Raw genomic sequence first — 144179 nt, forward strand, 5'->3', positions numbered from 1 at the left:
GCAAAGTAGACTGATGGGAAATGGTGTGCATGCATGTTTGCTCTGGAATGGAATCATCATACAGCCTCATCTGCTCACTCAGTTTCAAGAACTAATAAAAAGGCAAATATTTTATATTTAGTTCAGACATACATGCTAAGTTTCAAACTTATCTGTCTCCAGGAGTACCTTTCCCTTATGGAAAGAACCCACCTTGGTTCATAGCGTCACAGAACCACAGAGTGGTTGACCTTGAAAGGGACCTCTGGAAGTCTTCTGGTCCAGCTGCCCCTACTCAAGCAAGGCCACCTACAGCTGGAAGCCCGAGACCACATCCAGAGAGCTTTTGAATATCTCCAAAGAGGGAATCTCCACAACCTCTCTCGGCTACCTGTGCCAGTACTCAGTCACCCTCACAGTGAAAAAGAAGCATTTCCTGATGTTCAGAGGGAACCTCCTGTGTTTCAGTTTGTGCCCATTGCCTCTGGTCCTGTCACTGGGGACCAGTAAAAAGAGCCCGGTGTTTTTGTCTTTGAAATATTCCTTCAGGTAACTAGATACGTTAATGAGATTCCCCCCATGATTTCTCTTCTCCAGTCCCAGATCTGACGCCCTCCAGACCCTTAGTCATCTTTGTGGCCCTTCATTGCACTCTGTCCCAGTATATTTATGCCTTTCTTCTACAGGGCAGTCCAGAACTGTACACAGTACTCCAGGTGTGGGCTCAGCAATACTGAATAGAGGGGAGGGATCTCTTCCTTTGAACTGCTGACAAAACTCCTCCTAATGCAGCCCAGAATACCATTAGGCTTCTCTGTGGCAAAGGCACATTGACAGCTTGTGTTCAACTTTGTGTCCACCAGGACGCACAAAAGTCAGAAGTGTCTATCCATTTTTGCTTTAGTTTTAATATTTGCAAGGGGAGTGTCAATTTTGTGTACAGACCCAAGCTTGAAGAAAATTATTTCACTCTCATTTGTATGTAGATCTAAATTTATAACTAACTTTAAAACCCCCCAAACTAACTAGGAATTAAACAATAAAGAAAGCTCCTGGAACAAGTCAACAGTGTTAAAGTTAATGAGAAAAATTAAATTTTCCTCCCAAGTTAAGCCTCCATTAAAAAATTGATACATGCTCTCAGTTCAAGAATTAGACCACATTAATTCTACCAAACAGGTAGTCATTGGAATATATATTACAAGAGCTGTATTTTCCAAAAAGCACTGAATTTTAATAGACTTCTTTTATTTCAAAATTCTGTATAGAAACCTAGCTGTGGATCTCTTGCTTACCTATAAAATCTGGTTAAAATGCTACTACTGTGATTCCTTCTTAGCAAAAGTCTCTGTCCTAGAAAACTGACCAACTTATTTTTTTCCACTAATACACATTACCTAACCAACTTTCTTTACCCTTTTTTCATTATGTTTCACATGAATTTTGATAGTAAGATTTCTTGTCCAAAAAACATAATATGTATAATAATTTTCAGAATAGGAGCTAAACAACCATTTTTGGTCTGGAAAGGGTATTCAGTTGAAAAGTATACTCTTATTTTTAGCAGCCTCTCTCACACTGACAATAAATTTAAAGGGAGATTCTTATCTGACAGTGTAGGTGCTTATGTCTCCTGTAGTTACCTTTAGTTCAGTTTATAGTGAATGAAGCTAATTATTCACTCATCTGTTTTATTTTCAAAACTATCTTACAGACTTTGCAGAAGATGTCAACTAGTAGTGCTGTGCATCCTTGAGACAGGGTGGTATTAAAAGTTCAGAGTACTAGATGGACATACTCTGCCAAACATATTTAAAAAATAAATCAGTTCATGAATACACCGATAAAGAATCATTCAGTGTCACAGCGGTGCAAATTGCTATATGTGGTCATTATTACACAGAATGTTTTTCCTTGTTGTTACCTTGAATTTCCCATTACTTTAACAGTATTTTTGAGTGCATGGCTGCTTTGTAAAAAAAAAAAAAACCAAACAAAAAAACCCCCACAAACAAACCACAAAAACAAAAAACCAAGAGAAAGGAGGAATATTTACCTGTGTGCCTACTAAAAAAGGTAGCAACTTTTTAGGACAAAAGGCTTGCAAACTATGTTTGATTTTTATTTTTTTTTTAATGAAACATTGCCCAATTTGGTGAAAGCAAAGATAGCCTCTTTCTTTGTCAAGAAGTGAAATTCTTCTCCTCTCCTATCTGAACCTCACTGAATGCATGCCTTTAAATGTGCAGTTTCTAAATAATCTGCTTTCCTGGACTAGGAAGAGTGAAAGGGTTTGACAGGATCCAGTTTAGCCTACCTTTCAAATGTCATTAAATCTGAGTGCATTAAGAAAGAGAAAGATGAGAAAACTTCCCATTGTGAAAGAAAGAACAAAACACATTTGAATTAAATATTTCCTCAGTATTCATAATTTCATGAAATTAGGAGATAAGGAGGTTTTTATCTGTACAAATGAAATTTATAAAAAGGAGGAATCTATCAGGTGCTGGAGAAATATTTTTCAGCTTTTAAAAAGGAATTCAATTTATATCCTCTGCATCTAGAATTTTCATTAAAATATGCACAGTAGCAAATTAATGTGTGGAAGTTATTAAAGGTATAAGTCTTCTACATGTTAAAAATAATTTTAATAAATTACAGGGATGCTAGCATCAAATACTGCTTTTGCAACCAGAAAATTTTATCACTTTTGGTGAATTCTAATGTATAGTGACAGAAATGTTGATATATATATAATACTAGCAGATCTGAATGCTAATAATATCTAAATAAGATGTTATTTTAAAAAAAATATTTTTCAAGTCTCATATGAACAACAATATTCAAAATAATAATAATACTAAAATAAATTTAAAACAGAAATTCTACATTCCAAACGCTATCCCCTTTCAGAATGAAGTAATTTTACATGGATTAATTGCCAAGAAACAGTTTCCAACCAAGATTTAGATAGCTAAACTGAAACCTGGGATCTTAAAATGTGTCAAATCAAAATTACAAATTCCAATGTTTCCATTCAGTATTATCCTTATGTGAGGAACACAAATTCTTTAAGTGCCACTAAACTTTATCTGGTCTGTTTTACTTGCAAATATAGATGTAACCATGAGGGCAGACCAGCTTAAAGGTTAATAACCTACTTCAAATATTTTATTATATTACATTAGATATATAGATATATATCATTACTGCATAATATTAAAGGTGGTTTTTAAGAGAGAAAACAAAATGTGATAATGCCTTGAGAAAATTAACGGCAATTGACAACATTGTAACTTATGTGCACCTGCTGGCATCACTAGAAACCTTTCATATTTCACTAAAGATACTTATTTTCTGAAGGAAAAACTGACATTAAAGAAAAAAGGATTACATGTAAACCTTACAATAGTCTAAGATCTTATTGCTGTATCCACACAGAACTGGCACAGTGTGCAGAGGACTTCAGTTGCTGCCATTTAGCTATGGATGGGAAAAATCAGAAAAAGAAGGAAATTTAAAAATCTGAACTCTTCTTTTAGAGATTAGACTAATGATTAATTTATGTGTGAAGTGAGTAAAAATGCATGAAAACTCCTCTTTCTCAAGAAGAAATTCTCAAGCTATTTATTTGTAACTAGAATAAACTCACTCAAACAGAGCATTCCACAGTAGGTGACAATTTGCAAACTTTATAGCCTCTGTATTTGCATAACACTTGAATAATCTATGCATTTAAATTTCCTAACTTAAGGACCTATACATCTGCAACACTATGACTCATGCCAACAAATAAAACTAAAAAGATAACAAATAATTTTAAAGCAGTTTTAATCTCAGCCTTAGGAAATTAAAAAAAAAATAAATATCATGTATCTCAAGGTAACTCAAAAACAGTTAATGGGACTGTCAATGTCCGATTAATATTTAGGCAAATGTTGAAATTCCTCAGAAGCAATATTGTTGTGATTTAACCCTTGCCAGAAACCAAGGACCACACAGCTGCTTGCTCACTCCCCCACCCTAGGATGGAGGGGAGAATCAGAAGGGTAAAAGTGAGAAAACTTGTGGGCTGGATAAAGACAGTTTAATAAGAAAAGCAGAAGCCACTCACACAAGCAAAGCAAAACAAGGAATTAATTCACCACTTCCTATCGCAGGCAGGTGTTCAGCCATCTCCAGTATCCATCACATGTTAGCAGCCACTTGGGAAGGTAAATGCCATCACTCCAAATGTCCTCTCCTTCCTTCTACTTCCCTCAGTTTTATGTGCTAAGCAGGATGTCATATGGTATGGAATATCCCTTTAGTCAGTTTGGGTCAGCTGTCCCAGCTGTGCCCCCTCATAGCTTCTTGTACACCCCAAGACTACTTGCTAGTGGGGTGGTGTGAGAAGCAGAAAAGACCTGAAATTTAACTTGAAAATAAAAAATTTTCAATAAAGAGTTAAATGCAGAATTTCAGAATTTCTGAATGGTAAACACTGCTCAGCAATAAGTAAAACATCCCTAAATTATCAATACTATTTTCAGCACAAATACAAAACATAGCTCCATACTAGGTATTATAAAGAAAAGTAAATCTATCTCAGCCGAATCCAGAACAAATATGTGTGTGAATTATGCTTATTGGAAGAAAATGTTAAAAAAAAAATGTATCTACCCAGGTAGGTTGACAATAAAAGTTGTATTTTTTGGATTTTCCTCATTTCTTTTTAACTTTATTTTCTGAGACTTCCTGAACTTTTTACATCATGTTTAGAATTAAAATAGTACTTCTGACTATTAAAATTAACTTATTTTCCTTTAAAAAATAACAATTTCTGCATTGAACCTATTTTAATCATCAGATTTGTAAAGTGTTACAAAGGAATCTATAGCAGACAGCTCAAAGGTTTAGTGGAAAAGTGATCCACACAATGAACTCTTTTGCTTTCAATGTTCCTGATAAATTCAAAAGTGCACCACTACTTATAATAACAGGATAATGCTGTATTTCACCAAACATAGTGCTAGAAGAGGTTTGAGCTATTATGATGAAAGAACGACTGTTTACTGCACAACACATTATTAATGCTTTAGTCTCATATAATCCTTAGTATCTGAAACCTTTCTAAATAAATAACATATTCATTCAGGTTTTACAAAATATGCATTCATTAGGAAGAAACTTTTTGTATTGCCTTTCTCAACAGGATGGGGTTTCTTCAATAAGAAATGTCCTTGATCTGTTTTGGAAGTTTTTAAATTAAATTGTGTAAGAATCACTCAAAACTCAAAATCAGACTTATTCTCCAGATTGGAACTATGATATGCATGGTTTCATTTTGCTGTTTTCAAGGGACTTTGAGAATATTGCTACTTTTTACTTTCATTTGGGAATTAGAGAAAGGTTTTACAATTGCAGAGACACATTAAAACTTCTGAGAATTTTTATAGCAATATCCCTGACACAGACATGAGTGATATTCTCCAGTGTTAACACTTCTGCCTGTGTGTGAAGGTAAAGGTTTTCTCACAGTTTAATGCTGTATAATAAAAAAAATCCTTAATATTTAATACTTTATGGTGGTTATAAATAAGTTAAGTCCTTGTTGTGGTTTAACTGCAGCTGGCAACTAAGCCCCACGCAGTTGCTCACTCACTCCCCCTTGGTGGGATAGGGGAGAGAATCAGAAGAGTAAAAGTGAGAAAACTCATGGGCTGAGAAAAAGACCATATAATAAATAAAGCAAAAGCTGCTCACAGAAGAAAAGCAAAGCAAGGCATTCATTCAACACTTCCCATCAGTAGGCAGGTGCTCAGCCATCTCCAGGTTCCATCATGCATGGTGGTTACTTGGGAAGACGAAACACCATAGCCTCAAACATCCCCTATCCCTTCTTCAGCTTTATATGCTGAGCATGATGCCCTATGGTATGGAAAATAGTTGGGGTCAGCTGTCCCAGCTGTGTCTCCTTACTTCTTGTGCACATCCAGCCTGCTCACTGGTGGGGTGGTATGAGAAGCAGAAAAGACCTTGGCTCTGTGTAAACACTGCTCAGCAATAACTAAAACATCCCTGAATTATCAACACTGTTTTCAACACAAATTCAGAACATAGCTCCATACTAGCTACTCTGAGGATAGTTAACTCTACCCTAGCCAAATCCAGCACAATCCTTTAGTGGAAACATGACAATACTTTAAGAAGGGACTCAATGAAAAATAGAAGATGAGAAAGAAGGAAAAAATGAGAAGGACACAGACTGTATAAAATTAACTATTGTTTAGCATGCATATTGGGTACAGTGGTTTATAGGATTAAAAGGTCTGTGCAGAGTAGAAATTCCATACTGCACCTATGCTGAAAATGTAAATAAAGTTTAAATAATAATGAATTAAGATGAGATTAGCCTTGTGCTCTGGAGGATAGGTCACTTAATCATTCCCTAGGCCTAAATATAATAACCCAACAAATATGACAACTACCATCATGACTGTTAAACAGCTGAGCTTTTGGTACATTTTTTCCTTAGGGAAAAGTATAAAAACCAAAAGGATGGTGAGTGATCCAACATCAGAGATCACACATTAAAAAAAAAAAAAAAATGATCAGACAGCTAAAATGACTAGATGAAGGAGAAAGAAATCAAAAGGGTTAACACAAATAAGACAGGGGGAAATTCCCTGAGGGAGAGAGAGTACAAGGTGGTGGTGATTATCATAAACCCTTACCCAAGATCCCAAAATACATGAATAGCAAATGTATGTTAGACAAGTGAGATTATCTAACAGCCAATATATATATCTTGTGCGGGCAGGGGCAGGGCAGGTCTCCCTCATGGGGCTGGGGCAGCCTTTGTTGGTTGGAACCAGCTGGATCCAGTTGGAAGCCAGCTGGAGCTTGTTACCCCTCCCCATGCTCACATGACTGTCACTCCAACAGGATGGGAACAAAAATGACCTTTTGTGTCATACAATAGGGAGGTACCTTCTGCCTCTCCTGTGGGGCTCTCAGAAGGAGCTGGGGAGAAGGCAGGGGAGAAAACAAAAACAAACCCAGGTGGACCCAAGAGACCAAGAAGGAAGAAACTCCCACAATGAACATGGTGTTCCTCCTAGTGAAAGGCTTGGGTCAGTGGTGACCCTGATACAAACTTCTGTTTTCCCTGGGGAACGTAGGTACTGTGGGCTGCAGAGCCCGAACAAATATAGGAAGGGTGAGAATAACTCCAGAGGAAAATAGACACCAGGAGATCTTTGTGTAACAGTAATGGTATTATCAGTGAGCTTCTATTGTAATAACCTAATAGTTTGGACTATGAAATTTTAGTACTCTTATAACTGAAATAAAAATTACTTTATAAAATATTTGCATTAGATTGTTATGATTTTTATTAAACTCCCAATAATTTTTATCTTTATGCATATGATCTCTTCCTTTTTGCCTGTAACAGAATTTTGAGTATAATAGTGACTCTCAAATACAGATTAGTGAATAAATAGAACAACTGAGAAAAAAAGTTAAAATACCTCTAAGTGTTATGTTTGACAGGTCTCCCTACAAAACGATAGTGACTCAGTTTCCATTATTAATTTGAGATTTCATCAGCCAGAGATAGCCTTCAAAAATTTGTCTTGAAATGGAAATATATATCTCTATATCTGTATGCATATGTGTGGCTGAATAATTTAGGTATGATGTTTTATATATTCATATCTCTCTTTTTCCTTAAGTGTTTCTGCAGCAGCTAAAGGAATTAAAACATGGCTAGAAAACAGATATGTTTCTGAAAATGAAGAAAGCACACTTGAAAGACAGGAGGCTCCAGATAAGTCTAGAAGTATCTTCCTAGACAGCAGTTAAACATACATGCTAGAAATGAGGAATCTTTTCTATTCCATGGATCAGGTAAATCAGGCAAAAAAACCCAAAAACCTACAGAAAGCCAAAGTAGTTGTTTTTATTTTTATTTTTTAATGGCCTTATTGAAAAACCTAAGGACAAAGACAGTAGCTAAACAGACCATTTTCCTACCTTCCCTTTGCAGTAAGGGAACAAACTTTTGCTAACCGTTTATAAAAAATTTGGTCCAAACTTATATAATGGCTGGGGAAGGATTCAGCTTGCTCAAAATTTAGGCACAAGATTCAGATACTAAAATTTGGGTGTCTGTCAGACTGATAGATTCCAAGGATATTTCTACTATCTTTCAAATAGTTTTTACATGAGAATTTTTATTCAGCTTTTACCATCCTCTCCTTTCCCCCCACCAAAGATGTTGTACTTACATTCACTTTAATCAGTAGGTCCACAGATTGAGTTTGGAAGGGAACTCAAGATCACCTAGTCCAGCCGCCCTGCTCAAGCAGGGTGACCTGCAGAAAGTTGCCCAGGACCATGACCAGCTGGATACTGAGTACCTTCAAGGACTGAAATTCCACTGCCTCTTTGGGTAGCCTGTTCTTCTGTTTGAACACCCTCACAGTACAAATTTTTTCTTGTGTTTTAATTTGTGCCCATTGCTTCTTGCCCTGTCACAAGCACACTACTGAGAAGAGTCTGGCTTCCTCATCTCTTTTCCCTCCCATCAGGCATTTATACACATTGCTAAGATCACCCTGAGCCTTTTCTCCAGGCTGAAAAGACAGTCTTTACAGATGAAGCCAGAAAGACTCACAGATGAACAGTCCAGCAGGAAGCCAGTAAAGAAGGAGAGGTGCTGTCTTCATTTAAACTGGTATTCAATTTACATTTTGATACCTATGCATGAAAGATTACAGCTCTTGAGAGAGCTTCTGCTGACTGTCAATATGGATCTCATTATCTCTTTTAATGATAAGATTTTGGAGAGTTTTTCTTAAACAAAGGCAGGTGCACCTTCATGGCTGTAGAAAAAGATCAAATGTGTGTTTTTAAATGGCCTTAAATTAACATATACAAACATTGCTCTTTTCCAAAATATCTGAATTGTAGAATGGTTTGTTTTATTAAAGAATTTTTATGTATTTAATTTGTTAATCCTTGGAATATGATTATTACCTGAATATTACAGGTACAGAATTGACCTATTTCTTTACAAGCAGAGGCTTACTGAAGTCAGACTACTAGTTAATGAAGTACTTCTTATTGTGTATAAAGACAGTAATGTCCTTCATGATTTGAAAAAGCTTGAAGACTCATAATAAATTATAATGTTCAGTAGCATTTTCGCACAAGGTTCATTTAGTATATTATTTATGGACTCCAAACTGATTGATGGACTATATCAGTCAATTATATACCACTCTTTCATAAACTTATCAAATCAGAGTTTAAAAAGTAGATCTTTTTTGCCCATATCCTTACAGAAAAAGCTTTTCCAGAGTTTCACTGCTCTGATGCATAGAAAAATTATTCTAAATTTATTCATTTAACAGCTTATAGATGGTACTTCTTGTACTAGTCTTCTTTATCCCTAGTCTTACTTTGCTGTTAGACTGCATGTGAAGAACTCAGTGTATAGTTTCTTGCAGAGCATTTTGCTTGCATGAGAAATATTCTTTCCGTCTGTACAAATTTAATTTAAATGCATTTTTACTTAATCACCAAATTCAAGAACTGAACATGATATTCCATTTGAAGTCCCATCAGTGGCAGTACCGCTTCCCTAAATCTATTTAAATGTATGATGTATTTCAGCACTGGTTTTGCTTTGCAAACCAGGAATTGTACCATACTCTTGATTCTGTGCTTAAGATCAGCTATACTGCTCAATCTTTATTCTCAAATGATAGTCATTTTAATTGCAGAAATCATCATTATTTGATCTTAAATACCATGATGTCTTACTTTATTTTGCTAAGTTTCTATCAATTCAAAATATGGGGGTTTCTATGGGTAATAGCCCAGTCTTTTTCTGTTGTGACAATACTTCCAAGTAAGATAAACTTGCAAACTACATAATTCATTCTTCTGTTCATTGGTCTTTACAAATATTTTACAGACTCCACATTTTTTTTATATATTAACAATTTATGTAAGCAGATTTAAGTGTTTTACATCATAGGTTTCCTGCTGACAGGCTGCTGTGAATGCAGGTATCTTTAATAGAGCTGATTAGCATGCACATGAAAGCTCAGTCTATTCCCTTCTGAGGACAAATGAGTCCTACTGAATTCGCTAAGTCTGAGAATAAACCTTTGTTTAGTTTGATCCCTAAGGTTTCTTCAGCTTTACAGGTAGGTTTAGTGTTTCCTCTTTCTCTGTCTTGCTAGTATCTTTCTGGAAGCATAATATATAAATCAAAATATGTAATTCTAATGCAATTTCAGTTCAAAAACTGATCTGCAGAAACATATATACATTATCTCTCTGAGCCTATTACATGTATAGTCTACACCATATCAGAATCTTTTTGTTGTTCTTTCAAATTAATCTTACATTTGGGGGGGTTGTGTTCCACAAGTATTTAATATCTAATATAATATCTTGACTTTGTTGTACAGCTGGACTAAAACTATTCAGATAATTTTTTAATACGTTGATCCAAGATCTAGCACAGTACACTATCCCTTGGTGAACTTCAGACCTAGTGTCTATCTTATTAATTTAAAGAGGTGCAGCATTCTAAAATAAAGCCTACCCACAAGCACTGTTCAGGGAAGTGATGGATGGACTATATCTGTCCCTCTCTAACTGACAAAAATAATTGGATGCATGCTGTAGAACAAAGGAGAAATAGATAAATTCTGTTATTTAACTACTGTCAACTTCACAATTTTTGTAAATGAGGCCTGAACTGTATCTATCTAGTTCTGACTGACTAGATCATTCAAATATGCAAGGGAAAGAAAAGAAAAAAATAAAGCACAGATTTGCTCTTAAATTTCTATCCTTTTAACAAGTTTGATGTGAAAGCTAGGAGGTGATCATAACTCAGGTACCAAATCCTATTTATAGTTTGGTATGGGGAAAGGCAAAGAGATTGGCCTAGGTAAATCAGCAAGGCTTTTGGCAGCTTATGCTTACATTCTACAAGTTAGAAAATAATAAATAATGAAACAATTATCCCTTGAGGGGGAGGTTTCTACAGGGAAGAAAAAAACTTCTACTGTGGAAATTCATTCAAAAATTCTCAAACATTCCTTCACCAATAACAACATGGCTGGGATTTAAGTCTTCGCTTAAAAAACAGAAGATAGAATTAATTCATTACCTTGCATGCCTAGACTCCTTAATTTAAAAGGTTTGAAATGACTGAGTAGTGGGGGTTTTTATTACCTTTTATATATAAAAAAGTATTTTATAAAAGGTTTGTACCACTTCCATGATTCAGTGATATCACTGAAATATTACTTTGTTAAAATCTAAAAATTAAGCTATGTTTTGACATTTGGAAGACACAACTATGAATAATTTGCTGCACTAAACAGAAAATATGCTGTGCTATGCTTTACTGTGCACATATAAAACAGCTGTTTTGCTTGGGGTTTTGTGTGCTAACTGCAATTCTGAAGCTTTATTTCCCCTATTTAACACCTGGAAGGGCTGGAAGAGTTAACGCACACCACTGATCATGACTTAGACCAAGACTGGTTTTTTTTTAAGTATATCAGTTACCATAATTAATCTTTTATTCAATGATGTTGAAATTTCGGGCATATTAGGGGCCTATTGGCTACATTGGTTTTTATCACCTTAACAAAAAGTAAAGTTCTGAAGTACTTTTGTGCAGTTGTGATACACATGTTAGTCAGGTATTTGAATATGTGGTTAATCTATAGATTATTTATAATCAGAAGCTAAATATCTGGAATTTGAGAAGGTGGCTATTGCAGGAGAAACTAAAAATTTTAATTATTGAGGAAAATAAAATATTATAGAAAGAACTGCCCTGTTCTATAGACATTGTTGTCAGCAGGATAACCAAAGAACAAAATTTACAGTTCAATTTCTTTTCAAAGAAAAATTAGCTGTATTTGCAAGCCACATTTGAGCTTTTGATACTATGAGGAGCACTCTAATAAAACAAAATTACTTTTCTGATTATTGCTTAGTAGTTATATGAGAAGTTGTCTAGTGTGAACCATTACAAGGGAAAGCAAAAAATAGGGTTTTTTAAATAAATCTGTGTCTGAAATGTCAAAACCACAGTACTACATGCACTTCAGACTGAAGGACTGACTGCAGGCCTCTCTTCTGCGTGGACTAATCCTCAACTACAGTCTTGAGATATGTTTCTGAACTTATACAGAAGATGATGCTTCAGGGTCTAGTGCAGACTTCTGACTGATTTAGGCAATGTCCTGTTTCTTGTGTGCTCCTGTCCAGGAGACTCACTATCCATTATTTATTCTGCAGGGAATTTAGGCTCCTGGTTTGATTTTGTCATCGACCTGGGCTTCAAACTGTAAAAGTGTACTTAGACTTGTATTCCCTTTTATGGACATTTATTCTTTTCAACTATTGCACCTAGGAACTTGTTTTAAACCACACTTCAGTATGTTCCTTTCCTTCTTGCCTACTCTTTTTCCAAACTGTGAACTTTGCCTCTTGCCATCACAGTGGTTCTGCATTAAATGTAGACATAGGCAAAGCTCCTATGTAATATGCTGTGTAGCCTGCTGGTTTATAAATTAAGAAGCTGTTTGTTAAACCTGGGGCCAAGAGGTTTAACTTAGCACCTAAAATTCTTTTTTTTTTTTTTATATAAAAGTTATACAATGCTAGGAATCCTTCATGCTTTTTACTGAGGTCAAAGAAGCACACGCAACACTGGATTGCACAGGCTAGGCAGTGTTTGAGTTTTCATAGGACAAAAGTTCTGGGACATCTGTTTCCTAGAGCCTCAATAATTATTTCTATGCCAGCATATGTAGAATTATTTTTCCATTCCTAAATTTTGATGAACACTAAATGACCTGACTGAGTAACAGTTTTAAACAGGACAGCAAATAGAGTGCACACTCATGTATGTGTGGAAAGCTGAACACCTGCCAGTCTAGATTATAAGATATCACAACCCATTCAGAAAATAGGTTAGACAGAGTTAGACATGAGATATACAGGCAGCTCAGTAAATCTAAGCCATGTATCAATTGTGTTCAGTAGCACAGCTGAAGATGTGTAGGCATGTTTTTACCTGAAAACTTTAGTAGCTTCAGTCCTTTCCTAGGACAGTCAATTCAGGGTTTTCTCCATTTATTAACCTCTAATTACTGCATAAATAACATTTTAATTCTCACAGGGTCTGGAACTTAGCTCCCAGAGTTTTGCACATTTCTCCTCCTCCGCTCTTAGTGTGCAATGGATTTTTTCATGCTACACATAAGGCAACAACAAAATACTTAAATCGAAAGACAAAAAAGTCTTCTGGATTTAACTATTTAATGTTATATGTACCTGGCTTTCATATGAAAACCACAAAATTTTCTTCCAACTAAATTTATGAGTAAGGAAAATGAATTATTTCCTTACATTAACAAACAAAAGAGTTTAGGCAAAGTCTCTTATTATCTCTACCAAAATACTGAGGTTTTGCAGAATTTTACCACCCATTCAAATACTATAGTCCCTACAATAAAAAGAAAATAACAGAAGGAGATAAAATATATGTTTATATCAATTTTGCTTGATATAACTGAAACTAACAATCTTGAACGATCCCATCTCATTAAACAAACCAGTTCATTAAACATACCAGTACCAGACTAGAATTTTACAACTTATGTTTCTTTGCTTTTGTGAGAGTTACAGAAATACGAAGGAGAGAGTTTAAAGAGACTAGGCACGCTTGGGGAATGTCTCCACAGAAAGCTATCCCAAGGACAAATGCTCCTTTATGCATTGATGAAGTTTGTCCTCCATTATATAAAAACATTTCCTATTCTCTGGGGTCCTGTGTTGAGAATGTTCTGGTGAAATTCAAAAAACAAGTCCTAGTTTTATGTACAGCTGAGGTAGAAATATTATATATGTTCCTATAGCATCCATTTTTATTTGTTAATTATGCAAAGAGCATAGTTCATGGATTATCTTGCTTGATGAAACCGGAGAAAACTAATCAAATCAGAAGACAACTGTGCCTAGAAAAAGTCCAATTGTTGATTGAGAACTGTATAACTATTTCATATATTATTTTTTTAATATATATGTGTGTGTATATTTGTATATGTGATTGTATATACATGTATATTATAGATATGTATACATATAGAATACTTGTGCATACATTTTATATATAAGTGTATATAAAATATGCGCAATAGATACATATATACATATACAATATGTGAGTGTGCATATATATATAATATACGTATATGTATGTATACTATATATGAAAAAGAAAAAAAATACACTTAAGTTCCCCAAAATAGAAAAGATTGTGAGATAGTTTCCATCTTATCTAAACTTTCATTTACATACATGGAGTGGCACTGATTTAATTCTGTGGAATTAAACGTAACGTAGTCAGTAAGCTTAATGCATTTCTTTCCAAACACCTAAATATAAGTTATTCAGCAATTCCGAGAAGACCAGACCAAAGCTTGCTTAATTTTAGAGGGAATTACAGAGGCAGAAATGATATTAGTTGTAAAACTACAGAGGCAGTAAAACATCCACTGTTCTAAATACCTATGAGTTGTTAAAGGCAACTATTACTTAACTTCAGTGAGCTGCTGATAACGGTGTTATTTTTAAACAAAAATCAACATTAGTTACTTAAGATGTCAGCTCGCAAATACTCTTTTTGTTTTTATCCATAGTTTTCAAAAATCATTATTGACTGATGACAGTGCTCTGATGCTATGAAAATATCTGTTAAATAATCATTTTACTACCCAATTAATTTGGCAGGTTTGGGTTTCTCATTAAGATTGATAATAGATGTTGCTACTAAAAATAGCAGATTAAACTGCACTGCTCACACAAACTAGAAGACCGAGGATATTTACCTTTACAAATTATCTTTGTTCCTATATCCTGAAACCCTTTCACAATATAAGGTCTTGATGTTATGAAGAGCTGGGAGGTGTTTTTGCCCAGCCACTTGCCCGAACAGGACATATTATCTTTGGACATATAGCATTGATAATTGTATGCAAAGTAGTACATTATACAATTTGGTAAAGTACAAAGGTCCAATTGTGAGATGTCTGATTGCTGAAATCCAAGACATGGGAAAAAGTTCAGTGAAGATTCTAAGAATGTGCATAACTGCTGTGCAAAAATAGTAATATATTATTCATTAAGAACTGAAGTTCACTGAAAATCCTTGCCATTTTTGCCCAAATGTACCTGCTTTGTCTTCGTTTCAATCTGAAAAACAGTTTTAGAAGGCCCAGACTCTCACACCTGGTGTTGACCTGTCAGATTCATTCAAGTCCTAATTAGATACCAAACTAGACTAGGCTATAGAAGTAGTACTGTAGCTCAATGCACAGTAAGATTTTGCAAAATGTTTGCCCACTGCTTTCACTCCATAACCCCTAACTGCTTCTCTAGCCTTTATTATTTTTAAAACAAGTCTAAGTACACGGTCAAACATTCATAGAGAAACTAAGACTTTTACATAAGCATTATTTAAGTAATGCTGAAGGAAAAATTATGAACTGCACAATGAGAAGAATCATAGCAATGTTACTTAAAGTTATCAAAACCATAGTTACATGGTAACTTAGTGGTAAATTAGACCAAAATTAATTATATTTGGTTCTATTTAGAAAATGGAGATGTGTGAGGAAAAAAAAAATAATGGGAAAAGGTGATGTTTAGTGAGTTATATAGGAAGTATTTGTGGCTTTCATAGTGGAATCAAAAGTCAGTGATAATGAAAAGTGACATTTGTGCACGTTATTTTGTAGCTCTAAAGGTTTATTTGGCACCTGTTTAACAATTAAGTTGAATTTATGAGTTTTACACTTTGGCAAAAAATAAAGAAGTGGAGAATGGATTATATATTCCAAAATACTTGCAGGGGATAAAGCACATTAATCTTGCTTCCTTTCAGAGAAAATGCACTTTAAAAGCTAAGGAAAAGGGAAGTAGAATATTCCAACTATTAAACAGCTAACCTTTGTGTGGACTTTCAAGTGCTGGCTTTAATGAAGTCGTTTCTACAAGCTGAGATTGTTTGTCTCCTCTACTAGATTCATTGATTTGCAATGGTAAGATTATAGAAGTAACAGATCATGACAAGTCAAAATGTTACAAACTCTGGGTTCTCAGCTTCAAAATCACAAAGAGGTTTGGGAATTGGTTTTTGGGTTTTGTTTTTTTTGGGGTTTTTTTGTGGGGTTTGTTTTCTTTTTTTTTTTTTTGGTTGGTTTGGTTTGGTTTTTTTCCCCAAAAAAACCTGCCAATGGAGAAGGTTGCCCAGATGAATTCTATTGGCATGGGAAGATTAGTATTATGACAAAGAGGTAAAACATACAAGGTTTTCTGTTTTGTTTTGCCTTTAAGGGCATTGTTGGAACAACCTGAAAGACTCATACTGACTGCAGATAGCTATGTATCAGATATCATCTCTATAGCATAATATTATAACATTTTTGTAGTAAGAGTTAACTTTCATTTTGCTAAGCCTAGATAAAGTGAATTCAAAACATTTTTCATTTTTTTTATAAAAAGTGAACATATCTTTAAAAATTCACTTTTGCTTTTCATAGCAAATACGAAATACTTTTAGAAGTATTCAACCAACTGCTAAGTAATCTCTAATTAAAAGATTTGGCTATTCTGTTTATAAAGAGTGAAACAGCATTTTTTTTTTATCTTATTGTTAGCTATTCCTAGTTACATTTAATGTATTTGACTACTTAAGAATAATGAAGTTACATAAAATAGTCAGTTTACAGGATTATATATAAATGTTGTAAACAGTAATAAGACAAGATCAACAGTGACTGTGCCTTTTCCTTGATGGCCATGGATAGAACAGGAGAAAGCAAGCCTAGCAAACAAATCCTTTGCCCTTTTTACACAAATTACAGTACTTTGGTGGGGCAGGGGGACACCCCGAAAACCCAGCTGAAACCTGAATAAATAATTAATAAGGAAAGACTCACTCAGTAAAGACATACTCAGTTTGTTTGGGGGTTTATTCACACATTCCATATTTAGTTCACAATGGGATTATGTTTAAAAGGCCTTCTCAAATCCCAGCTGCAGTAAGTCCTATACCACAATTATTTGCAAGTGGCTTACTCTGAAGGTCTGAATTGAGTAAGAATTAGATATGGACTGTTAGTTATACACAGATCTCATAATGCTGGCTCATCCTCTTTCTATGACTGTCTCTCTCACTTTAATTGGGACTATCTTAGTTTCTTTGGGTTTTTGTATGGCTTTTATTACCTTGTTCTGATATGTTTGAAAATCCACCATAAATTCAATGTAAAGATCTACTGTGTGGCTTTTATGAACTCTTTAACTACGTCTGTACTACAGGGGGTGGGGAGAACGAGTAAAAAAAAAAAAAAAAAACCAAAAACCCAAACAAACCAGAAACAAGCCAACAATACTTTTGTGGCTTTCAGGTCCACAGTTTAAATCTACAGAGCTAAAACTCTCATGCCTTCTTTTCATGTAGGAAGTTATGTTCTCATTTAAGGAAAAAACTTTGTCCTAAAGATATTGTGATGTATTTGGATAAAAGTCACAAAAAAATGTGCCTCACATAGTTTACGAAATTACCTGGGAAAGTCAAGGCAAGTTAGAGGCTGAGAGCATTAGCTAACTATGTGGTGGACTGACCTCTCACTAGTTTCAGTTCAAACTAGTAACATGTATTTCATTGTTTCACAAACATTCACTGCCTCTTCAGTCCTGGCCTGTTAAACTGACATATCATGATTAGAATTCCACTCACAATAGAAAATACAGTCTAAGAGAGTAAGAAGAACTATCTTTGGGATATATACAGGAAGTGTCTCAGTGAAATTAAATTACTCCTTTAATGAGCCAAGAACTCTTTAATCTCAGTGCACAGTTTTTATCCGATTTCTTACTCTTATGATTTTCAGAATAAATTAAAGACTTTTACCTAAATCAGTTATTAATGTAGACTATAATAATACAAGAAAGCAATGCTTTTTCTCTTGAACCTTTTCCCCAAAATTCTGGGCTTAACTACTTAGTCTATTTAAAGATATATTAACTCTGTATGGATGATAATGCCATTATTTTCTTTTATGTGAAAATTCACATCCAATACACATTTACCTTTCCTGTGGATTATTTTTTATGAATTCTTCCTATAGTTTAGAAGAAATGACAACTATCATTTTTTCAACTCTATATGTAATTTAAATAGTCAATTGATCAAGTGCAATCAGGATAAATCTTGTCAGAATGGGCTGTGTTTGGCAGTTATCTTGTACTCCTGCTTACACGAATATTAGAATAATAACCTAGCACAAATACACATACACCAAAAAAACCCCACATAAATTATGAGGTTTGATCAAATGGGAAAGTTTGCAGAAGCAATAATAGCAGTACCCCTCCATGAAACTCAAAAGCAAACTTTCACAGCAAGGCAGAGGATAAATACTCAGAGCAACTGCCACTTTACACTGTGGGGACTATGCTCTTCAGCCTCCTGTCATTGTCAAATTATACTCTTCTACTTACATGAAAGGTGTTCATATTTCTGGAAACTTAATTTAGCAGCAACTAAACTAGATTTTCCTTTTTACAAATAAACGGAAAACATATTGATATAGGGCAGTTAATGAGTTGAGTGTAATTATCTGTAAAAGTTTTCAGAAATAAGGTTCAGTGTGAAAACTCTTTCTGATGGACATGATTTTTTTTGTGTATTGATACATGACTGCTGATAAAAACTGCTGATAAAAAATATTTTATTAACATTAGATCTAATGATTTCAAGCATTACAACTAATAATTATTAATTAGAATATCCAGAATCTGCTAGTAAGGCGATATCATTAATATTATTGCAAGATTTACTTTCTATTTTCATGTGCAGAAAAGAGTAAATACCTCAAAGAAACAGAGACATCCTGTTTTGTGACATCTGTTTAATGCTGCATCATAATCTTCCAAGAAGAATTGACAGACTTATTTATACATTTCAATTTCTCTGACAAGAGTCTCTTCCCAAAAGCTAAAAACTTTCACTACTTAACTAGAAGTCCCCCCATATCAGCTGGAGAAAAAGTTCTGTCTGTTTTGACAGTTGTTCAATATCCATAGGAGTATCTATCATGTAGGTCAGCCCTACTGAACATGCTGTAGGTATCTATTAAGTCTGACATGCTTACAGTGTGGTGAAATTTTCTCGTATTAATTTCCATCAGTGTTGCACATGTACAGTTATTCTGTGTGACCAAACTGGAATGGACTTAGTGAGTATGTTGATGTTAGCAAATAATACAGATAAACAGGACTGGGCTTGCACAGTGAAAAGGCTCGTATTAAGAATGCGATGTCCAAACAATATTTCAAAGCAGCTTTACTTTGAACTGAATATCCATTACCTGTTCAGGCACCAGGCAAACATCTGAAGTGTGTCTTCTTGGTAAATTTCATCCAAAGTGAGTGCTGAGGCTGCTCCAAAACTCACTTCTAAACCAAACTGAAATTTCTCTGTAGATGCCCCTACTTCTCTCTGTCTGAAAAAAGTCCATTGGAATACAGCAAGTAATACCTGAAAATTAAGGAGGAAAGAATGTATGTTTGCTTTGTTGTTTTCTTCTGATTTTGCCTTGTATGGAAAAGTATCCGTCAACTAAATCTTCCATTGACAGTAAATCTGGACTATAGATTAACTTTGTAAAAGACACATGCACTGGAGCTAGAAGTTTCTATAGTACCACATTCTCAGGAGGAGGAACAACTGGATGAACGTAGCTGTACTGCTTCACAAACCAGATCAGGCATCAGGTTTTAAAAGATCTACTGCAACAAGGATTATTTGAAACATGTTTCACATACAGATAATGATGAATAGTACATTCTATGAATAGCCTTTTTTTGTAAATAAACTTTATAACACCAACCAAAACTTTCATTATAAGCACAAACTTGCTAATAAAGAAGAATATGGTTTAGTGGTCCATTCAGGACTCTGTACAGGCAGAATAAACAGCTTAATTACTGAAATGAAGCTGAATATGAAGTATACTATAAAAAATTTATTTGCTTTTCAAAAGAAGCTCTCACTTTTAACATCTATGAAAGATAAGTTTACACTTTGAATCTATTTTATAACCTAAAAAAAAAATATTTATTTCTAGAAAACTGGATATCTTTAATGTTTACAATTAAAACAAAAAAATCTTCATCCTGCAGAAGTAGATCAGATAAAATGCATTTCTTGTAACATGTTGCTGTGCATCCCGTAGGTCACAGACATGATAATACATTAGACTGCATTGCAATAGAAACAAGAGTGTAGAAATGTTACATATGGCTATGCTGTGCTATGCTTGTACAGAAGTTCAATATACTCATTGAAATTTTTATTTACTGTACTGATCAGTACTGTTCACCCACTTCATGATACATGCCTGCCTCCCCTCAAATGTTTTTTGTTCCCTTAAACTCCTGTATCTCTAAGAAACTGGACATCTTTTTGGGTTGTGCTTTCATAGCATTTAAACACGTGTAATTAGAATATCCGTACCTTCATATGAAAAGAAGTATACTTATGACATAAATTATATTATTTTTTTTATATTAATAACATTGTGATTACAGTAACAATCATTTTGCTTACAGGCTTCTTCTACTAATTTTTCATATTTTCAGTATTTTCTAAATAAGGAATTGCTAATTTTCTGCATTTCAAGACCAAACATCAAATTCTTTTTTGTCATGCAGCTGGTCTTCTCTATACAACTTTAAAATTCTAGCCTGAATTCCAGTTGTTTTTAATGTTATTTCAAAGTTAAAAGGAAAATACTCATTTGCTGAGTTATAAGAAGTCCTCTGCTCAACTTGAGATTCTGAATTCACAGAATCATGGAACGGTTGAAGTTGGAAGTGACCTCTGGAGGTCATCTGGTCCAACCTCCCCTAATCAATCAACTACAGCTGGTTACCCTGGACCATTTCCAGATGGCTTTTGAATCTCTCCAAGGAGGGAGACTCAACAACCTCTCTGCACTTCCCGTACCAGTGCTCTGACATGCTCACAGTATAAATATATTTCCAGATTTATAAAATTTTCTGGGTTTTTTTTCCTGAAAAAGAATTAAAATCCTGATTTCTGTCATTCAAATAGAAGATTTCACTAACATTGCCACTGAAGTATGTCAAAATAAAACATGACAGGTAGAGTGAAACTTGTAACCTGATAAAGTCAGCTGGAGTTTCTCTACCAATTTCAAGAAAGGTGAAAAATTGTTTTGATGGTCTCTGATTTCTCAGAAAAGTTTGCAGTAAAAAACTGTTTCCTCATGTTCAGAGGGAGCCTCCTGTGTTCCAGTTTGTGGGCATTGCCTATGGTCCTGTCACTGGGCACCACTGAAAAGAGCCTGACTACTGTCTTTGCACCCTCTCTTCAGGTATTTATATGAATTGTTAAGACCCATCCTGGGCCTTCTTTTCTCTAGGTTAAACAGTCCCAGCTCTTTCATCCTTTCCTCACAGGACAGCTTCCCCAGACCCGTAGTCACCTTCATGACCCTTTTTTTGGTTCTTAATATATCCATGTCTCCCTTGTACTGGAGAACTCAAAACTGGACATGGTACTCCAGCTGTGGCCTCAGCAGTGTTGAACAGAGGGGAAGGACCACCTCCCTCCACCTGCTGGCAACAGTCCTCTTAATGCAGCCCTGGATACCATTAGCCTTCCTTGCAGCAAGGATACCTTGTTGGCTCTTTTTAATTTGGTGTCCACCAGGACTCCCACATCCTTTCCTGTCAAGCTACTTTCCAACAACTAGACCCCCAGAATACACTGGTGCATGGGGTTGTTTCTTCTCCAGGTGTAGGACTGCAACTCCCCTTGTTGAATTTCATGAGGTTCCTGTCAGCTCATTTCTCCAACCTATTGAGGTCTCTCTTGATGGCAGCACCACCCTCTGGCATATCAGGCACTCCTTGCAGTTTTGTGTCATCAGCATACTGGCTGAGGATACACTCTGTCCCTCATCATGGGGCCTGAGACTCACAAACAAATAGAAAGACAAAAGGAGCTGTTAGGAAGAAAACAAGAAGTGTATTACCAAAACCGGTCATGGTGGAGAGGAAGGGGGTGGTGGTGTCATACTGAGCGTGTTTCATGGCTCTGAAATCAGAAGGAACTGTGACAGTTCCTCACCCTCAGCAGTATCACATCTGGTTCACTGACAAAACATGGGGGGGGGGGGGATAGTCTTTCTGACACCAACACCTTTTATATCTGCGTGAGACAAAGGCTACCACAAAATTTATATCAGTTCTCTCTTGCCATGGATCGAAGCATCCCATCCTCACAGCACTTGCAGAAATGTGGTAGACTTTAGTAGACCCAAAGCCTAATACAGATGCAAAATACTGCTTTAACTGATAGAATACAATGCAAGTCAGGAGCACGGTCTTTTGGGGTTTTTGGATTGTTGGGGTTTTTTTTGTTGTTGTTGGGTTTTTTTTGATTGTTTGTTTGTTTGTTTTGGGGGTTTTTTGGGTGTTTGTTTTTGTTTGTTTGTTTTTTTGCCTGCGGAAGGAGGACAGCTTTCATTTGGCTAATTAGAGTGCAATACAGACTTAAGCAAGTCTTTGTCATAATTTTGCTGCTGTTGCTGCTGGTCCATTGCACTGTTATGGTTAGCTGTTCTAACTTGCTAGAAGCCATGCCCAAAGTAAGGATGGCAGCATCTGCTGGACATAAAGATGAGACTTAAGCAATATTTATGCAAACATCTTGATCTGCAGGTTTCCTGAAGGCATCTCTGAAAAACTATTGTCCTCATTCTCAGGGTGATACAATTCACTACAACTGTGTCAGGCAAGTAACTCAGGCACTATCCTCTCCAGACAGCCCAAGACTTTCAGAAGTGAGGAAACCTCGCAGCTGCTTGCTGTAATGGTCATGCTGCCTGTGTTCCTGGCTCTAATCTCTGATTGCCCTTCTCATTCACCTTCCTACTAATGCCCAGAACGTATTCCCAGACCTGTCAAGACAACATAGAACTGACAGGGAGAAGAAAGGTAGGTGTAAAAAGTCATGCTCAACTTCTAGTCTATATCCCTCTTCTCTGTCTTCTGTCCACTTCTGGCTGCTGGACAGTCATGGTCCTCCATGCATGAGAGAGTGGCTGCTGAGGCAAGAAGAAAACCAGACAAGATTGACCAGCAGTAAGGCATGGAGTCACATGTTGTTGGAACCAGATGGTACATCAGCTCCCTGAGGAGCCTATGACAGCTGAGCAATCTGTTGCCACCTGTAATCCAGCACTTGCCACTGCTCCAAAACCTGGAAAGTGTCTCATTGTTTCTCTCACTTTGCCATGCTTTTGCTATTGCCATCAACTATCATCCTCATATCTCATGAAACTGCCTGACCTTGCCATGGTGTGTTTTGCAAACTATCTTGTCAGAAAGTAATAGAAAATGGGTTTTGTCTCTTAAAATAAGGTTTTTATACTCTGAAAGCAATCTGTCCCAAAATGGAATTGAAAATCACAAAAAATAGTGATTAATAATGTTAATAGTTCAACAATTTAAAAACATTAGTTCTAAAAATATTTTCATACCACAGAAATGTATTGAAATAAGTACATATATAGGAAGCTTTTGAGAACATTATGTCACAGCCTCTCTTATCAGTAATAATAGAGATTGCTCAGCAGTTTCTCAAGCTAACAAATAATAAGGATTGCTCCATCATGACAGAATAATACTAGAATGGAAGAGCCTCAAACATTTCAACAAACACCCAAAAAGAGTATCATTAAAATGAGTTATTTTGAGGGCATGTAGTGTAGAAGTCCAGCAAAGCAACAATGGAAGTTAATGGAAGTTAACTGCACCGGACTGGGATGAGGTGCATTACATTGCATTTTTTTATTCCACAACAGAAGAAAAAAATAATCTTATCATCACCTACTAAATCCAGTGAAAATCTTGATTTGTTTGCATTTAAAAGACACAACTTCAAGTATCATAGCATCATGTACACAAACAAAAACATTCAGACAATAACAAAATGTAACAGGTGTGCTCCATACAGAACAGAAAATGTGCCTTCATCTTCTAAAACTGTAGCTCTTAGAATCAATTCCACATTCATCTATTTCTAGATATTCTTCATTAATTTTCTCCAGCCCTTCTATCCGTCTCATTCCCTCATTCCCCCGTCGCCCACTGCACCCTCCCCTACACTCACTCCTCCCCCCCACCAAAAAAAAAAAAAAAAAAAAAAAAAGCACCATGTTTTCCCTGGCAAAACATGACTTTAATGAGATTTGCCAGCAGCAAGGATTATTTTCCCACAACTCTCTTGGTAAATTAGAAATTAGTGAACCTATAAAGGCTTGGAAGTACAGCTAAGGTAAGCAATCTATCTGAAACTTTTTTCTAGTGGCCCATGGCCTTCAGTGGGAGTTTATCATTCAGCATTCCACCGTATGTTTCCAGACTTAACACTATATTGTGCCACTTATGAAGAATCAAAGGAAAGCTGGATCCAGAAGTCTTATCATCTCAGAGAAGACTGGAAGCATGAACAGTTTGAACCGTGACAACATTGGAGAGAAGATAATTTATTGGCCATCTTTTTGTTTATGGGGGAGTTGTGTCTATCCATGTATGTGTCTACTTCAAATGCTTTAGCAAAGCACTTGAAAACACCAGGAGCAGGTTCTTCTGCCTGTTACGTTAAAGTGTATCTTTATTCTACTCAGTATCTCCTTTTGCATCTGTGTAAGATGAAGGCTCATTACTACCCTAAATTTTCTCCAGTTGTGTAATAATAATTTTAGAAAAAAGTTGTCTGTCTGATGTTCTAGCCTGGGCATTTAGTAATTTCAGCTCTAATACTCCCTGATTCTGTGTCCTTAAATTTTTAATTTCTCCTCTCTCCCTTCTGTGCCGTTCTCTTTCTCTGCTAACTACAGACAGAGACTCATTCAACTATTACATGTTCACAGTTCAATACTAGACAAACTGTACTAAAAGCTATTACATTTATTAGTTTGTCCCAATTAGCTTTTTTACACCACCATGGGTACTGAAAAATATTACTCACTCAATACCTAACATTCTTAATCTCAGACTACCAAAGTCTTTTCTTTTGTCTTCCCTTTTTCCTTTTCGTTTGATTTCTTTTAGTCTTTCAACAGTGCTCCCTAAAATAATAATGTATCTTAATTTGGATGTCAGATATGGTTATTATTTTTCTGAAGTTGTTGAGAATCCTTTATTTTTTTTCCTTTTTTTTTTTTTTTTTTTTTAATCAGAAATGGGATTGACTCAAGAAGAAAATGGTTTTGTGGTGATCAGGGCAATGGAAACAGTCTTCAGGTATCACATTAACAACAATAATGCAACTGATTGTAAAGAGTGCTCCGGGATGGGGGTAGGTGTTTTTTTGGTAGATTTGTTGAAATTAAGCACAGATCATACTTATAGAATCTCCATTAGTGGTTGTCCCAGTTTAGATATTAGCACAGTAATACTGAGATAGATACTGAATAACAAGCAAAACTATCTATTCTAGGAATAGATTAAGAGATTATAAATTTACTAATTTACATTGGTTCTTTAGTGCCACTTTGTAATTACAGAATGCATCAGGCTGTGATATTTTTTCTCTCTACCTATATGGACAATTCATCTCATTATGGTAGTGGCCTGCCAAATTTCTAGTTTCTATGTAAATTAGCAGGGCTTCTACAGTCCAGAAAGCAAAATGAGATCTTTCATTTTAGCTGGTTAAATTTTACTCCATATTCCAACAAGTGAATATAAACAGAATTTGTATTTCTATTATCCTGTCCACTGAGGCAGCTCTACCAAAGCTATCAAGTAGTAGCAGCTGAATCAAACTAATGATTCTCAGAAATATGGATTCACCACTGGTGCCAAGCATCTTGGAATCAACTGCAATCTTTTATATGGATTTGATTCTCAGGAAGCAATTGACTTGACTGTTGAAAGCAGTCGCTCTTCCCCGAAGGTAAATTTATAAACACTAGAGGTGAAGGGGAGACATAACATCATTAGTAACTACTGAAAAACTCAGTCACTATGTTTATGAAAGAAATTCTTCAAAGCTTGCTCATCAGTGGTAGAATAAACATATTATGGGTAAAAGAATATTAGATATTAAAAAAAACAATGAAAAAATAGATTGACAAGGGTAATCACTGTTGAGTGCACAGTTCTGCACAAAAAAGATTTGAGACTGCAAATCATGTAATTTTTGTTGCTATCTTTTTTTTCTCCTTTTTCCCCTTCTGCATTAAAATTACTTAGTGCAGAGACTGTGTGTTCTTATTTGAACAATTCTGGGCCCAAGAGGGCTTAATAAAGGAACTGCTGGAATAACAGAATTTTCCAGAAGTAACTTGTAAAATTGTTAAGATTAATTTGAAAAGAGGAAACAGTTATGTGTTCGGCTGATTACATGAAAAGGTTTTCTGTAGGTAATGTAGATAAATGTTTTCCTGGCAATGAAACTGAATATAAAAGTATTAATTACTCACAAAGTAATCATTAAGAAATTGGGTAAATGTAATCACATTGCACAGCCAAATGAAATTAACAGATGTCACCAAGAGGAATAGGATAATAGTAGTATATTACTAAATAGTGGGGGAAAATGAGACAAAAGCATGCACAAAGATCTAGTGATGCCACTATTTTTAAGACGAATGTTTAAAGAGGACTGAAGGGAAAAGAACATCATTATTTTTTGTGGCTGTGTATGTATTACATTACTAAATTTTCTTAACAGGAAGTACAAGAGATTTTAAAACTATGTCCGGTTTCTACACCTTAACTATGATTATTCATCTCACAAATAAAAGGACATATGTGAATAAAATGGTCTGAGTGATTTGGGAGATAGTTACACTACACAAAAGATATCTGCCACCAAACACTCTCAGGGATCTTTTGAAAATTTGATATTACATCCACATTTTGAAAATGTGATATTACATCCACAAATGTGGCTTTCTGTCTTAGAACTTGCCCTTCTTGAAAGACATATGGATTTAAGATTCTTGTTTCCCCTGAGTACCAAGTCACAATTTTCTAGACCCACACCATAAATATGCTAAAGGTGTTTATTAATGGGTATGGAGTATAGATTATTAGTGAAGTGTGACTAGGTCAACAGTGCAACCTGAATAATTCAGTTATACTTTTACTACGAATCAAGCTTTGGAAAAGTCCGTATCTCTCTTCACAGATTACAGAGGAAGACTGAAGTCTTAACCCAGGTGCTTAAATTTGTTTCCTAAAATTAGACAGATATAAATATTCACATAGATGAAAACATCTGGTTAAATCCTGAAATATACAAAGTACAATTACAAACTGCTTTCTTTTTTTTCCCTTTTAAATGTTCACATTTGTACAAACAAGCATATTATAGGTAGATGCAAAAATGCTTTTCAAAATTATTCAGGTAAACCCAAATATATTAAAAAATCAAATTGTACAGGTATTCTTTTGCAGAATTCTATGCATGCTTTGATTTGAAAAGCATAGGACTATTCTAAAATTTTTCAAATATTAATTCTAATTAGCATATCACATTACAGTATTTTATACAGGCTTTGCTTACTGAAGAAAGATAGAAATATAAAGAAAAGTTCAAGGAGCTCTCTGCTGCTTCTCATTTTCAGCCTTCATGTCTGCAGAGCAATTAAAGAGTAACCATGTCTTTTGCCAGGTTCAGAGGTGAAAAACAGCCCCATTGTTTCACTAAATTCCAGTTAAATAGAAATAAAACCGAGGAAGAATGTATGATACACTAAGTAAAGATTAGGAAAGAACCAATTTGAAAGTTAATTTTCAATTGTAAGAACAAATATAAAAGTGCTATATGAAATAAAGATCAGCAAAATTTTAAATTGAAAAATCAAACAAATGCTTTCACAGCAGAATGACTTTTTATTCTGACAAAATTGATTGGTTTATTTCGAACATGTGAACTTGTTTCAACTTTTAAAAACTGGAAAATTTCAAAATGAAAAGTGAATTTAAACAAAAAATGAGACAAATACCAGAACTTGCCACCGTTTATTGAAATATATGTGTGTGTATACCTACTTATATATATTATTGAATATAAATTATATAATAATAGTGAATATATGATAATCTTGGGTCGACTTGTCTAGGAATGTAAATCATTCTGCATCTGTTATGAGTCACTGTTATCAAAATGGATTATACTTAACCTATAGAATTAGGTGTGTGGTGAAATTCTATGCTTGTTTCACAGATGATCAAACTAGATCCTAAGGATGTTGTCTTGTCATAAGACCTTTGATTCAGTAGGCTGCCTATAATCCAGAAACAAATGAAGACAAGGTTAATGAGGACTATATCAAACATAGTTCTCAAAAATTCCACGCAATGTGAAGAAAGCCAAGAACCCTTACATTCTGGATAATTGGACATGTCAGTATGTGTTAAGGACTATATGAAATTTGAATCAATTGGCCTACCTTATACAGTAACCTGAAACTGGATAATGTTTTCTTTAGAATTACGACTTCTCCCTATTGCATATAGAAGGAGTTCAGCAGCAAACTCATTTCAGAAGTCAAGAATTTCCATGCAGAGGGATCAAAAGTTATCTTGAAATGCATCTAACCTCAACATTGACAATTTTGTATTTAAAATCTACCTTGAAAATGATCTTTCAGCTTGCAGTTAAGACATGTGATAACTATTTTACTTGAATAAGACCTGGAAAAGTAAATTATCAATTCTAGGTTCAGATGAGACTTTTAAACACATGCTTCAAATTTAGCTCTAAGTAAATATTTTATTTATGTCAACATAGTGATTTAACTTTCTTGAACTGTATGTTATCACTGGTTTTGCTATAATTCCTACATTTCCTTCAATACAATCAATGCTGGCTTTATATAAAATTATTCCTTTTAAAATGTAGTAATTTCATAACACTAAGTATATTTCACAAATATAAACTACTGAGTGTCAGGGTCCAATACCCTCTGGTTCTTTTTAGATTTAGATCATGAGGAAGATTTAATTCTTTAATACTAAATTTACTTATTTGAAGATAATTGACATTACATGGGACTTTGATTTAGAAAAGTGTTACAGCAGTATAATGAATTCACAACACAAACAAAATATAGCAATTGCAATATGTAGTTGAATCACAATACAAACATGATTCCCATTGCCAGTCTCTACATGCTCACTGTCACAGCACTGGGCATTCCCAGTCACTGGGAAGGAAGTCATCAGTTACAACTCCTTCGATGTCTTCAAAGTTCATTCTGTTGTTGCTTGCTTTTTATACACTGTGTTGGGCTGAGACACATATACACTTCATGCATGTTGATCCGGTTGGCTCAGGAATTTTCAGTTCAACTTTTGATTATTTTAGAAAGACTTTACATCACTAGTTGACCTATTCAACTGATACAGCCATTTATTTAAGCAAAAGTCCATGTGCTGGTCCCATTGATGTTGAGAGTAGTTCAGCTTCCTTTAGCATAGCTGTGGACACTTCCTACATCATTTTCTGAGCTTCATGAGCACATCATCCTTGCCTGTCTTCTCTAAGTCTTTCATTTGTTGATCACTCACAAAAGGATAGAGATTGCATCTCATGGGACTTGTGTTAGCATTCTTTCTACTTAATTATTACAAGTTCTGAAAATTCATGACTTGCAAGTTCAAATAAAATATACTAGAATGACCTTTCTCCTGGATCCAGTACTTTTTTTGATAGGAAAAAGGAAATAAACCTAAATTAACCATGTTAAATGTCAGGCATAAATACCTGAATAGCATTATATCAGTTTTACAACAGAGTGAATTATAATAAATTCTATATTTTGGTCACATTCTTTACAAACACAAGATAGCCTTGTTGAACTGATCCATATGGTCTTCTTTTCTTTCAAATGCAGTAGGACAAAGTCCTTCTGTAACATTGCATACAAAATTAGACTGAGATGGCATGAGTATATTTTCTGTGTACTCTTTAATTCTTATTTCTTTTGAACCCTACTCTGCATATGTTGTGATGTGGGAACAGAGAAAAGACAGATTAATTAACATATATTCCTAGAACTGTTCTGAAAATTTGGAGTCTTGTTCCCCCTGCCACATACCTTTCTGTCCTCTTCAGTTTTTGATAGTTAATCCAAACAGGCAAAAGAAGAATAAGTTTTTCAAAAGCATTCTGGGCACAAAACCACAGAAACATACTATGGAAAACAGTATGCTTGCTTAGTAGGATGTTTACTACAGTTTTAACAGTCCCCTCTTGTGCAGCTGATATGCATATATACAGTTATTTAATTTCATCAGTACTTAAATGTTTCCAAATTATGTATGTATTCAGTGTATGTATTGATTCACTTGACTAGGTTGTTTCCAAAGAAACCATTACTGTCAATCAAATAAATGACATGCATTTTCAAAATATTTATGTTTAGCCAATTACATAGTTAATTATCAAAATAAAAACATATTAAAAGTTACATATATTTTTGAAAGACTATCACTTCCTTACCATGCATGGCCACATAGATACATTTGACATTATCAGTATTGGATTTTTCAGTTAAATCTAACTTTATAGTATATCTAGAATAATCTGGAGAATTTATTGGATTTATATAGGAATTGATCTGCTGTAACTGAGAATAAAAATTCACATTCTTATTCTTGCTGGATAAAAGCCTAAGGAACAGAAGCGTATAGACTGCAGAGAGCCTTCAAATGTCATTGCATGGACCTGGAATTACCAACCATGTAAAGGGAGACATCATCTTTGTTAGATCCAGGAGAGACACAATTGCTCAGAAAGGGAGTTTATTTATCAGCTTCAGCTGGAGGGCACTCAGACACTCGAATTGCCAAGAAATAACCATCAGCTGTTCTGGATTTCAGCTGTTCTCCACTCTTCAGTGCCAGTGCACAGGAAAGGATTCAATAATAATTACAGGGCAGCAATGAGAAAGTGAATTTGTAGCCTGCCGTGTGGGACACTCACGTAACAGTGGCGAAATAGGATCTTCATCTTTGTTGTTAGGTCTGCTTTTTTAATCTGCTTAATTAGTTATGTAAAATATGCGAGCACTGCTGGAGGCAGGGAGTATAACCCATGCAAGCCTACTAATCAATAATTTGTGCAAGTGAATACTCTGAGTACTACTGGGCTACAGAAGCATTCTTCATTTTCATTTCTCTAAACCACCAAGCCTTGAATTCTCTGATCCACAGAGAATATTTATCACAAGGGGAGGAGAAAGATGCCTGATAAACAAGACAACTTTAAAGATCCCTTACTTCAGGGTCCAACTGAAATAAGCTCATCTGGTACGTGTCAGCAAGCCCAGGCAGCTGCACCCCTTTCTCTCCCCACAACAGCTCACGCTCAGGTGACGGTTGCCACCCGGTGGGACCTGCCACTGGCATTTTTATACAGGATCAGTTACTATAGCCAAACAAAAAAACAAATTCCACTGGAAATATGTGATTCAAGAAGATTGAGTATATTCTTTGTTTTCTGGCTGTGTTTATAATAAAGAGGATTTCAAAACATTTTTCATCAATTTGACTATTCCCCTAAAATAGTTTGAGATGAAAGAATCATCAGCTTTTTACTGATTGATATCTTATTGAATGTATTGAATGCGGATATAGGTTTTTTTTATTCTTTAACAATCCATTTAAGTAAATTTGACCATATTAAAAAAGATATACAATTCAGGGTTTTTTTCTACATTTGTCTTATCATGGAGTTTTTTCCAGAACTCATAATTTTCCAGAATGCAATTGCCAAGCCCCCAAATTCTACGTAATAAAATTACTATTTAAAGTATCATTGACTTAAATGCCAGAAATACAATATACAACATACAACATATATACATGCAAAACTGCATCTATCTACCTGGTCATCAGGATGCCAACAAATTAAAAACCTATAACTTTAAGAGGAATAGAAAAAAACAACAGATTTACAGTTCTATCAACTCACAATTGCAATAAAAGAATACACAGTGCTACGATTTAATGTTCTTTGTAAGTTATTATTTTAGTGAAAATACCCATTGTACTTACAGTTTTTTACTGCCTTCACTGTTTTCTTCTGCTATATTAATATGAAAATATTCAGCCTCTGAAAGCCACTATAACCTAGGACTACTTGTAACTCTTTCCCTTGTCTCTCTTCCTTTTACAGAGTAAAGCAGAAATTCCAAGAGAGTTTTGAAAGTATGCATACATATGTAAATGGTAGATAATTTTTATTTTATCCCTTCTGAAGTAAGTGTTTGGACCATAGATTGATTTTCTGTGATCAAATCTATAATAATAATAATAATAATAATAATAATAATAATAATAATAATAATAATAATAATAATAATAATAATAAATGTAGTTATAGAAATAAATGCTAGACCAGCCTTGGGTTTAAAAATTGTAGACTCCTGTGCTGTGCCTGTGATTTAGAGAGATATGTTGTCACTTCAAATTATTTTTCATTGGCAGACATGTTTATTTTAGAATTACAGTTAATTTGGCCAACATCCACAATAAAGTGAGTCAAAAATGTCTTTGCATTTATTGTGCTTGAATGATTGTAAGGGTTTTTTTAGCTTTAATGCTCCAGAATAATTTCATGTAACACCAGGAGGTACGTAGACTTTAAACTAAACTGCTCCTAAGAAGAAACATACACAAAAGACGTAGTTTGTTTTAATTACCAAGGTGAATGAATGAGTTCATGGGATCATGAACAGACTTACTTAAAGCTAGAGGCTAGACAATCATTAATAGAGTATCTATTTAAGGTTTTGTTTTTCAATTTCACTAAAACTGTAAGATTCAGACTTTATCTGGAGCATCAGATATTCTTTTTCCTACTCCTTCCATTCCAGTAAGTGTATCTTACATTAAAGATTGAATTGGATATTTTGTGTTTCTGTTTTGAAGAAAAGTAAATCTAAACAAAATCAGGAATTCTACTGTAAAAACTTTAAATCTTATCTTTGGATTCCCTATAATTTGTAAAATGCTGTTGTTTAGATTCTTAGAGAATACTGAAAAAAATTTACATTTCTTTCAGCACTGGTTTGGTTCATAAACAGTCAAATACGTATCAGTACTACATAGCAATTGAAATAACAACCATGTTTATTTGGAAAATAGACACATTTCTAGGACTTTATAAAGGAAACAGAAGAGAAACTGATTTATCACCTGTATTTTCTATTTCTCTTTGTTTTGATAATGTTTACTCTCTGTATTAATAATTGTAAAGATGATCCAGAAAGTACAGTGGATTAACTGAAAAAAAATTACCTCGCTAATCATCACTTAATTTATCACTGCCTGGGCTTCTGAATGAACTGAATGAACCCAGAAGTATGTTCATAGGTTCATTGTTCAATACTTAAGAAGCTTTAAGCACTCAAAAATGTTTTCACAAAATCCAGTATACTAAGTAATAAATTGTTCCAAAAAGCAGGAGCAAAAAAGTTTTTGAAACTATAAATTCTCTGACCGAACTGCATCTGATTGGATGATTGATAATGATATGCCACTGCATAACTACTGGGCCTTAAAGAAGTGGTCTGTTTATGTAGCAAACAGCATTGGGCTTTTCAAGAACCCTATGGTTGACTTAATCTGCCATGTGAATGATATCAATTTAAGAGTAGATGGAGATGGCTGGAGGTTATATGGGATGCCTGTATGGTTTTGCAAATTGCTGTCCACTCTGGTCCATTTTGCAAGTGATTATACACACAAGCTCACGCTGAACAAAAACACAGTTCTTGCCATGTCCCAAGAAATGTCTTTCTTCATCTAAGTAAAAGCTTACATTGATTTTTCTCCCTTTCTATTATTCTTGACAACATTGGTAGTAAATATCAAGAAAAGCAGATATAGAATCATAGAATGGTTTGTGTTGAAAGGGTCCTTAAAGATCATCTAGTTTAACCCCCCCTACCATGGGCAAGGACACCTTCCACTAGAACAGGTTGCCCACAACTCCATCCAACCTGGCCTTCAATAGTCCCAGGGTTGAGGTACCCACAGCTTCTCTGGGCAACCTGTTCAAGAGCCTCACCACCCTCATATTTCTTCTTAATATCTAATCCTAATCTACTCTCTTTTGGTTTAAAACCATTACCTCTTGTCCTATCACTACATGCTCTTGTAAAAGTTCCTCTCCAGCTTTCTTGTAGGCCCCTTTAGGTACTGGAAGGCTGCTATAAGGTTTCCCTGGAGCCTTCTCTTCTCCAGGCTGAACAATCCCAACTCTCTCAGCCTGTCTTCACAGGAGAGGTGCTCCAGCCCTCTGATCATCTTCATGGCCCTCCTCTGGACTCACTCCAATATGTCCATGTCCTTCTTATGTTGGGGGCCCCAGAGATTAACACAGTACTCCAGGTGTGGTCTCACAAGACTGGAGTAGAGGGTGAGATCATAAGCTTTCTTATAAAGTTTTCAGAGCACCTGTTTGCATATAGTTTCTGCCCTGATGATATTTAACATCTGTTTTCTCTCTTAAATCACCCTTGCCTTCAAAACAACCAGACAGCTAAAGTATTCCATGTAAGTTTGGGAACTGAGGAACGAGTATGAAAGTAGATGAAGGGGAAAGCTTGTAAGGAATTTATGAATAGTTCAGTCAGAAGAACTACCATTGAAATTACAAGATTTTTACTGCATGGTACATGTGTGATGCTTGACTTTTTCTAAGTGCTTTACATCTGTTAACTAATGGCCCAATACTAGAGTTGAAAGTTCTTGAATTTATGTCATCTATCTTCTTGACCAAAAAAAATAAGTATTATTAAGCTTGAAGTATTCATAGTAAATTAGAAATAGTACTGAGGAAACCTCTGTGATTAACCTTATGATATAATAAATGGATTTTGTCAGTAGCTTAAATCAAATATCAGTTTGCAATAGTTTGTTTTTAAATGTTGGATGTATATTGATACCTGCAAAAATCAGTAATAGGAAAATCTCTGTGGTGCTTTTTATCAGTGTCCAAAAGATTCCAAGGGAAAACTTACCTTTACAGTTAGCAAGTTTGTTTTCTTTGAAAATGGCAAGAATCAGTATGTTTTGTTTAATACCTATATAAGCCAGTTGCCATAAATCTTAATTTCACTGTTACTATTATACTTTTGCACATTCTCTGAGACTTGGTTAGACAATGCTCTAATTAGATCATTTTGCATACGGAAATGGACACATACCTTCTTACCAGTATTTACACTTGAAAACCCTACTGGACCTAAAGGAAATTATTCTGATAGTCCATTTAAACTACCTTGGTCTAACTTTAGAAGACAGACAAGGCTGTGGATAAAAACAGTATCTTTTACTGGACAAACAATTATAATCAGGAATAACTTGCCAAGATTTGGGTGTGCAACTCTTTATTTTAGTCTAAATGTAAAATAGAGAATAATTTATCAGTTTATTTTCATATGCATAAATTAGGATTTTTTTGAAAGAAGTGGTAGTTGTCTATGAGAAAGAGGTATTTTAATTGGAAGTGAGGGGGGAGAAAGAGACAGAAAATCGGAGGGGCAGGGAGAGAGAGTTGAGAGAGAAGAGATATACAATCTAAGAAAAAGAGAAGGATTTCTGTCTTGAAGCTTTTGGAACACAGAAGAAAATAACTGGGAGGAGGAAGACAAATAATCAAATACCAGATAGAGCAGGGATTCTGTGAGTTTGGGGTTTCAGTATTCAACGGTGCATTAAATTATAGTTTCCAGTCTCATCTTTGGAAGATGAGCTGCCAGCCAGTGAAATGAATCTATTTCTAAGTGTTCTGTTTTCGCTAGGTTTTTATAGTGTGTTAGTTTTCACACTTTAACCTGGTTGATCAGAAAACACCTCTTTTTCATCAGAAAACACCTCTTTTTCATCAGAAATATGTGCTAGCATGTAGTCACCATTTGTTTAATAACCATAAAAGTGTACATCACACAATGGAGTGATGTATGTTGCTCTTTGCAGTAAAGTTTCATCTCAACCTAATGTGAAAGGTTTTGCCCTATAACATTTTCATGCTCTGGAAGGCAACTGTTCTAATATTTCTTAGTTTCACTAAGTATACAATAATAAAAAGTAGTTGAAAATGTTTATTATACAAGTTCATAGGTATGTCCCTGGATATTCATTGGGAAGAACTATGTAAAAAGAAAAATAAACATTACCAACACATTATTCAGAGGAAATACTAACTTAAAAGCAGGTCTAGCCACCACTACAGGTACCTGAAATCTATATTGATAAGTTCCAGGCTGCTATTTTTACTGTTTCATCATTCAGTTAGCTCTGAGGTTTAGTGTGTGTGTGTATATTTATATACAGTATATATACATAAATGTTTTCTTATTATTATGTGACTTCTGTGTCCTATCAACCCTTAGAAAATAATGAAGCTGGAGATGGATTCCAGATTCTTATCTAAATGTTGCCAATTCTATCATATCTTTTCTGTGATTTACCTGTCCCAAGGTAGGTAGTTTTCTTCTCATGTCTTCTGCCTCCAACTGGGGACAGTCAGAGAGAAACAGTAGAGATCAGTGTTTGAAACTCATCAATCAACTGCAAAAAATACTGGAACAAAAAACCAGAAATATTTTCTGAAGCTTAGTTATCCATGGGGAAATGAAGACTCTATTAAAATCCTCAGTCTCTCAATATCCTGATGTTCCCTGACAACCCTAAACTACAGGTCAGATTCATGTCATTCATCACACAGTATAAATCCGATGGCTTAGTAAACTCATTTCAAGGTTGTGTTTGTCTTATTGTTAGCCTGAAACAACAGTTTTCACTTTCTCAAACTGAATTCTACATTTAGATTTCAACATCCCTTTTTTCTAAGCTTTCAGCTTTCATGTGTTACACAGTTTTACGAAAACATATGACAGAAAACCAACTGTGTAGCCATCATTTCCTCTTTTTATAAGAACTTAGCTTCTTTCTCCATGAGTCTACTGGAAGAATTACATTGTAATTTGTTCCATTAACAAACAGTTCAGATAAAACAGATTCAAATCCACAAGGTGTGCCTACAGACTTTTTAAGGAAAGAAGAAAGCAAATATGCAAACTATATTAAGGAAATACGTTCCTCAAGGCAAACACATTAATCCTCTCTTTCATTGGACAAGTTTTTAGCTTAAAAGTTAATAAAAGAACTATCTTTAATTTGGAATGACTCCTTGATTGAAATGATAGTTGTGCCATGACACTCAGGTCAGTGTCCTTCAGACTAGTAATGTAAGTGTTCATACACCTCAGAGAATGATGTTTGATCAGTCTTCACGCATTTTATCAAGTCAGCTGAAGTCAGAAGCGAACTACATAAAAATGTAAACAAAGAACTTTGCATGCCAAAACACATATCTGAGCCCTTCTATTTTCTTGCAAATACTGCTTTTGCAGTATTGCTCTGAAAAAGCCATAAGCTGGAAGTTCTTTCTATGTTCTGACATGGAAAGCAGAATAGCGAATAGCATTTGTTATTAGAATATTTACAGAAGCAGTATTTCTTTTGGAAGTAGTTATGAAAAGCAATAAACAATGTTAACTCTATGGTAATTTAATAGGGAAACAAATACCAAAAGAAAGAAAGAAAGAAACAAATAAAACCATCTCTGGATGCTAATTTTGCAGTGTTCTCTAGGTATTTGCCTACTGTGGCAACTGAAGCAGTGTAGTGTGATCCACAAACTATTAAAATAAGTAGACAACTTTCTGTTGGAATGTAGGTAACATTTTGTAAGAACTTGAAGAAACAGAATAATCATGGTGGCAATACCAAGGAAAGGAAAGTGATTTACATCTCCTTAGGCTGCTTGTTACTGTCACCTTCCCTGTGGTTCATGGAATATTTTAGGGTGTTAGGAATGATACTGAAGATTAGATGAGGTACAGCTTCCTGAGGCAACCAATATGTTTAAGATATTTAAAAAAACAGTTTTACTGTATTAAAATTTCTCCTTGAATTATTATTCATACTGCATAGTCACTCTTCATTGTCAGTAGCCTGAAACATCACAGTCTTATACCAGCTTTTACCTCTTTCTGAAATATTTCACATCTTCAATCTACCCACTTTAATGTAAACAGAAAGCTAGTCAATACTGATACAGATTTCAGGGGTTATGCTATAAGAGGTAAAAAGAAAGGGAAGAGGATATTAAAGTGAGGTTTGCTAAAAAGGGAAGATGAAGGAAAAGGCTTAGATTGTTGTTAAGTCTCAATAAAAAACGAAAGGAGCTTAGTGTTCAAATGCCATAACCTTGAGAAAATTACATATGTTAGAGTCTTTGGCCACATAACTGAAGGAAGCCCAACTCGCATAAGTCCTTCATAATCGAGATTTTTTTCACCCAGGCCTCCTAAATCCGAGTAATTTCTGTCTAGCCTCTCAGAACTCAGCTTCTGTACATACCTTTATTTTAGCAGAAATATTCTGTATGTGACAAACATTTCTTACAAACACATATCCATAAGCCCTTAACATATGGATATTGATCACTCATTTAGTATTTATTTACAAGCACAAGGTACCGGTATCCACCATTTATATAACAGTTCACTGCTTAAACAATCTGTTAATTAATATTTCCTATATGTTTAACAGAAGATGAGAAAGCCTAATTTGAGTAAGCAGGGTGACTTTATAGAGATACCTAAAATTCTTCAGAAAGTCAAAGGTCTGAGGAAGAGGGTGACCCAAAACTGACCTCGTCAATTCCATTCTCCCACATACCTTTCTTTCTGAACCAGAACCAATTTTCTGATTTCAGTGAAGCAATGTTCAGTTGGGTATATATTTGACTATTTGATAAAATACTTATCATATGAAGTAAAATCTATATATGTCTTCATTGTCCAAGCACTTTACCCTAAATATTGCTAACTGTCTTTGGTGTAAACACAAATAGCGTTTTTTAAATGACACATTTTGAGGTGCTATATCTTTAAATAAGTTTGAATACAGTTATGGAGACTAGGTTTAATGCTGTGTGCTTCTTTAATGTATAAAATACTGCCTGTGTAAATAAAAGTATTTTTTAATTTTTTTTCTTTAATTCCAAATCAAAATGTTCTGAATTATATTTGTTCTGCATAGAAGGCTGTACCTTTTATTTTAATACATTTAGTTGATTCTCAGTCAACATATTCAGGGTGCCGTGACTCATTTATTATGAAGAGTCACATGCAAGGAGTTGATTCTGATAGGTTTTGTGTCTGATTTTTTGTTTGTTTATTTGTTTCCTCATCTGTTACATGCTTTGCATAATGATTGAATCATGAATGGTCACCACTGAGAAGGCAGAACCTTTCTTGCACTGTTTGCTTCTCATTACACTATGTATTATTCCCAAGCTCATAATATGGAAGTTTATCAAAACCATTCCACTACTATTTATAAAAGGCTTATAAAACAAATTGTACTTGCCTCCATCCTGGTTTATAAATACATTTTGCATGTCTATTTTTTGTTAATTATTGTTCTTTGACTTGTAATTCTATATAAAGTAGAAAAATAATGATTTTGCTTCTGAAATACAGAATATTGCTTCTGAAATACAGAATAATTGTATTTGCTGTTTAATTGAATCATATCTGCAAAAATGAACTTTGAATACTAAAAAAATGCTTGATTTGATTCATAAGAAGTTTTAGAAGTACTAAAAAGTATTACAATATTAAAAATATCAAGGAATTTTTACACTAAAATTTCAACAAAGAGGAATGGACTTATATCAAAGGACAAATATGAGGAATCATTGTGGCTGTCCCCCAGCTGGTAGAAATCAGCTAATTATTGAAATCACATACTTTAAAAGTTGAATTGAGAGGTTCTTGAGAAATCCACTTTCTCGGTTCTGGAGAAGCATATCACAAAATAGATAAACCTTGAATCTGTGAATTTCATAAAATAGGGTCCTTCTTGTATACATTAATTATATTATCATTGTTGTAACAGCTAGATGAACTAGTAAAACAGGAATCTATCAGAGCCACCACTGTGACCACAGTGTGGGAACTCAGTATATAGAAAACACTTGTAACTTAGAAAGACATGATCCATATCACTATTATTACCATCCAAAATTACATTCCAAACCATTTTTGGTGCTGTTGCACCAACAAAAGGTCCCATTTAGCCTCAGGAATATGACTGCTGAATAAGAGTTTACTTTGTGTTTGAATTTATTTGATACCTGTATCCCACACTTGTATTAATAGCTACATATTGCGGCTAATTTTCTGTTTTAAGGAACCATGGAGAACACATACAAATAATTCTGCAGATGAGAACTACAATTTTATTTCATTCTGGTGCAAAAGAAAGCTTGCTTCAGAAGCCAAATGTAAATCCTGCATTCCCACAACTGGACTGTGAAGACACTAGCTCTAGCAGTATTGACAGTGATTGCTTAGCTGCTTAAGATATATGTATACTTTTCATCATTCAGGTGTAAACTCTATCTTCTTTTCAGTCCATCCCTTCTTACTATAGTGCTTATGATCACAGGCTTTAAAAAAGAGAACCAGCAGCTATTTCTTGTCTGTCCCTGACATAGTACAGATGCTTGAGAACTTCTTTATGTTCCTTCATCCTTTAGCAATCCTTATTCTCCTCCCAACGACTGCAAATTTCCTCAGGTCAGCAAGGCCTAGAAATCTCATCGTATATTATGATTGTTCCTACAGATTTCAATGGTTTACAGGAGAAATGTGTGAACAATGGTGCTGGGCATTTACTGCATGCTTTTAAAGTGCATTCTCTATTACATGGCAGTGATCATATGATCGTATCTCTACTAAGCTCAGTACTTGTGATTCAGTAGACCTGTAAGACTTCTCCATGAAAGAGTGACATAATCAGCAATTACAAAAAGAAAAATAAGGAGAATGGCTGCACGCCTGAAAATTCACAACTTTTGACAAATTCTCTACAAACAACAATAGTTCATACTCATATAAAATACTTTACATCTGGGAAAGTCAAGCAAGTTTGGAAATATCACTACAGATTTAAGCATTTTTTAGAAATAACTAAAAGTTCCTGCTATATTTCATAAGTCTAGAACATAAAGTCTTCATAATTTCTCTCTATTATTCAATCTTGTAAAAATTTCTAGAATTCTTGCCAATTTAAACTCTTAACAGGAATTCTATTCATATTTTCTCAAAACATAAAAGAAATAATTTATAGGTGTGTTTTAACAGCTTACATCCTTGAACAGTTCAACTGACTGCCAATTTACACTGAAAAAAATAGTGACAAAAAAAAAAAGGCTTAAGTTTCTACTGTAATTCTAAAAATATATCTTTGAAGAAAATGTAATTTTTTTTTGAAAACATCTAATTTTGTTTGAAATTTTAAATTGAGAAAGGATGTGAGAAATAGAGAGACTAGGGAGAAGAAAATCCTCTTTTTGTCTTTTTCCCATAAAGACAATAGTTCGTAGATGAAGCTAAATGGTTCTGTTTTTTTCTCTGATTCCTTATAATTTCTGTTCCTATCAGTTGCCTGCACTTCTTAATTTTACACATGGCAAGATTTCTGAAGCAAACATTAGAGAAACTAGAAGGCTCAGGAGATTCATATCTCAAATATGGCAACTGATCTGAATTAATTTATTAACATATATTCTGTGTAACACTGATTTAGTCTCAGAGTGTTTCTGCCTTATACCTTCAGTTTTTTATGAGCTTTCATAAGCAGTCTTTATATAAATCATCACACATCACTTCCAAAAACTATGTAGTATTTTTATAGTTTAACATTTGTCATTCTGCTGATATCTGTAATATTTTATATTGAAACAGAACTATAAAAAAGAAAGTTTTCTTATTCCCTTACAATGCAAAGAGTCATCACAATAGGAAAGATAATGATATGTTCTAGCTAACAGTGATAATCACAGAAAATCTGCTTAGATTCATGGGGTGCAAATAATATGAAGCTATAAAGTTCCAAATGCTCATTTCCTGCAGTCATTCTTATTTTCTGAAAAATCAAGCAAGTATCCCCTTTACTTTCAAAAATATTAAATTTAGAAAAATTTAGGAAAGCCAGAGTACCTGCTGCATGGAAATTTGCACATCACCTGTGTTTCATTAATGTGATAGCATATCCTGAGGTCATAAAGAAAAGCACTGTGGAAAGAGATGGAAAAGTAAGATCTTGTCAACTGTTCTGCCTGAATAGTAAGGTCCTGTAGCTTCTACCTGGAATGATATATACCTTTTAGTTGTTCCTCACTCCCCCACTTCCCCCCTCTCCATCCTCCCCACCCCTCTACCCCTCCTCACCCCTACCTTTTTATTTGTCTTTCTGTTCTAGAAACATCCCTTCTTCTCGGGACCCGTGATTAAATGGAGCTATCTTGTCTGAAAGCAGTAAAGACAGAAACCAATTTGAGTTTTGACATTTAGGGACTGATGAAACAGAAAAGAACATAGGCATAAAATCTGGATAATGATGAAATAGTACAACTGAAGCCAATTACTCAAAAGACAACCTTTGTACTAGTGATAGAAAGAGCTTTGCTTTAATCCACAGAAAATAAATATGCTTTATAGATGATAACAACATCTCATGCAGACAAAGTACTTTCAATTGTAGAATGTTTCAGTTATAAGGCAACATTTAATTTTTTCTTAAACTAAATGAACAAGGCTGTTATTACAAAGAACTGAGATGACAGGGAGTGGGAAAGAAAGCAGAAGGGAATCACTTTGCTGCTAAAAATAGTGTTTTGGGAAGAAGTACTCTGTTTTAGAGTAGGTAATATTTCTAATGTATCATTCTTAATTTCCATAAAATGCCATTATAATGCTAAGTTTAGTTCTGGCTCTTGCAAAGAACAATGTTCTTTTTTGAAAACTTTTATCAGTTATCTGAATTTCTCCCCTGAGTAACCTATTTGGGAATATCCCCATCAACATGAATTAGGTGCTTACAAGGGCAGAGTTTGATAGTTGGTTTCTTCTTTCTAAGACAACAAAAATTTGTCATTTAAAACCAACCCAACCCAACCCAACCCAACCCAACCCAACCCAACCCAACCCAAACCAAACCAAACCAAAACAAAACAAAACAAAACAAAACAAAACAAAAAAACCAACCCGAAACAAAACAAACTACAGCTATGAGAAAGGAAAGCAAGTTAATGCACTTGTTTTTATTAGTGAATGTCATTCGGGGACTAGATAAGCAATATTTTCATTTTGATGAGAGAGTGAGTTGAAAATAAGGAATACTTGTCTGAAGCTTCAGCCTGGAAAATCAACTTTGACAAGGGGATAGTAAGGTGGGACAGGAAATCCTTCAGTGATAGTAGATTAATGCTGGAAAAGATTGCCAAGGGCAGGCATACAATCAATCTCAGTGAAAGTTTCAAAGCAAACTTACACTACTGTGTGAGCCCTGGTTTAGAAATAATAAAATGTTTCCTCCTGTAATGCAGAGGCATTGGCTGAATGACCAAGCAGAAACTTCTCACATCCAAAATACTCTTTTAAGAAAATGTCATTACACTCAGAACTGTAATACACTTTTTTCTACTACCCAAGGAAAACACAAATCCAGATTTCCAGTGAGCATTATGGACATTAGCTAGCAATATATGCTTGCAACCAAAGAAGCCAATCGTATTCTGGGTCTGCATCAAAAGAAGTGTGGCCAGCAGGTCAAGGGAGGTGATTCTCTGCCTCTGCTCTGCTCTTGTAATATCTCACCTGGAGTACTGTCTCCAGTTCTGGGGCCCCCAGCTAAAGTAAGACCTCAAACTCTTAGAACATCCAGAGGATGGTCACAAAAATAGTCAGAGGACTGGAACACTTCTCCTATGAGCAAAGACCAACAAAAATGGTGTTATTCAGCCTGGAGAAGAGAAGGCTCCAGGGAGACCTTATTGTGGTCTTTCAATACTTAAAAGGTGCTTTTAAGAAAGATGGAAAAGATTTTTTTACCAAGGTCTGTAGTGACAAGATAAGAGGTAATGGTTTAAAACTAAAAGATGGTAAATTTAGATTGGGCATGATGAAGAATGGTGAGACATTGTAAGAGGTTTCCCAGCGAAGTTGTGGATGCCCCATCCCTGGAAGTGCTTGAGATCAGGCTGAATGGGTGTTTGAGCAACCTGATATAGTGGAAGATGTCCTTGCCCATGGCAGGGGGGTTGGACTGCATAAACTTCATAGGTCCCTTCCAACCCGAACCGTTCTATGATTCCATCAGCTAATAGCCTGAATGTACAGAAGTAAAGGTACCATTTGGAACTTGTTATGATTATTAGCTGCTTAAAAGAAGACTAAAAGCACAAAAACATACCTACACCTTTCTGATAGTGTGAAAGAATGCATTTCTACCATGCATTTCTGAAAGCATAAAGACCGAATGATAAAAAAATATATAATTTAATCTGACCTTCTGTATAAAACTTGTAGAATTTTATTCAGTTACTTTACACTAACATAGGTAATTTAATTTAGTTAATGTCTCTCTTCAGGCCAGATGTCACAAGATGGAGACACGCAATATGGAATGGTGAATGGCAGAGACCCAGAGTTGAAGACTTTGTTACTCCTCCTACCCTCAGCCACAGATAAGAGCTATGGGCTGATTATAGTGTACAATATTTGTGTGCACACCAGATGCTACCTTGCTTACCACAACCCAATCAGAAATGTCAATAGTTAATGCAATGTATTGAAATGGTGCTTTATTTTTGGTTAATTGCTTATGTAGGTCAAATCACAATCTAGTCCTTTACCATTTATTGGGGCTTTCTTTGGTTTTTTGTTGTTGTTATTGTTTTGTTTTGTTTCTTTGGTTTTGTTGTTTGGGTATTTTTTGGTTTTGGGGTATTTTATTTTATTTTAAATAATTGCAGTCAAAATGACACTGTGCTCAAAGGCTGAATCTAAATACTGAGTCTCATTCACTGGAGCAGTGCAGAGCACTGTTTTTTACAAAGACATTGAATATGACCTTGAAGGAGCTATTGTCCTGGATAAAGATCTGGATTATTTGGGGAAAACTAATTCTTTTCCAAAATAGTGCCTTGAAAAACTACTGAGAACCCTTGGGAAAACCTGAAAAGTATTGTCATCCACTGTTTCAGCAAAAAAATATTTGCATTGGGTAAGACTGCCCATACTTTTGCCTGTCTCTGGGGAATAAGTCATGGTACACTTTAACTTACTTTGACGCGTCTATAGTCAGAAACCATGTAGAGCAAGCCTTATCAAAGAGAATGTGCCAGAGATCACTAACACATCACTTGTCAAGTTATTGATATTTCTGAAAAAAAGCAAAAAACATGTTGTACCTGTTGCTTAACAACTCATCTCTGATAAAACTGAGAAAGGAATGAAAAGCTGAAACACATAAACCCAACAAGAATAGGAGAAGCATATTTCTTTATTTGATTCTAGTGTTTTATATTTATCTTCTATAATTTCAGAAAGAGTGTTGGTTTTTAAAACCAAATAAAGAAACCTGAAATTACTTTTCTTCAGCTTTGGAAATAACTATCTCTACTGCTGCAGAAATACCAGTAACAAAAAGTCAGGCAAAACACCCCTTACCACTGGCATTCTGATACATGTTTTTGAACAGATACCAAACATATTCACAGAGATTTTGGCTTTTTTAAAAAAAGAAAATAATTTATTATTGAAGCTTCTTTCAAAAAGCAGAAAATCTGAAATTCATGTCCCATTTCTTAGGAAAGTGTTATAGCCAGCGAACTGTGATATCAGATAAGGTTTACCAGTTCTTCAATGATACTCTGAAGTGTGAGTAGTTTGAACTCTGTGGGTTGGCGTTGTTCAGCCTGGATAAGGGAAGGCTGCAGGGAGACCTTATTGTGGCCTTTCAATACTTAAAGGGTGCTTATAAGAAAAATGGAAGAGACTTTTTACTAAGGTCTGTAGTGGCAAGATAAAAGGTAATGGTTTAAAGCCAAAAGAGGGTAGATTTAGATTGCGGATGAGGAAGAAATATTTACAGTGAGGGTGGTGAGGCACTGTAACAGGTTTGCCAGAGAAGTTGTGGATGCCTTGTGCAGGAGCAGGCTGGAAACTAGGACCATGCATGGTAATCAGTTAGCTGAGGGGAATGTGCTCGAGTGTGTATAGACACAACCATTAACATGATGAGTCATGCTGAGAGAGCATAGGGGAGTGGGGGACGAATGGCACCATGGATGGTGCCAAGGAAAGATAACACCTTGCTGTTGATTGATGGTAGTTAACCACGAATCGGGGATTGCCTAGTATGCAATGCTTAGCTCAAAAGAACCAATCTGTTTAAAACGCGCAACTTCTGAAAGTGTATATACCCGTGTTTCTATACAATAAATTGACATTTGTTTGCATCAAACAGCATCCTGTCTCTCCATTGCAGCAGCCTTGGAAGTGTTCAAGGTCAGGTTAGATGGGGCTTTGAGTAACCTGTTCTAGTCAGAGGTGTCCCTGTTCATGACAGGGGGGGTGGAACTAGATGATCTTTAAGATCCCTTTCAACCATTCTATGATTCTATGGTTCTATTTTCTGCCCAGCCATGCATTGTGACATATACTCATAAAGTGGGGTATGTAACTCACAGGTGTTGTAGTTCTAACTGTTGTAATGCTTATGTCTCTTATTCAGATTTGTGTGGTATAGACACCTTGCTGACTTGGGACTGAAGAATTTCAGGTCAGGAATTCAGGGGTTGCAGGCAGTACGAGGATTTGAAAACTATAAATAGTTTATATAAAACAAGCTAACAAACAGCCAAAAAACCCCACAACCAACCCACCCCCACCCAAAAAAAAACAACAAAAAAACAAACCACACACAACCCAGAATGTATTAAATGAGAGGAGAAAGCTAAGCTACTGCATAAAAATACCTGGGAAAGCCTGTGGCTTTAGGAAACCATCACCATAACTTTTACTATGTTTGGGATTTTATCTAGAATTCCCAGCCAAGAGCTCTGTTCTGTTGTTTATATATAAAAACCAACTCTGTGTTGTAAAAGAAAACAACAAGTGGTGTCATCTTTTACTCAGTATGCTACTAGAAGAACAAATGCCCAAGTTTTGATTATGGAAGCAGGTGCCAAAATAGACTCAATTTGTCTTCTTCATGAAGAATATACACGTTTCACTGTCAAGTAAATGCTTATATTGACATGAAAGGTTGAAGCTAGTATTTTCCTTCTTTTTTTTTTGTATGTGTTAATAGCTCTTCATCTTTGAATTAATTAAACCTTAACTGTGCAAAAGGGAATGCCAGAAGAATTCTGGGTGAGGTTGGCAGCACTTACCCAGCAAGAGACCCATCTTCCACTTCTTGTTCTATTGAATATTTAACACCTTAAAACACAACAGAAGAGCTGCAGTGATTGTAAACAGGATGGGGTCTTCAAACCTGGCCTCACTCTCTTTTAACTGATTAAATATTTATGATATGGAAGAGAATTCTGAGAATGTCTGAAGAGTGATTTGACTAAAATTGTAAATGCTTTACAAAGCTTTTTTTCTCTCTATTGCTCTTTTTTTTTTTTTCAGTACAATTGCATAGTTCTGTTGTTAAAGTGCGGTCTCCAGGTTGCCTGTGGCCATTAAAGCTCATTTATTTATGCATGAAGGAATTTTTTAATTGTAGCCAACAACTAGCAGAACTGTAATAATTTACTTAAAGATTAACAGAAGTGCATGCCTCTCCATCAAAGTCTTGGCAGTCACGAGCATCAATAAACCTGTTCTAAAGTGGTAGTGAATAAATGACCATGTACTCAGACTTTACATTGTAACTAAAAGTTTTGAACTATGTTTACTTCGTATAATTAGCAAAAAAATATAGCTGAATAAACCTTTCCCAGCAATTATTAAATAATAGTGATACTGAATCTCTTCTTTTCTTCTGTCTGTATGATACATATCATGTCACATCTCTTCAATGTAACAGCACAGCATTTGGATTAACACTTTATGTATCCCTTTACTCAATATCTATTTACTACCAAGAGTCAAACTCTTGACACAGAATAAAAGTTACAATGAGAAAGCTTAAAGAAGATAGCTACTGATAAAAATTCAGAAGTACCTATGAGTTAAGAAATCATTTTCTTTTAGAATTACTTTTTTTAAAAAAAAAAAAAACATAAAACTTGTACAAAAATATAGATACTGTTTTTTAATAAATAGCAGGATACTGCACAAGACAGAGATTAAAGAGGGTTCAAGTCTTTGCAGAGAACTGATCAGAAAGAATAAAGTCTAACTGTTCCTTTTATATAAGCATGACTTCTATTCTGTTTCACGGAAACAAAATCTTCAGATTCTATTCCCTGCTATAATAACATAAGATACATTAACTAGAGAAGACTTCTGCTCTGTAATTGTTCCAGACAGTTTCTTGGGAAGCACTCTGGGGATATATTCTTTTGAGGTAGGTGAAAAGCGTATAAGGATTTTGTCCCATTCTGTCACATTTCAAAAGAAAAAAGTATGGAAGAGAGAGAGAAAAGGGAAAAAAAAGATGAGTTTCAGTTCACTACAGTGGTGAGATTGAACTGAAGCACATAGTAAAGAGCAAAATATAACTACATTTAGTACTGGGGATATGCAACAAAAATGCTTTCAAGGAATCAAAAAATCACAGAACCACGTAAGTTGGAAGGGTACTCTACAGGCCACCTAGTACAACCTTCAGTTCAAAGCAAATCCAGTTTGACTATGTTTCTTCATCCTGTTAAGTTTTGAAAGTCTCCAAGGGTGGAGACTGCACAAACTCCCTCAGCAATCTCTTTGTGTTTGATCCCACTCATAATGACAAAACATTTCTTATATTCAGACATTGTAATTTGTGTCTGTTTCCTCTTGTCCTTTCATAGTGCAACTCTCAGAAAAGCCTGGCCTCATCTTCTTTACACTCATCCATTAGGTATTTTTAGACAGCAAGACAGTTTCCTCTGAAACTTCTAATTAAATCCAACTCTCCTGACTACTTGGCTGGACTCAGTCTACTGCATTCGTTTCACACTTGTCCAGGACTGGACACAGCACTCTAATGACAGTCTCATCAGTGTTGAATAGAGGGCAAAGATCCCCCTCCCTCAGCCTGCTGGAATAATCTTCTTAATGCAGCCCAGGATGCTATGCTGTTGGCCTTTGCCACAAGGGCACAGAGCTGGCTGATGTTCAACTTGTTGACCAGTACTCCCAGATAATTTTCTGCAAAGATACTATCCAGCCAGCTGGCCTGCAACCTGCACTGTTGCAGGGAATTGTTCTATCTTGGGTGCTCAACTTGATATTTACACTTTCTGAACTTCCTGAGGTTCCCACTGGCCAATTCCTCCAGCCTATTCAGGCTCCTCTGAATTGCAGCTCTACTCTGCAGCATATCAGGTGCTCCACTCAATTTAATATTGTTTGCAGATTTACTGTGCATGCAGTCTATTACATCATCCAGATAGGTAATAAAGGCTTTAAATAATACAGACCCCAGAAGCAATTTCTGAAAAATACCACTAGTAGTTCATCACCAGTTGGATTTGGTATTACTTACCATTACTTTTGAGTCTGTGAGTCCAGTCAGTTTTTTACCCATCTTACAGTCAGCAATTGCCTGTATCATTGCTTGCACCGACTTATTTCCCTACTGGCAGATGTGGGGGTGGTGAAGTCTACCAAGAGAACCAGAGCCTTTGATTGTAGGGCTTCTTCCAGCTGTCTAAAGAAGACTTTATGTACTGGCTAGCTGTAGCAGATGCCTACTTCAACATCAACCACGCTGGTCTCTCCTCTTATCTTTAGCTACAAGCTCTCAAGCAGCTCATTCCCAGTTCCAATGCAAGGCTGCTTGCACCCCAGTCATGCCTTTGCATTGCATGCACCCCTTCTATTTTCTTGACCTGTCTTTCCTGAAGAGCCTGCACCCAGCCACTAAGGCTCCAGTGATGTAACATATTCCGCCCCCTGCCTGTAATCCCAGTGAGAACACAGCTCTGCAGCTGTGGACAGACTTCTGGCTTCTCCTGTTTGTTTCGCATGTTGTATGTGTTTGTATGCAGACATTTGAGATGGACCCCAGCAGTGCTGCTTTCACAGGGAAAGTGCAAGAATCTCCCCCATCAGGCAGTGCCCCCATCTTGATGCAATAACTAAAACATCAATGTGTTATCAACACTGGTTTCAGCCAAAATCCAAAACATAGCCACATAAAATCTATTATGAAGAAATTTAACTTTCTTCCAGCCAAAACCATTACATTCAGGCTGCCCCTCCATATCTTTTCTTCTTTTCAGACAATGACAATACTTTGCTGATGTGCCTACTTTAGCCTTTTGTCCTATTTTTCAGATGGATCCTGTCCCTTGTAGGCAGTCCTTTTTCCTCAAAGTGGATCCCATGGTCATAGTAGCCAAAGTCCTGTCTGGGTCACCAGTCACCAGACTGGGTGTTATACCGGTGCATCCACTTTTACCTCAGACTATCCCCTTTACAGGAGGGACAGAGATCACCCCCTGGGCCTGCAGCTGGAGTAACCATCCCTACTACTCACTGTCCTTTTGCTTCTCATTCTTTAAAGACTGTGAATACCCTGTTCACCCTCCCTGATGGTGCACAGCTTGCTCTTCCCACAGTCCTTTCAGCTGGTGACTCAGCATCTCAACCAGAGCGCATCTCCCATGGAGGAGGCCACTGCTTAGGCCCTGAGAAGAGACACCAGGCACTGCTAGTGCATCCCAGAGCAGCAGGCGCTGCCTAAGACTAGGATTGGAGCACCCTACCAAAGAAGTTGTGTCTGTGTGGAGGTCTCTGCTGTGGTACAAATAGCTGCTCCACTTGATGTCGGAGATGGTGATAGCTCCATCAGTGCACAGTTTTGAGTAAAGATTCTGGGTCCCTTTTTGCTCTTCCTGCACTAACTACAATGACAACTGCTGCAGCTCTGTTAACTGCCTTTTTTGTTTCCATTTAATGACATATTTTCAGGAGCTCATGTTACTCTGCCATTATGTTGATTCAGATTTAGTTGGTTAATAGCTGTGTTTTACAAGAGTTTTGTGTTAAATAGCACTAATAAAAATTCTGGAATTTAATTAAAATACTGCAAAGTACATCGGTATTGTTGTGTTCTTCATAATTTTTGTAAGCTGAGCTACAATAGACTACTGGATATAGCTGAACTGTAAAGTGTAGTGGATATATCCTACAAGAGTACAAGCTAATATAGTAACACTTCTTGTACTCTACTTCCATATTCTATGTGTAAGACTATTCACATTAACTCTGAAGAATAACTAGCATTATAAGAGCTGCTAGATTTATTTTTCCATGAATTATGCAGGTTTCAGAAAAGTATGGAATTTACATATGTTTTCTTAGTCTAATTTGTGGATAAAATCATTGATAACAATAGCTATCAATAGCAATAACATACAATAGCAAATAAAACTATTATTTGCATTATTTACTCTATTATTACAGTGAGATCCCTCACAGCTGTAAAGTGTATAGACCTCTCAGAATTTGCTCATGAGTAATATACGCAGAACTGAACACTACTTTTTAATGCAGATTCTTCTGTTTCTTTTTATACTAATTTATGTAGTAAAATATTAAATAAAATCATATATATACTCTGATATGTAACAATCAGGTGTAATCTAGAAATGCTTAAAATACTGTTGCTATCATTTATATGTTAATGATAATATTGTATCATATTAAGTATGTAATTTCTTTGCAAAGGTGAAAAATTCCAGCTTAATTTCTCTCCTCCTTTAAGTAAGAAACATTCCTCCTGCTTTTCAAACTTATTCAGAGACATAACAGTTTTTATGTTTTGTTCTCCATTCTTTTCCTAATAATTCTTTGTATTCAGTATGTATTTGGATCACAGCAGAGTAGTATGCTTACAATTCCACATGATTTTCGAAAAAGATACTTATCTCCTTTGAAAAGAACAGTTAATTTTAAAACCTATTTTCCTGGTTTCAGCTGGGATAGAGTTAATTTTCTCCTTAGTAGCTAGTACAGTGCTGTGTTGTAGCTCTGATGTGAGAACAATGTTGATAACGCACTGATTTTTTTAGTTGTTGCTGGGGATAAACCACGATATCTATTATTGTAAATACATAATTGGGATATTAGAGAAGGTTCCAATCAGGTCCCCCATGAATACTTATGTATTTATCAATACTGTAATCTCAGCAATTCTGACTCTAACTTCAAAGGTCGCCCTGCTTTGAGCAGAGGGTTGGACTAGATGACCTCTAGAGAGTCATTCCAACTGCAAATGTTCTGAGTCTATGATTTTATTGCCCATTGAATCAGGTTTGAATTCAATTTGTCTAACTTCAGACATGAATGATGAGATCAATCATCAATCAGATGAGATGAGCATCCATGTCTGATATCTGTATCTAGCTTTCTAGTCAATGGGAAGATTGAAGATGGTTTGGTTTTCTCAGCATAAGTATCTAGTGCCATCTAAGACACCCTAGGTTGTCTGAAGCATCCACACTGTGCTGAAAGGTATGACACATAATCTGTGACAGATCTGCTGCAGTTGGAAACCAGATACAATACCTCTGGGCATCTCACAGCCAGGCAGTATACATCTATGCTGAGGGAAATTAATACCAGGTATAAACACTGACTTATTTTCGATATCTACATTAAGGTGAAGTGACTTCATCTGAGAGGTGTAATCTCTCTCCAGAAAGTATAAAAGGACTGTTGGTAACTATCTTAGATCATAGTTGACTGTAGCATAGATCTGCTTCAGTTTTGCTGAGACCCATGCACTTAGGTTTCGTGAGAATACTCTATAGCTCTTCACAGCCAACTCAGATTTGACTCTTCAAAATTATTTTGCATCTCAAGCCAATTTTCAGTACGCTAAAAAGCACAACTCCCAAGACAGACCATCCCAGAGCTTTTCTCTTAAAATTCTTTTTTGCCAGGAAAACTGAACATTTGTTTCTATTCTTTCATATTTTAACACATCATTGTTCTATGAAAAGTAGCTCTTAGCTAACAATGATTACATTCTTTAAACACTTCTGATGAACAATTTTTTTGAGAACATAAAAAATGACAAGTATTTAACAATATTAGTTCATTCTGACCTATGTGTTCCTTGACTTCTCATGAAATCTGTAATAGCTTTGTAAAGGGAAGTTGTTCCTTAAGAATCTATATCAAACTTCTCAAATATAATAATTTTTCTATGTCTCTACTTAATTTATCATTTATTAGAGTTTCTGTGGATTCACACAACTCAAAATTCTGATTTATTGGTCTGCAGTGCCCCAGATTATCTTTGTAATCCTTTAGAAAATACTGTCACTTCACTATCTTTGATTCCTCTGATACTGAGGCTGTTTAAACAAATATATAGTTTCCATCAGTATTAAATCTGACATACTATCCCACCAAATGTTTTTGAAATTAATTCTAGTTGTTCAGCTGGTCCTATTTTGGTATCATCTTCCTTTCCCTTTTAAAGCTAAAAACCAGTTACCTTTAAATACCTCTATTTTTGGGTGGGATTTGTTTTGCATCTTTTTGCCTTCCACAGATATGTTTAATCTACTAACACTATGTCATTGTGTAAAAAATGGCATTATATTATTTACATCTTCAGCTTTGTTTTGTAAATTCAAGAGCTGCTTCTGGTCTGACACTGTTGCAGAAATCAATTATTCTGTAAAGAAAAAAATATAAAGGGACTTTGCGTAATATCCCTCCTGGCATTTGCTCAGACTAGTGAAGGGTACTAGAAAAATCCCTTTAGTATGAAGGCTCTATAGCCTAAGCGTAGACTGATGGGGGGGGTGGTGGGGTGGTTATATTTTTATATTTTTACTCTTTGTGACTCACTCACCAAGAGTAGGGACCTGGCTCACAAACACCACTGTTCCTTGCAATGTGTGCATGTCATATTTCCTATGGGAATTAAGGTGCAGAGAACACTTTCAGAATATGTCTTGTACTGAAATGGACCTGGACCTCACCCTCAAATCAAGTCAGGACATAAATTAAACATGCATCCAGACTGTAAGCGTGTATGTTCCCTTAATCTGGTCAAGGGCCTTTTCGATGCAGAAGGGAAGAAAAGGAGGATGGCACAGGGAAGAACAGAAAAATACAAACCTCACCTGCTAACAACAAGGGAGGCAGTAACAGGAGAACCAAACCTGGTCAGTCACACTAATTGGTAAAAGTAGGTGGAATGTGGGAACTTTTATTTCAGTAAGATTATCTGATGGAGGACCTTGTCAAGTGGTATATTAGGGAAAAGGGGAAACTCATAAACAAAATGTACAGAGATACAAATGTGACAGACAAACGTGATGGAGGAAAAGACAAAAGACAAACCCCAACTATCATACTAATTGATGGGCTATCAAGAAACCCCAGGCAAACTTTGTAACTGTTAAGGATGCACACCTGGGGTTCAGGTCATTGGAAGGGTGTGGTGGGACTGTGTCAACTGGTGAGGCAACGTGCAGGGGAAGGGGCCTCAGGGAGGAACAGAGAGGGTGGATAGACAGAAGGGGATGTAAAAGGGGCAGCTGGCATATAAAAAGGGCCAAGTACATTTGTCTGGCTAAACCCTGTGCCATGTTTGCTGCATGGCTGGCTCATGTTCAACTTGATGTCCACCAGGACTGCTAGTCCTCCTTTGCTATGCTACTTTGCAGCCGGTAGGCCCTCAACTTGTTATGGTGCACAGGGTTATTTTTTCCCAAGGGCAGGACTTTTCATTTGCACTTGTTGAATTTGGTGAGATTCCTGTTGGCTAGTTTATCCAACCTGTTAAGGTTCTTTTAAATGGCAGCACGCCCATCTAGTGTATCAACCACTGCTCCCAGTTTTGTGTCGTCTGCTAATGTGCTGAAAGTGCACTATGTTCTATCATCCTGCTCATTCATGAAGACATTGTACATAATTGGCTAAAGTATCAATGCCTGGGGTACACCACTTAGTTACTGGCCTCAGCTAGATTTGCTGCTGCTGCTGACCACCCACTGAGCCTGCAATTCAGAGTTTTCAGTCTACTTCATTGTTCATTTATCTGTCTTGTGCTTCAGGACAGATAAATCAGTTTATCTATGAGAATATTATGTGGACACTGTTGAAAGCCCTACTGAACTTGAAATAAAGAACATCAATTCCTCCCTCCTCACAGATTGAGCCAGTCACCTCATAACAGGAGCCATCAGGTTGGTTAAGCTTGACTTTCCCTTCATAAGTCTTTACTGACAGGTCTCCATCACCACCTTCTCCTTCATGAGTCTGGAACTGGTTTCTAGGACTATTAACTCCATCACCTTCCCAAGGTTCAAAATCAACCTGACTTCCCTGTCATTTGCTGACTTCTTTCTTGCCTTTCTTCCTTTCTTGAAGAAAGGACTGATATTTGGTCTCTTCCATCTTTTAAGAATCTCTTCCAATTGCCATGACCTTTCAAAGATAATCAAGAGTGTTCTCACAATGACATCTAGCAGCTTGCTCAGCATTTGTAGGTGCATCTCATCAAGTCCCATGGTCTTGTATGTATCCAATCTGATCCATCTTCAATCTGATCATCCTTTACTTGGACTTGCTTCAGATTTTCCCTCAGGTTTCAGGGGCCTGAGACTCCTGAAGGCCAGTCTTACTAATAAAGATCAAGATGAAAAAAGTATTGTATACTAGATCCCCTGCTCCATTCAGCAGAGGGCCCACATTTTGGGCTCTATTTTGCTTGTCTTGCGTGTACAAGTTAGTAATATGCTGACTTTTCTTGGTGCAATTGATGGAAACTATTCCGTTAAAGTAGCAAGAAATATTTTCAGAGCTGCGAGGGAAATGAAACACTACTGGGTTTTTTTCTGCTTCATTAGGTTTCATTCAGTCTTCACATCATATCTATTTGCTTTTATGAAATGTGATTTTCCTCACAAATATTTCATGTACACTTCAAATGATAAAAGCATATATAGCCAGTGAGAAAGATGATTAAGATTTCTTTGAACAGGAAAAAGACACTAATAGGATGGGCATCTGTGTCTATGTATTTAGACTCAGGTAAACAAGAGACACTGGCAACATCATGCAGGCAGTTGCAGAATGTATCAATGTAATGCACTCCCTATTAGGTAATAAAATAAATTAAATAGAAGGGAAGGGGGGCAAAAAAAAGAAGAAGAGATGAAGGGATGTTTTTGTTGTGGTTTTTTTTTTTTTGTTTTAGCCTATTTCCAGCCTATTCTGTTTCTTAAACAATTCCCTGAAAATGTTTATAAAATTAATTGTATTACTTACAGCCTAAATTTAGACTGTTACCTTTGTCTCATTTATTGTGAACTATAAAAAAATGAACCTTTTAATGTAAAAAAATTGTACTTTACGAAGCAGTCTTCTAACAACTTCTAACAACTAGCTAAATTTTAAGTGCAATGAATGTTGATTGAGTTTCCTTTTTGTAAGAAAAAAAAAAAAGTCTTGTGATAACATAGCTTAATATCCAATCTTGTTCCCAAAAAAGAACTACAAAGTCCTTGACTTTAATAAAGGAGATTAGGACTTCAGATGTATTGTATTTCTTTATTTTGTTTTCCTTATAGAAGATTTTTTAGCAGTACTGGAGGACTAAGATGACTAAGGAAACATTCAATCCACATACTTCAGAGATCTCTAATGGAGCTTTCTGGAATTCTAAAATACTATCATAGAAATTAGGGAGGTACAAGCCATTTTAAGGAACAATTTGGATGACCCTATGTACAAATCTAATTTAGAATGAGATGAGTCACGGCCTAGAAGAGCTCATTTCCTTCTATACACTCTAAAAGTATTCTGTGATACCTTATTTAGAATCAGAGAATTATAGAATATATAGAGTTGGATGGAAGACACTCACAAGGATCACTAAGTCCAACTCTTGACTGCACACAGGACAACCAAAAAGTTAAATCATATAACTAAGAGCATTGCCCAAATGCTTCTTGAACAGTGACAGGCTAGGGGCCGTGAAGACTTTCTTGGGCAGCTTGTTCCAGTGCTTGACCACCCTCTTAATTAAGAACTTTCTTCTAATACCTAATCTGAACCTCCAGTGATGCAGCTGTAAGCCATTCTCTTGAGTCCTATCACCAGATACCAGAAAGATCAAACCTAGTACTGTTGGTCACTCTGCATAAATTATGCTTTCTAGTCCTTTCATTATCTTTGTTGCCCTCCTTTGGACAGATTCTGATATTTGTATATTCTTCTTATACTCAGCAGCCTAAAACTGCACAGTGTACTCAAGACGAGGCTGCACCAATGCTGAGCACAGCTGGGCAATCCTTGCCATCCAGTTAGTTATACTGTGCCTAATGCTCACCAGGATACAGTTGACCCTTTTGGCCTCCAGGGCATATTGTTTACTCATACTGAGTTTACTGTCAAAATCCCCCAGATCCCTTTCTGCAGGTCTGCGCTCCAGCCTCTTGTCCTCCAGTCCATATGACCATCCAGGACTACACTCTCAGGTGCACAATCCAGCATTTGTTCTTGCTAAATTTCATATGATTGGTGATTACCCAGCATTCTAATCTAGCAAGATCTCTTTGTAAGGCCTCTCTACCCTTGGAGAGAATCAACAGCTCCTCCTAGTTTAGTATTGTCAGCAAACTCACTTTGTGTGCAACCAACTCCTGTGTCCAGGTCATTGATATAAACATTGAAGGGAACTGGCCTTAAAATTGAGCCCTGGAGACCATCACTAGTGACTGGCTGCCAGCCAGGCCTTACCTCTTTCCTAGTTCATCCACTTAGAGCCTGTATCAAAAAGTCCTTTTCACTGTGCTACAGGAATTTCCTGGACCTCTTTGTGCCCATTGTATGATAGTCTTAGTTAATATCTGGGAAGTTGAGATCACCCATAAGGACAAGGGCAACTGATCTAGAACTACATCAACGTCATCATGTGGGATTGGTGATCTACAGTAGACTCCTACAACAACATCTTTATTAGCTTTTCCCCTAATCTAAAGATTCTAAAGCCAGAGGCTCTCAACCATGTCGCCCTTAACTGCAAGCATTGTACAATCTAGCCCCTCCTTTACATGCAGGCCTACCCCTCTGCCCTGTCTGTCCTGGCTATCAATCCCCTATAAAGCCTATAACCATACATGCAGTGGAAGAATTCTTGGTAGATAATGTAAAGATGTACAGTTCACATATATTTCATCTTGGATAACTTGAGCGCATATTAATTCTCACTGGAACTTGCAAGGCTAAAGCCTGTAGGTGCTTTTCAGAAATTCAGTCCTACAGCTAATGTATCCTAGGCCAATACTAATCTATAGCAAAATTTGGTCTCCATATTAGGATTTATTATTTCTTTACCTGTAAATAAAAGATAAATAGAAGTTCCCTAAATAGCAGTGAAAGGGCCCTAACCCTTCTGAAATCAGATGAGATTTAGCTGTATCTTTTCTATCATTACAAGTTACAATAGGGCAGTTACACATTAAACAGAAAATATAATTCAGATTTATTTGCATAAGCATAATATACAAACCATGTACAAATTTACAGCTTACATGATCCATCATAATCACGCAGCCATAAATATATTTCAGAAAACTTCTAGCCCATTGTTTTCAAGGAAGGATGAGTATACTTGGCTTTTGATTATTTAATCTGCCTCCATAGAGGGACATCTCACAAACATAGTCTATCATGATCCTTATATTTAGAAAATATTTTGCTTTGATTCCTTCTGTCCAGTAATGTCTTAATAAATCAAATTACTACCGAGAACAGTTGTGTCACCAGTCTCCCTGTGACATTTTCCACAATGTTTGAGTCTTTCCAGACCTTGTATTTAATCTTACAGGTATGTCTGTTTTCTTAGCCTCTACTCAATTTTGTCACTTTCCTCCAGACCTCTAATATCTTCCTTAAGAGTTGGTGCCTGAAAATCAACATAATAAGGTATCTTCCTTCCTGAACATATTCATGATTAAGGAAATTGGGGAGGAAAGGAGAGGAAAGTACTGCTTTACTAATTTAAAAAACTATTTTTCTGTTCTTATAAAACACACTTTATTACAGCTGCAGTCTCACCAACATCAGATAGTAGAAAACTATTTTTCTTTTACTATTTTTGACTGACATGCAACAATCTTATTAGTCTGTCTTAGAATGAGATTTACCTTTTCTGTTCAAAACTACTTTTTAGTCCTTTATAATCCACTTATTTTTCTCTGCAACACTGACGCTTAGCCACTTTTTCCTCATTTTGTAGCTATGTATTGGATTTCTCCTCTCAAGTACTTTATTGGATGTAATCTTATTGATTTGGGGGTAGTTGTCCAAAACTTTGATAAAATTCTGTCATCTTGTTAAGTGTTTTTAACCAGTTTTGGGGTCATGCACAGTTTTCCTAAGAGAAATTTCTATCAGTCAGCTACATAAATTATTAAAAAGCTGAATAGTACTGATCTCACAACAGATATCTACAGGACTTCAATTGAAATACACTACCAATTAGATAGTAAACCATAGTTAATCTCTGACATTAATAATTTCCTGTAATAATTACACAGAGGTAAGGTGTTTTCTGTGAAGATAATTTCTACATCAGTACGGAAATTAGATAGAAAAGGAGGATAAAGGAAAACTTTGTCGTAAGTTTTGTGACCTAATTTTCTATCCACACAAAATCGTGGCGTACTGGATCCCACATGTAGAGAAAGCTATCAAGTGCATGGGGGGGGGGGGGGGGGGGGGAGAGAAGAAAGTGGGTATTTGCTGTTTTATTGAGATTTAATATAGGCTATAAAAGACTGAGATAAGTTAGAGAGTCCTATTCAGAGCTGTCTTCATAGTTAGGCACAAACAAATGCAACCTTTTGTGTTTGAAAGCAACATGCGTTAAGTCCTACTTTCACCAATCTTGCTCATAGAGGTTGTGTCTTGTCTAGGAGTCATTATTATAATGGCTATATTTTTCTGAATTCTCCAATATTGTTATCTCTGCCTGAAATAAGTGTTTTAAATCTCATCAGGGAAAGCCTAATATAGTCATGCTCATAGTAGTTAGTATAATAGATATGTTATCTTTCTTATCTATCAAGTTAATTATCTGTTTCAGTGATTTGATTATTGATGAACTACTGTGTATAGAAGGAAATACTGATATTTTTATTTAGGAAAGATTTTTTATTTAGGATACATACACATACCTTTGTTTTCTGATACAGGTGTAACATCTTACAAGGAGGACAGATTTTTAAGGCATTTAGATAGCTATTGCCTGCCTTCCACTGAATACAATGACTAAAAATCTTTAAAAAAACTGTGTTGTGCAGTACACTAATAATCCTGTAAAACACAAGTACATTTTTTAATAAAGATCTTTTAAGAATCATTAAATAATGCTTACCTTTATAATCTATCAAGGAAAGGTGACAAATTATATAAATTCTGAAAATGTGAGAGGATTTGAAAAGGAAGAAAATGAGTCTTAGTTCATCTCAGTCAGTTAATTTGTGCATCTTTTGGATCATGCTGAAATTTGTTAATGTACTTTTAGTTTAAACAGCATCTACTCATCAGAAGAATATATTAGGAAGCATGAAATTACTCCTTTCTGTTTTCTGCTCTTCAGTGTCAGCTGCAAGCTCAGTTCCTAACAGAGGGAAGATGAATACAGAAGTCAAGAGTACTACTAAAGTCAAAGCCATGTATAGTCAGAGCCTTTTCTTTGTAATGCTATTTAAAGTTCACTGAGAACAGCTTCCTGTTTGTGTGCATGTGCTTAACAAACTGGTCTTTTCTAATAGCATTTCACTCTTAACAGCATGTGGGGAGGATCTTAATAAGAGAGATTCCTGCCTGTCTTTAGCATGGGTTAAAACACTTATTAGCAGTTTTGTTGACATCTACATAGCCCGGGGTGGGGGGGGTGGGGAGGGAGGTAGACTATAACGGACTTTTGCCTTGACATCAGTACACTCCTGTAGGATTCTTCCTCTCCACTCTACCATCACTTAAGAACAAATTGTAGCAGCCGAATGAAAATTTCACCCTGCAGGAAGAACAGTAAATACAGACTTCTCCTGCTGTCTGTACTTCAGGTTATATTTTTATTGTTGTTTAAATATCAAGAGAGGACAAAATGTTATCAAGTGCAGCTCAAAAGAAAATAAATTCAAGCTGCTCACATAAAAACAACACAAGAAATTCCCCATGTTTATATCACCAAAATATGTCCAATATTTTTCACACCGAAGTTGCACTGAAGGCTCTATTTATATCAAATAAAACTCGCATTAAAAATAGTACGCTTGTGCGGCGAATGAAGAGACAGGACGCAGCTTGATGCAAGCAAGTTGTCCGTTTATTAGTGATTTTCTCGCAATTATATACATTTCTATCTTCTACATATTACACACTGATTGGTTAAATCTTAGGCATAAAAACCACTGATTGGTTGACATTTAAGGCACACCATTAAAACAATAGGAACTGATTAGTTTACCTTGTCATAGCAACAATTCCTATTCTAAGATTAGGGGGTTTCTTCCTACTTGACTTTCTTAATTAATAAAGTTCCTTATCGGCACTATCCGTTCCCTTATCTGGCTACTTGTTCCTCTTTGTCCATCTGGTTGCCATCTCAACTGCAATGGCTCAAAAGTCTGCAGTTAGGGGGCTTCTTTGTTCCCAGGGCTTGTGCCCTACAAGTTCTAACATGTCTCTTATTCATCAAGCTAACAGTACTTGAACTCTTGTCCTTGAGGCCTTGTCCTGCATGCTTGCTTTGATGTTTTCTATATGAAGACAAGCTGACTACTGCTACAGCTGTGTAATTAGATGTCCCAGTAGATAGGAAAATATATAGGCACTCAAGGAATCAAAAGGAAATCTTGTTACAGAATGATCAATTAATATCTAAACGGAGTGAGATCACTATTTAGCTCATCAAATGCTTTGATTACTCAAAGTGATCACAAAATTTATTCTCCTGGGAGAAATAATTGTGAAAACAACCCTCCAAAAAAACAAACAAAAAATCCTATTTGATTTCTTCTTCTTAAAACAAAGGTTTCATTTGAAAAGATTGAAATGCTCATCTGATACTGTATTCCATTTTCTTGTGATAACAATACAGTTATATACAAAATAATTTTTGTTCACAATGCCTAACATTTCAAAGAAGATATTTTTCTTTGGAAAAAAAGAATCTTTAAAAATGAAGTATTAAGGCACACTTCTGGTGTTCGAAATTACCAAGTACTATCACTAAACCTGACTAATTCCAATTTAATCGCAGAGTACAGTTTTTACTGTATAAATTTTACTGATAAATTTTTAGGTTTTAGATATTTTTTAGATAAAAAATATTCAGATAAAAAAAATTAGATTAAAAAAATTACAAGCACAACAGTCAGACTTCATAAACTTACCATATTACACTTCCATGTTTTCAAATCAGTTTGGCTGGATGTTAAAATATTTAATTTAAATGCACTTATCTGAATATTTAGATTATAAATGTAAATTTTTATATAAATACTCACAAAAACCAACAGCTAGATAGTAGATATATAAATATATGTAAACATATGTAACTTACATATTTAATTATATTTAATATAGATAACTTAAAATATGTGTGAATTTACAGGATCCATACATTTCACGTAGTATATGAAAACATAACTTAAAATTTATTATAGAGCTCAGTCTCGTAATGTGTAGTTCATGATCTATTCTGGTTCTGGTTAATGATTGGACTGACAATTTATCAGTAGCTCTGCTAATAAAGTAACACACTAAATATTAAAACCTTTTTAGTGACTTATATTACAGCAAAATTTAACATAACATTGGGTTTTTAACAGTTTTATTAGTAAGTAATCAAATACTATTCTGTGTCTAGGATCATTAAGTAATCAAGTGTGTAAGCAGACATGTAAGTTTTACATTGAAGGTTTCTTGCCTGTTTGTTTATCCTAGGTTACTAAAAGTCACATATTTAAACATTTACCTTAAACAAGGAAATAAATAAGTATGTTTATTCTATGTGTTTCTGTACCTGCATCTCCGAATAAACTTATAAGATAAAATAATGTAAGGTAATAAAGTGAAGATAACCAGAGGCTATAGACTGAGGTTTACATTAGTGTCGTAGTATGCAATTTCCACACAGAAGTAATGATGTATTTTCTATGTATTGCTGTTACAGGCAAGAAATCTAGAATTGTGAAATTTTATCTAACTTAATTTATTGCCATCCAACACAAACAGACGATCACTATTAAGATAGGGAGGGGGAAGAGAAAAACAAAACACCACAAACACACACTTCACATACACACACACACTTTCACACATACACATACATAAACATCTGCTTTTTCTCTCCTGTCTCAATTTTGCATATTTTCATCATAGCTTATACTCAGTCTGTCCAATTCATCCATCCAGGTGATAGCATAGGAGGTTAAGGTGGTATGTGTCTCTGCCATCAATGATTTCTGCTTTACCATTCTTTTGTGCCCTTGCCTGGCCTGGGCCACCCATAGCCACAGCCCCTCAGGGGTGTCCCCACCCCAGCAGGGGTTGCCCATGGACTGCAGTCCCTCAGGTGTGTCCCTGCCCTGGTGCAGTTCTCCCACAGATCCTGGTGTCATTAGGGACTTCATGGGGTGCCACCTCAGAAAATTTCTCTCCAGTCCCTAATAGCTGCCAGTGTCTTGGTTAGGTATGTTTGAGCAAGGGCTTTTTTTGCTTCTCTGATTGGATCAAGTTTGGTGTAGTACAGTTAAGTTTTGATGCACAATAAATATTTTCCGCTGTTGTTTTCTTTTGTCTCAAGGCATCTTAGACCCCATTTCAACAGGCACACTGTAGCTCATGATCTTCCCCCCACAGGTCACCATTGCAGCCTACTCAGACACATACCTGCTACACACTCCACCCTTTGTCTCTGCAAAATAAATTTTAAAGACTAAATTATGAAGGTTAAAGAAATAACTGAACACCTATGCATTTCAACAAAAAAGGGCTGAGAATTATTTGAAAATGTTATTCTTAACATGATTATTTCAACATGTATTCTGTTTTTTTTAAAAAACATAAACAAAAAACAACTAACCTGCATCTTTGTATTTCCACCTATGCCATTAGTTTAGTTTTTTGACTCATTTGTAGACATGATTTTATGTTGAAGTGTTTATCAAAGAAGGCAACTTTGTATTTCTTTTTCCTCCTATCTATACTTTTCTATGTTGTGCACTAAATAGATTAAACATAAAAATGAACAAACAACAAACAAGACATGAGACACCAAATATATCAGCCATTCATTTTTTAAAAAAATTAATTCCATGGTTTTGGAACCTTTCTATTTATGAGATATTGGTTTATAACCAGACATTACCTAACAGTTTTTTAACCAAGCTTCATAATTCAGGTTCTTGACACTGAATTCTGAAGTGTGATTTGTATTGTTTCTGGATTCATTCCTGAGATTAAGGTTTGCAGGGGTTTTATTTGTTTTGTTTGATTTCACTTCAATGTTTTAGCTAATTATTTTCCTTTGAAGTTAATTTAACCTTGAATGCACAGAACTAAATCATTTCACTATTTTTGTTTTCTTGATTAGCTGCTCTTAATTCTATAGAAAGGCACAGATTTGTGGGTAAAATAACAATCAAGAATATAAAGAGAGAAAATTCCTTTTATTTCAAATATCCCTAGAAAAATAAATATTAGAGGGTTTCAGATCTGTCGTATATTTGTGCTAATATTCTTACACTTCTTACTCATTTTAGGTAGTGAAAAAAGATATATAGACAATCAGGAAGTCTCCAAAATGCCATATTTTACCCATGTTATGGAGTCATTTCAAGATCATTTCATATATTTGGCTGCTGTTAGGTAAACAAATTATAACATCAGTTTGGGATTGAATAGTCTAGACTGAATGTTGCTGGTCACCCAGGTAGTTACCATGGTGTTATCGTAGCCATGTTCATTACTATATGTAAGAAAGTTCTAAAGAGTTTCAAATGTCTGCTATTTCTTTTCTTAGAACTCTGTGTGTTATACATTCAATGCCTTTCCAAACTAATCTTATTGACCTCTGGACACCTATGGAACATCAGCACAATCTTCTCAGCTTTGCAAAAAACTGAAGTCAAATAGCAATCTCCATAAATTGAATCCCCAATACTGAGTAAAAGATTGACATATGCTATACTTTAAAGTCATCCAGCTTGGTGGTCACAAAGTCAGTGTATTCTGTACACCCGAAATATCATATTTTGCGTTACTTTAAGTCCTCATCTGGCAGCTAAACAACTTTGTTCAGATGGAATTCAGAGTGAAAATTCTCTCACTTCTATTCAGGAATTTTTGATGTTAAAAGACAAAAGAGGCAACCTACTTGCATGATAATTACAATATTTGCCCCAAAATGGATGATGAGACCTAGGCTTTAAGTTGACCTCACTGAGGAGATTTGCATATTTATCTCTCACCGACCAGGAAAATACCCCAAATGTAAGCTTGTGTGTATCCTGGATGGGTTTGTTGGTTTTGTACAGCAGCTTGGCCACTGTATGCATAGGATGGCAAAATCTGTAGGTCAAAAAGAGAGCTCTGTTATGCTTGAAATGGTATTATGATCCAATGGCAGCATAATATGAATATGCCGCTAAAACCTTATTGTTAACCCATTTTTTTAACGATCCTAAATTCCAAATCATGGGTTGTGGGTTTGTTTTTGGTTTTTTTTTCAGAATAGCTTAAAGAATAATTTTTGAATTGTTGCTTTTCTAATACCTACCGATCTTCTTTGGTGTTGTGCTTCCCTTCTGAAGTCCCTCTGGGTTCTAAGACACTATTTCAGGCTTCTTCAGGAAAAACGGGGATGGGGGGATTTCAGTGAATCACATGCTGCTAGAGGGTGCAATGTTCGATGTTAGACAGTCCCTCCCCCCTCCATTCCGAGACCTTGCACTGGTGCCAGGCCTGGGCACCACTGGCAGCCCCATGGTAGACCAGCAGTAAGCAAGGGCAGAGGCAGAGTGCACATGGGAAAGCTGAGCCTATTGATTAGTTCTTTAAAAAAAAACTAGGAGATCTGCTATTCAGTTTTTTTCTCCTAGGACTTGACTTTTCTCCTATTTCATATCAAGCTGCATGAAAACAGAAATAGGAAACGAGAAACTGGGCAAACTAGGATTATAGTCATGGATCACAACTCTTAAGGGAATTCCTTTCCAACTTTACAATCAGGCTTTTTCTTGACTAGCGATATGTTATACATTGACACAATTTAAAATAAAGGAGTAACAGATCTTTCCTGGCATTTAAGATGCTTCTCAGGGGAAAAGCAGTTTCATATTTTCATAGGCACAAGTGAACCTGAAATCCACTTTTTTGAGAATAAACCTTTAAATTATTAGCCTACCCTTTGTGTTTCCAGATAATGTAACTTTTAGTAAATAACCTAGAGAAGCTTAGTGTCTGGATCCCAAGTAGCTTTAAGCAGGATGTATATGTTGATGTTCAGTTCTTTAAAAACTGTGATGCTCAGAATTCGTATTGCAGAATAGGAGACACAATAGCTTTTTGGACAGATATCCGAGTTTCCTGGGATCTTTAGCCAGTTTATTTGGTTTTGGTGGGTTACATTTCTGAATGTATGGTCTAAATCACACTTTGGGTATCTAAATGGGGTTTTTTGGAGTTGTCATTTGTGATTGTTATTGTTTAACCATTCATATATGTGCACAGTTGTTTGGCAGTCATTTTTAAAGAAATGACTGCAAGTTTTACTATAACTTTTTGAACCATTTTTTTTACAGTTGTTGGTTTTCATGTACTTCATTATTCAAACATTTTAATTAATGTTCATATGTTTAATAAATATTTTTAAAGGAAAGGTGAGATTATTGAAATATCCTCTAGCAAAGCAAAATTCAGTGCAAGCTAACTGCCTTCTTAATTTCATGGTTGCTCTTGAAATTACATACACTCATGAATTATAAAACAAAACATACTCTTAATAGTCTTTATTTTCCTTATGATTTCAGAAGCGATAAGTCTGTTCAATTACCTCATTCCACATAAAAAATTAATCATGAAAATGTAATACAGATCATTTACACCTTGGTGGATCACAGTCGGAAGTCCTTCGCACTGATTTTCACAGAGGACTTTTTAAGTGCTGTATGCTATAATGACACAATAAATATAAATATGACACAATGTATCTTCTCCAAAATTGTACCTTGAGAAATATTTTCCTCCCTATGCTAATTATTCATGCTGTTTTCAGAAAGAATAAATTTCAACACTGTTTTTATTGTCTTATGCTACCTCAAATTGAAAAATGAGCCTAAATTTGTATTTTTTTCTTTACTCCAAAAGGTAGAACATGCATATATGTATTTAGATATGTACCTCCTACTCATAGTTTATCCTGATTTTATGTGTAGGCGATTAGAAACCTGAACCAGGAGTACCAGGACAATTGCAGAGTGATCTGTAGCACAGTCGAGTTGACTCTGCTGTCAGCTCAGGGAAGGCAGTGCAAGTAGTGAGCTCTTGTGATTCAAAATATGCAGCCAGAATCAGATATTTGCTTCAAGCTTTCATCAGTTCTTGCCCACAGGCAAAGCTGGGGGCTAACTTCAGGAATATTTAGAACTTTGCTTGCCTGCAAGGAGATCCGGTAACCGACTCCACCTCTTGTATCTGCCATGCCTGTGCATAGGCACATTATAACATTGACTTCCATCTATTTCTAACCAGGAACAGAAAGGTTTTCCAAAACTACTACTCAATACAGATATTTATTTGAAGCATGAGCTGTGGAATCAGTGTGGCAGAAGTATGCAAAAAAGTGGAACAGGCTGGCAAGCATTAGGGAAGTGGGACTGGATGAGAACAAAGATCCTACTTAATAAGGACAGAATGATGGTGGATGTTGGGAAGAGAAGGTGTAACTTAAATAATTTTGAAGGAATTTAATATTATGTTACAAGAGGAAAGAAAAAGGATACAGAACCTGTCTCCCATAGTCACACGTACTGGTTGACACAGAGGTGTTTACTCTTGCTGTTGCTTTATATGGTTGTTACTCATTTGTGGGATCCGTCACTAACAAAGCCCAAATAAACTGTGCTTGGGCACGTGATATAATGGTATTCTGCATTACCGATAAAGCTTGTTCTGTCTCTTTAAAATAGACTCCAGGTTCAAAAGACAAAAATGAAGCAATGTATTGATGCCAGGGAATTATGGATATATTCTAAACTGGGAATTTTGAAGAAAAGTATTTTCGTTTACTCAGAAGAGACCTGGAGAGAAGGAGGTCTGTGCTCTCTGTTTCAAAGGCATTTAAAAGGCTTTCAGTAAGCCTAAGAGAAAGGTGTTTCAATGGGAAATTACTGAGGAGACAAAATGGTGCAAGGTAAGGTTTTTGAGAGTATGAAGCTGGGAAAAAAACCCAAACCAACCAAGTAAAACAAAGGAACAAATAGTTTGGAATAAGTTCAATGTTTAAGATGGTTTCTTAAGTAATCTTGGAAACAGCATAAGTGCTATACTCAAAGTAACCTTTATAGACAAATAGGAAGCAAACCTATACAGAGATAGACAAGAATTAACAAAAAATAACACAAATCTTAATAGTTTAATTCAAGAATCACTATAAATCTTGACCTAAATTTTACAGAAAAGGCAGCATAATAATGCTGTTAAAATTGTTATATACACACTTTGTTCCTACCCCTTTTCCTTGTATTATGCTTACCCTTCTACTGCTCTCTGGAGTCCAGGGGGCTGGTGGTTTCTTTTTGTTGGTGGGGTAGGTATTACATCAAGTTGTCAGCATTTGGAGTCCTTTGGAATGTACTGTTGATGTTGATGGTTTCCTTTTCATCACTCTAGGATCCTGCAGGGTAATTTTCACATTTGCTAACACAGTTTTACATCTCCGTCTTCATTGGCCTGAGCTCCACATTACATTTGAGTTTACAATGCATGGTGCTTTATACATTGTCAGATAATATTTCTTTGTCTTCTTTATTACCCCTAAACCCAGACTTGTCCAGGTCCCAGACTGCTTATCTTTAACCTACCATGTGTCAGTTGTTCATAGCTGTAGGATCTCCAGGGCCAAGCCCGTGACACACCTCTCACTTTCTTACGCCTGTGCCCCTCCATACCACATCTTGTGTCTCTGCTACGCAGGGGCTGCGTTACTGTACCCAGCCTGTCTTTCTCTACTAATTGTTCCAGGGCTATAAATATCTTATTCTACATCAAACAACTGCTGGCTAGTGCTATCTATATAAAATGATAGTTGCACCACATAGAGAGAGACAACAGTAGAGCAAATTAGCTTTAGACACCTGGTCAGTTAAGGAAATTGCTGTCACAGCTAAACCAAGTAAAACAAGCTGCAGGCATGTCAAGAAAAGCTAAGACTGAACAAGCCTGACAAGCCTCAGTCCTGAGGGCTCGCAAATTCACTTAAAAGCTTATGGCATGTTATTAGCAACAACAATACTGTATTACAGGCCTTATATGTATTATAGATCAATCATACCAGAATTTAGGCATAACGTTATTAAACAATGTGTCTTATTCTTTTCTTGCCCAAGGAAATAATTTCTACTGAAAAGTGTGGAAGGCAGAAGCAGAATTGCTTTTATAGATCATCAGTGCCTGGAACCCAGGCTGAAGGGCAGACTATAGTCTTTAGATTTTAGAGGGGTGGAGTAAAAGGGCTCTTGCTGTTGAAAGGGAGAGTGTCATTGTTGTGCTAAGGACTGCTAAACAAAACAAAGTAAAACAAAACCAAACCAAACCAAAGAAAAGCTTTAAATTTCTGAAAAGAAGACAGAACCAGAGATGTTACAAGCTGTCACCCATGGCTATGTAGGGTTTTTGATTCTCATAATCAAAACGGGGAGAATACATGGAAATACACTGCAGATTTGCGAAAGCATAGCTTGTCATCTATTTCAGAGGCATGTTTAAGTCTGGTTTGCCTTTGTCTAATTTGCATTACAAAATGGAAAGTCTTTCATACCACAGTGCCTCTCCTCAGTTCAATGGAATAATACATTAATTTGCTGAAGCTCTGTTCATTCAAGATTTGAGCATGATAATGTTCCCAGACAGCGCATTTCTCAAAGCTCTACTGCAAAGTACTGAAAATTCTTGAAAATAACATAACTACACCTTGTATTATCTGTTTTGAATTTAAGAACAGATTTGACTCAGATGGCTTTAGATTAAATTAACTTTCATGCAGAGGATTAGTACTCCCACAGTCCTCTCTTAGGCTTCCATTATTCAGGTGAGGGAGGGAACTCTGTAACTTTATGCGTTGTACATTTTTAATAAGGCAACAATAATGTCTGATAACTGAAACGCTCAGATAAGAGGTATACCAGTTATTTTCTGTTTTCTCCTCATGAGTTAAATACAATAGCTCCTAATTTCCCTGAGTAATTCATCAGGATATAGACTTGTCGAGATAAAACATGGGGAATGTTTTCAAGACATAGTTTTTGCTGCTCAGTGGTACAGCTTCAAAAATGTTGAAGTCACAGCAACAGATGAAATGCACATGTGTATGTAAGGTAATATTTGGTAGGGCCCATCACCTGGGAACAAGGAGTTCGGGCTTCTTCCTGCTGGTATTCTTGTGTAATATCTAAACTACATTAATCAGTTTTGTTTCCTGACATCTAGTACAAACTGCATGGCATTGTAATGGTTGCTATGGTGTATAAGAAGTAGGATATAAAATAAAGAAAGGCATTGCTTCTGCATGAGGGGCAGAACCCCATGCTATAGTCATTTTCAAAGGGGAAAGCAGCATCCTTCAACAACCCTAGATTTCTCTGGAAGAGGAATCAAGAGCCAGATGAGAAGCAAGTGAAGGTACAATAATGAAATACAACCAGAGGTGGGAAATTTGGGAGGGTAATGAGATCCATCAAAAGTAGCGGAACAAAAGAGATATAAGATACCAAGAAAGGTCATTCTTTCATTAGAATAAAATTTTAGTAAATCAGAATTCCTACTGGAAAGTACCAAGGAGGTACGTCACAAAGAAATTTATAGAAATGGAAAGATACCATACTTTCACCAAGTTTAGAGTAAAAAGTTGTACTGGGTCTGGCTGGAATGGGATTAATTTTCTTAATAGCAGCCCATATTGTGCTGTGTTTTACATTTGTGACTAAAACAGTGTTCATAACATGGTAGTGTTTTAGCTATGGCTGAGCAGTACTTGCAGAGTATCAAGGCTTCTTCTGTTTCTCATGCTGCCCCTCCAGCAAGAAGACTCGGGGTGAACAAGAGTTTGGGAGCAGACACAGCCATGACAGCTAACCCAAGCTGACCAAAGGGATATACTGCACATCATGCTCAGTGATAAAACTGGGGAGCAGTCTTTCCAAAGTACCCATTGCTCAGAGGCTGGCTGGGTATCTGCCTGCTGGTGGGAGGCGGTAAGTGATTGCCTGTGGGCCTGTGGGCATTACTGTGGGCTTTTTCCTCTCTTTCCTTCATTTGTTAAACTGTCTGTACCTCAGCTCATGAGGTTTTCTTGCTTTCTCTCTTACAATTCCTTCCCCCATCCCTGTGCAGGGGAGGGAGTGAGCAAGCAGCTGGTAGGTGCTTAGTTGCTGGCTGGGGTCAACCTATTACAAAAGTGAAGTGAGATGGGGTGAAAAGATGACATTCAAGAGGGATTCCGTTAAACAAGATGTAAGTCTTCTGTGCTTCTACTGAGATTACAAATAATTTGAATAAAAGAAGCTGATGGGGCAATGAAAAATGGATCATACAGCACTGTAAAATGATAAAAAATAAGTTACTTGAAACTAACAGTGATGAAAAAAGGAAAAAGTTAGAGGTAGTAGGAACAGCATGTGCAGAACTGAAAGGAAGAAGTGGGGAGATGAATTCACACAGAATCTTGTTCTATTACAATCTTTCATTATGAAGAGATCTTTCTAAATTCATGCTGATGTAAAATTCATGTAACTTCATTGAATCTCACTGAATTAGAATAAATTCACTGAAGTAATGCAAAATCAGTTTAATGCTTTTAGAGAGCAATTTAACATATTACAGGCAAAAAGATTTTTATTATTCTTATACTATAGTATATATCTACACTGTGTATCATACACATGCTACATACACATACTGCATGTACTAGAGAAGGAGGATAGACTGTCCTCTAAACAAACAAAGGGGAAAGAGAAAAGGAAAGAAAAAAAGAAAGGAAAAGGAGAGGAAAAGGAAAGGAAAAAGGAAAAGGGCAGGGGTGAGGAGAGGGGAGGGGCAATTACTCATTTACATACAGAGAAACTTCTGTCTTCCCAAAAGACCTAGATGTACTCCACTGTAAAAGAAAAATATATGTACTATTTCTTAGTTGCTTGTGGTAGAAATGAAACAGCTTAAAACCACAACAAAAATGATAATTGAAGAGAAATAAAAGAGAAGATATACAGGCTATTGGTATTGGGTTTTGAACATTTTCCATTTTATTTCTGGATTGCATCTCCTACATATCTCAAAACCACTCACAAGTGCATCTACACAGAATGCAGTGAATTGGAGAGGGATCTCCAGGCTAAAACATTTGCTGTAGTTAGTTATGCTATAGGGAACTCTTCCACTGTCTTTTTGCTGAGCTTTAGTGCCCTTGCTACACCAGATCTTTCATGACTTATAGAAAGAACAGATGATAGCCAAAGTAATTCTCTGAGGCAACTTTCAGTGATCTCTGCAAAGACACTTAGAAGTTTCTGATTCCTCAGCTTAGGAGAGCCTTGCAACCCAGAGCACTGGAACTTATCAATGCCAACAATCTTCCTAAGAGCAAGGCTCTGCTCTAGAAATTCCAGGCAATTTTAACTTCTGTCATTTTCAAATCAAGTTAATATGTAATTTAATAGTTTTTCATTTTAATTGCCACACTTAATAACTTCTAATTATTAGATCTACCTATTCCATCTTATTGTATGTAATCACTACAGTTATTTTTGACAGTGTAACTTTTCTGGTGTGGAGAATACAGTAGAGCTGTAAAGAACTCTTTCCTATTTTTGGTTTCTTTTTTTTTTTATAAAAAATGTCTTTCAAATAAACAACTTTGTTCTCCTCCCATTTCTCTCTCCCAAAATGAAAGCAAATTCCTTAAAATTAACATCAAAGAATCTGAACACGTTCATGTTTTTCAACAATTATCTTTGTATTTTGTTTTAGATACAACTAATTTTTCATCCAGTTTGGCAGCTGCAGCCCTGAGGATATATTTCAAGACCATAAAGTTAAATATACACAGTTCAGACTAACTTGACACCAAAAAATGTCTGCATTAAGTAAGCACCTTTAACTTTGTGAAGGAATGTTAGAATGGGCCTTTTGGGTTTTTTTTTGTCCGGTACAATTTATTTAATTTTTATTGTAATCAACTCTTATCAACTGGTTTTGAAACATCTTTCTCTTAGTACTTATGAAGTTCTCAGGCTAAAGGAGGTAAATACTACAGTGTTTCTCTCATGTAAAATCCTGCTGAGATTTAATTAGGGGATTTTCTTGTCTGTTTTTGTTTGTTTAGTTGAGGGTTTTTTTATTTTTTATTGGAAGACTGTTTCAAAATATCTGCTTTCTATTTTCTGGTCTTAGGTATCTAACTGACCAGTCAATACAAGAAATTTTCACCACTCATAATAATCCACTCTTTCAAAACAAAGAACTTTGCTGAAAATATCTGCAGTATATTTTAAGGATTATAAGGATCACTGGGATTTTGTCACTTTGAGAATTAGGGAGCTATAACATCCCCTGGATCAAAGCAGCTGCTAGCATTTTCCAAGTGTATGTGGCTCTTTAACTACAGAAAATCAATTTGCTTTGGATTTGTTTTCTTTCCAACTTTGTCTCCATTTCAGCGTAATTCCATTTGCAAAACAGTAATGATCTGTTTTTCAATATATGTTAACAGGAAACTTTATTTATATTTTATTGTGGTTTTAGTAACTGTTTCATCAACATAGTACTTGGAACTTTTGGATAAAATATCTGAGCACTTCAAAGACTTTTCTTCTACTTCATTTTGATGCTTTATTATAATTTATTCCCACTTATTATTGACACATATTTCAGAAATGGAGGATTATGCTGTCAGGCACAAACATGGAGGTTTTTTGCATTATGCAACTAAATTCTGCCTTAAATATTTCATTGTACATTCTTATTTTTTCTAGTTTTGCACAAGTATGTTGCAACTCAGATTTAGTACTACATTTAAAAAATAAGAAATTCTACATATAAACAAGTGGAGAATTACTTAAGAATACAACTTAATGAATACTGTTATTTCAAAACCAAATAGGATTCAACATGAAAGAACCAAAAACCAAAAGTCACTTCAGATATTATTCCACAAACCGGTAAATTACCTCCTGATTTGTCCAGGTTAGATTTGAAGGTGAAGGTGTTCAGCTCTCACATGCTGTCATGAAGAGTATACAGTTGTTACCTAGAGCTGTCATCCTGTTCCACAGGGCTGGTGGATGTATGGTGAGGCACAGTGCATAACATGGATGAAGTATGTGGTTGACTTCTGCATGGCCTATAGGTCACTGCTTCCACCAATGAAAAACTATGAGATGTTATTTGGAAAAAAAAAAAAAAAAAAAAAGGTGCCACTCTGCTCTAAAGAAACACCCAACCCACACTGCAGAGCAGCTGGAAGAGCAGGTGTCAGTTCTTCAGGTCTGATCCTCTTTTAAAGTTCTTTTCTAAAGAAAAAAGCAGCACAGCTGCAGCCACCTAAACCTTGAGGGCAGCAAATTTCGTATTTCTCTGCAGTACTGAAAAAACTTGAGCTAACATTAACTATCTGAACTGGAAAATATCTGCTACAAAGTATGTTCTTGGTTGCATTTGGATGTTGAGGTCCCATATAATTTTTGCCCTTTGAGTACCTCTTCCCAGTTTCTCATATATTTAAATAATGAAGGTGGTCTTTCTCTCTCGCTCTCTTTCACACACATACATTGTACCAAACACACTGTACCAATCCCAAGCTGAGATATGTAGGCATTATTTCAATTTTACTATTATCAGTACAAGATGGAAGGAATAATCCTATTTTCTGAAATCATGTAATTAAATCAGTCATTCATACTTCTGATATCATTTGGCTGGAGTAAAGATTATGACTTATTCTCTTAGACGATTGACAGCCACTGAAATTGCTCCTCAATATAAACTAAAAATAATGAAGGAATATTTTCTTCCTGAAATGTGATAATATCATAGATAAATTTTTGCCCAGTTTATACAGTGGCAGAAACTGTGTCTAGCTTCGGAAGTCCTTTGGATCTGTTTTTCATAGCTGCTGCTGTTCCGTACATGTGGGAAATTAACAGAATACTAAAATCAACAGTAAGGTTTAATTACATTAACTCAAACATGAGTGCCATTTGATTTTTAGTACAGATGTGACAGTGACTCTATTGCAACTCTCAGTTGTCCTGCTTTACTTCCATCACATAAGAAAAATATAAGCATACTTATGTTTTCTCTCACTGTTTCATTGTGTGTTTTCTAACAACTTGTTAAGTACTTAACCTTTTTAAAACCCTCTTAACCTATCTCTGTTTATCTTGACTTTTGTGAATTAGGCCATCAAAGTTCTTTTAAAAATCCCAATGAACTGGAATTTGACTCCAAGTAAATAACTCTAAAAACAAAACAAAACAAAAAAAAAAAAGGAACAAAAAATAATAAAAAGGTGGAGGTGTATCTTTTTAATCATTGCTGAATTCCCATTTCAAGGTACAGTCTTCATCAAGGCATAGCTGCAAAGTTATTCATTAAAACTCCAAGTGCTTTTTAAGTAGTTTTAGTAATTACTTTTCTTTTTGACTTAACATAAACATTAGAAAAAGTACACTACCTTTTTATACCGCACCTTAAATCTCTTTGAAGACTAAAAGTGTTTCTGCTGTGCAGATTTTTTAATCCATATTGTGCATTTTTCAGTTTTCACTTTAATGTTAATCTTTGGAAAACTTCATTTCATGTGTAAATTCTTCTATAAATCTATTTGTCATTTTAATCAATGTCATCACGTTATTGCATTGATTTTAATATGTTCTCAGTTAAAAACTCTATTATCATTTTCATTTCATTATAATGAATTGTGGACAAAATGTGGTTTAAGATTTCTCTAAATCACCTTTGGAGACCCTTTTTGAGACTAAATTAGAAAAACATTGCACTACTAGAAGAAGTAGTTTCCTTCTGGTTGTGTAGATCTACAAAGCTATTTAAAACTTTCAGGAATTATATACAGCTGCCATCCAAAAAATCCTAAGATTTTATAGGCATCTTCTGACACTAGCACTTACTTTGGAACTTACTTTAAAAACTCCCAAATTATGTTTCTTTGTGTTTTGTACCATCAGAGAGCGTTCACAATTGAGGTTAAGGAAACAATTCACTCTATATACCATTTTGTAACTTTTTCACTTGTGACATTGTTTAATACAAAATAAGCTTTAGTTAAAGATTTTGTGTTGTCCTAATACTATATTTTACCTAGTTGTCTCATAATATCTGTCAGACAGAATTTTAATTTACCTGATGTTCACTTTCTTCCCATTAATTTTCACTAACACTACTTTTTAATCATTTATTTTCACATATTTATATATATAATATATACACAGTCTTCTGTGTAATTGTCTTAAATATGGGTAAATATGTTTGGGTTTTTCTAAATAAATAAAATAAAAATGAAAAGCCAGGCAATGACTGTTACAGAGCATTTTAAAAAATTGAGTTTGTAGGTGTATTGACTTGTAAATGTCACTAGTCACTGTCTAAGCATCTTTAAAGGAGTTAGATATATACATATATTTATTTTGTGTTCAAAACCTTATTATAAGACAGATAAATGTGTGACTATTGTTCTACACCATAATCTTTTGTGTGTATGTTTGTGTGAATATATTCAAAGGTAGTAGAGGGTAGAGCTTAGGCTATAAGGATATTTAGCCATTTTCATTCCATTGTTTGCTATGCAACTATATAATTTTCTCACAGAATTACAGAACAGCTGAGGTGGGAAGGCACCTCCAGAGATCACCTCAGACAAATCCCCTGCTTAGAGCAGGGTCAACTACAGCAAGATTCTCTGTGTTGTGTCCATTCAAGTTTTTAATATCTCCAAAAGGGAAGATCACAACCTCTCCAGGCAACCTGTGCCAGTGCTCAGCCAGCTGCAGTAAAATACTTTTTTCTGATGTTCAGATGGCACCTCCTGTGTTTAAGTTTGTGCCCACTACCTCTGGCCTTGTGTCCTAGTTTGAGCTGGGATAGAGTTAATTTTCATCTTAGTAGCTGGTACAATGCTATTTTGGATTTAATATGTGAATCATGTTGATAACACACTGATGTTTTAGTTGTTGCTAAGTAATGCTTATTCTAAATCGAGGACTTTTCAGTTTCCCATGCTGTGCCAGTGAGGAGCTACACAAGAAGTGGAGAGGGAGCACAGTCAGGACAGCTGACCCAAACTAGCCAAAAAGATATTCTGTACCATGGAACATCATGCTCAGTATATAAGCTGAAGGGGTTGGCCAGGGCCTGCTGATCGTTGCTCAGGGGGACTGGCTGGTCATCGGTCAGCAGGTGGTGAGCAAATGTATTGTGTATCACTTGTTTTTTCTTTCCTTTGAGTTTTACTCCTCTCTCCCTCTCTCTCCTTTTCATTATTATTATTATTAGTAGTAGTAGCAGCAGTATTAATTGTATTTCAATTATTAAACTGTTCTTACCTCAACCCATGTGTTTTACCTTTTTTCCTGACTCTCCTCCCCATCCTGGGAAGGGTGGGTGCAGGGTGGGGTGGGAGTGAGCAGCTTGGCACTTGGTTGCTGGCTGGGGTTAAAACATGACAGCCTGTCACTGGGCACCACTGAAAAGAGCCTGGCTCCTTCCTTTGCACACCCTCCCTTCAGGTATTTATACACATTGATGGCATTGCCCATAATACTCTTGCCAGGCTGAACAGTCATACTCCTTCAGTTTCTCCTCAGGAAAAATAATCACTTGAACATCTTTGTGAACCTTTGCTGTACTCACTGGGTATATATGTCTCTCCAGGAAGCCCAGAACTGGAAACCGGAGGTGTGGCTTCACTGGAGTCCAGTAGAGCTGGTTTATTTTTTTTAAGGTGTTTGGACTTGAATTTGAAAGTTACATCTGTGTTGGATGCTTTACCTTCAGCAACACGGTCTTCACAGAGCAGTGGGCTGTGTAAATCCTATGAACCAGAGATATGGGTATATGGGAGCCTGTGTAAAAAATGAAACCATAAGGAAACACTTCAATGAAAAAGCAATATTATTTGGAGTTAAAAGATCGCTTGAGAGATGATCTTGTAAATTATCTTTCTTTTATGCATTTTATGAAGTTCTGGAAAAGAACATAAGAGAAACCGTTAAAATTACCACAGGAGTTATATATTTTTCAGAATAAAGTACTTCTGAAGAATGGTAAACACTTAACTGATTTTAATATGCATTTTGTTTTATAAAACATAATGATTTTTAAAACATCTGGTTTACACCTATGTTGTATCTTCTGTCATTTTAATATATTTACACACACTAGTATAGATTTAGTGAAATATTTAGGCAGCTGGAAACCTAAGTTTTAAGTGCCAGGCTTCTGGGACTTCATTCATTTGCCCAGACAAAGTAACACAATGCTATCTGAGATACCTTTAAGGCATTCAGGACATTCAAATGAGCCTGACAAATGGGACACTGGACCAAGAAGAAAGCTGTGTTCTGCAGAACATACAATCGCCAGAGTCCAGATGGCATACCTTAGGGCTTCTTAGCAAGTACTAGATGCCCATGCTTAGTCAACTGAATCCTGTTCTGGGATGCAATGTATTTTACCCTGTATAGTGTTGGATGCTAACTTCTAGACCTGGGTAATATGAACTTACGGAATCAAGCAACATACAAAGTTCATGCAACTCTGGAGTAAACAACAGATATACAGGAATTGCATTATTACTTCATGACATTAGATTCAGACACCTCATTTCAAACAACTTTGCACTCAAGATTACTTTTTCTTCATTTGTTTGTTTATGGGATCTATTCAGTATTTTTCCACCAGTTTAGTTAATGAAGGTTTAGGTGAAGTTGAGATTTACAATGAAATAAAAACCCCAAACCCCCAAAACTACATATCATGTTGGTTTTGGAGACTTTCAATATGTTTGTATATCTTCATGAGTAGTCAAGTTTTGCCCAGGAAGTTGTTATGGTTCCTGAGATTTACATGGCTACTTAATAACATATGCATGGTTGTTATTATCAGTGCTATTCATGAGAAACCATAAACCATGAGATTGTTTATACAATTTTTTCTTTGTAAGGCAAAGTGAATGTCTGTATTGTGAATATGTGGCAAGCTTATTGGTACCAGAAAGGGGGGCTGCAGGGTGCTTCTGTGAGAAGACACCAGGTGCTTTTCCCATGTAGGTCAGAGATAGTTACAACTGGCTCCAAGATGAATTCGCCACTGCCCAAAGATGAGCCAACCAGTGAAGCTGTTGGTGCCTCTGTGATAACATATTTAATGGTAAAAAACACTGTACAACAGCTGAAAGAGAGAGGTGAGAAAACGTAAGAGAAACAGCCCTGCAGACACCAAGGTCAGTGAAGAAGGAGGAGGAGGAGAAGGTGCTCCAGGTGCTGGAGCAGAGATTCCTCTGCAGTCTGCAGTGAAGACCATGGTGACACAGTTGTCCCCCTGTAGCCCATGGAGGACCAAGGTGGAACAGATATCCACCCTTCAGCCTGTGGAGGAACCCACACCACAGCAGGTGGATATGTCCTAAAGGAAGCTGTAGCTTGTGGAGAACCCAGCCTAGAGTCATGTCCTGGCAGGAGCTGTGACCCATGGAGAGGAACCTATGCAGCAGATTTTCTGACAGGACCTGTGGTCTGTTGGGGACACACACTAGAGCAGTCTGTTCCTGAAGGACAGCAGAGAGCTGCAATAAGGTTTAAATTTTCTTAATTAACATATGAAATAATCATATCTAAGAAAAAGTAAAATATTTAAAAGTTTCATAGTTCCACTCAGTGTGCCTTAGGTTGAAGCCCATCCACAAGCACTGCTCAGACAATAGAAACCTTGAGTGCATCTGTACAGATTTAACTCAGTAGGTGATTCTAGTAGGTGCTCTGAAAATGGAGAAGGGCAGATAATTGTTGTAGGGAAAGCTTACCAGAAGCTCTGGATGACATCTGATCTCTTTTAACAATTTAAGTGCATGTGGGAAAGAAAAAAGCACAGATGAACTGTTAAAATTTTTACATCCATATAACACATTTGGACTGGGAAATTAGAAAGTGATTGTAGCCCAGATAGCAACAACTAGGTGGCTTCGGACAAGGAGAAAAACTAGCAGGTTGGCCTGGGGGAACATGGCCAAAAAGGCCAACTAAATTAGAAAACAATAAGTACTGAAGATAACAGTTCCTGGATAGGAAGACACCTGTGAACAACCCAGTGCTGTGAAGAAAGCTGAACCCAAGGAAGAAGTGTTATGCATGGAAGTCAGATTTCCAGACAGGACTTGGATACAGTTAATGGTCAGAAGTCAGTGTCTTGTTCCCCCTGGGTCTACAGGCTTGTTTAAACTGATCCAGGGTCCTAGGGCCCAAATTATGGTGAGTGTGAACAGTGTGTTTGTCATAGCAAGGGAGTCTTAGAATAGAAATCACTGTCCACCCACTATATTAGTCCAACTTTGTAGGACAAGGCCTCAAGGACAAGAGTCCAAGTACTGATAGCCTGATGAATAGAGACTTGTTAGAACTTGTAGGGCACAAGCCCTGGGAGCAAAGGAACAAGCTAAGAGCAGACCCCTGAGCCATCACAGCTGAGGAGGCAACCAGACGGACAGAGAAACAAGTAGCCAGATAAGGGAACGGATGGCGCCAATATGTAATTAAGAAAGCCGCGTAGAAAGAAACTCCCTAACCTTGGAATAAAAATTATTGCTAGGTCAAGATAAACTAGTAAGTACCTATTGTTCTAATGGTGTGCCTTAAATATTAACCAATCAGTGTTTTTTACGCTTAAGATTTAACCAATCAGTGTGTAATATGTAGAAGATAGAAACATATATAATTGTAAGAAAATCACTAATAAATGGACAATTTGCTTGCATCAAGCTGCGTCCCGTCTCTTCATTCGCAGCAAATTGGTGACCCCGACGTGATGCGTTTAAGGATCTAACGTGAAGGGCTCTTGAATCGCCTAACTGAGCGACATGCAGCAAATCCCACAGAACCTTGAATGATCTGCTGAAAGGAAGCAGGAGCCGGCTGGCCATAAATCCCTCCGGAGTTGAGAGGTGAGCTGTGGGAAATCTGTAACGGGGAATCAGGCTTCGTCCCCAGAAAGAGACGTATATATCTAGTCAGATCAGGGAGTCCATGCCTCAATCTCCTCAAATGGTGACCCCTATGGTGGTGTTCCGAAGCCTTGGAAGAATAAGGATGGAAAAAAGACAGCTCATGGAATAGGGCTGCGTTCCGGAGGAGACGGCTTGGCTGAACGATCGTCTTGCTGTCTGGACCAGGCGGACAACCTAAACCCCGAGGATAACGCCTGTATGCATCGAGACAGGTGAGCAGCCAAGAAACCTTAGAGATTTTAAATATTTGAAGAAATTTTAAGAAGCTTTAGAAACCTGTACTCATTGAGACAGGCGAGCAGTCAAGAAACTTTAGAGACTTTGAAAGAAATTAAAGCGGTCAGCAGACAATTGTATGATGCTGCCGCAGAGGGGAACTCCATGTCGGGAATGCATTTAGCACAACTTCAGAAATAAATTCTAGAATTTATCTCACCAAGTAGTATGCTTCTATTCAGGTTGCACCTGAGTTCACCCATGACACAGTACTGCTTGGTTTTCTTTGTATTTCGGATAATCTGCACATGCCTTCAGAATGAAGTGTTTCTCAATGATTCTTCCTTCCTTTTCTGCAATATCTGTCTTTGTCAGAACATTTCAGTAAGGCTGACCTGACTGCTTGTGGACATTTATGGTGCAAAGGAGTTAGTCCCCTGTGCTCCTGTTCCAATCAGTGGAATCACTGGGTCATAGTTTGTCTTATTCGAAAGTATACATAGGACAGAAAAAAACAGTATTTTTAAAGTATGACAGTTACAGCCATAATAGGGGAGTGGGGCTTGTTGGCTTGTTTGTTTGCTTTTAACTGTATTATGAGGAAAATCTGAATGATGCAAAATGCAAGAAAACACAAATCAGAGCTGTGACTTTAGGACTTTCTGGGTGACTACATTCTATTCTTAAGTTTCAATTTAAAAAAAATTACATATGATTTCTTTTCCTATTGACCTCCCTAAACATCATAAAAATACATTTTTTTACCACCTAATTATTATTTATGTATTTTATAGCTATAAATCAGCTCACAAAACAGCAATATCAAAATATTCAATCCTGTGATTCATTTTAGCAGAAAACCTTTTTTTCAAGCAATGAAAATTTGTTTGGAATGTTCTCATATTTGTAACCATGTCAGGAGGAACAAAACAGACATGACTTCTAACCTATTTTAGAAATTACAAATTGCAACACTTCAAAGTAAAACATTACCTTCATGTGTGCATTTGTGGGGTTGGTTTTTTCCAAGTTAATAACCTGAAACCAACATTGCTTGAGACCCTCATATGAAAATCCAAGATGGACTCAATGCATATTGTAACTCCAAGAAGTACATTGAAACACCCCATCTCAATACCATATAACGCATCGAATCTAAGAAATCATAAATTTTAGATGTGGATTTCTTTGGACAGTAAAATTTTTCACTGAAGGCATTATGCAAAAAACTTTGAAGGAAACAGGAAGTCTGCTCATTTGTTTTGTAAGGGTTTGGATTATTCCTTCAGTCTGAAAAATAAAAAATCAAGCCCAAAAGAAAGCAATATTTCTGAAAGAGGATGATATTTTTTATTTTGTAATAACAACTGACTGCTGTTGTCTACTCAGAGGTTACAAACTCTTTTGCTTATCCAGTGAAACTAACTCTTCAACTTCTTCATCTCTTAAGGCAGTCATAGAAAGGAGGGAATTTATGCAGATAGATATGTTTTGGCTGTTATTCAAAAACTCATTAGATGATATTAATTCTTCTACTCCTTTGCAAAGTTATTCTTGAATTTGTACAATAACTTGGGGACAAATGTTGAAGCTGAGTATTATAGTAATAGAGACATCTACAGCGTCACTATGATATGCAGACACTGGATCATTACCAACAATGGTTACTGGAAAGAATGCAAAAATTTCTGCACAGATTTTCTGATTGCTGAATAGATGTCATAGTTCAAGACAATAAATGAACTATGATCACCGTGAGTAGGAAGATCATTAGCCAGAGTTCAAGTCACTGGTTTTCCTGCCATTGACTTGCTTTTTTAAGGATGCTTCCTAAAGCAAGACTACCTTAAATTTTGGGAGACCTGAAGCGCTGAAAGGGATCTTGCATATATTACAGACTATATAAAATCACAGTAGAATCTGTTCTTAATTAATTATTTGTACAGTAACTGTGTGTAAACTACTGCAAAATAACTATGTAGGCAATCAACGATACTTAGGTCCTCTTTAACCAACACAGAGGATCCTTCTGTTAAAAAGATTTCTGTCTTGCAGTCACCAAAAATAGCTAGGAAGTAATATGCAAAGTAGTCCTGTGCTTCCTTGTATGACAATAGCTCATTAAAAGGGCATAAGTATTTGAACTGAATGGCCGATTTAAAGACATTAAGTCTTGTATCTTTTGCAAAACAAACTCAAAAGGCTCCATAAGTACATAAAACCTTCCTAGTGACAGTCCATAGACTGGTCTGTTCCAGCACCATCAGTGAAAACTATAGTGAGACCTCCTGTCCTAAATTGCTTACAATTTTTCAAAGGCTTTACTGAAAGTCTGTATTTTAAAGAAGCAGCTTAGGTCTGGTTCACACTTAGAAGCTGTGCATCACCTCATACCTCACATTTTAGAGTACCATCAGGATTTCTATTCCAGTACCAAACTGTACGCTATCGGCAGCATGTCAAGAAGGTATGTTTATGTGCACAAAATCAGTGAAGTACTATTAGTTCTGTTTCTACAGTGTGATACCAGGAAAGGACAAGGGAGGTTTTACTGTTCTTCCACTCATCAGTTACGCCTCCCTTGTTCACATTCCTGCATTCTGGGTTTTTTTCCCATTTTTTAGAAAAAGTGGTATTAACTAACAAACTAGATCTCACAGTACTTAAATAATAGTGAATAACCCTACACATATATGTTATATAGATGTATGTGTGTGAAGAAAGGTAAAAAAGACAAACAATAGGTTTAGAGTATCAGTATTCAAAGGAGAGGAAATGCTGGTCTTAAAATTCCTGAGTTGTGGGCTGATAACGTCTATGAATTTTGATGCAAAATTTCAATATATATGCAGATTATTTTCACAAAAAGTATTTCCCTGTCTGCTGACCCTTTTTTCCACAACCTTTTGTCCTCTTCAACCACCATCTCCAGAAATCCTTTTTTTCCCCCATTCATTCACTTAATCGTAGACCTTTTAAAACTTGCAGTCCATTGTTCTCTGTCAGATTTTGCAGCTTCATTTGTCCTGTTTTTTTGTTCGTCTTTCCTCAGCTCCTGGTTTATACAGTTGATATATCTATATTAATCTATTTTATTTCACAACAGACTATCAAAACTTTTTCTTTTTTTTTTTTTTTTCTTAGGATTTCCTTTAATTTCTCACTAAATTTTACCAGTCCCTACATAGATAAAGATATATTTCAAATTCCTTTTCATGTCAGTGAGCAGTTTCTCCAGTTTTGGATACCCATCTTTGATTCTGTATTGTTAAGATTATTCTTTTGTTCCAACTCACGATGTTTAAATCTCTATCTGTCCATCCAAATAATTTCTCCTTTTTCACTTCTAGGCCAAGTGCAAATCTTGTAGAACAATTATACATGTTTTCATGTGTGACTGATAATAAATCCTAGTAATAATTCATGTAGCCATCATTATGTGTTTTTTTTTCCTCTTCTGACTAAGTATCTATTGTCTAGGAACAGGTATCCTATCCATTATCCATTGATTTTTTACAACTGTATCCCCTTCCCTTATATGAAAAATCCTGGACATAAGGAGAGACCCTTGGAGGCTGAAAAAAAGGCATATAAACACATCCTTCAGAAAGGCAAGAAGGAGGACTCAGGATGCTATAAGCTATGAAAGCCTCCTTAAACCCTAAAATGAACATAGATCATGTCCTCTTGGAATATGCTTTCAAATATGGAAAGAACAAGAAGGTCATCATGAACAATCAGCATGAATTTACCAAGGCAAAATCACACTTGACCAAGTTCAATGCCTTTGATGACGAACCAACTGCCTCTGTGAACGAGAGCAGTAGGTGCAACATATATACCCTGACTTTTCTAAGGCTTTTAGGATGGACTTCCAGTGCAACGTTATGAGGCTGAGAAAGTATGGCTTGGAAGAGCAAACTCTGAAGGCAGCTGAATTGGCTGAATTAAAGGGCAGCAACTACTGGCAGATCTCCCAGGCTGAATGTTGCTTAGCCAAAAAAAAAGTTTTGGTTAATTCATTCTGCATGTTTTAGTGAAGTAATAAAAGTAAACCAGCAGGTTAACTCCTTCCGACCGCAAATGCTATATCTCTATAGGGTGGTTCATATTTATAATTAATGCCAGAGGTTTTTTAGTGTAGATAAGACATAAATAACATCAGCAACCTGTCCTGTTATACTTGTATTTCAGGAGCAGAAAGTAACCTTCCTGAACAGGTACAAGCTTTGAATATTTTGCTTCAGCTTTACAAAGAACTGCTCCATAAATCCATCAGGTTGCTAAAGTTAATGATGATTTGCCACTTGAGAGTTTTGAAGGTAGCACTTTAGTGGAGGATTGTGGAAGAAGGATAACACTTGAAATGGCTGTGTGTAGTTGGGTTGTGTGTGCTAAAAATTTTCTCAGGCCTTTTCAACCTCTGAATAAAAGATAATCAGGCACGATGTTTCATCTCTTCAACAACCATACCTAATGCATACTGCCATCTGTGACAGAAATTCTATTAATTGAATTCACCTCTCTGGAAATCAAAATTCTTTGATATAACCAGGAGTTGTTTCCAAAATTTCCCAATATGGCAAGGTACAGAAACCCCTCAAAAAGGATTTTTTTTTTTCTTTTTCTTTTTTTTTTTTTTCTTTCTTCATGCTGTACTAATGCTTTAATCAGGACATTACCTTTATATGATAAATGGAAGGATAAAATTCACCTCTGCCATTTGCATCATCTAGTTTCTTATTTAGTGTCTTAATGGTGATTGGGAAGAATACCATGCTAGAAAAGAATATTTTCACAAACATGATAGAAGCTGATGACCATTTTTAATTTTAACAGAATCTGACTGTAAATAATTCTGTCAGAACTTATTCCAGCTCAGAGAGAAATTAAAATTATCAGGTGTGTTTATGTGTTTGGGTTTGCAATTTTTTTTCTTCCTCGCCCCCACAAGCCATTTAAAATACATAAGATTATATAGATATATATATTTAAAGTAAATCCTGACAATCAGCCTTTGGAGCTTTTTCATGACCAAAGGCATAATAAACCAAGAAACTGTCAAGCTATTTTGTAACTAAGCTATCTGACAAAATAAAGCATTTTTATGATAACAGATTATTTGTGAACGAGTACAGGTTTCTATAAATGTATTATTTTGTTGTGAATGGTTCCCATGGAAAAATGAAATCAAATGCAGACTGTGAGTGTTCTTAGACTTCTGTAGTTATTCCCTACTGCCATTTTTCATTTCAGTGCAGTACAGCTCACTAGCTGACACAATCTTTTTTGTGATAACATAACCAAAAGTCTTAAAATGGGAAAACAAGCAAACGAATGATGAGTAACAAATGAAAAAAGAATGCAGCTGTCCACATGAAAAATGAATATTTTAATGGGAATATTAATTACCTAAACACTTGTGAGAACAGAGTGTTTATATAGGATTATTCAGAATATGAACAAGGAAATGTACAAAAATGTCTAAGCAGAATCCAAACGCATCTATTTAAAGGTGATTTCTGTATTATTCAAGCAGTTGTAATCTTTAATGTTTAAAATACATCAAACATGTTTGGTTTGTTGGGTTTTTTTGCATTTGATTTTGAACAGTATGTAGGAGAGGACAGTTGCCCTCTTTATGAACTACAATACAGCGAAAATACTAATTTCACAGTGACAAATAGGGCAGCTGTAACATAATTAGCTGCTAGCTATTTTTTAGAAAGCACTGTTTTGTTGAATAACTATGAAGGAAACACTACAAACACAGTGTTAGGTTTTTACAAAGTTGCCAGCTACACTTTTGAGAGCTTGGATTGTTCTTTACAAGTATTATAAAAGCCAGCTAGCATTGTGTGTCTTTGATTGTGTTCAGTGCAGGCAGTGTAATACTGCAAACATAATGAGGTCTGCAGGAACCCCTTTGTACAGCTGAGAGGCTGTGTTCTTTTTACTCATTAATTTTTCTCATTATAACATTAAACAAACAAAAAAATACATGGAAATAGTAAAGTATATAAATGTTTGCTATTACATTAATTTTAAGCAACATAACACAAATAACCTCACAAATTATTGAGTAACTGAGGGGGTTTGAAATTGCTGTTATTTTAACTTCACCACTTGAAATGCATTGCATATTGCTATCATACAAAATATTTATCAGGAAAAGTTGTCATTGAACTAATTTCATTTTATGAGGATTTTTTTCCTCCCCCATTATCTCAGTCAAGGAAAGGAAAACAAAACTTTTACACTTTGAAATTGTTTTACCTATGAATTTTTGTACTTCATACTTGGCCCTGGAGCAAGCTGCCTCAGAACTTGAAATTAACGCACTGGTATGTGAGGCCTCACAATTTTATTGCCAAGTGAGCTCAATTGCATTCACTTTTTGTGTCTTCAAACCCCAAATTCTCCCTTAGGCATTCAACAAGAAGGAAGACATATTGCATTATTAATATCAGGCTAAATAAAATTCATATTGTTTCTAATTACAGGAGTTATTTATAGTATAAAATAATATTCATGACAAGGTCATAATCGTGAATGCCTAATTCCCATTTATACTATTTTTTCAATCATGTTTGAAGTGAATCTAATTACTGACTGCAAAAGCCCCTTTAAGGAGAATGATTCCACCTGATAGTAAATGTCTTGCTGAGATATCCCACACCTGTATTCTGGATTTTCACTGACTGCAGAAGGAACATAAGGCACTAAGGCTCCCTACTTTAGTGCTTCTAAACTAAATGAGATGAATACCTAACTAATGGCCCACATGCTACCAAGTCTTTGTGATTCTGGTTTATTTTGTATTATAAATAAAAAAGTAAAAGAGAAAATTTCCAACAGATTGATACTACCGATGACGTTTAAAAGTTCTATCTGTGTATTTTATTTTTACCTATTTCCTATTAAATGCTTTTACCTATTACCAAGTCTAATAGATATTCTGTTATACAAAGCACTTGTGAGATGTTGCAAAGCTTGACCTCCCTTTAAGCCTCTCTGTAAAATATCCAAACTTCTTAATACTTCATGATATGCAGTAACAATTACAGATTTTATTCTATTAAGTACATGTTGCTGAAGAATATATTATGAGCAACTTACTGAAAAGGAGATGTGGATGTAAGATAGCAATGGGTACAATATATCACTTTGATTATTGAAATAGTCATGGCAAATGTACAGGAAACACGACTATGTGGCCATTTTGACACAACCAAAAGCCACTGGAAAAGGTGTTATTTAAATTTTATAGGATTCGTATAGCTGTATCAGTAAGTCTGACAGTGCTGTCTCTGGACTGCTTAAGTCCAGAGTTACTTAATAACCTGCTTAAGCCCAAAGAGTTACCAAAGGGTGCTTTCATTAGGCCAGCTGTGACAAGCGTCTGGACCATGTTAAAAAAACAAAGCCAAAAAACAAACAAAACCAACTAAAGAAACAACAGCAACAACAAAAATTTAAAAATAAATTAAAAAAAAAAAAATCAAAGAAACTTCCACCAAAACCAAAAGCAAATCCTGACAAAAAAAGGTCTTGTGTTAAACAAAAAATTATACATAGAAAATAATTTCTAACTTGCCTGTTAAAATGTGCCTCAGTAATATTTACAAAATGTTTATCTGTTATGGTTGCTCTTTCATTTATTCACTTTTCAGAGACATGATTTGTTACCTTAATTCTCCATTAATTTAATTCATCGTGTAGCCTTCTCCCACTCTCATAACAAGCCACAGCCACACCTACACTCACTTCACTGTTGAAAGAAATCTTTAATAAGAAAACCTTTTTTGCACACGCTGCTGCATATTTTTCCTCAGTTTCCACATTAGAAGCATGCCACAGACTGCTTCAACAATGATTTTAAATATATTGTATTTATAATTATTCATTTCATGTGATATCTCTATTGCTTACTGGATACATATTCTTTCTTAGATACAAATTTAAGATAAAATGTTTTACCAATCTATTTTCAATGATTTCCACTTATGCGTGTTCATAAGTATATTTAAAAGATTTCCACTAACTTTAGAAGTCATAATTTGGTTGGTTTAATAACGTCATTCACTGTAACGGGGGGCTTCATTTATCATTGTCCTGACAGTCTCTACATTCAAATTAGTAATCCAGCCTTGTAAGCCTGCTGGTGGCAAAGATGTCTGATGACATGAAAAGCATTAATAGAGCCTTTTATATTGTAGCTGAACTAATATTAAATTGGTTTAGAGTGATTTATAACAGAAATGGTCTGTTGGTTTGCCAGCAGAGCGGGACAACAGGAAGGTATTGAGTCTGCAGTCATAAAAACACAGGCTATCTTTTCAATGTATATCTAGTGTTAATACTAATAAAAAGGCAACACATATTCACTGGCAGAACATCATAAACCAGTCTTGTTTCTTTGTTTATGTGACGTGTTTTGAAGTAATATATTAATGCTATGAAATCAGTGACTTCAATTTGGTTTTGTTTCCTATTTTTCTTTTAAAATATTTATAGCTGCTACTAGTGAAATGTTCACCTTATAAGATTATTTATGTATCCTTTATTATACATATTGACAATTTTCCAGCCATGACATGAAGCAAAACACCTAAACTCATTTAGAAATCTCTGAATTGAAAAAGGAGCTTGCCTATTTTCAAATTTTCCTCCAAAGAAATATCATCCTTGTGCCTCTGAAGAAACATCAGTGCAGCTGATACCCTCTTACTTTGTTACAGTTGGTACAGTTATATAATCTTTAGGTAGGTAGCTTTAAGGCCAATAGGAAAACAGAAAAATAACTGTTGACTTTTTCAGTATAGAGCATTCACTGATACAGTTAAAAGCAGAAGAAATACTACTGTTAATAATTGCATTGATTTTAAACTGCTTCCTGCAGAACAGTAAACCAGCAAAAGACAGAAAAAGCCCTTAAGATTTTGTTCATGCAAAGGAATTTAGGGAGTGGTTCAACATACTGAAGGAGAGACTCAGGGCTCAGTCCATTTGCTTAAACGTGGCCATCTGGCACCATTTGAGATGCTACAAAATATTCAAGAAACTGCAGGGCACAGGCAAATAAGAAAGATGATGCAGGGGAAACCCGCCTTCTAGAGAAGCAGCTGGAGGCCAGGCAGGATGACTTTAGGAGCGCCAAATGACATTTAAAAATATCTACATCTTGGCAAATGTACTGTCCACCTTTGGCTACAATGGAAGTTTAGCCATCTTGCTCATTTGTAGACTCCTACAACAGAAACATGATTTGAGCTGTCTTAATCTTGAGGTGAATCCCTCCTGAACTTCAGTTTCATAGTGTTACTTAACTCCTCAGCTTTGTCATGGCAGAACTGTCTCATAACTCTTCTTCACCCCTGCAATGATAGCTAAGTGTCATCTTGTTAGCCATTATCTTAAATCCAAAACACAGCACTTCACCAGCTACTAAGAAGAAAATTAACTCTATCCCAGCCTAAACCAGGGCAAGAGAATAAGTGAACAATCTCTCTAAAGTGTTATTTTAAAGAGGCACAAGTAATTATCTTCAGATGTGGAAATCAGAGGATACAAAAAGATTACACAGACAAATACTATCTTAAATGTTATTTGGACTACCCAGAGATCTCTGTATCAAGATAGAAGCTGAAATCGGCTTATGTGTATGTATCTGTGTATGTGTATAGGTACATGTGCACACCCATACACACTCATATTTACATATGTACAGAAGCAGTTTTCTCATAGATGAGAAGCAGCAGTGGGGAGGACAGGCAGAAGAAGTGGGGTATTTAGAAGTACCCTTGGGCACACAGGATGGATCTCAGTAATCTGTGATTTAATTTCCTCTGGGCAATCAGGGGGTAAAACCAGTAGGTAGACCAAATAATGGTCTCAGTTCATAAGAATTTTATCTTTATTGGAACTAGAAACTAATAGTTCTGGAGTTCATGAGAAAAGGTTGAAAACTTGTTCCTGTTACATCTTAACGCACTAAACAGAAGGTAAAGAACTCCAGCCACCCAAACCCAAATATGTAATTTTCAAATTAAATTAGTAAATATGTAAATAAAGCCTTAGCAGTTAGAGGGACAGAAGGATACTGTTGATGACATTTTACAAAGTTTGGCAAGTGTTAACTTCTCTGAGGCAATGGTTTCTGGTTTCAGCATTAGGGATATCGGGATGTTAATCTTTCAGCTCTGACTACACAGCACATTTGAAGAACAATGGGTTACACAACGTCCCTCTACAAGAAACATGCTTCTTGCTTATGTAAAGACATCTGACCATCCCCATGATGTCTCATAATCCACCATGTAATCCATTTCATAATCTAGTATGTAGGTGCTGTAGTTGCACATGTTGCTTCATATTATATCTTTCCTTACTATTGCTATAGTATTAATCTGGAAAGAATATTTAATAACATCATTACGACTAATTTGTTCTTTTCACATTACCTTAAGTTGTTACACATTTTTGCTTTTGATCCTATGTTGATTTAATTTTCAGTGCCTGAAGCTCCTCATTGACAATTCAATGCTTATTTTGGACTCTCATGGTTTTGTTAACTACTAGTAGTTAGGATTTAAATATAAAGGTTAATGACACAGAAAGAAAAATTAATGTTGGGAATCAGATTTTTAAAAATTGGGATAGAAAATATAATGGATAGAAGAAGAGAACAAAATAAAAATACGTTAAATGATATGAAAAAAATTACAGAAAAGCATGCACATCAGTTAAGGAACTGTAATGAGTTAACTGGGATTATAAAAAGAAAATAGCCAACTTTCAGTTAAAAATAATAAAATTAATAAACAGTGAATATAAATACCTGTTAAAACCAGGTATAACCATTTTATATACTCCTTAATTTCAACCCTGAAATATATACCTTAAAGTACTTACATTTTATATTGGATATATTAAAGTTTGTTTTCAAAAATTCTTAGAAAGTTTCTTTACCACTACTTCTACTGAATCCTACATCAAACAAAATGTTATAGAACTAGATATTTCATCTATCCTAATCTACAGTATAGAGTTTTTTCTTTTGTGTTATTATAATATGCTTAATTAAATGCATTTAAATACAACACATTTCAAAGAAAATATCTTCCTGAACCACTGTGGTGGGCTGACCCTGGCCAGAGGCTAAGCCCCAACCCAGTCAGTCACTCAATCTTCCAGCAGCGGTATGGGGGAGAAAACTGGAAAAGCAAGAGCTGAAAACTTATGGGTTGAGATAAAGACAGCTTAATAAGTGAAGCAAAGTTTCACATATGAAGCATATCAAAAAAGGAATTAATTCACTCCTAGCAACAGGCAGATGTCCAACTGCTTCGTGGAAAGCAGGGCTTCAGCATCCATAATGGACACAAATACCATAATCACAAACATGCTTCCTTCCTTCTGAGCTTTCACTGCTGAGCATGATGTCATATGGCATGGGATATCCCTTTGGTCAGTTGGGGTCAGCTGTCCTGGCTCTGTTCCCTTCACATCCTCTTGCACACCCTCAGCCTACTTACTGGTGCAGTAGAGTGAGAAACAGAAAGTCTTTGATGCTGTGTAAGCACATTTCAGCAATAGCTAAAGAACTTGTGTACTGTCAACACTGGTTTTGTTACAAATTCAAAACACAACAGCACACTGGCTGTTATGAAAAGGTTGACTAACCTAGTAGACCTACTGCAAGTTCAAGAGATAATGAACGTTTTGTTTTGTGCTCATTAATATCGTCCTGGACAGCGTCTGGAACATATGTCAGACACTAGATGTCATTTCTATTATTTCAGCACATAAGAACTAAGAGCAGATGAATCTATTTCTCCCAAGAGTATATTGTAGTTTTCACTATGTACTGATGTTCAGATTTCCAAAGAACCCTCTGTTCCTCAATTCTGTCTTTCAGACAAATTGGCCTATTTTTCAGCAATTTTAAAAAAGATATTTCTAAGTGCTGTGAAGAAAATGAATCTTAAATTCCAAGGAGAGATTGCTGTGTGGAATGTACGAGAAATGTTAACACCTAACTGCTCTTATCTCTTGTAGCTTCATGGCTTTAAACAGATAGATGAGCAGGGCACTGTAAGAGGAGGATTCTCATTTTCCAGGCATGCCTGGGGGAAACAAACAGTATTTATTGCATTGGTTTTGGTTTTCATGGATATAACAAGCAGTAGCTACTCTTTCCATAGCCTAAAACTGGACAAAAATAAAAAAGGCCAATGAAACAGCATAAACATTGTGGCAAAGATGAAAGATAATGTTAATAAGGATCATAAGGTCAGACTGAATCTTAAAATCAGTGACCTTTTCTGCAGACACACATGATCCAGAGCCTTATCTTCTGATTACCTCACAGACTTCTGGTCAACACGAGTTTGTAGGTCATACTTCCTTCCAGGTCTGCAGTCCTTTGTCAGTACTTCTGGTAGGTCTTTTTCATTCTGCTTTGATGTCCATACAAATACCCTTCCTCATAACTGTACAAAGGAAGAGCAGGTATTAGCTGTAGGCCAGGGACATTTATTAGGCATTGTGCTAAAAATATCAAGAAATTTATTTCAGATCAGGAATTTACAATGTCTCTATACAGTGGACTTGGCCCTCAATCCACTCTAACATTAGGAATTTTAGAGAAAGACCTTGAGTTTGGAGCATCAAATGTTAATAATCAATGGCTTTGTTACCCATAGACAGGCAATAGATAGCAACTACCTCATCTTCATGAGCATGAGGAGACAGAATGAACCCTCAGCAAAATTGAGAACAATAAGCAATGTGAGTGAAAGGAGAGGTTTAATATTCCACATAGTAGACCCTCATTCCAGACACTGTCATAAATATGAGCTGTGGGCCAATAGAAATGTCATGCAAAGATCTGCACCTGAGAGGAAATACAGCCACATACCAGCAGGTGAGTCCAGGAAGTACCTGGCTGAACAGCTGTCCTGGTGGAAAGGGCAAGGGAGACACAGCAGAAACCAGGCTGAACATGAGCCTCTTGTATGAATATGAGAGCATTGTGCTTTTATCTCAAATGAAGGAAATCTTGCCCTGCTATGCTACATTAGGGGAAGTATGATCAGCAGAATTAAAGTTATTATTCCATTCTGCTCAGGCCTGGTGAGGCTGCACCTGGAATACTGTATGCAGTTTTGGGTCCTCCTGAACAAAAGGAGTGTGGAGAAACTGGAGAAGGCTACCAAGGCAGACAATACAAACAGACATTGAGGGAGCTGGTCTTTTTCAGTGTTGTATAGAGAAGGCTAAGGCATGGTCTAAAAATGGCCCACAAATACCTGAAGGGCAGTTAACAAGGCACAGACCTGGTTTTAATTATATTAAAATATAAATTACTAAATAACAGTTGCTAAGTGGCACAGTAATATTAGTTTAATGCATAATAATTGTAGTATACAGTAATAGTCTTTCAATCTGTTTGCATTACAGTTGAGGACAGCTGCATTATTTATAAAAACCTTGAGAACTGTTAAAAGCAATTACTTTTTCAGAAAGCAAAATCAAACCTTATTTTTACTTATTTTTCAAAACCTGAATTTCATATTTTTCAAACCCTGAAAACATAATTATATGACCAAAAAATAGTAAAACTAAGTACACTGGAAGATGCCCTAAAAACCCCTATGTTTCTTTTCATCTGATACAACTTATTTTGTTTTATTTGTGAGTAAGATGATTTATACGTAAGGTTAACAGTCTCCTTAAGTATTGTCTCTCTTATCTTTTTTGGGGGTATTAAACCCATTATTTTAGGGGCTTATGACAAAAATCACAACCTCTATTACACTAATGAAAAATATTCTATATATATTTTACAGTGATCATGAATGATAGAGCTTTCAGGTATTTATGGCTTTAGTAACTATTTAGTATAAATTCCTTCATTTAATACCACATTGTAAATAAGATTTGAATTTAACTAGGTATTGAGCCTTTCACCTTAGGCAGTTGTTCCTCCTACAGAAGGTTGTCTTGACCATGTAATTATTCTTTACATTCAGCCTAAATGCTACTTTTATAAATTTCAATATATTATTTTGCGTTATGTTAAAATATGAAATATAAATGACCTCTCCTTTAGACAGTATTCCGGTATTCTGCATAAACCCAGGGTAAAGAAGCTACCTTTGCTCTCATACATTATGTGCATTCTGAATAAACTAACATAGATTTGTCCTCAGTTATGTGGAAAGAAGGAAAAAAGGGAAGAATTGTAGGAGGAAGGGAATGAGTAAAAGAGAGAGAGGGAAGCAGGCAAGTATGCAGGCCAGCATGTTTGCTTACTCTGTGGTAATGGAGATATAGTAAAAATTATTAACTATATATTAAAAAAAATCTAGTACAAGTATTCCTAATTTGTTAATGTGTTGTTTTCATGTATACTTTCCTCTGAACACATGAAAGGGATATATGACCTTAAAATGCCAAAGTGAAATTTTCCAAATTACGTGCTTGTCTATGGCAGACTGACGATGTCACTAAAACCTGTGGAAAACATAAGAGTGGGTAATAAAGAAACACTAAACATCTGGAAAATTACTCATGCTGTCTACCTAAAAAACGAGGTTTATAGTGATACACTAAGTGTTTTGTAGATGCTGACTATAGAAAATGAATATTTCCTTTGCTTTTAATCCCTGCCATCCATACTCCAGGGCAAAAAAAGGAAAGGGGGGAAAAAAAAAAAATCTGTCAGTTGAGGGAAAAGCAGGGAGATTACTTACTAATTACCGTTTTAGGTTTAAAAGTCTCAACTTGGGCAAAATTGGTTTACTAGTGATTAAAATAGATTCAGGCAGTAAGAAAGAGAAAGAGAAAGACAAATATTAAACCAACACCTTTCTTCCACCATTTCCCAGGCTTATGCTCCTTCACTCCAGACTCCCCTACCTCCCTCTGAATAGCGCAGGGAGCCTGGGGGTGAAGGGGAGTGGTATGATCAGCACACAGAAGTTTCTCTCTGCTGCTCCTTTTTTCTCACATCTTTCCTCTCCAGTATGTGCTTTTCCTGGGCCACATTTCCTTCAAGAATATCCAGCTGCTCCAGCAAGGGGTCCTCAATGGACTGCAGCATGGACTTGGTCTCTTCCATAGACTGCATGGGGCATATCTGCTCTGGTATCATGGAGTACCCCTTCCTCCTCCTCTGAATGTGGTGTTTCTTCTGCTGTTTCTCACTCTTTTTTCTTTTTTCCCATCCTCTTCTGCCTGTTAATTGCTTTCTGACTTTCCCTAAATATGCTTCCCCAGCAGTGCCTCCATCTTGGCTAATGTGCTTAGCCATGCCCTGTGGTGGGTCCATTTTGAAGCAGGCTGGAACTGGCTGTGTCTAGCATGGGGCAGCCCCAGACCTCCTCCCGCAGAGGCCACCCCTGAAACCCACACTACTGAAACCCCGATACCTACACTCAATATGATGGAATAGACTTTGGAAAAAAAATGCAGAGGGGGAGAAGCAAATCTTAAATTTTTATAATGAGTATAAAAGAAGATAAGATTATATAAAACAAAAGTTTAATGTACCCAATTCTTATCTATAATCACTATCTATCTTAACAAGTAAAGCAAGAAAACAACCACCCTGAAGAAATCTATGTGAAGTGTGCAGCATGTGAAAAACCTTTTCTTCATGTAACTGAATGGATGGAGACTATGTATAAAAGATTTCTCTCTTTCTCCAAACTGAATAGTATTTCATTCCATGAACAGTTTGAAGATTTATTGAAGCACTTGTGGTTTTTAGCACTATGCTACATTTAGGAAGTGTATTTGAATATGGACTGAAAGATATAATAAATGAGTCACAGTAACTGGTTGTTACTGAAGGCACCCAACTGAAGCACAAAAGACACCTGTAACCTATTTAATGTCCTTGTTTATAAAAATTCTATGATTAATGCAAAATATTTCTTCAGTCCTTGGGCTCTGGGGAGAATGTTATTACAGCTCAGTTTAGCTACCTATCTGCAGCAGTGCTAGGTTGTCCTGACATGGAAGGTAAAACACAGATTTTGAAGAAAAGACATGGCATTATTGGCTAACTCACTAGTGCAATTGCAGAAAATCCTCCTGTTTAACCAAAAGCAGAAATGTCAAGTCAGGATGGCAGATATGTTTATTGCAGCAAAAACCAAAGGCTGGTGAATGACCAAAAAACTTAGGTGATTTCTGGGTCAGTAAAGTGTTTTAGTAAGTTCACAAAGCATGTTGCACTGGAATTACTACAATGATCAAAATCAAAGCAATCATCTACATATGCACTTAAAGCAATAAACACTTAGTGATTTTATAGATCTAATTTATTAATATTAGTAAAACTTTGAGGAATCTGAATGCTCAGAATTTTCCAATATTAAGTGAAAAAATTACAGTATGCTTTGTAGCATGCTAACATAATACTGTATCAAATTCACACAAAAACTAGATTCCTCTACAAAACAATAGCAGTGCTGGAGATTTCCTGCAGTGGAATCTGCTGTATGACTTCAGGTACACAAAAACAGCAGAAAAGTCAACAGGTGTTCTCCATTTCTGCTCAGAAAAATTCTGCTCAGAAAATCTGAGTACATGAACCGTCAAAACAATTTTTTCAAAACTAATTTTGGAACATACCTATAGGATTTTTGCCCTTTAGATACCTAGCCTGAATTGTCTCCTTAACAACCTTCACAAACATAGTAACTTTTTCAAGTAACTAAAAGTTTGTCTATTATTTCAAACCTTATTTGTTGGTCCAATGAAATATTTTATGTCTATAAATAGGCAATGCATAATTTAGACAACATATCATATTTTTAAGCTGTTGGGCTGATGAACCCCAATAGAATTCAAAGCATATAAATTTTTTTTTAGATTTTTAGTCTCTAACAGTCCAAACAGCCCCTTGGCATCAGGAATCAGTGGTATAACTTGGTCCTAACAATTTTTTATAAAATATATAGCTATTCTTTAGCTGATGAGAATGGCTTTTATGATGAGAATAGCCTTTAGGTTTTCATTAGTTCTTTGTTAGTTCTCAAAACTAGCAAGAAAATATATAATTTAACACTACAATATCCTATTTTAAATAACTCTTCATTTGAAAATGCAGTGAAATATCATCATATTTTACTTGCACCAAAATTAAACTTCAACGTAAAAGAACTTTTTACTACTCTATATGAAAAAGTGTGCATTTCAATCTATTCTCCAGAGTTAGAAATTTTAACAGAGCTTTTTTTTTTATTCCTGTAGATATAAGAAATGAACAACATTGGATGACCTCAGTCAAGACATACTTTATCTGGTGTAAGTTGATATCTGGTACAATTAAAATTTAGGCTCACAGGATTTTGACATGCATCTATGTCATACAGTTCTCTGAGCAGTTAAGAGATTCCCCTGCAGCCCATGGTGAAGACCATGGTGAAGCAGGTTGTTCCTCTGCAGCCCATGGATGTCCATGGTAGTAAAGATATCCACCCTTCAGCTTGTGCAAGACCCCACACTGGAGCAGGTGGATATGCCCTGAAGGAAGCTGTAGCCTGGGGAGACCCCACACTGGAGCAAGCTCCTGGCAAGACCTGTGACCCCATGAAAAGGAGCCCACGCTGGAGCATGTTTTCTGGCAGGACCTGTGACTTTACAGGGAACCCCCGCTGGAGCAGTCAGTTCCTGAAGGACTGTACCCATGGAAAGGATCCATGCTGGAGCAGTTCATGAAGCTTGTGGGAGGGACTCACATTAGAGCAGTTTGTGAAGGACTGTAAAGGGAGGGACCCCATGCTGGAACAGAGGAACAATGTAAGGAGGTAGGAGCAGTAGAGACAACACCTTATGAACTGACTGCAACCCACATGCCCTGTCCCCCTGTGCCACTCGGTAGGGTAAGAGGTAGAAGAGTCAGGAGTTGAGCCTGGGAAGGAAGAGAGCTGCAAGGAAAGTGCTTTTAGTTTTATATTTATTTCTCACTATCCTATTCTGTTACTAAATGGCAATAAATTACATTCATTTCTCCAAGCTGAGTCTTAGAATCATAGACTCATTTAGGTTAGAAAAGACCTTTAAGAGCATCAAGTCCAACCGTAAGCCTAACACTGCCAGGCCCACCACTAAACCATGTCCCTAAGCACTGCATCTACACACTTTTTAAACACCTCCAGTGATGGTGATTCCACCACCTCCTTTGGCAGCCTATTCCAATGCTTGACAACCCTGTCAGTGAAGAAATTTTTCCTAATATCCAATCTAAACATCCCCTGGTGCTACTTGAGGCCATTTTTTCTTGCCCTGTCACTTACTATCTGGGAGAAGAGACCTGTACCCACCTGTCTACAATCTCCTTTCAGGTAGTTGTAGAGAGCAATAAGGTCCCTCTCTGAGGCCGTATTTTCTTCATCTGAATAACAGTAATGTCCAATTCATTGTTAGTCCTACACTTACAGTGTTCACACTCTTCAACTGTACTACTTAATTCTATAAATCTCTGATATTCATATTCTCAAAATCCTGTCAAAATTATTTATATTACACGTAAAAACTGTATGACTGGGAAACTGAAGTATGAATACTAAGACAAAAGCTTTTCACGTGCACATCAAGCCTAAGTATCATGGCTGCAAAACACATTATCAACATTGTTCCCAACAAAGTAATAAAACTACTCACAGAAACACAGCTATATACAGATGTGACTGATCAAAAAACCCCAACCGTACCGTGTAAGAAGTCTCAGAGATGAGCAGAGATGATGCATATGTGAAGTTCAAGGTAGAATATGGGGAGTTGATTACAGCTGCTGTAAAGAAAGATTAACTTATCTCAACACAAAGGGGACCGGAGTGTAGCCAAAAAACCACTGCTTTAGATAAATGCGTCAGCTGTCTTTTTAGAATTTGGGTGGATCATTTGATTGTGTAAACATCCTTCCCTGAATTAATCAAGAAAAGCTGTGAATGTCTTCCTGACTGAGCCAGACCAGCATAGGATAAATGTATGCATGTCACAGCTGAACCTGAATAAGAAAAAACTGAGTGACCAAGAAAATCAATTTTGTAGAGAGCAACAGGCTTGAATCTATGTATACGTTCCCAGTGACTGAGGCTGCCCAGTGTCTTGATAGTGAGTATACAGAGATTGGTAATGGGAATCATGTTTATATTGTGATCTAACTGCATATTACAATTGCTATATAGTGCTTATGTTGTGATTTCACTACATTGCTGTTATCACTCTACTAAATCGAGTGAAGCATCAGGTATCTACAAATAAGTAAATCTGGTGTTAAAACCTTAAACCTTCCTTGTGTGGAATATCTAAAAGAACCTGGTCAGAGAACATTGGACTCTGATAACATATGTATATTCCCTCTGGAAAAAAACAAAATTCATGTAACATTAATTCAATTAAACCAAATATGTTATTTAGAGAAATGTGATTTTTTGCAAGGGCTGGTTCTTAAACATTAGAATTATTCGTTGCTGTTTTCTGTCTTTTTTAATATCTGCTTTTCACTAAGACCTTTAAGCACATTATTTTTAACTAAAAGATACTAAGGTCCCTACACCTAATGAAAAACTACTTAATTTTTAGCCTAAAGTTCTTATATTAATTTCAGTAAGCATGAATTTGCAGCAGCAAAGATTAATTTATTTGCAAAAATGTCGAGTATTTGAGTCCAAGGATACAATTATGGGTTTTGCTTTCCTATTATGTTCTTGACAATGTATCATATTTTTTGCAAGCTAAGGAAAAAGCCATCTCAATTTTATCATTTCTGCTATCTGCTGCCCTTTAAACTGGTCCTGGGGTTAGATCATGTTTTTAAAAGAAATCAAGTATTAATACAGCTTACCTTCCTATCTCCCCAAATACTGATCTAAATGCTGAACAATTAACTCTGAGGATAAACACATTTTTTGCTTTGGATGACTGGAAAAACTCATACTTCATATTTTAAAGTTTTGGTTTGGAAAATTCTTTAAAACCATGACATTTATAACAAATAATCCAACAAACAAATTTCTATTAAATACTTGCTGTAGAACTAAGCTTCCGTAAGCATAGTTTTACAGCTTATATGTGGCAAACAGTAAACTTGAAAATTATATTTAAAGTCACTTTAAAAGTATTCATGAAAATCTTGATTTTCTCATTGTCTAATGCAGGAGATTATATGTTTTCTTGTTTTATTTTTTTTCCAGTTGAAATCAGTTATTTTTGAAAGGATTTGTTACGGGTTGCTTCTGCTTACTCTCTTAATTCCACTTCTTTGTCAGGAATGTTTAGTTTACAAAAGCTACCTCCTAATTTTGGTTCATAATGAACCAGTAAGAAGCTTATAATCCCTTCTGTATGGTGACTTTAGATTTATGATCTTTTTTAAATTTAAGATCTCATAAGCAGGTAATGTAAAAAAAAGATGTGTCATCACCACTGTATGGATGCATAGTCTATGAGGTATCATCAAATCTTCCTATGTGACTGGAAGAGCATCTAGAGGGGAGTTCCAATGAGGTCTTCCCCATGTCACATGTCTTTGGATTTTTCAAGGTGAATGATGTCGAAGACTCATATTTAAAGTTTTTCCAGGCTATAAAGCTGAAAAATGGTATCAAAGATTTTGAGAATGCTTTCAGAAGTCAAAATGTTATTGAAAAACTAAAGGCTTCATCCAAAATAGAAGTTATGAAATAAAACAAAGGCAAGTGACAGGTTTAAAGTAAGAAATTAAATGCCAATTTACCAAAAATGGAAAAGCTGCCTTGGGAACAGTGCATGCAAAAAGGATTTGGGGATTAGACTGATAAAAGGATGAATACTAGACAGTGTGTGAGAACAAAGAAAAAGCATGGAATTTGGGGAAGTATTACAGTATGTGTTAATAAAAAGCAGTTTCTCTGTTCTACATGGCATTGCTGAGGACCTTGAAGGAACACTACACAATAAAGATTGCTACTTACAGAAAGTAGGGCCGTGGGGGGAGGGGAGGGGATAGGATCTAGAGAAGAACAAGAGAATTACTATGAAGTCTGGAAAACACGACCCAGGTAAATTGGTGGGGAGGGGTGGGTGGCAGGAGGGTGCTGAAGAGAAGTGTCCTGAAAGAGAAGAGGCCGAAGGGACATGATAAATCCCCAAAAGCACAAACCACATATAAATCTGCCTTGATCCATACTTAGTAATATGAATACATATGGGAGGGAAATATAAAGGAATTAAATTAGCTTGCCAGTTTCAAACATGCACCATGTTAACTATCTGTGACTTGATCTATAACAGAGCTACCTCCCTTCCCTTCCACTGAGGAAAGCTCTTGAGTGTTCCTCCTGACAGTGTCAGAGCACACATTATTCTGCATTTTGGAGCTCCCACTCCTGACAGCATCATGAGTGGGAGGCTTTCTCATCCTGAAGGAGTTTGCAAGTATGAATTAAATCCTGAATGTTTTACATGAGAACCTAATAACAAACAGAAATTCAATTAATAAGTCCTTGTGACTGGGTCTGTATTCTTAAATAAAACAGGCTGATTCTTTGGCACTGCAGACAGCTGATATGCCACAGGTCTTGTCTGTAAAACTAAATTCTTCTTCCCTGACCTTCCCTAATACCATGACCTTGGTGGTGTTTTCTACTAGGCATAGTTTCTGGTCTGTGGTATTCTTTGAATCATGTTCTGCTATTGCCTGTAGGACTGTTAGTTGCCACTGTTCGAAGATATTTTACTGACCTTGTTCAAAGCATTCCAATCATAATGTTTGGCTGTTGTTTGATTTAATTTGTTAGTGTAGAAATAATCTTTTTTTTATAAAACCTGTATGATTTTCACTCTATCAGTAAGCCGAAAGTTCTTTCCCAGAAGTTTCTACTTTGTTTTCAGAAAAGTTCTTTCCTTTTTATAGGTTTCATTGATCAAAAACTTTGTATTTGCCTAGTTTTTCTCACATAATGATAGGCTAAATTTTATTTGGGGTTTGGTTTTTGTGGGGTTTTTTTGTTGATTAGTTGGTTTTCATTTGTTTACCATTCAAAAAGGTTTTTTACATATTCATTTTGGTTGGTATGGTGTGTCTGCTGAGTGAATCATCTGTTTTAAACTCCAAAGTAAATTTGGAAGATTCCCATACTGAGAAAAGTACAATTAGATGAAAAGTGAAATATACTTCACACAAAGTATCACAGTTGCCATAACTATGAAATCTTAAGCTAAGTAAAATTAACAAAAAACATGTGCTCCCTGCTAAGCAAATGAATTAAACAAGTTACAGATGTCAAAAATGTTCTGAAAACTTAAAACATTCTGCCTGTAAATTCTCTTACATATTTATAGTGTGGTGTACAAGAAAATAAGACAATTTTTGACATGAAACACAATATTTTATCACATAAAATATATATGCCATTTCACCATTTTGGGGTCTTCAGATTTCAGTGGTGTTCAGAGAATCATGACACACCTCTCAGCACATTGCTGTATCATGACTGGTCTCCTTCAGACTGCCCTGGCAGTGTTCATGATAATTTTACCTCCTGAATTAAATTTAATCTCAGCTAAGAAACTATATTTTTTTAAAAAAAAGATGTCTATCTCAGCCTCCACAGAGCACCACCACCTCTGATTGTCAGTGGAAATAAATAAGTACTTTTAAAATAATTAATTTTGCTGATAAAACTAATCCAGACGGTGAAAACTGGATGGATAAAGTCTGTATTAGAGATTTTTCTGGGCAGATCTTTTTATACACTTTTTAACTCTGGCACAAATGAGGACAGGTTCTCTTTTGTTCTCTTTTCTCCCTCTTTTTTTTTCTTTTCTCATCATCATTTTCCATATTACTCTTGTTATACTTCAGTTATTTAATTCAGAGAAATTCCTTGTAAAGAAATTCTTTTAATCTTGGAAGTCTTTGTTCTTAGCCACTTCCATTTTAATCAGCAATAATCTGTTGCATTTTGTCAGTGTAAGCAGACATCTAATTTTTTTATTATTTCTTTTGCATTTTTCAAGATATCTATTGTATGCTTTGGAGTATATAGAATCGTAGAATCATTTATGTTGGAAAAGACCTCTAAGAGCATTGAGTCCAACCATAAACCTAACACCACCAAGTCCACCACTAAACCATTTCCCTAAATGCCACATCTACAGGTCTTTTAAATACCTCCAAGGCTGGTCACTCAATCACCTCCCTGGGCAGCCTGTTCCAATGTTTCATAATCCTTCCAGTAAAGAAATTTCTCCTAGTGTCCAATCTAAACATTCCCTGGTGCTACTTGAGGACATTTTCTCTTGTCCTATCACTTGCTACTTGGGAGAAGAGACTAACACCCACCTGTCTACAGCCTCCTTTCAGGTAGTTGTAGAAAGCAATAAGGTCTCCCTTGAGTCTCTTTTTCTCTAGGCTAAACAATCTCAGAACTCAGCTGCTCCTTAGAGGACTTGTGCTCCGGACCCTTCACCAGCTTCATTGCCCTTCTCTGGACATGCTCCAGCATCTTTATGTTTTTCTTGAAATGAGGGGTCCAAAACTGAACACAGGATTCAAGGTGCAGCCTCACCAGTGCCTAGTGCAGAGGCACAATCACTTCCCTAGACCTGCTGGCCACACCATTTCTGATACAAGCCAGGATACTATTGGCTTTCTTGGCCACCTGGGCACATAGTCCATTCATACTCAGCTGGCTGTTGACCCATACTCCCAGGTCTTTTTCCTGCCGGGCAGCTTTCCAGACACTTCCCCAAACTTCTTGTATTGCATGGGGCTATTGTGACCCAGGTGCAGGACCCAGCACTTCTTGTTGAACCTTATACAACTGGTCTTGACCCATCAATCCAGCCTGTCCAGATCCCTCTGTATAGCCTTTCTACCCTCAAGAAGATCAACGCTCCCTTTCCAGCTTGGTGTGTCTGCAAACTTACTGAGGGTGCACTCAATCCCCTCGTCCAGATCGTTGATAAACTTGTTAAACAGAACTGGCCTAATGCTGAGTCCTGAGTAGCACCACTTATGACAAGCCAGGAGCTGGATTTAACTGCATTCACCACCACTCTTTGGACCTGGCCATCCAGCCAGGTTTTTACCCAGCATAGAGTATGCTTATCCAAGCCACAATCAGGCAGTTTCTCCAGGAGAATGCTGTGAGAAACAGTGTAAAAGGATTTGCTGAATTCTGGGCAGACAATATCCACAGCCTTTAGCTCATCCACTAGGTGGATCACCTTGTATAGAAGGTGATCAGATTAGTCAAGTAGGACCTGCCTTTCACATGCTGACTGGGCCTTATCACCTGTTTGTCCTGTACATGCCACTGATGGTACTCAGGGTAATCGGTTCCATAATCTTCCCTGGCATCAAAGTCAGCCTGACAGGCCTGTAGTTCCCCAGATCCTCCTTCCGTCCCTTCTTGTAGATGAGCATCACATTCGCTAACCTCCAGTCTTCTGGGACCTCCCTGGTTAGCCTGGATTGATGATAACTGTATGAAAGTGGCTTGGTAAGCACTCCTGCCAGCTCCCTTAGTATCCTTGGGTGTATCTGATCTTCCCACATAACTTGTGTGTGTCTGAGTGGTGCAGCAGGTCACTGACCATTTCCCCTTGGATCATGTGGCTTCATTTTGCTCTCTGTCCTTGTCTTCCAGCTCAGGGGGCTGGGTACCCAGTGAACTGGTATTACTGTTAAACACTGAGGCAAAGAAGGCATGAAGTACCTCAGCCTTTCCTCATGCTTTGCACTGTGTTTCTCCTTGCATGCAATAAAGGATGGAGATTGTTATTAGCCTTGCTTTTGTTACAAATATATTTATAGAAACATTTTTATTGTCTTTTACCAGATGTTTATTCATATAACCTTTAGAACTCATTACTAGAAAGTGTATTTTGAAGCCATCATCTATGCTATTAACTCAGAGTTGTAGATGCTGTAGTCTGAAATACAAGTTATTAATCTAGTAATTTTTGTGTACAAATCATCATATATGATTACTGAAGTCTATCAATGTTACCAAAAAAAACCCAACCACCAACAAAAAAAACAATTAACAGTAACAGCTTGCCAGGGAAAGACTTGCAAATAAAGTGGTCATGTAAATTGAAATATGTTAACAAGTACAAAAAGGAAGCATCTTACGCTCCTGCCTCGGCATGAATTTCCTTCTGGCCCGATTCTGGAGAGCAAGAAAGCATGCACTTGTAAAGAATCAATAAATAGAAATACATCAAACCAAACAAGTTGAGAAACGAACTGCTTACAAGCCTGCGGAGAAACAAAACTGCAGAAAAGCTTTACTCAGGAGAAGCTGCTCTGGGTGTACCCATTTGTTCTATAGAAAATAAAAATAGGAGGGTTACAAGTTCAGGGACTAACCTAGTGGTGAGATCAATATCAATTACAGGGGGAGATGGCTTGGCTAAGAGGCTCACATCCCATGCTAAAGACACCAAAGGCAGCAAAGAAAGGATCTGTTAGAGATCGATAACTGCATTTTCATTTCTTACTTTTTAAGTGGCTTTTTACAGCTGAGAATGACCATGGCCCCAGGACCCTGTTGCAGTCCAGCCCAGGGTTGTCAGTTTATACACCAGCAACATCGAAGCAACATTCATCTCCAGCTCCATCCCAGCCCCGTCCTGCTCAGCCGTGGAGGGGTCTGACCAGAGCAGGGTCTAACCCACATGCTGACATCCCATCCCAGCCTCACCCCATCCCCTGCCCATCCCATGGACCTGCTATCCTGGGGCTCTGTCTGTTTATTCTCATTGAGTCTGAACATGACCTTCACCCATGGACTGATGTCCTGGACTGGCCTTGGCTTGCCCCATCCCCACTTCAGTGGGCAACAAGAGAGATACAGAAATTCATGCTCTTCTCAAAGTGTGAACATTACAGACTAAACAATCAAACAAAAACCCAAAAGAAAACAAAGAACTAGAAATTAATAAAGTATGAGAAATCATTTACAACACCATCCGTCTTCCCTGCGTATCTACTACTTTATAACATTATACTGAAGTAACAGTATAATGTTTCAATTTGCAAAGTGGAAGCCACCAGAGCAAGGAAAACTTCATATGATCAGTTTCACATGGGTATTTTTGGAAGGTCCTTACTCTACTGACATGCCAAAATTAAACTTCAGACCTTGCAATGTATCTTAAAGCAAAACATTTCCTTGTATTAATAAAGCTCTAGTAACAATAATTAAAACTTAATAGTTCTTTTCCTCTTCAGTAATCAGTAAAACATACAAGAGAGGACATTAATATACTCCATTAGTGAAATAAATGCTTGTTTTATTAAAATTAAGTATTTAATTATTACAGTCTAAATTTATTTTAATTTTATTTAAAATTTATTTTATTAAATTAAATTTAAAATTTATTTTAAATACATGTTATGGTAGCAAAATCAAAAGGTAAATATGCCCAGATGTGATCCTCTCAATAGTATTACTTCAGCTCCTTTGTGCAAATGTTATTAGAATACAGCCTTTAGTTATATTATTTTTACTATAGTATCCTTATCCCATACCAGTAATTCAATGAGTAAATGTGTGTAATCAGGTTTCTAGAAAAGGTCAGCTGTTTTAAATCAGTTATTGTCAGTAGAATAGTTGTAGATTGGAGAAGCTGAATTAAAAGAGCAGGAACAAAACAATTTGGTCTTGTGACTGTGGAAGGTGGTTGCTGCTGCAGAGGATAGAAGTCTGCTCTCTCGTCTGCTGTTCAACTCGTACAGAGATATGGAACAATTCAGTCGTGCACATGTGTTGGCTTTTTGTGTTTGCTTTTTTTCCTTTCTTTTGCTTCTTTCTTATGCCTAGGAATAATATACAAGTAATAACTACTGCATATATTAGATCATTAACTTTTCAGCTTTGTTGCTTTTGCATTACAGACTTTTGGGGTTTCTTGGGTTAAAGAGTAGATAATTATCATGCTGCCCTTCATTTAAGGTAGCTGGGCTACCACAGTGTTACCAAAAGATTGGTTGAATGAACTTTCTAAGACTTATTTTGAAGTTTAGAAAGCAGGTATTCTTTATTACTGTGCCAGAAGCACGGGAGATATCTCCTCCTAATGTGCTCACCTTGTTCTCGAATACATGTCCTTTATATTCTGTATAATCATCATTCCCCAAAAAAAGAATCCAATGAATGAGTTCTACATACCACTCATTCTGACTTGAGATACTATTTTGACTGTATCCATAGATATTTCCTTGTATTTGCAAGAGTCTGAGTTGGCATTAAGGCTTTAACAGCCTTTTAAAAGCCTATTAAAAAAACAACCAAACAAATAACTCTCCCTGTCTTTTTCTTTTCCAGCTTTATGTTAAATGCTCTGCTGCCATTTGCCTACAAATTTCTTTTGATTATCATGATTAACAACTTGATCATTTTATTCTCAGCTTTTTCAATCATGATCTTAAAGATGAGAAAGATTTCTCCCACATAAAAACAAACACAGAGACAAAACCAACCAGATTTAGAACATGGCATTCCTAATATAAAGAAAAAATAGATCTAACTTCCTTACCTTCCTAGAATCGATAAGTAAATATATTTCACAAAAGTACATCCTTCATATTCCTAGGAATTCAACATTTTCACAGTTGCAAGAATAATACATTATTGACTTTGTGCTGATAGTGAAAGGCCACAGCCAAGAAGAGAAGGGGAGGAAGACTGGGTGCATTTACTTGAGATGAGAAAAAATGCTGTTTTCTCTGAGTCTTTGCAAAAACCACGAATGAGCAAGTAGAGAATATTATTCTTCCTTTTGGAAGTGAAAAATAGGGTAGAAAATATGAAGACAGCTGCTCTTAGATATTAAGGAATAAATGCTTTACTTGCTATGATAATTTATGTTGTTATTTTGAAAACGAAATTAAACCAATTAAGAAAAACATTAAAACCAGAGCTCCACGGTGTTCTTCACATTCAAAAAAAAAAAAAAATTCCTCTCTTAGAATGCCTTAGTTATCCCTACAAAACACAAAATTACTTTGTTCCATTGGACAACTTATATTCATAATTATTATCATCTTTTAAGATTTGATAATATCCTGGGCTCAGACTATTGCATTTCATCTTCTATGAAAACAAGCTGTGTAATGGCAGAAGACACAACAGTAAGATAATGAGGTTATATTAAGTAAATCATTCTATTACTGAATATTTTCATAGTCTCGTTAAGTTTTATGCAGTGCTTGGCCCCAGCCATCTACAGAATTCGGTACACCAATATTTATAACTAACAGCAATAAACAAAACAAAACAAAAGAACAAAAAGTAATGGCACAATTTTCCATCTTGTAAGAAATTATATGTATTTATATCTGTACTGTATAAAACTTAGGACAGCTCTAGTGTAGCTATATATAGCTGAGATCTGCCAGACTTCTTCAAAACGCCTTCAAAAGAGAGAACGACCTTTTTTCATTTGCCAGGTCTTTGAACATTTATATTTCATCATCTGCTTCACACTGATTCTTTTCTAGAAAGTTTAATTTGACAGTATTCAGCTCAAACATTTTTAAGATTTTTTTTCTTTTCTTATCACAAAACATTTTTGCAACCATTTTGTAGAGCAATAATTACAGACTTGAAATACTGATAAGAGGGACAACTTTCCAGGTAAGTGCAGGTACTTAAAGTAAGTGAGTTTAGCTGTTCTCAGTGGTCTTATCACTCACATGAAAGAAGCAGGAAAGGAAAGTAGATTGATTTCCCTATATTAAGAGCATAATGAACAAGGAAAAGCAGCTTGGCATAGACATGAAGACCTGGGAGTGTGTTTCTTAACAATCAAAGTTTACTAAATTGCAGAATAATCAAAACAGAAGAAGTGAAAGCATAACCTGAGGATAGAGAGGGTAGAAAAGTTGGAGGCTAAAAGCTGAGGAATAATGTTGGAGATGCTTGAAACACCTAGCCTGGCAGCAAATAATGTACCATTTATTCAGTAACATAGACTTCAAGAACCTGGAGCTAGATTTAGCAATTTGTATGGTATGTTACTGACCTCTCTTTGCATCTGTTCCACACAGAAGCTTCAGCCTGTGGCTTTTATTATTCAGGTTGTCAGTTTAAGCAGTAGTATGAGTCTGTATTGTAAATTCAAATGTCTAAAATTCTCAGATGATACAACTTGGAATGCAGGATAGTAAAATCTTTGTCTTATATCTCACTTAACATAAGAAAATAACGGTAAAAAGACTATAGTAAAAAGTCTACAGTTTCAGATCATGAACTCAAAGATCACAAATTTCAGAATTAAGTTTTATCTCTCAAAATTAATTGCCTCTGTGTTGCCTTATGTTTAGATGTCTTTTGAAAGCAGCATTAATTTCAGAATAAGAATTTGGTTTGAGGTTGGAAAGGCGTTTTGGAGGTCACCTAGTCCAACCCTCCCTGCTTATGGGGAGCCTGCCCCCTGCTCCTGTTTAGGGCCCTATAGAACAGGCTGCCCAGGGCTACACCCGGAGAGTTTTTTAATATCTCCAAGGAGGGAGACTCCACAACTTCTCTGGGCTACCTGTGCTAGTGCTTGGTCACCCTCACAGTAAAAAAGTGTTTCCTTACATTCAGATGGAACCTTCAGTGCTTCAGTTTGTACCCATTGCCTTTGGTCCTGTCACTGGGGACCATTGAAAAGAGCCTGGCTCCATCTTCTTTGCACCCAACTGCAGGTATATATATATATATGAGATTTCCTCGTCTTCACTTTTCTAGGCCAAACAGTCCCACATCTCTCAGAATTTCCTCACAAGAGAGATGCTCCAAACCTTCAGTCACCTTAGTGGCCCTCTTTCAGACTCTCTCCAGTATGTCCCTGTCTCCCCTGTACTGGGGAGTCCAGAACTGGATACAATACTGCAGGTGTGGCCTCACCAGTGCTGAACAGAGGGGAAGGATCACCTCCCTTGACCTGCTGACAACATTCTTCCTAATGCAGTCCAAGATAACATTATCCTTTTTTTGCAGCAAGGACACATTTTTGGTTCATGTCCAACTTGGTGTCCACCAGGACCCCCTGGTTATTTTCTGGTAAGTTGTTTTCCAGCTGGTCCGGAAAAATTATAGCCCCAGAATGTACTGGTGCATGAAGATGTTCCTTCCCAGATGCAGGACTTTGCCCTTCCCTTTGCTCAACTTCATGAGGTTCCTGTCAGCCCATTTCTTCAGCAGTTACATGACAACATATTGTTTTCTACTTAAACTCCAGATTTTTTTTCACCATGGAAAGGTCCAGGTGAAGCTGACACCATCCACAATTGCTGGTCCTTCCCCTTTCACATGCACTCACCAGGAGAAAACGGAGGTAGAGCTGCAAGGTCTGAGATCTGGCTTGTGTGGCAGTGAGTGATTTCTGCTCACAAAGCCAAAGGAAATGGCTGGGAACAGTTACCCTCTCACTGCTGCCCATATTAGAATCAGGTATAGCACAGGCAGATCTTTGATATGAACCTGTATGGCCTGTCTTTATTACTTTTAAACTACATTATAATGAAATTAAGAGCCACTCAAACTATATATGCTCCCACATAATATCTGCTAGAGTGAGTACTGTACATAGTGACTTTATGAAGTCATTAGACAAATGTGTCTAGAATATTTTGAGCTACAAAACCAACATAATTATATATTTTAGGCATACACAATAGCAGTAGTGGTTTATGTAAGTAATTTTCAGAGACATTTAGGAGTTTCCCAGAGAAAATGGGAAATAAAATAGAAACAATATTCCTCTAAAAAAAATCATAAATGGCTTCAAAATGGTTGAGGAAAGAAAATCTGAACCATTAAACAATGAATTGCCCTTGGATAAAGACAATAAGGAGCTTTTATATTTTTTTTATTTTGAGACAATGAAGAAAGTTGCTTATTAAATCCTAAGGCCTTGAAACTTTCTCTTAAATACATTACAGGGTTATTCCTGAAAGAAAGGAAAAAACCCAAAACAACCAAACAACACAAAAGCAAAACACCCAACAAGTTCCGTCTAAAATTAATTTTGCCTTTTATATCTGGTGAATATGTCTAAAAAAGATTCAGAGGAGTTTAGAAACAGATTTTAAACACATAGAATTATTTCATTAATTAAGGGGAAAAGTGCTTCAGTATCGCAACTGCACATCCCAAGTGACATGGGATTTGCATTTGAAAAAAGACATTTTAAAAAGATGTTATGAATTGCAGACGACCCTGATTTTTCTTCTTCTTTGCTAGATTTCTTTACTTTAGATACTTATTTCAATACCAATCAGAGTATTAACTGAATGATTTTTGAAATGGAGATTATTTCCCCTTGGAAAACTCTGTCAAGGGTGTGTTTTGAATTACCATATTTAAAAAACAAAAACAAACAACCTCCTAAAAACAACCAACCAACCAACCAACAACAACAACAACAAAAAAAAAAAAAAAAAACACAAAAAACCACAGAGGGAAAAGAAATCCTAACCAATTCACCTATAATTTCTTTGTGCGGAGAACAGATATGTGTTAACAAAGATACTTGCTAAGTGGACACAAAATCCTGGCCATAGAGATTCCCACACAAATGACATAGCTCAAGTGTGTGATCATGAACCTGAGAGTGAAAAAGAGGTCTTAAATTTCAGTCTGAAAATGTAACCGAACTACTATTGCTCCGTGCTCATTTATTCATTTTCTAATGAGGTAATCATATAACTTACATACCACTTTTTCAAAGCACCGTGAAAATTGCATGTGAGTAGGGCATGGCATACATTCAGGTAAGCAGTGTTTACATTAATGCAGATCAGGCTCATAAAATAATCCAGGTTGGAAGGGACCTCTTTAGGTACCTAGGCCAACCTCCTGCTCAAAGGAGAGTCAGCCACTGAGCAACCTCAGGGCCCTGAACAGCTGAATTTTGAATATCTGCAGGGATGGATACTCTACAGCCTCACTAGGAAAACTGCATGAATGTTTAACTACCCACAGAAATTACAGAATAAAATTCTCCCATGTTACAATGTGGGTCATTTGCACCTTGTCCTTCCACTCTGCAATTTTGGAAAAGTCTGGCTCTTTTATTCTCTATATCTCCCCCAAACACTAAGTTGTTATAGACAGCAAAAAAAGTCTCCCCAGAGCTTTTTCTGCATCCTGAACAAACTTAGTTCTCTCAGCCTCTGCTTGTATTTCATGTGCTCCAGCCCTTTGACCACCTCAATAGCCCTCTACTGGACTCACTCTAATATGTCCATGTCTTCTCATATTGAGAAGATCAAAACTGGACACAGCACTCTAGATGCATTCACTCTAGATGTTGGCAATGAGCACCTCCTTTGACCTGTTACCCTCTTTCTCTTACAATCCAGAATGCCATCGGCCACGTTTGCTATAAGGGAACATTGATGGTTCATGTTCAACTTTATGTTAACCAAGACCCCAAGTCCTTTTCTGCAAAGCTGATTTCTAGCCACTTAGCTCCCAGACAGTACTGTTGCTAGGTGTTTCTCTTTGTCATTGTAAAATTTCACAAGGTTCCTTGGACCATTTCTACCACCTGTCCAGCTCCCTCTGAATAGCACTCTTATCTCTCCATTATATTGTGTGCTTTCTTCAGGTTGGTAGAATATGAAAACTGTCTGATAATCCATTCTGTTTCACCATCCCACTCTTTAACAAAGCCATTAAACAACACCACCCCAATATTGATTCCATTCAGCAGTTCAAGGGAAATTGTGCAAATGACTGACTGAATATCCCTATCAGATGAAGTTTTGCATATGATGAAGTCTGAATGTATGAAGCATATTATAATTCTCTGATTCAGTACCAAGTTGGAATTAATTTATATTCTTCTATGTACTGCATGGGCTTGTGTCCTGGTTTTGGCTGGAATAGTTAATTTTCTTCCTAGTACCTGGTATAGTGCTGTGTTTTGGATTTAGTATGAAAATAATGTTGATAACACACTGATGTTTTAGTGGTTGCTGAGTAGTGTTTATACTAAGTCAAGGGCTTTTCAGCTTCTCAGGTCCTGCCAGTGAGAGGGCTGGAGGGGCACAAGAAACTGTGAGGCAACATGAACAGGACAGATGACCCAAACTGCCCAAAGGGATATTCCCTATTGTATGACATCATGCTTATTGTATAAGCTGGGGGGAGCTGGCTGGGGGGTATTACTGCTTGGGGACTGGCTGGGCATCAGTCAGCAGTTGGTGAGCAGTTGTACTGTGCATCACTTGGAGTTTGGGGGTTTTATTGTTTGTTTTTTTCTTGAGCTTTATTTCTCTTTCTCTTTTTGTTATCTCCCTTTTCATTAATATTATTATTTGTAGTATTAATAGTAGTAATAGTAGTATATTTCAGTTTATTTCCATTATTAAATTGTTTTTATCTCAAGCCACAGGTTTTACCTTTCTTCTGATTCTCTTAGGGAAGGGGAGTGAGAGAGTGGCTGTGTGGTACTTAGTTGCTGGCTGGGATTAAACCATGACAGCTTGATTGCTCTGGTCTTTCTTGAAACCACTTCATGGATAGCATTCATAGAGGTCAAAAAAAAAAAAAACAAACAAACAAACAAACAAACAAAAGAAACCCCAAATCCCAGACAGAATTAGAAAGATGTCTTATCATTCTGGATGAGGAGCAGTATGAGAATACGAATGAGACCAGGATGTCAAATTAGAAAGGGTTTGAGGAGGGTCGTTATCATTTTACATGTGGCACAAATTAGGTACAGTGGAAATGAACGAACTGATGTATCTTTAATGGTACGAAAGTCATCCCTAATCCTCTGATGTGCATTTTCCACATAGCGTCCATACAGGGAAATGGTAAATATTTATCATTATTATTGTTATTCTCATGAATTACATTCTTAGAAAAATAGCAAGAAGCCAACAGTCTTGTTGGATTATATATCTTCCCCTTATTTGTCTGACTGCATTTTTCTAAGATAATGACATAAAAGTATAACGTGACTTATTTCATTATTATCTTACCACTCCAGTGACACAAATTGCGAAGTCTCAGGATTTAAAGCCATATACAACTAAGCTAAATGGCTCAGAAGAATGTATGTTATTGTAAATGCTAGGAAGAGGGATAATATTGTACATTTGAAAACAAATTTTAATGACAACTTTATTATGGTCTATTGTTTAAATATGTAAATAATCTGTAATGAAAACATTACATAACAGTGCTTAAGGTAGAATTAAAACATGAAAGTAAAAAGTCAATTCATTTATCTATTTGTCCAGTTTATAGATACTCACAGTTAAATTTATGTTGCTCAAGTCCTTAGCCTAGATTCCTTCTCAATTTAGCCACTTAAGAGAGCCAATGAAGGCAGAAGATTATTTGCCAAAGTTTCATTTCAATCAAAATAAAGTGGTTGGCACCTCCAAAGGGCAGTTCAAAAAATTTATGAGGTAACCTACCTCTTAAAGATGAAAGGTTTGGCAAATATCAAATTGGCTCGGGGGAGACAGTTCATGGGGGTGTGTGGTGTGTGTGTGGGGTGGTGTGTGTGTGTGTGTGTGCTGTTTTTAAAGACATTTTACATGAATTCCATCTACAAACAGTGGTTATAATGGGGGTGTTCCCTTCTGGGTGTGAAAAAGAAATATGAAAAGATTCTGAGAGGCACATCTGGGGCTTTAACATATGGATATTTTTGTCCCTTGAAATGAGACCTTCCTAATTTTCCCCATGGAATTGAAAGTGTTATATAGCAGGTGAAGATGGTGGAAATACTGTGTTAGACTAACAAGTGTCATACGCCTAAGTTACTGAACCAGATACCAACATAGATAACAATTTAAGTGCTAATCTGCATTACACAAAGACCATGTCATACTGTAAATCACTTATTGTACTGTTGTTTATCCAATCACACTTTAAAAAAAATTCTGCATAGACTACTAGACTATGGGTAACCACAATATAAAGATTATGTATAGGGAAAAGTATATATGCCCCAAATATTGTTCTTCTGATTGTCATCTCCACTTTCATTGCCTTTTTTGAATCCTTTCTTTTCCAGCAAACAATGTTTTTCCTGTTATCAGTCAGATGAGCTGCATCCTTCACTCCAGATATCCCAGTCCTTTAAAGAAAATCATCCTCTAGATTTGGTTTTCTGTAACCTTTGCCAAATGTTGCACAGCTTACAGAATTTAAGGTGGAAAACATCCTTTGAACTTGCAACTGTATTTGAGGTGTGTATAATTTGCTATAATACACATATTGCTCTATACAAAGTATGTCCAAGAGGAGTATATCTCGTCCACCTACAATCATCTGCATAGAGAAACTTGTTTCATAGGCAAAACAAAGGAACAGGCAGAAGGTAGATGTGTAGCTTCTACTGTAGTTCCATATTCTGATATGAAGGATGGAAAGCTAGGAAGCTAAAAACAGTACAGACTTTTTTAAAGCAGTGTTATGATAGACTGGGTAGAGATTACTTCTGAGGACTCAACATTTCTAGAATCTCACCAAGCTCCAAAAACTGCAAGAAGCTTTATAAAAATTAAGTGGCTTTAAGTGCTTTGGTGAATTCTGAGTTAATGATTTGAAGACAATAAGGCTATAAAGCTTCATTCAGATGTTTTAAAAGCACATCATGCTATCACGCATTTTATTACTGTAGTTTGCAAGCGGCACCAGCAAGTTGCTTTTTTTATCAGAGGGCATTTAAAGAACATGTCCTTTTGAGACTGTGGATAATTATTTTTACTATCCTGTCACAAGGAAAAACTGCTCAACTTATGTGGTTTAAATGAAACCAGGACTGAAGCAGTTTATTTATTTATTAATTACAGTCAACTAACATGTAACTATATATTCAGAATCAGCATCCTTAATACAACAGATAAATCCAATTATAGATAAATTAGAAGATGCCAATAAACACCTGCAAATTTATAAACAGTATTATAGAGTAAATCCTATGAAGGTCTAGCCTTGGCACATATACACACACATAGAGACATACACTCCTTGGATATAGGAACTGCCATCACCCCTTCCCACTTTTGCATGCCCCTCTTCCACTCTTGATGCACCTGATGGTGAGGAGGCATCTTGGGAGGTGTCCCTACACACCGAGGTGGGGTCCCTTTGTGCTGTCCTGGCTCTGCCAGCCCACTCTTTGGTGCCAGCTGCTCCCAGCCCCCATGGGGAGCTGCACTGCCTGGTCTGAGTTGGACTTTTGGTGCTCTGGGAGCACCATCAGCAGGGACAGACTCCCTGTGGCAGCTGTTGCTTCCTCTCCACTCTCTCTCCCTGTGTCACAAATGTCCATGCTTCCTTCACACTGCTTCTAAGACTGACCTCTTCAGAAGTTTCTGTCATTTCCTGGTTGCTGTTTAATCCTGCTGATGTTGGTCTTCCTCTCTAACATAATCCTTTCAGGCACAAAACCTCTCAGGCAATTTTGTGTATCCCATGCGTGCATACTGCCCTGGTTACACTCACATACTTGACCGCTGCTGCAAAGTGGGTCATTCAACAATGGTGGTGTACAAGGGTGCCTCCACAACAGCCCTTTTCCTTCATGTGAATATTTCCTTTCACAGTCAGGGGAGGTTTGATGGGGACCAGCAGAACAAGGTAGCAGTTACACTTAGCTTGAGAATGCTTACTCATAAAGTAAAGTAAAAGTAAAACAACATTTCACCAGAAAAGGAACTAACAAGAGCTATCATCTTTCTCCTAAAAAGGTAACAAGTAGGTTTCCTTTCATGTATATTCATGTACTGTTTTTTCCTCATTCCTTGTTCCCTTGTTTGCTCGTCCATATAAGTGAAAATTGCCATGAGGTGTCTATTCTGTAGCTTTCTGTGGTTGTTGCCATGACACCTGTGCAATATATATTTTCTTTGTAATTATGTCTTTGTTTTCCAGTATGTTCATTGATTGGATAGTAAAGGGAGAGATACAAAAGCTAATACTTCCGTTACGTATTCTTTTTAATGGACTTGATTCATTGTAAAAGAGTAATGGAATAACTGACAACAGATTTTAGGTGTGTTTATACTGTCAATCTGGTTTCACCCTAGAGCTCTGGTCCCTAGGCCCTTTGCACTGGGCTTATGCTAGTTTGCTCCTGTATATTAATTTTTAGTAAACCAGAAAGCTTCTTCCAGGAGAAAATAAAAAAAACAATTATGAAATTTTTTTGCTCCCTAAAAACAATATGGACAGTGAAAGAGCTAGTTTAACACTTCCCACACAATCTTCCAAATTATTTCACTTCCAACAGCATAAGACATCACAGGACATTTCCCTTCTTTCATACAACACCCCCATGGACACACCTCATACATTGTGCCTGTGAATATGCATTCTGCAAAAACACTACTCTTGCAGGCTACAAAGCATCACACTTATTATTCTGTTAGCTGGTTAGTTTGTTGACCCCTTTAACATCTATACAAATGTGATAATGACTGAAAGGCCAAGAGACATGACTAGGACTGTGAAAAGAAGTTGTTCTCTTTTATGTCTTGGATCACAGCCAGAAGCTAGTGGCAAAAAAAGGTTTATTTAACTATAAAAAAAATCACTAAGTGAGGCATATGAAGGCTCATAATGAAATGTGTTGTGCTGATGTGTCTCAGCATATATTCACATACTTATTTGAGTTGTGCTGGCTTCTAGAAGTTTGGACATTTGACTCAACATGTGGACTCTTTGGCAGATATTCTAAACTTGCCTAAATTTGGCTGTTAGAACCTATGGATAAGTCCCACCCACTTTGTCTCAGTGTGGTTTTGTCCCTTAGGCTAAATATCTTAGGGAGAGGGAAGTAGTACAGGCCTGTGGTTTTGTGTGGTTTTTATGAAGTGATGTTTATATTTTAAGTAATATACTTCCTTTTCTCTGTAAGTATTCATGAGACCCTTTGCACATTTTTCCCTCCCCTGGAGAGAAGTATGGGTCACCTTCTCAGGACAGATGGACAAGGACTGAAAGCTCCCTGAAGGGCTCAATTCTAAAGAAGCAGAAATCTCAAGAAGGTGTAGGAGGACAGCAAATGCAAGAAAATTATAATTTATTTCAAGGAAAGTTCGTTCTTAGACTTAAGAACAGCATTCCACTGTACATACCTGTCTCTGTGATAAACTAATTACAGTCATAAAATTACTGGAGTTGGAAGGGACCTCTGGAGATCATCTAGTCCAACTGCCCTGGTCAGTGAAGAGTTAGCTAGGGCAGATTTCTCAGGCTTTTTGACACCCACTGCATCCAGGCAGGTTTTGACTGGCTCCAGGGATTGAGATTCCACCACCTCTCTGAGCAACCTGTTCCAGGGTTTGACTAACCCCGTTGTGATTCTTTTATTCCTTTACCTGTAAACAGAATTTCCTGTAGATGATTTTGTGACTATTACCTCCTGTCCTGTCACTGGATATGTCTGAGAAGAATTTGACATTGTCTTCTTTGCTGCACCCTGTCAGGCATTTATACGCATTGATTCCGTCCTCCATAATTCTTCTCTACTCCAGGCTGAACAGTCCCAGCTCTCTCAGCCCCTCAACACATGACAGATGCTCCAGTATTTTATCATCTTTGTTGTCCTTTGCTGGACTTGCTTTAGCATGTCTATATATGTCATGTACTGGGGAGCCCAGAATCAGACACAGCACTCCAAATGTGTCTCTTCAGGTCTGTGTGAACAGAAAGAATCACCTTCCTCAACTGCTTTTACTCCTTCTAGTGCAGGGAAGGAAAAAGGGTTGTTGCTCTTCTTTGCTGCAAAGGGCCATTGCTGACTCATGTTCAACTTGCTGTCTACTATAACCCCAGATCCTTTTCTCAAAGCTGCTTTCCAGTCATCAGCTCTCAATTTGTATTAGAGAATGAGTTTATTCTTTCCAGGGACGGGACTTCACATTTGCCATTGCTGAAATTCCTGAGGTTCCTCTTGGCCCATTTCTCAAGCTTGTTGAAGTCCTTCTGAAGGGAAGCACAACCATTTGGATTGTCAGGCACTTCTCCTAGTTTTGTATCATCTGCAGATCTCCTAAGGGTGCATTCTGTCCTCTCAACCAGATCATTAATGAAGATTTTGAACAGATGCTTGCTTTCCTGCTAACGGGGATGGTTTTTGAGCTTGGAGAAGGTGATCCTTGAAAATCAACCAGCTCTTCTGACCATTCTTCTCTGCAGAATCCTCTTCCCTGGGATTCTTCCAAGAAGGTCCCTAAACAGGCCAAATTCTAGTCTCCTGAAGGCCAGGGTTGTGACCCTGCTATTTTCTTGTTTCCTTCTCTCAGGATCCTGAACTCCAACATTCCATGGTTGCTTTAGCCAACACTGCCACCAATACTCATTCTCCTGAAACATTCTTTGTAAAAAACAGTTCCAGCAGAGTGTCTCCCTTTGTCAGCTCCTTAATCTCTTGTGTCAAGAAGTTGTCAACAATGTGCTCCTCAAACACCCTGCTTTCCTTACAGCCTGTGGTGTTGGCCTTCCAGCACAATTTTTGATAAAGCCACCTATGAGGACCAGGACCTTTAAACATGAGGCTTCTGCCAGTTGTACAAAGGCCATGTCTGCCTTTTCTTCTTTGTGCTGTGTCTGGCTGAGATGGAGTTAATTTTCTCCATAGCAGCCCATTATGGTGGAGTGTTTTTGGTATGTGATCAAAAGAGTGTTGATAACACATTCATGTTTTACCTATTGCTGAGCAGGGCTTACACAGCAGTAAAGACCTTCTCTGCTTCTCACGCTGCCCCCCAGTGAGCAGGCTGGGGGTGCACAGGAAGTGGGAGGGGACATAAGGAGAACAACTGACACAAAATAATGAAAAGGATACTCCATGTCGTATAGAGTCATCTTCAGCTATAAAAACTGGAAGGGAGGAGAGTTTTAGGTAGGTAGCCATTGCTTAGGGACTGCTCGCACATTGATCTACTGTGGGAAGTGGTGAATGAATGCCTTTGCATTTCTTGGGTTCTTTTGGTTTTCTCCTTTTTTTATCTTCCTCTTTCCTTCAATTATTAAGCTATTTTTATCTTGACCCTCAAGTTTCGGGATCTTTTGCTCTTCCTATTCTCTCCCCTCATCCTGCTGGGCATAGGGGGGTTAGTGAGTGGCTAGGTAGGGCTTAGCTGCCAGCCAAGGTCAAACCATTACATTCTTGAATTAATGGTTAATGGAACTGCAAAACCAAAGCCAAATGTCGAATTTATATGTGTATGGAGAAGAGATTGAGTGTACTTGTTTTATTGTGTGTGAGTATGGAAGGGATTAATTTCTGTTAGCAGAATTTAGAAAGTGCTTGGTTAGTATTTGTCTTTCATTTATCTGGGGGGAAAGTGTAAAACTGGAGTTTATGAACATCTCGTCATTCAAAGACCTCATTCTCTGACCATGAGGACTTGGATGTTGTGTGTCATGCTCTGTAGTTGCTTGTCTTGAACTAATCACAATGGTAGCAAGCTAGGATCTGATGTTTAGGACCTGAATAATCCTGCCTTGCTGAAATTAATTTGGATAGAATAGCAAGTTAACCTCATCAAACAAACTGTTCCTGTTAACAAGGAAACATGGTGACTGATGCCATCATCTTGATTTTGGAGTTCAGCCTGTTCAACAAGCTGGCTGAAATTAGCACTCAACCTTGCAAAAGGTTAGCATCTATTTGAAAAAAATGTGTGATACTCATCCACTTAAGTGTGTATGTAAGAGAAAGATAAAATAGTTCAGGGCAGTTACAGGCACTCTCGCCCTGGAGATTCTAAATGCTGATGCCTTGAAGATTCTGACAGAAGGAGAATCTCCCATGCTGTTCACAGTGCAAGGCTATTCCACAGGAGACAGCAAGCTGAAATTTTACACCATAATAACCTCAGTTGCTTCTGTCCCAATAATTTTGCAGTCTTACAATATAAAAGATTAAGTCTTTTCCAAGCAATGAAACAATAAACTTGTGAAAGATCGTATGTTCAAAGCCAACCAACTAAATATCCTCCCAGAATTACTCTGAGAGAAGGCATTACAACCTTCCAGATCCAGTATGCCTCTAGTGGACTTCCCCACACCAAATGATTTCTTACTGCCTAGTAGGAGTTCCAAACTGGCACAGGACTGTTACAGATGCTCTTCCTAATGAATGGATTCCTATAACATGGTAAGCTCACTGAGCTTGTAATAGAGGACTTCAAATATGGCCCACCACATACTTAAATTTCTGGAGGAACACATGGTACAAAAGAGTTTTAAGAATTAAGTTTCCTTGGCCTGGAATCTCTTTTCTCTGAAAAGCATGCAACACAGACCCCTGAAGTAAGTGGCTGCAACACTAAGTACTTGTTTATAAAAACTCTATAAAGCAAAATTTACATTCCATAAGTAGCTTCTACTGCAGACTCATTCTGACCTCCTAACAGTGGACTGGTTAAATCCTACAGCAAACATCCAACACCACGGACACAAATAAATTGCTTAAACACAGGTGCCTAGGGCCACTTAAAACACTCTAAGGCATCCTAGACATCCACATATAATTGCCAGATGTGACACGTAATTTATGAGACACCTCTACTGCAGATAGAGGCCAGACATGCATCTAAACTCACACATCTTCAAATGACACTAGAGAGCTATTTTGGCAGTTATATTGAGCTCCATCATTTAACTCTCATCCAAAGAGTTTCATCCACCTGTGATTCATGGAGTCATCTGATGCAGCACAGCTGTGTGGCCATGGCTAATTTTAATAAGAAAAATGAGTTGTTAATATGTGGGAGAATAAGTGAGCTAAAGCCTTCCAGGACAAGTAAAAACACAAAAAGAAGTATAACTGTTCAGATAGTAATAGCAGCTCCAGTATACAAGATAAACATCACTGCCATTGAAAGGTATAAAACCCTAAGGAGGAAAAAAAATTGCATATAGAAAATCAGAAGTTAGCGACTGAGGAGCAATGAAGATCAGACCAATTCAAGCAGTAATAGAGGCTGACCGTCACCTTGGTGACTGAAGACTTTGGTCAGCAAAGATATATTGGGAGCATCACCTGCATGGTCAGTGTAGTAATGCTTTGCATAGTAGCTAGTTAGTCCTAGGTGATCTTGTTCTGTCATGGTTTAACCCTGGCTAGTAATTAAGTACCATGCAGCTGCTCGCTCACTCCCCCCTCATCCAGAGGGATGGGGAGGAGACCTGGAAAGGAATGTGAAACTTGAGGGTTGAGATGAGAACAATTTAATAATTGAACTAAAATTAAAATGAAAATGTAATAATAATAATGACAATAACAGTTTTTATGAAAAGGAGGGAGAGGGGGAGAGGAATAAAATCCAGAGGGAAGGAAGGAAAGATAACAAGTGATGCACAATACAATTGTAATAGCCTTTTTGCTCTTAAATTGAGTACATCCTGCTTGCGGGATACTTTTATACTGTTCAGGTTTTGTAAACAGAAGGACCCAAAGGGAGAGTTAGAGTGAGTGATGTGAACTTCCCCCATTTATGAGTTTTGTTCGGAGATCATTTACCATGCAGAGATTCAAGACCATTCAATAGGTCTTGAATCACAACAGATGGTTCAGCCCCTGGACCAAGAGTCGCCAATGTAAAATTCATCTCCACATTGTTGCCTACATTTACAAAGGACCATAAGACCATGTAGCAAGAAATAAGTTCTCACAGGAGACACAGATAGCAATTGGTGTCCATAAACATGTTTCTGTAATGTTAAGTAGGTAGATGGAGTTATGTATTGTGTATGGAATGTGTAAGAAGAAAAAGAGTTTACAGTGTATTACTCAGTGGGAAAGAAATTTTGCAGGGGAAAAGTTTACAGCAGTATTATCTGGTAAGGAAAGAAGTTTTGACTGTGTAAATTATATATTATGGTTTTTTGGTGGCTTACATTGATCAAAAGCTTGTGTAACAAGCACAGCTGTAGTGGGTAAAACTACCATTTAGCAATACTCCACTATAAATATATAATATATATATAAATATATATGTAAATAACTGTAAGCTAAACCATAGAAATAAGCCACTACAATAAAGACATACTGTGAGCTAAGTATAGTAAAGACAGTAGATACCTCTAACAAATATAACACCGTGCTGTCATAGAAATACTAGCAGTCTAGTGTTATGGATATGAGAGGCAATCCCCAAATCGCTGAGCCCTCCCAGTCCTCTGCCTGCAAGGCTTCTCTGTCGGTCCTGCCTGTCCACACTCATGACATAGAGCAACCAGGGTCATCCTGTCTGGCATGTCAAGGTGCTCTGGAAAGTACACTGCAGTAGTTGGTTCTTAGCCATTGGGGTCTTCAGTGCAATCGTCCTTCACTAATTCTGCTTGAGTAATCTTTTGGGTTGTATTTTATCCCCTCCAGATGCTACCTCCTCCTGTGCCTTTCTGTTTCTTAGATCCTCATTTTTCTAGACTGATTGTTAATTGTTTCTGCTAGGTCAGTTCCTAAATCCAGAGATAACTAGTTACTGTGTCCTTTCGTCAATGTGTCCTTGTCCTGAAGCTGTTTCTCTGGAGGACTTGGTTCCCCAAAACTGACTCAGATAATCTTCCCTTTCCTGCTGCTTGTTCTGCAGCTTTCTTAACTACACTGTTATTTAATTCCTATGTTTTATTCTGTTTTCTATGTATTTATTGTGTTAAAACAGAAGTTTGTTACTTCAACAATTCTGTTGGAGTTTATAGGTATTCTAAAGACTTATAGATACACTAGATCAGTGACTTAGTTATTCGTTGTCATACTGAAAATAATGCCAAATGATATTTGCACAGGCAAAAGAAAATTATATCAAGGGCCATTTTTGTTTAACAGCCCTATTCCCACCATGGTATTTATTTAGTATTATTTAGTTATATCATGCTAAAGGTTCACATTTCAGCTCAGCATTCATTTCCTTGGCCACGGACTTGAGACCTCTTTGTTTTTCTCAAATTTCTTCTTCAAGAATGAAAAATTATTTGGTACAGTGGCTGCTGGGAGCTAAAGAAGTCTGCAGGGTCAAAGAACTGTACAGGTGATATCATGCCATACTTATCCCAAATGATGTCACCAGACTGCTTCACAGTATACAAGACCTGGACACAATGAGTGACTACTAGTCCATCTGATCTAGAAATTAATACTCAGTTGGTATTGATATAGTTTATAACATAAACTTTAACTTGGGATGTATTTTATGCTATATGACTATGCTTATATAACTGTAAGTCAAGTTATACTGTAGCTTTCCATCCTCAAGTCCAGGTCTTTCTAACATTTAAAAAGTACTTTATTATGACAATTTTTAAAGTAGTTGTTATTAATTTTTATCTTAGTATGATCTAACACGTCACAGACCAGAACACCATCTCTTATTCAAATGTCTCATACTCTTCACATGGAAAAAGAAAGTAGGATTATCCTAACATGCAGATAGAAAGAGGCATAACATAATTTCACTAATGTTATGGAGAATTAATATTGGATTAAAGAACCACATGCAGCTCTGCAAGTGCCTTTGCTCAAAAAAAGAACCACACATTTTTAATAGTTCTAAAGACCACTTGGACATCTCTGATGGAAAGGTAGTGTGCTTGACCTAATAGGGAATTTCTGCAGAGGATACAGCAGTGACTGGTGACTATCAGCCCCTCAGGTTAAAATTTGACAGTCTAGACACAGGTGTAGCAGGCACAGCTCTCTTTGTAAAAGAACAAGATACAGCAAATTGCTAGTAGTTCAGCACGGCCTACTTGTACTGGCTTCAACTTTGAGTTGCTCAGTTTCTAAATAAATGTGGCAAACATGTCTGTGAGAACATGATCCATAAGTATTAGGCTGTTTTCACTTTACTGTATTTTTTTCAAGATTTTCCAGATAATATTTTCAAAGGAGGACTACTTTCCTCTGATGTCACACATCATGGAGTTTAGTTTTGCCCTTTCAGCTTTGGGTAGTTGCACACCAGAGACTCTTAGCAATGCATCCCGAATTTATCCAGGAAGTAACAGTCTCAGATAATCTAGTATATCCACATTTTTATGTTCCCTCTTCAGGTGTAAATCTTAAGTGGGACGACTTGGCCATGGTTAATATGAGATTTGTTAGTGAACAAATCCATTCATGCAATTAAATCTTTTTATTTTGTTTGGTTTCATTTAAGTACTTCTGAGTTGTTACAGAAGTTTAACTCTCTAAGTACAAAAAGAAAAGCAATATATTCATACTGCTGTCAGAGTCCAGTTGTATCAGAAAGCATTGTGGATAACTAAGTATGCTAAAGTGTGCAGGTTAGGTACCACCTTAGTTCTACTTGCTGGATTGCAGAACTCTGTTCACAATGTTCAAAGCGCAGGAATGTCTTTCTTTTTTGTTTTCTCACAACAGTTTCAGCTATCCACTTCAGTTATGCTTTGGTTTGTAAGAGCTGGGTTTTGGGGTTTTGTTTGTCTTTTTTTGTTTTTAATTCTTAAAATGTTTTAAAACACGTGATTTTACTAATTGAGTAGAAGAAAATGGGGTTTCACTCAGGCAGTTGCTGTGAAGAAAGGAATTCATATTTCAGTGCCTACAGCTAGCTTATGTCTTCAGTAATTTTTAATGGTAAAGAAAATGTCTCAACATCTGTTTCATGATAATCATGTAGCTTAGTGAGAGATAACAAGTGTTCACAGTAATATCAGACCCTGGGTTTAAGTATTTGAAAAGAAGGATTGAATTTGGAGGGTTTTTTGCAATAAATTAAAGTTTGAAATATGCTACCAGGTAGGATGTTTTTCTATGTCTGTTTCCAAAGTGAAATTTCTATGTATATAAGTGCTGAGATATATTATTTTCTGGAGTGACTTCTAAGGCATTATATAGCATTTTTTCCCTATACTGCACATAATTATATTTGTTAATATCTGTGGGAATATTGCAGTTTTCATATACTTCTTTCAGATAACTATGATTTTGCAGGCAGGTAGGGGATTTCAGATGTTCCTTGGTGTTAATAAAGTATAACATTTTTTTGGAGTTGGATGAAACGTTTTTTTTGTTTCCATTACAAAAATTATCTGTAGCCTCTAAATGTCATGTTTCCTAGTTTATTTTAACTCAAGCATGTTGGAAAGCATATATGAATCTTTACAAGGCCATACATTTTTATAAACTGCTCTAAATATGACACCTTCCAAAGCACAATCAATACGAAATGGAACTTGTTGATCTCATGCTGAACACCACTGAGCTTGCTCCAACAAACCAGATGGAATTTTGACCTTGTACATTGTGTTTTCTCTGATTCATCATGTACTTTCATAATTGGAAACAATTGTGATTTGTTCTGTTCTTTTGCTAATAAGGAACAATTCCCATTACCAAAAAAGACATAATACTGCAAGTTCTAAAGGCCACTACCTCTTGAAAATGCTTTGGAGGTACACAAAAACTGTGGGCAGAGTTGTAGTACTTTGTAACATCCACCTACTTAGTGAGTAAGAGAACATATAACAACACACAAGCTACAAATTGTTGGAAAAACACTTTTTTTTTTTTTCTAGAGCAGCAGGAGAAAATCTTGTATACCATCTGCCTTCTAAGAGGTGTGAAGGGAATTTCACATGACAGAACACAAGTGACTTCCTCTGCAAAGTGAGGAAACAGATTGCCATCATTTTTTTCACCCAATAAATTCTTGTTTAGTCACTGGGCTCACAACACTCATGGTAACTTCTCCGACGTATAAGATTTATTTATTTATTTACTTGCTCATTTATTTTGGCAAAGGAAATGTTCTGTCCTTTCTGTCCAGAATGTTTTTTTTCTTAAAAAAACCCCAACCTGCAGCAAAATAAGACATAGATTTACCAAACACTGAAAAATACCTTAAACTTGAGGGCAATAAAAAACTTGGTTGACTCAGCTGTGATACTTTATTGCCATATTGACTCTCAGCTGATTTTCTGAAGAACTGTAAATGACTATAGGAAATAATATGCATCCTGCACTTGCAATCGTCAGAATGAATAAGTTCAATACAAGAGAATTTTTTTTTTTGTAACTCATTAAACATTACCAAAAATAAAGAATGTCATTTCACAAACTTTTCCATCAACTTGGAAAATGTACAATTAAAATTTCTACACATATTTACGTTAAAATCTTGGAATGTCAAAAAGCTGGAAGGAAAACATGTTTTTCCGTAGTTTTGGCAGTTACTTTGAGCATAAATATTCCAGCTAGGAACAATGGCAAAAAAATAGCTTTATCATTTGATCTTTTCTTTTTAGGATATTTTGCCGTTGTAATTGCTGGTAATAATACCAGTTTGAAATATTTTTCATAAAAGCAAAAGAGCTTAAATTCAGCTTATATAATGATTCACATAAAAGCTCCATTTTTGGACACTTTAACACTGTGAATCATCAATCTCTTTGACAAATTATAACACAACTCTATTAGATTTCCTGTTAGGGACTTTAACAGATGTCGAATTAGAAACTGAAAGTGAATTCAGATTAAACCAGTACTCGGCATATGTATACTATCAAATCATTATTTATTGAGATAAACACTTGGGAGGGAGGTGGGGCAAGACAAAATATAGCCATTTTTCTCCATTTAAAATTTTCAAGTAATGAAAGAACATTTAAATATTTTATACCCACAGCCTTAGTAGCTATGGAATATTTTAGAGATATAAATGAAATATTTATAACATTCCTGTCAAAACTCTGCTGCAAGGACAATTAAAATTCTTCTATTTCATAATTTTCAAACTTTTAATTGTATTTATTAACATTGAAAAATAAGAAAACTCTGATGAGACAAAACCTAACATCTCTTATTACATAAGTATTGATCACTTATTATATTAACATATAATGTTCTACACCCTTGTAGCTCACTGAACATATGAACATGATACATCTAACATTTGATTTCATATCTATTTTTGTAACAATTGGTATAATATTTTTGTAAATTAAGATATTCTTGCAATGTTACACTACTATAACACAGCAAATTTTCTAAGCACTGTAACTGACTTAATTCATCATTTCTGGACATAGGAAACTTAACACAGCAGTGGTCAGTATCCAGATACTCTGTTTTCATTATCAGACATAGCATATTTGTGAGCTTGATCTTGTCACATGAAAGCCAAGAGCAGGTTTATCAGTGGATGCAGGAATCATGCCTAGAATTTGGCACCTTTACTACTTGAATCTTTACTTGCTTAAATTGATTAATTAAATAAATTCTAAAAAAGAGCCAGTTCTTAGGGACAGACTCATAAAAGTAAACATGAATTCAAGTCCCATAGCAACATTAGTTCATAATAGTTTTGAACTGAGGTTCAGAAAATAATTTCTCAAAAACACTTGCCTTTGTTGCACAAAGGTTTAGTCCAAGCTAAGTTGCCTTAAGCCACATCTACATTAAACTGTAGTTTGGAACAGAAATACATTTTTAAATAAATTCTGATCATCCTATGTCACTCATTGGTTGGGTTTTTGAAGCAATTTTAATGAGGTTTGATGAAGGTGAACTTTTATTTATTGCTTCTTCCCTTCCCCTGCCCCACCGCAAAAAAAACCCCAAAACCCAAAAAAAACCCACCACCCCCTTCCTACAGAGAAAAGTTTCCTGTAGAGAAAAGTTCCAGGTGCTCATCAAATGCCTTCCAATACCTAATGCAGAAATGCTCGATCTTCCATACACCTCTGTACAACATGTATGATGTACAGTCCAATGGATCAACCAAATCTATTACAAAGGAAAAACAAGCAACCCACCAACACATTGTAGATGCAGAGGCCTTGTAAAAATGGTTCTGATTTACCGATCAATTCTTACTGAAGAATAGGAACTGCTATGAAAAATATCTTGCTACTGTAGATATAAACTTAATCTTGACAACAAAGACATTTTCAGGATATTCCTAATCTCTGTGTTGCTTTTTGTTCCATGTGAGCAGTTCAGTATGCTGATCCTCATACAATCCGCTTTTAAACATATTCATCCACTACATCACTCAAGTAAAGCTACTATTTAGATGTATAGATATACTTCTCCTAAATATTTCAACACTCAGTACTAAGGTAACTACTTTTTAAGAAGCTGACTCCCATTGCAGAATCCAAAAGCCTTGCAGTCACACTCTGTATAATGTGTAGGAATATGTGCTTGCAGCCCAGAAAGCCAACCGTACCATGGGCTGCATAAAAAACCACATGTGCCCAGCAGGTCAAGGGAGGTCATTCTGCCCCTCTACTTCACTCTTGTGAGACCCCACCTGGAGTACTGTGTCCTGATCTGGGGTCCTCAGAACAAGAAAGACATGAACCTATTAGAGCAGGTCCAGAGGAAGGCTGCAAAAATGGTCAGATGACTGGAATACTTCTATGAAGAAAGGCTGAGAGCTCTGGGGCTGTTCAGTCTTGAGAAGGCTCTGTGGACACTTTCTTGCAGCCTTCCAATACTTTAAAGGAGGCTTATAAGAAAGATGTAGAAGCATTTTTACCAAAGTCTGTAGTGATAGGACAAGGGCAATGGCTTTAAACTGTAAGAAGGTAGATTTAAATTGGATGTTGAAGAAGAAATTTTTTATGATGATGGTGCTGAGACACTGGAACAGGTTGCTGAGAGAAATTGTGCATGTCCCATCATTGGAAACGTTCAGTGTCAGGTTGGATGGGGAGTTGAGCAACATGATCTAGTTGAAGATGTCCCTGACCATGGCAGGGGGATTGGACTAGATGATCTATAAAGGTCCTTTCCAACCCAAACCATTCTATGACTCTGTGAAATGGTTAGACATACAGGAAAGGGACACTCAACAATCAGTACCATGAATAGAAATGTCCTTAACCTGATCAACAAGACACTCCAAAACCAGAAATATATATATACTAAAAAGAAAAAATCCAGAATTTATGCATCTTAGTGTTGGAAATTATTATATATTTGGCCAGAATTTGTGCCACATAATTGTTTTGTTGGTTTACCTTATTCTGTTAAAAAACACATCATCCCCTCAAAAAAACCCAAACAAACGAAACCAACAAACAAACCAACCCAAACATGTATTTTACTCTATATCTATTTAAAATGTTTTAGATTCCTCTTTTTTGTAGGAGAAGTCAAACTTGTGAATTGTCAGGGTATTGGCAGGTTATTCTTTTTTTGTGGACATATTCTTATGCAGCTGTTCCTCACTGCATAACAGAATTAAGGATTAATTGTTCAGGAAAGAAAGAATGATCAAGAATAGCTATGAGCTTTTTGATCTAATGGCTAGGACAATTCTTGGGTACAATGGAATGATATTTTCATCTCTCCCTCTATATTGGTTTTTGTATTTTGTCTAATGATTATTTAATGCAAGTCCATAAAGCTAGATCTGTATAGTCATTGGCATCTTTTCTATAGTTATGAGTAAGGATTATATTAGAAATTGAGGCTACTGAAATGCACTTCTAACACTATTCGTTAATGATCCCATAAAATCTCCAGTGAATCTATCTCTTAAGTCTGTAGTCATGTGAAAAATTACTGCCAAGCAGTTCAAGAGTTTAGTATTTACCTAATCCCTAATGGGGTTTAAATACCTTAAAATTCATATACATATATAATATCCATCACTTTGGTTAGGTCAGATCTCTTCTCCTGAGAACAATGATGTCACTGTGTATAAATTCAGAGGTTCCTGCTTTCCCAGCAGTCTTGCAGGTAAAAAAAAAAGAAAACCAAACCCACCCAAAATGGCTTTAATCTAAAAACAGAATTGTGAATTTATTTCTCAGTAAGTTATTAATATTAATCATTGTCTTATTTATATTGATATATCAACAATTATAAATTTTATGTATGGTATTCTTATTTAATGTCAGTTTAGTGATCCTGATTTAAATAGGATTACCTTTTTTTTCTCCATTTTCTTTCTTCTTGTTCCTCTTGAGAGGTCATTAACATTTTTAAGCCTCTGTCACAATGTGTGACTATATCAAAATGTCATACAGATCAACCTCTTCAAAGCCCAAAGATACTCTGTTATTGTACCATTATTTTGGTACTCATCTTGTAGCATTATTTGTCTATTTATATAAATAAATGACTATTTTTCATGTTACCGCTCTCAATTAATTTGAAAGTACTCACTCTCTGTCACTGATTTCTCTCCCTTCCCTTCTGCTTTCATATTGTTGAGAACAGGATTTTTTCTGTGGTGCTGCCTTGGTTGGAAGTAACAATTGTTTAAAGCAGATATTTAAATGAAATCATAAATTTGCATTTTATTTTCTGCATTTGTGGAATGCCCCAGTATTGATAAGGTGGGGAAACAGATTACCACATTATCTGTAGTTATACCCCCATTCCCATAAACTATTCCCTTTTACTATAGCATGATCTAGATTCCAAGACCTGAGCTTGAATATTAACTATGTCATGCCAGTGGCCTTTATTTTTGTTTGGGTCTATAATCATACTGACTACTAGGAGGTCACAGTAGTTCCTGAGGGATCTGGAGGTAAGATTATCAAAAGTGTTCAAGCTCAGTCTAATGTTCCTTACATGGGGACAGGCTCACCCAGACTAACTGCTTCTGAAAAGCTTTCCTTGAATGTTTACCTTCGATCAGCTTTCATTTCTTCTTTTTATTAAGGAATCTTCCAGAAGCCAAAAGAGACTCAAAAGTGAAGAGGAAGTGATTGCAGCTATGGCTGTCAAAGGGTACACTGATTAGACATAGTCTCTAAGCAGCTTATTAGTGTCAGAGCTCTTGGGAACTCATGTATAATGTTAAATGTCGTAAGTTAGAAAACTTCCTCATGGAGAAACTTCTCCTTTTTCTAGGGGTAAATCTTTCCTGGACACAGGTGGGCACAGAGGGAAGAAAGGTGTAATTTATATTTATCTGCATTATCCCAGGCTAATGTAGGTAAAAGAGTGTTGATGTTTGTTCTTATCACAAATCTTGTTTTGGTTTGTTTTTTTAATATTGTCCTCATTAGTAAGATTATCATAACAACCGTAACCACTTTCCTATTGCTGTCAACTGTTCTACTGTTTGCCACTATTAGTGATAAAATGTTGATTGCCTGTCTGAAGACATTCAACAATGCTGTCAGCTTTATCTGGGAATCAGTAGAACTCACAAATATGCATGAGTGGTTCTTATCAAAAGCCTTTTCTAAATCCTTTGGATTTTGCAGCAGTATAAAACTGAAATTCCTGATTTGTTGAGCCTTCACTGATTAAGGGTTTAATCAAAGGATATAGGAAAGGAAAGGATGAGAAAAAGCAGTGAAGAAGTAATGCATTTTGTTCCTGCACAGAAATTAGCTCTCACAGAAGAGCTCATGTGGCCAAAACTTCTTTTACTTTTTTTTTCAGCCTTAACCCATCTTCCCTATCTACAGTGGTACCTATTTAAGTACCAAAATAAGATACTTAGGACAAGCAGTAGGGTTACCCTAAGCTCCCTACAAAGTTAGTAGAAAGAAAATACATTTAATACCTGACTTTTCTTGTGGAAATTTTCTCTTCACTGACTATGAAAGCTATGTTTCCATAAAGTTCGCATATGTTCTTTACTTGTTTAAATTAAGGTGTGATATATAATAATGTTTGTATGTGTTCACATATGAGGCATATATATGTGTGCCTATTTAAATTATGCAGCAAGTAAACACATATGTATATGCATATGCCCATATTAACATTTTTTGTTTATTTATCTCTATAATATTAAACCTAGATATCTGAAAGTGCAACAGATAAAGTATCTTGCAGGAAGTATGGCACAACAGACCATTTCCTGCCACTGTATTCATCCTGTTCTAGTCTTTCAAAAGCAATTCTATCAACACTAATCCTGTAATATTTAAATATACACAAAATCAGTGCTTCATTTTTTGAAGTCATGATATAAGAGAATAATTGCCACATGACTGATTTCTTCTGAAAACCTTAAAGAGGTAGAACATATCACTGTACGAGGCTCAGATATCTGAAATGTTTTAATATTTTTATGGTAATCAACAGAAAAAAATAGAAATACCTTAATGAACATTATTGAAGTTATCTTTCATTATCTCTTATGTTGCAGCAATTACCTGTCATCAAAGGTCAAAGTATAACATAGGATAAAGTAGAAAGATTTTAGCTGGAATTGGCTGTCTCCGTTGATAGGCAGAGTGCCATTTTATTAAGCTGAAAGGTCCCAGAAGGAAAAAAACCCAGACTGTTACAAGTAGTGAATATTCTCAGTAGTTTCTTGTGAAGCTTTATAAGAAGATTTTGTTAAGAATAGTTACGTGTCTGATAAAAACAGAGCTATCAGAGAACGGGGTAATAACCCAATCAGACACTGTTGTGTAGGCTCAGCACCCAATATTACACTGACCAAAAGTACTTTTTGTGAAACTGAAGCTCAGTACTTGTCCTCTTTTGGATACAAAAAACAGGTTTAATTTTTACTATGAACGATTAATCAATCAGCTCTTTTTTAGCTATTGATTATGGGAGGCAGCCTGGGCTGCAGTGATTGTGCACTGGTGGAGTTTGCAGTCCTAAGGGATATAGGTCAGGCGAAGAGTGAAGTCAGGACCCTGAATTTTAGGAAAGCAAACTTTCAGTAGTTCAACGAATTAGTCAATAGTACCCCCTGGGAAACTGCCCTCAGGGACAAGGGAGCAGAACAGAGACAGGACATCTTCAAGGATACTTCCCATAAAGCACAAGAGCTTTTGATCCTCAGGGGTAAGAAATCTGGAAAGGAAAGCAAGAGACCAGTACGGACAAGTAAAGACCTACTGGTCAAACTGAAGAGCAAGAAGGAAACGCACAAGCAGTGGAAGCAGGGACAGGTATCCTGGGAAGGGTATAGGGACATTGATCAGTTGAATAAGGATTGGGTCAGGAAAGCCAAGGCCCATCTGAACCTGAAGTTGGCAAGGGACACAAAGAATAATAAGGGCTTGTACAGGTATATCAGCCAGAAAAGGAAGGTCAAAGAAAGTGTACCCCTGTGATGGACATGGCAGGCAAACTGGTAACAACTGACAAGGAAAATTACTTTGAGGTACTCAACAATATTTTTGCTTCAGTCTTCACTGGCAACCTTTCTTCCCACACCTCTCAAGTGGATGGACCTCAAGACAGGAACTGTAGGAACAAAGTCCCTCCCACTGTAAGAGAAGATGAAGTTTGAGATTACCTGAGGAACCTGAATATACGTGTCTATCAAATCTGATGAGATGCATCCTAGAGTCCTAGGGGAATTGGCTGATGCAGCTGCCAAGATACTCTGTATGATATTTGAAAAATTCGTGGCAATCAGGTGAAGTCCCTGGTGCCTGGAAAAAGGGAAACTTTGCACCCATTTTTAAAAAGTGTAGAAAGGAGGACCCTGGGAACTACTGACCTGTCAGCCTCATTTCTGTGTCTGGGAAGATCATGGAACAGATCTTCCTAGAAGCTATACTAAGGCACATGGAGGACAGGGAGGTGATTAGAGACAGCCAGCTTCACCCAGGGCAGGTCCTGTATGACCAGCCTAGTGGTCTTCTGTGATGGAGTGACTACATCAGTGGACAAAGGAAGAGATATGGATGTCCTCCGTGTGGCCTTCTGTAAGGCCTTTGTCATGGTCCTCCACAATATCCTTCTCTTTAAATTGGAGAGCGATGGAACTGATGGATGGACTTTTTGGTGGATGAGAAATTTGTTGGATGGTCATATGCAGGGGGTAGTAGTCAATGGCTCAATGTCTAGACGGAGATCAGTGGCAAGTAGTGTCCCTCAGGGGTCCATACTGGGACCAGTACTGTGTAATATCTCCATCATTGACATAGACAGTGGGAAAAAGTGTACCCTCAGCAAGTTTGCAGATGACACCAAGCTGAGTAGTGCACTTGACATGCCTGAGGGAAGTGATGCTTCCTCATTTCCAGATGAACCTGAAGAAGCTCAAGAAATGGGCTTATCCCTGCTCATTGCAGGAGGGTCGGACTAAAGACCTTTAAAGGTCCCTTCCAACCCAAACCACATTATGATTCTATGATTCCTTGATTAATGACAGATTGGTTATTTTTTCACAGTAAAAATCAATAGCTAAAATACAGCTTATTTTTGAAGTTTTAATACTACTGTTTCGATGTAATTGTGAAGTAATTGGAAAGGAAAAAGTTGCTACTTCCAAAACTATGAAGACCAAGTACTACACAGAACAGGTGATAAATATGTTATAGATTCTGAGAATTTATCTTTGGGGGAAAAAAAAAAAAAAAACACAGAAGAAAAATTTTATATCAATGTTTCTGAAGGATATGCAAGTACCTATGTTTGTGCTTTTTGTACCATTATGTGTAACAGCACAAGAAGGGCAAAATCTGTATAAGAAACATTATTAGATCTGTAGCCTAATAATCTATTTCTGAAAGATACTCATAGTATTTAAAGCATCTTTTACATTGTTTTATGCCTGAAATATTTACGTTGCTGATAAACTACCTAACCAGATACTTTTCTCTAAGAAGCTTATCATGCTTATCAGGGTTTTTTGTACTGTAAACCTGAATTTTAGCAGCAGTAGAACAGCATTTAATCTGTGCATTTAGGGGGGTCTATGTTGGCCATCACTACTGCTTTAGGAAGTTTTTAAAAAACTTAAAGCATTTTTTTTCTTTCAGGAAGCATTTATTAGGTCACTCCTTTACACGATACGCCTCTGAATTCTGATAATAATTTTCTAAATAATATTCACCTTTAATACTAGTCTCCCATATTATCTTTATTCTCTTAAATTAACAAAAAATATAGCATTCTTGCAAGTGAAGGATTAAAAGGCTATTTGTTGTTGGGTTTTTTTTTCATTTAAAAAAAAAAATTACTATATAACTCCACTAAAAAAGAAAGCCTTATGTAGTTTAGCACTTTTTCCCTGTCCTAAATGTCGAGGTGCACTGTAAATATGGTCTTTCCATTAGGACAGTGTTTATTCAACTTGTCTTCAGGCAATTGTTGTTGCACCGTTCAGAAGCAGTCTCACAGTGAAGAAAACATGGACTTCCAGTGACATAAATTTCTCATGTGTTGTAAAATCTACATCATCACAATCATCTACACTTATAAATAGTCTGGGAGGAGTAAATAACAATGTTTCTAGTGGTTGTGGCTGTATGATCACTATTCCATTCCTATTTGAAATCACCTTATAGGTTGTCTCCCTCTTTTTAATTTTAAAATGTCTTGCTTAAGACCATAATAGTTCAGGCATATTTTTTGGTATTTTGATGTTTCTTCTTTTTTAAAAAAAGAAAGAAAATAGTCAGCAAACTTCTCTCCTGCAGGATCTGTAAACAACAACAAAGAAACTTACAGTTTTATGTTGTAGCATCACAATAATACCTTGAGTAAAAGAGTAGTCTGGTGCTAAGAGACAAACCCAGTATAACATAAAAATTATTTTAGCTGTAGATAGAACTTTTAGACTTTTTGTTTTCGCCTTTTTTTTTACCTCATACTTTTTTGAAATAAAAAGCATGCAACTCTAGTCACACTTTGAATAAATGTGATGGCACCCAACTATGATCAGACATTCAAAGAAGAAAAAAAGTCTTATGGAGAAGATTCTGCCACCTGACCCCCACAGGCTGATATATTACCCTGCTATTAGTTCCATTGAATTTATTTGTTGTGATAGTACTCTAGAAAGAATTCTAATTTATTAAGGCTTGCAAAACTGCTGCAATCATCTTTGCTAGAATGTGATCAGAGACAAGGCAGATAAAAAAGCCATTTGAAGGAATCAGAGCTGCCATAATCAGTCTTTAATCAGTAGGTTTTGTATCCTACTTGCATTCTCAATTTGATTCTGCTTTTAATCTTAAAAATTAATAGAAGCTGATTTTTGTACTAAAGGGCACTCAAGTTTATGTTAGTAACAGTAATCAATTCTCTTAAAATATGGTACGATTTACTTATTGTGTTGATATATAAACAGATATAAATTATATAAAATATAAAGGTTATTTTCTTACTCTGGTATAAATCAGGAATAACTTTCTTACCAATAATCAAAACAAGCTAACTAATAGAAATAAGAGAAGAACTCAACATGGATCACTTTATAGAAATTCAGTTATCACTATTGATTTGAAAGCTTGGCATATTTTCCAAGCAAATGTTTTCTAGAACAGTGATTTTTTCCTGTCACTTCTCAAAGGTACTCAGTATTTTTATTTATTAAATTGCTCTGCCACTCATTAAGAAATGCCAGTTATTATAAAAACAATTGTAAGAATAATATTACTAGTGGCTCCGTGAAATGTTATCTACAGATGCTTTGAAAGAAGAAGGCTCATTTCCTCTCAGTCTTCAGGAAAACAGCTGCTGTCCTTTAGTATAAGAATAAAAGGGGTTATCAACAGGAGGAAAAGGGGAGGTTTTGAATGAATAAATTACTGTGAATCAGACACTTAAGCTTGAGACAACAGGTTTCAGAGATATTTGTCATTAAAAGATTTTGCTGTATGAGAGGAAACTGTTTCTGACACTTATGTTAGCAGCTAAGACGATCATCCTTTCCTTGTGGATAACTGTATCAATCCCATATATAACTCCCTAGAGAAATGTTCTACAAATAGCTAAGTGCAAATGTGTCTGTTACACATTTGAAAAACTCCATATTTATGAACAACAACAGGAAACATTTTGTGAGCTGCAGGCTTATCAACAATGGAGGGTGTTAGCAATGCTATTCTAGTTTAGTACTAGCAGATGCTTTTAAAAGCATAGATCATGCACTTTCATAATTTATTCTCTTGCATTCATTTTTCTTTGATAATAACATGCTCTGGTGGCATCTCTGCAATATTTTCTTAATACTGTCTGATATACACTGCTGATTTTACATGTTTATTTTAGATTTTGTTCCTTGTATACCCTGTGTTGTCATCTAAGATCACTTAACTGATCACCTAAAAGGGAAAAAGTTGCGAATTTTTTTCAAACAGAGACTCCGGTGTACATGGCCATACATCCATAGTCATGGCTTTCTAATGAGCTGTGTGCCTCTCCAAAAGCCTCAGAAGGTTAAAAAAATACCTCAGAAAGGTTAAGAAAATTTACCTCTTGTGTGAGGTAAACAGCTGTTCTTCAGAGAAGTCCATCAGTTCTGCAATTTGTTTCTTCTACTAGCAGAAACTATCTTGTTACATTAACTGCTGAGGTCATTGGCCAGCTTTTCTCAAATTTCAGTGCACTTTAGGCCTTATCTTTACCACCACCTGAAAGGAGGTTGTAGACAGGTGGGTGTTAGTCTCTTCTCCCAGATAACAAGTGATAGGGCAAGAAGAAATGTCCTCAAGTAGCACCAGAGGACATTTAGATTGGATATTAGGAGAAATGTCTCCACTGAAAGGGTTGTCAAGCATTGGAACAGGCTGCCCAGGGAAGTGATTGAGTCACCAGCCTTGGAGGTATTTAAAAGACCTGTAGGTGTGGCACTTAGGGAAATGGTTTAGTGGTGGACTTGGCGGTGTTAGGTTTATGGTTGGACTCAATGCTCTTAGAGGTCTTTTCTATTTAAATGCTTCTACGACTCTATATAAATGTGGTTAATGCTTAGGGACTGGGTAGAAGTTCGAAAAGACTGAAATGCTTCTTTTGTAATGTATAACTTTCAATTTTATGATAGTGCTTCATGTAATATATTATTTTGGTCTCAGGTAAGTATATTGTTACATTCATAGATTAAATAAATATATATAACATGACATATTTGTGGGTTTATATAACATTATAAGGGTATTGGAATTGACTTTTTTTTTTTTTCTCAGCAGTGTAATTTTAGGTATTTGAAAAACTGGAATAATCACAAGTGGCAGAATGACATCGAAAAGAGTGATACAAATATAAATTATACAATGGATACATATATATAAATTATACATAAAAGTACTTTATAAAGGAGCAACCTGTCCAATTACTGATAATCAGAGGAAACATGAAATACAATTATCAAGTATGTTGAATGAATAAACATGTCAGAGGAATAAATTTACTACTCCTTGTTGATAGTGAGGTCCTATTCAGAATGAAATTTCATAAATTAAAGTATGAAAGGTAAATAAATCTGACAGAGAAATAAATTTAATCTGTACTCAACTAGGTTTTAAAGAGATTTCAGATGTACATGAAAGAATATGAAAGGAAGGCTTTTTGGCCTTTCTTTCTTTTCACCAAGTATTTTCTCCTCTTGATCTCTTGCATGTCTTCTTCTTTTCCACTAGGAAATTATAATGATCATTGGATGTTATTTTGATGACTAATGTATTTGTGGCTTTTGAGCATAGACATTCCTATGAGTAGAATTTAACTATTCCCCACAGATCTTTTTCCTGTCACTGAAAAGGCTGGTCTATTCACTGTTCACTTGTGTTCATCATCAAGTAACACTGTAACAGTATACAACCCATATATTGAATGGTGATCCTGGTTTGGGTTTTGTTTTCTGTTGTTTGGGGTGGGGGTGGGGGTGTGTGTTTGTAAGATTAAATGTCACTCCTTCCACAAAAGAATGGTGGAGGAAATACTGCATCATAAGTACTTTAAAATTTCTCGGCACAATCCATGTCATCTATTCAATAGGTCTCACATGTCCAAGTAGTCATTTTGAAAGGTGCCCAGGGGCTTGTACTGAGTGAGCATGCTGCACACTTACTGCAAATGTCTATGCCACTGCCCTGGGATTGTAAAACAGATTCAGAAATCTTGTGTGCAATTTAAAAGGTTTTGCATATGTGTATAGTCAAATGGACAGGACTTTTCAGATAGCTGATATAGTTTAATGCATTTAGATGCCAATGTAATGGACAAACATTTAGTTTTAAAATTTGAAATGCAAAATGTGTGAAATGAGGCAATATATTTGGTAAGTGGGAGCTTCTTAGCATAGTCAGTCATTCAATTATTTAGTCTGTGCATGCATCTTAAACTATACCTACCTATTCAATTTTTTTTTAGGAAATGTAAACAATAATTACCATATTTATAATTAAATGCATTTGTTTAAACATGAAGTTTTCATTAAAAGAAGTTATATCAAAACTACTTTTGAAGAATGGTTTTTCATCACCTCAATACATGAAGGAAACCACTTCAGATACTCCTGAGCAGTTGTAGAGTCTTTACAGCTATATTCAATCACCATTAAGTAGAACAAGTTGTTCCTTCATAGTTGTACCACTTTAATTATTACATGTGCTGTTTCACACAATTTTTTTTTTTTAGCTGACTGTGCCTTATGAGTAACTTATAAACCTATAAAAACTCTATAATCTTCACCCTCAAACATAAACCGTACTTTTTAAGTTACATATTCCCTTGCTGAACAAAACTGATTTTAAAAACGAGCATGCTTTTCTAAATTTAGCTTAAATAAATATTTTAACATAATTTCCAGCATTATATATATTTAATTTGGATTCATAACTGTAAAATTCCCTGCATTTTGTGCTGATGATAAATGAGAAACACTATTTCAGTATATGCACTTACATGCACTGTCTTGTGCCAAATGTAAATCTGGAGATTTTACATGTCACTGAAATCATACAAAGAAATGCTCACTTGATAATGCTTCCAATCAAAAGGGTATGATGACAGAAGCCATTTCCCATAAAGCTGAAGATGCGCTAACAACCATTTTGGCATCTTTTTATGTCACATTTTGATATTACATAAAGAGGCAATTTACTTAACAAATAATCCTCAGGTAACAAGACATGAAGGTATTGCAAACCATAAACAATGATATCAGGCATGCCCTTGTATATGTTAACTACCTTTTTGTTTTTCATTACAACAGATACATGTATGAAAAAGTATTATCTTTAAGAAAAAACATAACTCTAGGGAGTTATCATTACATGTGCAAATAAAAAGCTGGCTTAATTGTGATATTCCTCTTTATTCTTGTGTTTCCAATAAAATGTAATTAACATAAAACAAAAGTAAGTTACTAATACCTATTTAATTATATATCTATGTGAATTTTAAATGAAATGCAGCACAGTGTAGCACAATGACAATCTTATTTATAACCTGCATTACAGTTTATTCACATTACAATTTCAATTTCATTTTAATTTCAATTTCATTGAATAAAGTAGTTGCACTGAATAATGAATATAGTAATTGAACTGATGCATCCAGTGTTTGTCTAGGTCACATGATATAAAACTTTGGAGACAAAACATAGAAAATAAATTTGTTTTAATCTTTCACACTCAACATTATAAGCAAATTGATGAAAAGTTTTCCTTAATTTCTGTATGAGATATATGCCGGCTCCATAATTATATGAATATGCAGAAACTGTACTATAACTGTACATCTGATTTACATCCACCATCTGAGTTCCTCAAAAATTCCATTTCGCAGGTAAGCCACATACAGCCCCAACAAATACTTCATTCTATGGAAATACATAAAAATACATATAAATTGGAGGACAAACAGCTGGAGAGCAGCTCCACAGAAAGAGATCTGGGGGTTTGGATTGATGGCAAGTTGAATATGAGTCATCAGTGTGTCCTGGCAATGTGAAGGGCCAGCCATGTCCTGGGGTGCATCAAGTACAGCATAGCTAGCCAGTCATCAAGGGAGGTGATTGTCCCACTCTACACTGCACTGGTGTGGCCCCACATCAAGTCCTGTGTGCAGTTTTGGGTGCCTCTATATAAGGACATGAAAGTATTGGAGCATGTCCAGAGGAGGATGACAGAAATGGTGAAAGGTCTTGAGGGCAAGACTTAGGAGGAGCGTCTTGATCCGGCTTGGGGAAGAGAAGGCTGAGGGGTGCCCTCATTGTGGTCTACAACTTTCTCAAGGAGGGAAGCAGAGGAGGAGGTGCTGATCTCCTCTCTCTGGTCACCAGGGAAATGAAATGAAGCTTCATCATGGGAAGGAGGTTCAGGCTGGACATTAGGAAAAGGTTCTTCACTGAAAGGATGGTCAGTCACTGGAACAGGTTCCCCAGGGAAGAGATCATGGAACCATATCTATCAGAGTTCAAGGAGCATCTGGACAAGGTTTTTAAGTCATATGATTTAGTTTTAGGCAATCCTGTGAGGAACAGATATTTGGACTTGATGATCCTTAAGGGTCCCCTCCAACTCAATATATTCTTTGATTCTGTGATAAATATCAGTATGTGTCATGTCTAGTCTTAACTTAAAAAATAAAAAAAAGATATC

This window comes from Falco cherrug, chromosome 2 (assembly GCF_023634085.1).
Source record: "Falco cherrug isolate bFalChe1 chromosome 2, bFalChe1.pri, whole genome shotgun sequence".
Classification (NCBI taxonomy): domain Eukaryota; kingdom Metazoa; phylum Chordata; class Aves; order Falconiformes; family Falconidae; genus Falco; species Falco cherrug.